The following is a 103849-nucleotide window of genomic DNA, read 5'->3' as shown; positions in this document are numbered from 1 at the left end:
TGGAGCCCTTTTTAAATATTGGGGATACATTTGCTATCCTCCAGTCTTCAGGTACAATGGATGATTTTAATGATAAGTTACAAATTTTTACTAAACCACAGTCGGCCTCTGACGGGAGGGCTCAATGCGAGGGTATGGCTGATCGGCTTATGCTCCCCCATAGCCAGTCAAAACCTCATAGCAGGGCTTGGCTGGGTTGCTGGCTGAGGCCTGTGGGTCTGCTGCTGTCTGGAGCAGCCCCTAGAGCCCATGCGCTGAGAACGGGCATGAAAAGCAGGAGGATAATACTTTCTCTGGCGATAAAAGGACCTCCTCTGGCCTTGCCGTGAGGATTTCCTGGCAGAGGATGGTGGGTCCAATGTACTGGCAGAGAGATGCTGAAGAGTCTCATGATGATCCTTCAACTGAGCCACAGCATCCCTCAACTTGTCCCCAAAGAGGTTCTCCCCAGTACAAGGCAGGTCTGCAAGCTACTCCTGAACCTCCAGCTGGAGATCAGAGGCTCTGAGCCAGGCCATCCTGTGGGCACCAGTACCCACTGCTGCCACCCTAGCTGCTGTTTCAAACACATCATAGATGGAGCACACCTCATGTTTGCCATACTTCAAGCCCTGCTGGACAACTACCAATAAAGCGTCCTGCTGCTGCTGAGGAAGGTGCTTGGAGAACTCCTGGACCTGCTTCCAGAGGTTACTGGAGAACTGCGTCATGTATAGCTGGTAGGAAGCAATATGGGCGATCAACATGGTGCCCTGCAACACCTTCCTACCCAGCACATCCAGTGCCCTGTGCTCTTGACCCGGGGGGGGGGGGGGGGGGGGCGGAGGCATGGGTGCGGGAACACTTGGCCTTCTTGAGGGCAGACTCCACCACGACCAACTGGTGAGGGAGTTTACGCCTCTCAAACCCCAAGCCATGCTGTACCAAATAAACAGCATCAGCCTTTCGGTTTACCAGAGGCACAGAGATGGGATGTTCCCAAATCCTAAGGAGTAACTCCTTGTAGATGTCATGGACAGGAACAGCCACCATTTCCTTTGGGGCATCAACAAACTGGAGAGCCTCCAGCATCTTATGCCTGGCAACCTCTTCCGTCAGAAGCTGAGATGGAATGGGTTTCGCCATGACCCGGACAAACCCCACGAAAGTCAAGTCTTCAGGCGGGGACCCACTGAATCATCAGACAAAAATGGAGAAATTACTTACCTGATAATTTCATTTTCCTTAGTGCAGACAGATGGACTCAGGACCAATGGGTATAGTGTCTCCTGATAGCAGTTGGAGAGGGAGTCAGATTTCAATCTGAGCAAGGTGTCAATCACTACCCCCGAGTATCCGCTCTTCTTCAGGTGCATCCTCTCAATGGCCAGACCGTAAGAGAGAATCGAGTTGGGTCTTCGTGGAGGATAGGTCCTTGCTGGAGCAGATCCCTGTGTGGAGGAAGAGACAGGGGGCTCCCTGCCAGAAGCCTTCGCATGTCTGCGTACCACAGTCTTCTTGGCCAGTCCAGGGCCACTAGAAGTATTAGCCCCCTGTGGTGTTCTATCTTGCGGATGATCCCGCCCAGTAGTGGCCATGGAGGAAAGGCATATAGCAGGTCTTCCTGTGGCCAGGACTGGATGAGGGCGTCGATCCCCTGGGATTGTGGTTCTCGTTTGCGGCTGAAGAACTTGGGCGTTGGACCAGTTGCCAGAAGATCCATGGCTGGTGTTCCCCAGAGGTTTATTATCAACTGGAAGGCTGTGGTCGACAGCATCCATTTCCCTGGGTCTAGACTTTCTCTGCTGAGGTAATTCGCAGTGACATTGTCTTTTCCTGCGATGTGGGTGGCTGAGATCCCTTGCAGGTTTGCTTCCGCCCATGCCATTAGGGGATCTATTTCCAGGGACACCTGTTGGCTCCTGGCTCCTCCCTGGCGGTTGATGCAGGCAACTGTTGTGGCGTTGTCTGACATGACTCTGACGGATTCGTCCCGGAGCCTGTGACTGAATCGTAGGCAGGCTAGCCTGACTGCCCGGGCTTACAGTCGGTTGATGTTCCATCCCAACTCTTCCTTGTCCCATTGCCCCTGGGGCTCCCCACCCTCGTAGGCTCGCATCCGTGGTGAACAAGACCCAGGTCGGTGAGGATAGCCTTACTCCCTTGCTCAGATGGTCTTCTTGTTGCCACCATTGGAGCTGGGTCCGTACCTCTGCCGGTAGCTGGAGGCGAACGGTGTAGTCCTGGGTCATCGGGTTCCATTGTGACAGTAGGGAACATTGTTGTGGTCGCATGTGGGCCCTTACCCATGGGACGACTTCTAGGGTCGATGTCATGAGGCCGAGGACTTGGAGGTAGTCCCATACCGTGGGGCGAACACCGTTCAACAGTTTTCTCAACTGGTCCATCAATTTCCTTCTCCTTGTAAGGGAAAGAACAACCTTGTCTTGTTTGGTGTTGAACCGGACTCCCAGGTATTCTAGTGATTGGGAGGGCTGCAGGCAGCTCTTGGTTGTGTTGACGACCCACCCGAGATTCTGCAGTAGATTCTTGACTCTGGTGCTCGCCTGATGACTTTCCTCTGGAGATTTTGCCCCGATCAGCCAATCGTCCAGGTACGGGTGTATGAGGATTCCTTCTTTCCTCAGTGTCGACGCCACTACAACCATGATCTTGATGAACGTCCGAGGGGCACTAGCTAGTCCGAAGGGTAGCGCCCGGAACTGGTAGTGATGGTCTGTGATCACGAAGCGTAGAAAGCACTGGTCATGATGGACCGGGATGTGGAGATAGGCTTTTGACAGATCCAGGGAGGTCAGGAATTCTCCCGGCTGTACTGCCCTTATGACCGAGCATAGGGTTTCCATGCGGAAGTGTGGTACCCTCAGGTAGCGGTTGACAGTCTTGAGGTCCAGGATGGGCCGGAACTTCCCTCTTTCTTGGGGACGATAAAATAGATGGAATAGTGTCCAGTATTTTGTTGGTGCGTGGGCACCAGTGTTATAGCCTTTAGGGCGAGCAATTTTGTCAGAGTGGTTTCCACTGCTGTCCTCTTGGAGGGGGAGTGGCAAGGGGATTTCACAAATTTGTCTGGAGGGATGCTGTGGAAGTCCAGATTGTATCCCTCTTGAATGATGGTTAGGACCCACTTGTCCGACATTATCTCGACCCATCTTTGGTAGAATAGGACAGGCCTGCTCCCTATGGCTTTTTCCTGTGGATGAGTCTGTTGATTCTCATTGTGGGGTGTGGCTGGGGCCTGGACCTGAGCCAGTTCCCCTCTTGTTGTGTCTGTTCCGAAAGGACTGGCCCCTGCCTACAGGGTGAGGTGCTTGGTATGTGTTTTTGTACAGTCTAAAACACTGTAATCCTCTGCCCTTGGGTGTTCGGGGGGGAGGGGCATTGGCTTCTTTTGTTCCTGTCCTCCGGTAGCCGAGGTACTGGGGATTCACCCCATTTGTCGGCTAACTTCTCCAGTTCGCTTCCGAAAAGGAGGGCTCCTTTAAAGGGAATTCTCGTGAGTTTCGTCTTGAAAGTCGCGTTGGCTGACCAGCTTCGGAGCCAGAGTTGCCTTCTGGCTGCCACTATGGATGAGACGCCCCTGGCTGAGGTGTGCAACAGGTCGGAGGGTCGCATCCGTGAGGAAAGAAATCGCCGGTTCTAATGTTTTGACGGACGTGGTTGCGTCCCTGGAAAGCGACAAGCAGGCACATGTCACCACGGCACAGCAGGCAGCGATCTGCAGGGACATAGCTGCGACGTCAAATGACTGTTTAAGGATGGATTCCTGACGTCTGTCCTGGGCATCCTTGAGTGCAGCCCCTCCCTCGACTGGAATGGTGATGCGCTTTGCGACAGCACAGACCATGACATCCACTTTGGGGAACCCCAGGAGTTCTTTGGCTGAGGGTTCCAGGGGGTATAGGGCTTCTAGGGCCCGTCCTCCTTTGAAACTGGCCTCCGGAGCATTCCATTCCAGGACACTCAGTTGTACGGCCTGCAGCATTGGGAAATGGCATGAGGCCTGACGGAGCCCGACCAAAACAGGATTCGTCTTTGGCTCCCCTGCGGTGCTTGTGCCTGGGATGTCCAGCGTCTTCAGGCTCAGAGACATGAGATCTGATAACTCGTCTTTGGAGAAGAAACGCATCATGGTTCGGTATGGTTCCGTTCCTGGAGGGATTTCCCCTTCCTCCAGGGAGTCTGGCTCTTCCTCCAAGGTGTCCATGTCCCCTAAGGGGAGGCCTTTGTCCGGAGGAAGTACGTCTCGGGGAGGTCGAGAGGGGCCTGGAAGGTTTTGGTCTTCTGCTGGAGGCTGTGGCTGTGTCACCGGTGGCACAGATTGTGCCTGGACAAAGGTTTGCAGCCCTTTGAAGAATTCCATCCAGGAAAAGTTTCCTGGTTCTATATTCAGACCAGCGGCGTTCCCCAAAGGACCCATCTGAGGAGGGGCCGAGCCGGGGATAGAGAGGTCCGGGGTACTATTGTTGGTGGAGCTGGATTCCTCTACTGGCAGAGGGGGGCCTTGTCTCGGTTCCCCCAGAGCCTCCTCGCACTGTAGGCACAGGGCAGTAGCCACTTTGTGTAGCGCAGCTCTCAGGTGCAGGCTGGGCAGAGGGCTTGTCCTTTGGCTTTCTCGGCCAGTGGTGCCATGATTTGTGCACGTAGAGTCATTCAAAACTCGTCTGTGCGCTTATATGTGCGTGCCGGGAGGCTTAGATATGTGCTTCGGGTGTGCCGACACTGTGCGTGCAAGCTGCGAAAGATGTGCGTGCAGGCTGCTATGTGCACTTATAGGGATGCGCATGCCGCTGTGCGCATAGGCTTAATTTGTGCGCCTGGCACCGTTGAGCATGCCGCTGTGCGCCCAGCACCTTCGTGCGCGTCGCTGTACGTGTGGCACACATGCGTGAGCCGCTGTGCGCACAAGTAGTTTATGCGCTCGGCTTGCCGCTGTGCGCGCCGCTCAGTTGTGCGGACAATACGGCGATCAAGGGGGGGGGGAATAATGCCGACAACCACGTGGGCACAATGGCGGCCCCCCCGGAGGGTCTCCACGTGGGAGGACCCTTGTATCGGATCGGGGTCTAGCCCGGTCAGGGCTGTTCAACCTGATAGGACAGACGCGATGGCGATCTGTGCGGCTATCCGAACCTTGGAGACCGGAGACTTTAAGAAAAGTTTTCTACCTTACCTTGTCTCGGCGCTTCCCGGTCTCGTGCCGGGTGGTCTCCGGCTGTGGGGGGAAATGGAAAATTCCTTCACCACCGCGCTCGGTATTGCACCCGCTACCTCTCAGCCACTCCCGTTCCTGGGGGCTAAGTCCATGCCGAGAATTGGCTGCCGGACCGAGGCTTACCTCTGAGGGATCTCAGAAATCACCTCAGGAATTCTCGACTGGGGGAGGGACCCTTAGGTGTCACCGCAGGAGAGCGGGACTCGTCTGTAGAGGTAAGATTATTTCTTTCTTCTTTGGGTTTGGATTTTCTAATGCTGTGCAAGCGTGTGTAGAGTAGGGATGTGCAGCAGGAACGGATTTGTCCCAATCGGTATTCGTATTTGCGGGGAGCCAGATCCGTTGCATCTGTTCTTGGGGGACCCCGATCCGTTCATTAGTTACGGATGTATTCGTTTCCCAAAAAAAAACCCCCATTCCAACCCTTTAAATTTAATTAACTACAACCCCCCACCCTCCTGACCCCCCCAAGACTTACCAAATGTCCCTGGTGGTCCAGCGGGGGTTCTGGCGCGACCTCCTGCACTCGGGCCGTCGGCTGCCGGTATTCAAAATGGCGCCGATAGCCTTTGCCCTCACTATGTCACAGGGGCTACCGGTGCCACTGGTTGGCCCCTGTCACATGGAAGGAGCAATGGACGGCCGGCGCCATCTTGTGCTCCTACCATGTGACAGGGGCCATCCAATGGCACGGTAGCCCCTGTGACATAGTGAGGGCAAAGGCTATTGGCGCCATTTTGAATACTGGCAGCCGACGGCTCAAGTGCAGATCGCTCCCCTGGGCAGGGCATTTTGCAGAGGGAAGGAGGGAGCAGAGAACAAACTGGGCAGAGCACTGAGCAGAGAGAGGGGGCAGGGAACAAAATGGATAGAGCATGGGAGGGGGCAAGGAACAAACTGGACAGGGTATTGAGCAGAGGGAGAGGGCAGGGAACAAACTGGACAGGGCATTTTGCAGAAGGAGGAAGGGGCAGGGAGCAAAGCAAACTGGGCAGGGTGTTGATCTAAGGGATGGAGAAACACAGGGCAGGGAGCAAACTGGGCAGGGCATTGAGCAGAGAGGCAGCAGGGGGCAGAGAACAAACTGGGCAGAGCACTGAACAGAGGGAGGGGGCAGGGAACAAAATGGATAGAGCATGGGAGGGGGCAGGGAACAAAATGGACAGGGTATTGAGCAGAGGGAGAGGGCAGGGAACAAACTGGACAGGGCATTTTGTAGAAGGAGGAAGGGACAGGGAGCAAAGCAAACTGGGCAGGGCATTGAGCTAAGGGATGGAAGGGCACTGGGCAGGGAGTAAACTGGACAGGGCATTGAGCAGAGGGAAGGAGCACAGGGCAGGGAACAAATTGGGCATTGAGCTAAGGAAGGGTTTGAACCTGGGAATGGGGGGTGGAGTAAACTGGGAGCAGGGCCGGCGCATCCATTAGGCGAACTTCAGTAGTTGCTAGGGCACCGAGCCGTAGGGGGTGCCAAAGAGCAGCCACGTGGTGCCGCAAGTGGGGCCTATCCCGCTCGTGGCAAACAGAAATAAAGACTGTGTGCTTCTGAAGCACACAGTTTCACGCCCCCCACCTGTTTCGGCACCGACCTTTTCTATTTCTCTTTGCCGCGAGCGGAATAGGCCCCGCTTGCGGCACCATGTGGCTGCTCTTCGGTGCCCCCTACGGCTCGGCACCCTGAGAAGAACACAGTTGGCGCTGAAACAGGTGGGGGGGCGGCGCGACCAGGGGGGGCGGCAGTGGAAGGGTCGCCTAGGGCACCCAATACCCTTGCACCATCCCTGGCTGGGAGTCAGGGTGGGGGGAGGAAGAGTGAGCTGAGTTTGAGCCTCGGGAGAAGAAATGTGGGGAGGGCTGTGGGGTTTTTCAAATAGGTCCAAATTTAAAGTTATGGCTCACATAGCCAGAGAACCAGGGGTGGGAGATTTTGCCCCCAGATATCAGACAGCAGCAGGGGGAGTCCCAGTTTGTGGGTGTCTTCAGAATTTGGTGTCCAAGATGTGTGCCTATGTTGCCTGTGCCTAAATCTGGCCCTGATTTCAAGCATGATATAATTTTACAGTACTCATGGGGGAATTCTGCATCTTTGAATAGTAATTCAAATGTAATACAAAAAATGAATTATTACTCAAAGGGTATGATTTTATCATGCTTTGATTTTAAAATATTGATTGTGCACTGAATGAGCTAGAGGCTGGCTGTTTGGCTGTAAGGAGGTAATTTTGATTTGTGGTCAACTATTGTACATTTGGCGACGGTCTCTCTGAGTTCTGTAAGTGTGATTAATGCGAGCTGATATATTCTGCTAGTGTGTAAAGGTCTGTAACAATCTTGTTCATTGTGTTTTCCCAACTGGAGGTGCATTTTTGTTGTACAACCTGCTGTAATCTTTGCAGTGCTGCCCTTTCATAGGTAGGGTTGTTTCTGTGTGAATCCTAAAAGTTAGTATTGCTATGGTATGACAGGTTTGAGGTTTGCTACCTATGTCATCCTGAGTGCTTTTCTTCTTTTTTGCAGGATTTTGTATTTCACAATGTGCCTAGTACAGTGATGGCCAACCTTTTGAACTCAGTGTGTCAAAATTCATAAAAAAACAGAGCATAACTCGGGTGGTGTGTCACTTCTAGAAAAATCCATAATTGTGATATTTGTAGCTCTAATAACAAGAAGTTATAATTTTAATATATGTACTGTATTTATTAATAAAGCAAAAACAAATAATTCTTTACCTTGCCTGCTTAGTGACTTTTTTGTTGCTGAATTTCGTCGGCTAAATCTTCAATTAAAACACTCTCTCCCCCCCCCCCCCCCCCCCCCCCCCCCCACCCCACACACACACACAAACTCTTACTCCCCTGGATTTTCTCATACACACTCATGCTCTCACACTCACTGGCTCCCTCACATACAAACACACACACACACACCCAGGCAGGATCCCATTCATTTTCACACCACTCCCGCTCCATCCTCCAGGCAGGCACCAATTCATTCTCACACACACAGACCCCCAGGCAGGCACCTATGCATTCACACACACACCCCCCCCCAGGCAGAGTCCCATTCATACACATGTATACACTAAAGGCAGACCCCCCTCTCTTTTGCCAGCAACCTCGGAACCTCTCTCATTCCTCTGCTGCCACTGTCACTGATGCCGCATGGCTATTGGGGATGTTGCTATTCTTGCACACGCCCAAAGATTACATGTGCCAATCACTAAAATATATTTTTTTTAACCTTGCTGTCTGATCTTAGTTTTCTAATTGGTTGGTCACAGGCTTTTTTTTTCCACCTTCCCTTTATTTTTTTTTGCCAATTCCTTTTATATTGTCTTTTTCTGTTTCTTTTCTCTCCATCTTCTTCCCTCAAACACAGTCAGGTTCTCATTCTCACATGCATTTCTCTCTCTCTCACACACACACAGGCTCTCACTGTCACATGCTCTCTCTCATACAACCATTCATACACACAGTCTCTCACTGGCACATGCTCTCTGACTCTCACACACAGGCTCTCTCTCACTCCCACATGCTGTCTTCCTCAAGCACATGCAGTTGGCGCAGCCGATAAAAAAAAAAAAAAAGGCTCGTCGCAGCAGATAAAAAAAAAAAAAAAAAATCGATAGTTCCGAAACGCTACGCGTGTCAGCAAAAACGGCTCTGCGTGTCACCTCTGACACGCGTGTCATAGGTTAGCCATCACTGGCCTAGTAGTTACTGTTACTTAGATGACACCAGAATTTGAATACTTTTTTTGTATGGTGCTCTTCCAATTTGTATTAAATCTGCTCCCTGTTAGGTTCATAGAGTTTCTCCTAATCTTAGTACTTTTTGAAAGAGTAAATGAACATACTTTTATTTGACTGCATTCCTCGACCGCTTGTCCGTGATACAGGTACACGTCTCTTTTTAAAGAAAGCTGCGGCCATGGGGAAGAAAGTTATCTTGCTCAATTGGCGGGAGCTGGAGCCCCCATCTATTTGGACTTGGTGGATCCACCTCCACCGCATGATGCAAATGGACAATTTGGATTCCAAAGATTGTCTACAACGCAGGCGTCAGTTCCTGCGGACTTGGGATGCTTATCTGCAGGCTTTGCCACATCGTGCCAGAAGCTTGGTGCTGAACGATTAACCGTAGTTTCCTATAGACTGACCTGTTTGTTCATGTATGATCGTGGAGAACTCATGGACAATAAGTACAATAGTAGCCTTGGGTGGAACGGTGGGAGGGCGGGGGGGAAGACATGGGTGGCAGGGAGGGGGGGTGGGTTTGGAGGGAGGGAGGTAGAATATGTGTGATTATAAATGAGCAAAATTGGTCTGTCAAACGTACTTGAATCCGGGGCTGTGGAAGTGTCCCCACAGCTCGGTTGGTTTTTCTGTTCATTGTTGCTCAATAAAAATCGTTTGAACATAAAAAGGTTCAGTATTGAAGGTTGAGGGAAAAGAGGTTTGGATCAGCAGGAGATCTGATCTGTCTCGTGCCCCCGTTTGAAAGCTGCAACGCACAGTTGGGGCAGATAATTCAGGAAGGAAAGGTATGAAGTATATGTTGTGATAAAGAAATGTATCAGAGATATAACAGATACATAAATTAGGGAGAAAAACTGCAGTACTAAGTCCAGTTTTTTCTTTTCAAAAGTTCTCCCTCTCCCCCACGAGGGGCAACCAAGAGATAACAACAGAAAGACAGAGTGAGAGGAAGGGCTAGTGTAGGAATGCAGAACAGCATTTCTCAAGAGAAAATAAACAGAGGAGAGAACCCCATTCAATGAATCAATCCTTCAAGTCTAGAGGAACTGGAAAGTGGCACTGCATAACATTAACTTAGTTAAACTAAAATCCTTATACAAGAAATGTACCAGCAAGTGATAAACATAACTAGAATACATCACCAGAGACAATAAGACTGGCAAGGATTTGCTGATCTCTTGTAAACAGATTCTATCTTAACTTACTTTGTCCTAAAACGAGTACTCTGCAGTATAAAATGCAAATTATGTGCACTGGCAATGCAAGCAATAGCTACAAAAATAAATCTCAGAGTAAGGGAGTCATCCTAAATCTGGTCCTATTTAACTTGTCAAAGGGACCATTTCACATTGAGTTTACACAATGTCCTGTCCCAGTTTCACTATAGTTACAACACGTAAGGCTCTGCAAACACTGGATCTTTCTCTGATGGGTGGGGGAACACTACCTGTGGGGAAATGCGCTCTAAATATGCAGGCTTCCTGCAACAGAATAGCAAGGCCCATGATAAACATTCCTTCCAGGTTTGCTTTGTCTGCTCAATCACTTGGTTTATTCTGGTTTGCAACAGGTCATTGTACTGTCTCATTAGATCATTTCTCTCATGTTGTTTCTGTTTTTGTTTGTAACGCCACTGTGATATCAGGACTGCGGCTTTACCGGAATCAGGAACCTTCTTAAAGGCCTTGGTCACACAGCGAGTGATTGCTGGAAAGGCAGCGGCAAGCGTCCCCACTGCTTGCTCTTCCAGCGTTGCAAATTGACCCACCCCATAAAGTTGGTCAGGGAAATATGCTCCTCCCGAGGCAGTTCCAGCCATGAGGGCTTCCCTTTGACATGCTGAGTCCCAGACCACATACTGAGCAGGGGTAAGGATCATACGGGACAGATCTTTCCAATCCTGGGAAATGAATTTATAGCTATTCGCAATTTCCGTTAACATCCCACGAGTATAGGTGGAATGAATGCCTGTTCTGTGATGCTCTTTCAAAGTTCCCTTAAAATAGTATAAGGTAGTGCTGACCACTGATACTGAATCTGACCCTGGGCATTAGGCACCTCTGTGATGGGAAATGCTTGAATCCTTTCCAATAATTCCTCCCCTGTGAGATTTCCATTCACCTGTTCTAGATGAAACCCCATGCTGACCGCAGCACATAAATCGTTACAGGGAGCGGCGGTTTTGAGATGGTAATTTACCTGGACAAATCGGTGATGACTGTCGCAGCAATGGCATCTGGGGTACGTGGAGCTGGTGGTTGGTGGGGAAGGGGCTTGCGGTAAGGGTGGAGGGAGGCTAGCTTCTTTGATTTCAGTGTCTTTAGTTTCCTGAGGTTTTTCCTCTGAGGTGGACCGCAGAGGAAGCCATGGAAGCGCGTGGTAGGGGACAGTGATGTCCCCAGATATTCTATCGCTTCTGTGCATTTTTGCCAGAGTAACAATTGCCATATGGGAGCGCGTGGAGGCGCATGGAGACTGTTGCCCTATCTTAATCCAGTCCTGGATGTCCAGTGTCCCAGCCTCTGGATACCATGGGACACTGGCCAGGCTATTTCACCTCTCAATTTTTCTAGTCCCCTAGTCTGACTTGTGCTTATTTCTCCCCTGGTGACGAAATAATGATTCTTTATTATTTTTTGCAGCTTTTTTGCATGACACGTCTGCTGAGCTGACAATTCACCTCCCATACCTCACGAATGTTGGGAGCAACTCGCTGAAAAATACTTATGATTGCGGTGAGCGGGTCTGCTGCTTACGGTGCGGCACCTAGGCTGTCCAGCCGAGTGAGCAGGGGCTATCACGTCGCGGGGGTCACCAGATGTTGCGGCAATGAAGACACATCAGGCAGGATTCATGGCAAAAAAGGGCTGAACACTCCCGTGGTCCCCTTTTATTGTACATACATCCATAGCATACAGATGTGCCATCACATCACTGGCTCTCTTAGCCATAGCATACAGACGTGTCATTAGACCATTGGCTCAGGAGGTGCGTACAGATCATTTCATTGGCTGCTGAAGCCTATACCATATATGTGTCTGTCTTCTGCCTGCAGCTGATTACGTGGCAGCCAGGTATCCTCTCCTTAGGCAGTGGGGGTTAATTATAAGCTAAAGCTTTAAGATGTGCTTGGCAAGTTAAATGTGCTTGGCAAGTTAAATGTAAGACATTGATAAGACAAGCTAAGAGAGAATTTGAAAAGAAGTTGGCTGTAGAGGCAAAAACTCACAGTAAAAACTTTTTAAAATATATCCGAAGCAGAAAGCCTGTGAGGGAGTCATTTGGACCGTTAGATGATCGAGGGGTTAAAGGGGCACTTAGAGAAGATAAGGCCATTGCGGAAAGATTAAATGATTTCTTTGCTTCAGTGTTTACTGAAGAGGATGTTGGGGAGGTACCCGTAATAGAAAAGGTTTTCATGGGTAATGATTCAGATGGACTGAATCAAATCACGGTGAACCTAGAAGATGTGGTAGGCCTGATTGACAAACTGAAGAGTAGTAAATCACCCGGACAGGATAGTATACACCCAGAGTTCTGAAGGAACTAAAAAATGAAATTTCAGACCTATTAGTAAAAATTTGTAACTTATCATTAAAATCATCCATTGTACCTGAAGACTGGAGGATAGCAAATGTAACCCCAATATTTAAAAAGGGCTCCAGGGGCAATCCGGGAAACTACAGACCGGTTAGCCTGACTTCAGTGCCAGGAAAAATAGTGGAAAGTATTCTAAACATCAAAATCACAGAACATATAGAAAGTCATGGTTTAATGGAACAAAGGTAGCATGGCTTTACCCAGGGCAAGTCTTGCCTCACAAATCTGCTTCACTTTTTTGAAGGAGTTAATAAACATGTGGATAAAGGTGAACCGGTAGATGTAGTGCACTTGGATTTTCAGAAGGCGTTTGACAAAGTTCCTCATGAGAGGCTTCTAGGAAAAGTAAAAAGTCATGGTATAGGTGGCGATGTCCTTTTGTGGATTACAAACTGGCTAAAAGACAGGAAACAGAGAGTTTCTAACCACCCCCCCGGCCCTATCTAAACCCCCCCCCCCCTTCCTTTGTCCGGGGATTTACGCCTCCCGGAGGGAGAAGTAAATCCTCGCGAGCAGGGCTTTTAAAATCCGCCCCACTGTGTACAATTCTGGTCGCCGCATCTCAACAAAGATAAAATTGCGATGGAGAAGGTACAGAGAAGGGCTACCAAAATGATAAGGGGAATGGAACAACTCCCCTATGAGGAAAGACTAAAGAGGTTAGGACTTTTCAGCTTGGAGAAGAGACGACTGAGGGGGGATATGATAGAGGTGTTTAAAATCATGAGAGGTCTAGAACGGGTAGATGTGAATCGGTTATTTACTCTTTCGGATAGTAGAAAGACTAGGGGGCACTCCATGAAGTTAGCATGGGGCACATTTAAAACTAATCGGAGAAAGTTCTTTTTTACTCAACGCACAATTAAACTCTGGAATTTGTTGCCAGAGGATGTGGTTAGTGCAGTTAGTATAGCTGTGTTTAAAAAAGGATTGGATAAGTTCTTGGAGGAGAAGTCCATTACCTGCTATTAAGTTCACTTAGAGAATAGCCACTGCCATTAGCAATGGTAACATGGAATAGACTTAGTTTTTGGGTACTTGCCAGGTTCTTATGGCCTGGGTTGGCCACTGTTGGAAACAGGATGCTGGGCTTGATGGACCCTTGGTTTGACCCAGTATGGCATTTTCTTATGTTCTTATTGTTTACCTGTTCCACCGACTCCTGATTTTATGTAAACGAGAAGAATGAAGAGAAGTGCAGTGGGAGGTTATGAAGAGGGGAGTTGGGGGGGGGGGGGGGCGAAGGAGGACACACTCTGGCGTTTCAGTTGTAATGTCTGTTATATCTTACAGCAAGGTATGTAACAGGAAAGATTATGTACTCTGCGATTGCTGTTTCATTCTAAGTTCTTTCTAACAAAACAGATTATTCTAAAAAACATTAAGTGTTAGAAAACAAAGTGGGGGAGGGGGACGAGGGGCAGCACATTGTTTGCACAAAGCAGCAAAATGTCTAGCATCGCCCCAGAACCTGCTACATCTGCTCTGCCACCGCATCTCACTAAACTTCCCAGAGAAGTGAGAGGGAGGAAGGAAAAGGACACAGACCATTCATGCCAAGGGAGGAAGACCCGGCACAAAAGGAATAGGGGAATAAAACCTTCCTACTCTCTGCCTTCTGCTAGTCTTCATTTATCTTTTTTTTTTTTAACCTGAGCTCAGCCAGTCCTGGCTGAGTACAACCGGGTCTCTGGCTATGGGGTGAGAGGGCTAAAGCCTTCACCACCGAGCCTCCCTCTTCCGTTAAAAAAAAAAATAAAAATAGGCGAAGCTATTAAGTCCATGCCTGAAAATGGCATTCAACTGAGGGAAGGACCCATCAGTGTCACCTCAGGAGTACAAGCGGTTCAATAATCTTCTCCTTTTATTTTTTAAAATTATTACAGGCAATCTCCACTAGGGAAATGGAGACAGAGAATACTGGTGGGCTGATGTTGGGGCCGAACTATATATCTGTAACATCAGCTTTTACTCCGTCTCCATCTGCTGGTAGAGGTGCATATCCCACTTGAGGGGATTGGTCTGCCTGAGTGCAGAGCAGGGGCGGATTGGCCTATCGGAGCTTCGGGCATGCCCCGGTGGGCCGGTCCAGTGAATCATGTGGTTAGTGTTGGTCGCAGCAGCCCCATGCCTGCAAGGCTGCTGTGACAACACTGGGTCCCCAGTCGTGTTTCTTTTACAAGAGTTTCCCTCAGGGACATCGTTAGCCTCATTGGTGCCCCGAGTCTCCGCAATAGCTCTTGCTAAGGAGGCGGCGCAATGCTGCTGTGTCAGCGGGGGCTTTCACGGCACAAGGAGAAGAGGCCGTAGCTGCGTCGGCGGGGTTGTGCAGCCCAAGGTTGAGGAAGAAGCTGCAAGATCTGAGGAGGCAGGGCTGCAGCTGTGTCGGCTAGGCCCGCCCCCCACCTTCACCATGGAGGCCTGAAACTATGTAGGCACTCCCCTCATCGGCTCAGGTTGTCTCTCTCCCTTCGGGCGGCGGGCGTAGGCCTCCCACTGCTGGCTCACAGCTGGCTCCATGCTACAAGAACTGTATGAGACTAAGCATTTGTATCAGTATCTGAGAAAGTGTGTGTAAGACTGAGCGTTTTTATGTCTGAAAAAGTGTGTGAGACTGAGGATTTGTGTGTCAGCATGTGAGAAAGTGTCAGTCAGTGAGCGTATGTAACTGCCTGTGCGTATGAGTCAATGAGTGTGTGTGACTGTGTGTCTGACCATGTGTGTGTCAGTGAGTTTCCGGAGAGTGTGGATGTGTTAAATGTGTGTATATGAGAGCAAGAGTAGAAAGTCTGTGCACATTCCTCACTCCTGACCATCTCTGAGCTTTTGGAATCAAAAGAAAATGTTCTGAAACATGTTATTTATTCAAGAATAGGGGATTTTTAAATTTTTATTGGTTTTAATTGTTGGGTATTGTCTGCTGTTTTGAAATATTTTATTGGTGTTTGGGAATTTTTTTATACATTTTATATGAAATATTAATTATCTGATAATCTATTTTTTAACTGTTTGAAATGTGTTGTAGGTCCCCTATTCTCTGTGCTTCAGCCTTAACTAGGAGTGCTAGAGGGTGGAGTCCAGATGGGGAGGAAGAATAATCAATAGCTCTTAGATGCGTAAGTGCACTGAAAGTGCATAAATGAACTTTTGAAAATTGCTAAATTAGTATGTTACATATACACATGTAACTCCTTTGAAAATTACCTCCTAAGTGAGCACATGAGCAGCAGCACAACAGGTTTCTTGTTGAATGAAAGTACTTATTGAAATATTTTATAAATGATATATGTGGGCGTGGCCCATGGATTTTATAACATGTGCATGCCGGGTAGCTTTTTTTTTTTATGTTTTAAGGGGTGTGTGCATATATATGTAAATTATCTTGTATGTGTAATTGGGTACCCATGGGCCAGTATGAAGAAAAATCCCCCGGGCCACTATTTCCCCACAATCCGCCCCTGGTGCAGAGGAATAGTTTTTATTGCTAGAGGTTGGAGTCCTTTAGCATATTTGCCAGCTTTCTATTAGCCCTTGGGGTTGGATTCCTTGAGGTAGAAAAATTTAGTTAAGGGTTGAATTTTCTGAAGAGGAAGACTGGGGTTGAATTCACAAGTTCTGGAATTGCACCTATAATAGACACAGATTCTTCTGTAGATAGCTGCTGCCTCCTTAGTGTTGCAGATTTTGGTTCTGGTTTGTAACATTTTGGTAAAGTTGCTGGAGGAGGGGACTGAACAGGAGGAGGTTGCTGACAAGCGTTGCACCGGAAGGTGCTAGGTCAGGGGTCGGGAACCCATGGCTCGCGAGCCAGATATGGCTCTTTTGATGGCTGCATCTGGCTCGCAGACAAATCTAAATCAGTGTGTCGCCACACTTTCCAGTCCCCCGCTGACCCAGCTGCTCCCCGGTCCTCCTCCGCCCGGGCTTAAAATGCTGTCAGCCCGGGTGGAACGCTGCGGAATAGCTGGAGTTGGCAGCACCGGAATGCTCTCTTCTTCCCGCCCCCCCCACGGCCCGGAAGAGGAAGCGGCAGAATAGCTGGAGTCGGCGGCACCGGCATGCTCTCTTCTTCCTGCCCCTCCCCCCCGGCCTGGAAGAGGAAGTGGTGAGCATCGGGTGCATGCACGGGAAGAAGAGACCACGCTAGTGTGGTAAGCGTCGGTCCGACGGAAAGAAGACTGTGCAGCGCAGCTCCAAAGAAAATAAAGAAGAGCGTCAACCCCCGCTGCCGATGGGACTCCTCCTCCGCGAGGGCTGAAAATGAAGGAGGTTAGTGTTGGGAGGAGGCTGCTGCTGCTGCTGCGAGTTCCTGGGGTGGGGGTGGGGGAGAGAGAGAGTGAATGAGCGTGCAAGCATGTGTGTTTGAGATCATGTGTGTGTGAGTGAGAGATTGCATGTATGTGAATGATTGAGAGCCTGTATATGTGAAAGAGAGTATGTCTGTGATTGAGAGCCTGCCTGTGAGAGAGAGAGCATGAATGTAAGTTTACGATTGGGAACCTGTATGTGTAAGTTTGTGATTGAAAACCTGTTTGTGTGAGAGTATGTGTGTATGATTGAGATCCTTTGTGTGTGAGAGAAATCATGTGTATGTATGATTAAGAGCCTGTTTGTATAACTAAGAGAGAGCATGTATGTCTGTGTGTGATTGAGAGCTGGTTTAGGTGATGGGAGCATGTGTTTAAATGAGAGAGAGAGAGACCATGTGTGTCTGTGTGTGATTGAGAGCTGATTTAGGTGAGGGAGCATGTGAGTATGTGATTGAGAGCCTGTGTGTAAATGAGAGAAAGAGAGGACATGTTTATAAGCATGTGAATGAGAGTCTGTGAGAGAAAAAGACAGCATGTATTTATGTGATTGAAAGCCTGTGTGTGTGTAAGCGTGAAAAGATAGACAGCATGTGTGTAAATGTGTAATTAAGAGCCTATATAAGTGAAAGAGAAAAAGCATGTGTATATGTGAGTGACTGAGAGCATGTGTGTATAGGTGTGTAATTGAGAGCCAGTGTGAGAGAGAGTGCTGGTATGTGACTGAGAGAGGAGAAAGTTCCAAGCAAACCACCCCTCCTCCTGCTAATTCAGAACAATCTCAGGACACCTGGATATCAAACGTTCCCAGGTTTGCAGAGCAAAATATTTTTTGTATCCTTATTATTTTTCATTACTGGGTCTTTGTGTCTGCTATTTTGAAATATTTTGTTGGTATCTGGAATTTTTTTATATGAGTTTTTAATTATTGGATATTCCACTCATCAGCTGTTTTGAAATATGTTCTTTTTGTTAGTACAGTTTTACTGCTGATGATTTTATATTTCTTGATTTGTTTTATAAGGATGGGTGATGTTTCTTTTTTCCTTTGTTACATTGCATACAGAGACTCTGGCTTGTTGCAGTTTCCAATTCAGTTTTTTCTGCATGCTTCTAGTTATGCGTTTTGGTCTCTTTATTCTATGTTAGGTGAGGGTCAGCACGTGATTCAGGTGAGGTTTTCTGCTGGCGTGTAGTTTCTGTGTAGGACTCTATAGCAGCCTGACTTGGTCTGTTTTCCTAATAGGAGATGTATTGGTGTCTTAAGGCCTGGTGTAATATTTTCAGAGACTTATTGTACTTTAAAAGTGTGATCTTACATAAAATGCACACATTTACTTGTATTTAGTTTTAAACATATTGTATGGCTCTCATGGAATTATTTTAAAATATGTGGCGTTTATGGCTCTCTCAGCCAAAAAGGTTCCTGACCCCTGTGCTAGGTGGTATGGGTTATTTGTGTGTGACACAAGAGACACAAGTGGTGAAAATTATTTTAACAATGGGGAGTGCATCTTCTAAAGGTTTCCCCTCACCAAGCTCACCGGGACATTGTGTGTAAACTTACATACAAACAGACATAAAAAGTGGCATTCCTATACAAAGGACAATGTAAAATTAATTTTCATTGAAAGGTACTTCTGATTTGGATAAGCTCATATATTTGAGAGGGATTCTGGAGACAAAGAAAGGAAAGATTTCTCAGGATCAGATAGATGCATTTTCTGATTAGTAGAGTGAAGCAGATAGATGCAATAAAAAAAATCTGTTAATGCAGGCTTCAAGGATTTCCTGGGAAAAGTAAAACAGGAGCTGGAATCCACAAAAACTGAGCTCAGTGCGTTATGAATGAAAGTATATAAACCTGCTTTGCCAGAACTTAATTGTTCCCAGTGAAAACCTTAGAGGAGTTGGCTGTAGAACCCTCATTTCCAGACCCTTTGGAGGATGCAGCCTATCATGTGGGGTGTTTAAGAGCACTTACAGCCCCTCTCCTTGGTCCAGAGTTTGATGAACAGTGGATGAAAGGGGTCCCACTGTCAAGGGCAACAATGCAGGCAGGAACCAGGAAATGAGTCAGCTGTCTACCGAAGCCCATCAAGGGTTATCTCTCAGATCATCCATTGTACCTGAAGGCTGGAGGATAGCTAATGTAACCCCAATATTTAAAAAGGGCTCCGAGGCGATCCGGGAAACTACAGACTGGTTAGCCTGACTTCAGTGCCAGGAAAAATAGTGAAAAGTGTTCTAAGCATCAAAATCACAGAACATATAGAAAGACATGGTTTAATGGAACAAAGTCAGCATGGCTTTACCCAAGGCAAGTCTTGCCTCATAAATCTGCTTCACTTTTTTGAAGGAGTTAATAAACATATGGATAAAGGTGAACCGGTAGATGTAGTGCACTTGGATTTTCAGAAGGCGTTTGACAAAGTTCCTCATGAGAGGCTTCTAGGAAAAGTAAAAAGTCATGGTATAGGTGGCGATGTCCTTTTGTGGATTACAAACTGGCTAAAAGACAGGAAACAGAGAGTAGGATTAAATGGACAATTTTCTCAGTGGAAGGGAGTGGACAGTGGAGTGCCTCAGGGATCTGTATTGGGACCCTTACTTTTCAATATATTTATAAATGATCTGGAAAGAAATATGAGTGAGGTAATCAAATTTGCAGATGATATAAAATTGTTCAGAGTAGTTAAATCACAAGCAGATTGTGATAAATTGCAGGAAGACCTTGTGAGACTGGAAAATTGGGCATCGAAATGGCAGATGAAATTTAATGTGGATAAGTGCAAGGTGATGCATATAGGGAAAAATAACCCATGCTATAGATACACAGTTAGGTTCCATATTAGGTGCTACCACCCAAGAAAGAGATCTAGGCATCATAGTGGATAACACATTGAAATCGTCGGTTCAGTGTGCTGCGGCAGTCAAAAATGCAAACAGAATGTAGGGAATTATTAGGAAGGGAATGGTGAATAAAACGGAAAATGTCATAATGCCTCTGTATCGCTCCATGGTGAGACCCCACCTTGAAAACTCTGTACAATTCTGGTCATCGTATCTCAAGACTAAAGAGGTTAGGACTTTTCAGCTTGGAGAAGAGACGGCTGAGGGGGGATATGATAGAGGTGTTTAAAATCATGAGAGGTCTAGAACAGGTAGATGTGTATCAGTTATTTACTCTTTCGGATAATAGAAAGACTAGGGGGCACTCCATGAAGTTAGCATGTGGCACATTTAAAACTAATCGGATAAAGTTCTTCTTCACTCAACGCACAATTAAACTCTGGAGTTTGTTGCCAGAGGATGTGGTTAGTGCAGTTAGTATAGCTGTGTTTAAAAAAGGATTGGATAAGTTCTTGGAGGAGAAGTCCATTACCTGCTATTAAATAAGTTGACTTAGAAAATAGCCACTGCTATTACTAGCAACGGTAACATGAAATAGACTTAGTTTTTGGGTACTTGCCAGGTTCTTATGGCCTGGATTGGCTACTGTTGGAAACAGGATGCTGGGCTTGATGGACTCTTGGTCTGACCCAGTATGGCATGTTCTTATGTTCTTATGAAACATTACTAAGCCTGCCCATACATAAATCCCAATCCTTCTCAGGACCTTTTCCCTGACAACACCATGGAGGAATTAACATGGATTGGCTGAATTACAAGGTGTGAACCATGCTATTGCTAATTTAGTCTTGAGTAAAGTCCTGAAAACAAAAAGCCCAATGTCACATCCTACTCCTCTAGCTAGCTGCTATGCTGCATATCCAGATTGTCAGTATCAAAAGTTCAGATTCCAGGGAGGCTTGTTAAAGGAGAAACAGCCACTGGAAATTTGCCTTTGCAAATGGTGCCTAGTGTAAACCCCAGTACAAATTGGGCACAAGTATATGTACCATGGCCCTGCAATTATTTGGTGGCAATTAAAAACTCCTTATTCCATTTCCGAAAGAAACCTAGAAGGTGGGTAGAGGAGGTAAGAATGAATTGTCAAAACATACAGCCCAACTTTCTAAGAAATCCACCAGCTGTTCACACTGGTGTTACCTAAGGATGTCCGCACTGCTTTGTTTGAAAAAGGCAGGTAGCTGAGCCCTTTGCAATCCTCTTCTGAGCATCCTGTTGACAAGCAAATGGAGAATTTATTTACAGTAGCCCTACAAATATTTCCCCCTAAAACTGATTGGGCAAAGTGTGTAAAATGATAAGGAAGAACCAGCTGACTACCTCAGCTATCCAATAGAAGTGTTTATAACACATTCTGGGTTAGCAGATCCTGCGACTGAAGTCAACAAAGCTACTTTGATCAGTTACTTCTATATGGGTCTGCCTCCTAAACTTAAAGGTACAAAATGCTTACATTACATGGCTCACAGAAAAATCTGCGAGTGTGTAGTAGCACATACTTGTTATGAACAAATGAATGTGGCTAAAATCTCCCAAACTGACAGATTGATGGCTCTACAAATTAGTTTGAACATGGATGGGGCTCCCGTGGTAGCAGTGTGGAAAGAGGCAGGGGAGGTATGGGAGCTCACTGAACATGTTTTCATTGTCATCAGGTATGGCATATTTTCAAGAATGCCCTAATCTCTCTTGGCCTCCTTTGCCCTAACAGGTTCTTTCCCTCAATACCCCTGTATTCACTCCCAATACAGTGCCTCCTAGAAATGTGCAAACTGTTAGGGCCCTTCTTCTTACCTGTATTAACCTATTACCTTTGTCAGAACCTATGGTATCCCTAAAACTCTGGAAATCCAATTCAGTGTTGGTACGCCTGTCGGTCACAGACGGCTGCGACCGCTGTTGCTCACCTCTTTCTGCACATCTTTGACTCCGCTGGGAAGACTTGCGGCCTCCGCCAGCTATCTCCGGCCCGCTTACCGCTCCCAGGCCTCCCGGGACGGCACGGACGCTGCCAACCACCATCTTACCCTCAGAATCCCTTAGGCGTGTGCACACAGGCCACTCTTAAGCACGTCATGGTGGGAACCTTGGGGGCGTCCTCCCCGATGACATCATTCCTCCAAGATATTTAAGCCGGCTGGCCCTGCCTACCTACGACTTGGCAACGAGTTCTCTCATTGCTGAATCCGCCTCGCTCACAGAGGACCCTTTGTTCCAGCTCCTGTTTCCTTGGCATGAGATGTCCCGGGTACTCGCTCCTCGGGGGCCCTCTCCTCATCTATGGCTATCCGCTCCTTGGAGGGCCTGACGCCCCGGACTTCAGCCTGCCCCATTTCCCGGGGCTCCCCTGGAACCATCGCTACTCCTGCCGTGAGTACCCCGCTCTGCAGACCTTTACCATCTCTACTGAGTACCTAATCGGTGTACCCCACTCTGCGGACCATTACCATCTCTATTAAGGACCTAATTGGTGTACCCTGCTCTGCGGACCATTACCGTCTCTGCTGAGGACCCTCTTCTGTGTACCCCACTCCGCGGACCACCACCATCTCGTCTGTACTGAAGAACCTCGTTGGCGTACCCCACTCTGCGGACCATTGCAGCACCACCTATACAGAGGTATACTCCTTGGGTATCCCCCATTCTTCAGACCAGTGGCACCTCCGTGTCTGTGTGACTTTACTCTTGCACCCCCTGCTCTGTGGGTAGTGCTGCTCCACCTCTTTAATAAAGACTCTAGACTTGAGCTGTGTCTGAGGTCTGCTGAGACCTCGCCTCCCGATGGTGAGGCTCATGGGGCTCCCCCCTGTGGGCGGTACCATCTCTCACCTCGGCCCAGGGCTCACAAATCCTAACAAGTGTTCAATAGACACAGGAGCTGCCCATTCAACATTGCAAGTGGCATCTGCTCTTCTCATACCAATTTCTACAAAAACCCTCAAAGTAATAGGTATGATAAATGTTACATACACATTGCCTCTGTCAGAACCAGTGCCAGTACAACTGGTCCCCTAAAGACTTCACATGCCTTTTTACTTTCTACATCCTCTCCCATGATTTTATTAGGAAGAGATTTGTTATGTAAACTACATTGTACAATTTATTGCTCTCCAGCAGGAGCGTACCTAACCCAGAACTCAATCTGTGTGAAGTCCATGCTGTTTTAGAAAATGAAACTTCCTCCTTCCCAGTTGCTGAAGCAATAAGCTTTATGCAGACTGAAGAATCAAAATATTTGTCTGATATACCTGACTCTTTAAAGGTTGTTGGGAATAATGATGTAGGTCATTTGCAAATTGACCCCATCAACATAGCTGTGAATCCCAGAAAATGTGTGCCCTGGAACCCTCAGTTTAATTTAAAACCTGAGGCTATAGAAGGAATACGCCCAATAATTAAAGATCTGTTGCAATAGGGAGTCATAGTGAAGCTTCCTCTTGAAGCAGCAATTCCCTGCTAAGTGTAGGTTTGTTCGAGATTTAAGTGCCATTAACGTCATTTTTTATTTATTATTTCATTTAGATTTTTATATTCTGCTTTTTGGCATTCGGCACTTCAAAGCAGATTACATTCAGGTACTGAACATATTTCCCTATTCCCAGAGGGCTTACAATCTAAGGGGTCAATTTTAAATAGGCGCACATGGACGTAGCTATTTTATAACACACGCACATGTTATAAAATATATCTGCATGCACGGTGGATTTTAACATCTATGCACGCATTGGTGGGCAGGCCTTCACCGCGTACAGGGCTTCCCCAGTTCTCTCTCAGTCCACTTCAATTAAGGACTTGGAGGGAACTTCCCTATACTCCTAACTTTTCCCCTCTCTCTCCTCCCCTAACCCCTTCCTAGCTACTTATGTTTTTTTTGTTCAATTACTTACTGCTCACCAGGCTGGGCTCTTCCAAAAATGGCCCAGCCGCACATGTAACCCCCGTGCACAGGGCTTTTAAAGTTTACTCATAAGCTTGTACCCGAGGCAGTAAAGTGACTTGCCCAAGGTCGCAAGGAGCAACAATGGGACTTGAATCATGGTCTCCTCAGTTCATAGCCAGCTGCTCTTACCACTAGGCTACTCCTCCAGCGGTAGTTTGCTTACCATAAACGGTGTTTTCCGTAGATAGCAGATGAATTAGCCATGCTGTCTGGGACGTCCTCCGGTCCTATAGGTAGCGGAGCTCTCAAAGTAAAGTTCTGAGTCTTGCTGTAGTGTGTGCCTGCTTGGCACCTCCCCCCACCTTCCAGAGTCTCCTCAGTCTGTGATAAAGCAGAGTAGTTGGTAGCAAGACTGTCTGGGGAGGTGGGAGGGTCAGCATGGCTAATTCATCTGCTATCTACAGAAAACACCGTTAAGCAAACTTGCTCTTTTCACTTAGATAAGCAGGATGAATTAGCCATGCTGTCTGGGAGTCCCCAGCTAGCAACTTGAGCTATACTTCTTGTTTAAATTTGTGATATTTCGTGCACTCAAGATGTGGAAGAACACTGCGGACAGTCTTTGGTGATATAGGTGATTCAGGAGGTGCCCGCTTCTAGGATCTGTTTGCCCATGGACGCATCTGCTGCTGTGAGTTTGTCCAAACAGTAATGAATAGTGAAAGTATGAAGCAAGGACCAGGTTGCAGCTTTGCAAATGTCCAATATGGGTACATCACGCAGGTGGGCTATGGAAACATAGAAAACATACAGAAACATAGAAATGACGGCAGAAGAAGTCCAAATGGTCCATCCAGTCTGCCCAGCAAGTTTTGCACTTTTTTTTTCTCATACTTATGTTACTCTTGGCTCTTAGTAACCTTTTGGTTATATTTTCCTTCCACCCCCACCATTAATGAGAGAGCAGTGTTGGAACTGAATCTAAGTGGGATTCCCTAAAAACCTTGCGATGGCTTTGGCAGGTTTTGGTTCTGAGGAGTCCTAGGTTGTTTTGAAGTCCTCTAGGTCCCTGTGGTTGCGATGTCTGAGGGCGAGAAGAGTAGTACAGGGGCCATGAAGGTGGATAAGGCCTGAAGGATCGATGCTGATATTGTGGCTTGTGGTAAGTTGTATAATACCTTCTGGAGGTTGAAAGATCCGATGGAGTAGTTAGCGATTGCACTGCTAATTTCTGCTCCTTCAACTGTGCCACTGTCTCCTGGAACTGGTTGTCGAATAAATTGTCCGGCAAGCAGGGGAGGTTTACTAACTTCTCATGGACATCCTCCCTAATGGTGCTTGCCTTTAGCCATGCAAGTCATCTTGATGTGATGGCATTTGCTGTGCACTTCGCAGATGTCTCAAACCCTTCATAAACTGTACAGATGAAATGTCTCAAACCCTCCTCCATGTGATGGAACTCCTCAGGGAGGTGTTGATCAGGCGATCCCTCCTGAAGCTTAGGCTTCAAGGCTTGTAAGCACTCGAATAGGTACTGGGCAATTGCTGCTGGATTTTTGCGTTAAGCATACCTGATTGGTATGCTCGCTTACCAAAATCATCCATGTATTTGTAGTCATGACCTGGAGGGGCATTGGAATGTAACCTTGATATATGGGCCTTTTGCATCGCTGACTCTACCACTACTGAGGCATGAGGCAACTGAACATGTGAATAATAGGAAGACTGTAGCATCCGATATTTTAACTCCGATTTCCATGAAAGTTGAGGGGCCTGAAAGCGGTGTTTCCCAGGCCCTTTTCATTACTGCATCCAGCACCTCATGAGATGGGAGTGCAGTTGGTTCTGCTGGAGTTTCAAAAACATTTAATAAGCCCAGAACATCCGCTCTTGGATCTGGCAGCTTCTTGGTTTCGATATTTAGTGTTTGACCCACTTTCTCAAGGAATTTGGAATACGTGAGGTCTTCAGGAGGCGAGACTGGTTCTGATTGATCATCTGGGGAGGTCTGAAGGATACCCCGTTGAAGAGCCAGGTGAAGATGATAAAGGCGATTGGTCAGCCTGAGGAGGAGAAGGTGATGCCAGGTCCGGACCAGGACTGGGGCTGCCTGGAGGCGACATTGGAGCCTTCTGTGGTGGTTCTGGCCTGCGTCCTCCCTGATCTGCTACCATTGTCAAAAACTGTGCCAAGATTAAGGAGATTTGTGACATTGCCTGGGATGCCAATGCCTCCTGAGGTTGTGTATCCTGTGATGCATCTCGTGGTGGAGCTTGTGGTGGCAGAATAGGCATTTCGCATTTCGCTCCCCGAGTGTGAATTTTTCCGTGGCCTTTTATGTAAAGACTTGTCATGGTCGGATGGAAGAGCAATGAGGATGCATTAGAGGGAGAAGACAGAGGGTCTTCGTCCACAATCAGAAGAGATAGCTCTTTTTGGCTTTTATGAGGCTGATTATGAGGCTTTTGTGTCGATGGAGTCGATAACAGCGACTTTTGGTGATGGGTCGACCCTGTAGTGCGTTGAAGTTGTATGTCCATGCTTCGATCCTGAAGCATGGCTTGACTTGCTTGCGCAGGGTGCATCGATGATGATGCGTCGGTGCACTGATGGTCGACGCATCGACGCCGATCGACGCTGCTGCCTTCTTCGACGCAATGGATGCGTTGCCCGCACCATGCATCAGCGTCGAAGGGAACTTTTTGGCTGTCGACGCAGCCGAAGCAGAATGACCAACGGAAGCCGCCCATGGACGCTCCGACTCCTTTGACGCACGGGGAGGTCCCATAGAGGATCTTGCCGAGTCCTCAGAGGGGGCATAAGATCTCGACACAGCCTGTCTCAACTCTTGGATCTTGGCTGCCCACTATCTCTGTGCTCTAGGGGACATGCGTCCACAATCTGCACAGTTAGCCTGGTCGTGTTGAGGGCCTAGGCAAATGTAGCAGGAGGTTATGTCTGTCAGTAACCGACATTATTTTCCCGCAATTGCAGAATTTGAAGCCTGGACGAGGCATTTTTAGTCAGATTTCGATGTATTCTTGAGAAGTAGTTAAACCTAACTACTGGTAGAGGTGATACAGTGAAAATAACCTCCTTTTTATTTTAACAATTATTTCTCTTCACAGAAAAGATGAGAGGAGACCGAGAGCTCTGCGTGCTGTCAGGCTTGCGGAAAAAAACAGACTGAGGAGACTCTGGAAGGTGGGGGGAGAGCCAAGCAGGCACACACTACAGCAAGACTCAGAACTTTACTTTGAGAGCTCCGCCACCTATAGGACCAGAGGATGTCCCAGACAGCATGGCTAATTCATCCTGCTTATCTACATGAAAACTGGACTTTGTTCACTCTCCTTCCATATTCTCCTAACCCTTACATGCCATATTGGAAACTTTTGATTTCCTGTGTAAGTCAGTCCTGCTACAGTGTATTGATGATTTCTTATTGTACTCACAAACTAAAGAAGGTTCTCATTTTGATACTAGAGAACTTCTTCTGCAGCTTGCTATGGCAGGCCTCAAAGTTTCATTGCGTACTCTTCCACAGTAGTTTACTTAAGTTTCAGTATTTCACAAGGTTCTCGAGCCCTTACACAAGACAACATACAGGCTATTTTTAACTTTCCAAAACCTCAGGCAAATGCAGTCTTTTCTGAGTTCAGTAAACTTTTGTTGATTGTGGATTTTAGATTTTGTATGCAAAAATTGTCCTTTTTATATGTTATGTTAAAACTTTTCAGCTTTGAAACAATCTCTGTCTTCAGTACCGCTTTTGGGTCTTCCTAATTAAGCTGTCCCTTTTTCTCTTTTTTGTAAGGAACAGGAAGGGTTTGTATCCAGTGTGCTTTCGTAGCCACCAGGTGGTCATCACACACTGGTTGCATGCTTTTCTCATTTATTAGATCTTGTAGCTTGTGCTCTCCCAGGTTATCTAAAAGCTGTGGCTGCCACTACTGTTTGGGTGGAATTGTCATAGCCTTTTGTGATAGGACATATGTGTATGTGGCCCATTCAGTCTGTCTTAAATCATTCTATGACTCAATTATTGTCAATGCCTGACCTGTGTGTTATGAGCTATTGCACTATTATGAATGTTTAAATTCACCTTGAACACTTGGATATGTGCAGAATATTTTATTTATTTATTATTTTTTATATACCAACATTTGATCTGAGATATCACATCGGTTTACATTCAGGTACTGTAGGTATTTCCCTATCCCCAGAGGGCTTACAATCTAAGTTTTGTACCTGAGGCAATGGAGGGCAAAGTGACTTACCCAAGGTCACAAGGAGCGACAGTGGGACTTGAACCCTGGTCGGTTTGTAGCCCACTGCTCTAACCACTAAGGCTATTCCTCCTCCCCCTATATAATTAAAAAAAAAATAAACAAGCTAGCAAAACACTACTATTTTTTGGCCTCCACTCTTGAATCTTCCCTCTCTTCTGTCTTTACCCTGAGGATGGTGATCTTCATATCTGTGAGCCAGTGGTAGAACAAGATACTAGATTTTGGTCTGATATGCTGGATGTCCCATTTCCTAATTCTGATGTCATTAATTTTGTAATGGTTCTTGTTGCAAGGATCCTTCTAGATCTCTGATTACTAGTTATGCTGTATGCTCCCCATTTCAAACAACTGACAATCCAGTTATTTCTAAAGATATCAGCTCAGCTCAAGTGGCTGAATTGATGGTTTTAACTCGTGCCTGTATGTACAAAAGATCATATGGTAACTATTTATATAGACTCACAGTATGCTTCTGGAGTTATTCATGATTTTAGCGCCTTTTGGAAAAAATAGAGGGTTCTTTAACTTCTTCAGGTAGTCACATTAAAAGTGGTCCTTATATTTAATCATTGTTAACAGCTTTGTTTCTTCCTAAACAGCTAGCTGTTGTGAAGTGTCCAGGACATTCCAAAAAGGACTCCTTCAGCTGAGGAAATGTTATGGTAGATGCAGCCCTTTACTAGATGGCTCTGGGAGGAGGGACCAATAAACCCTGGTTCCAATTTAACTCCTGTTTCCTTTACAGATGCCAGCACAAATCAGGCAGCAGGAGCTCCTGAAACTACAACAGGTTGCTGTTGATGAACATCTTCTCCAGGCAATGGCAGGGATGCATGTATAGCCTTGATGGAATCTGGCAAGGGCCTAATGTTCCTGTTGTCCCAGCATTCCTGCCCAAATAGTTATCCATTTCGCACTCGGGAAAGATAGGGGTGATTATTTTGTCTCATTGATGGGCTTCAAAAATTGGCCCTATAGTACAGGCAGTAGTACAGAGGTGTTCCATATGTGCATTCTATAATGTGGGTAGGGACCTTTATTTTCAGTTTTTGTTCTGTTTTCCCAGGAAATTATCAGGGTTTATGATAAGAACAAAAACAGGAGAAAATCAGTTGAAAAAAATGACTTGTCTGGGTAAATGGAGAAATTACTACTTACCTGATAATTTCCTTTCTTTTAGTGAAGGGTTAAGTCAATCTCAATGAGTGGGTTATGCACCTCTGCCAGCAGATTGAGATGGAGCAAAAGGTGATGTCACGGCCATATAGTCCCACCCCATCAGCCTGCCCGTATTTTCTGGAAAAGCCAAACTGAGGGCAAGCAACAGGCAACCATTCATGTTTCTTTTCTTTTTTTTTGTTTTATTTATGTAATTTCCAAATTATACAAGATACACATCTTGAAGATGAAATTGAGAAACAGAACAAAAAAGAAACCACCGTATAATCTACTAGATAAGGGAGCCCTGACCGACGTGCTGCAAATGCGCAGTAGAGAGCAGCTCTACCGCGCATGCGCGGGCGAGCCCGTCGGCCAGAGTGCCCGAAAAAAAAAAATGGCACTGGGTCACTAGGAGCAGGAGCAGTGGCGGCGGTGGCGACAACGAGCAGGAGCGGGAGGAGCAGTAGCAGCGGCAATGACAACGAGCAGGAGCGGGAGGAGCAGGAGCGGCGGCGCGCGCGAGGGAGGGAGGGACAGCCCCCGTTATCGGTTGTGGATGAGCTGAAAGGGGAGGGGAATGAGAGAGGGGGAGTGAGGGGAATGAGAGAGGGGGAGTGAGTGAGGGGAGGGAGGAGAGAGTGAGGGGAGGGGAGAGTGAGCTGAGGGGAGGGAGGAGAGAGTGAGGGGCGGGGGGAGGGAGACTACAGGGAGGGAGGGAGAATGAGGGGGAGGGAGTGGGAAGGAAATGGACCGAAAATATTTTTTAAATGTAGCCCGTTGTTACGGGCTTAACGTCTAGTATAGGTATAAATAATAGAGATGTGAATCATGTGCCCGATCGTCTTAACGATCAGGTTCGGATGGTGGGAGGGAAAAATCGGATCGTTAGAGATTGTGAATTGGAATCGTTCCGATTCCAATTCACATTGTTAAATTTTTAGTGAGGCCTGAGCAGATAAACAAAACCCCACCGCCCCCCCCCCCAAAAAATGTTAAATTACCTGGTGGTCCAGTGGGGGGAGGGGGGGGGTGTGTGTGTCCGGCGCGATCTCCCGCTCTCGGGCCATCGGCGCCATTTTGGCTACCACTGATAAAAAGGCGCCGATGGCCCGAAAAAAAAACACCCACCCCGACCCTTTTCAAATTACCCCTTTGCTTCTCCCACCCTCCCGAACCCCCCAAAAACCTTTTAGATGTACCTGGTGGTCTAGCGGGGGGTCCAGGAGCCATCCCTTCAATCGTGCCGGTGCCAGTGCTGGAGGTTTCAAAATGGCGCCGATCGCCTTTGCCCTTACTTTGTCACAGGGAGCGACCGTCGCAATGAGGGTGGCTAGCGAGGTAAGGCCGACCGGCTGATCCTTGGGCAGGAAAGCTTTCGCTTGTGCCATGTCCAACCTGGCGACTATGAAGTCTAGCTGTGGAGACTGAGAGAAGTGCAACTTGGGGAAGTTAATAAAGTCCACTGGCTGCAGGGGCTGAAGCACCAGGGCCAGCCTGGCCTGGTGGGCTTTCTGGGGGAGGGACCTTCCAAGGGGCTGGCAGAGAGCATTATGCTGATCCTTCAGCTGCGGTATGGCCCCTTTGCCTCTGTCCCCAAAACAGGTTTGTGTCTGTACAAGGCTGTGAGCCTGTCCTGAACTTTTGGCCAGAATCATGCGCTTGGGAGCCACACCAGTTACCGATACTACTGATGGCGAGGCGGGCTGCGGTCCCAAACACATCACAGGTAGACCTCAGCTCGTGCTTGTCAGCTTCAAGAGTTTCCTGCTGCAGCTAGGGAAGGCCCTCCGCAAAGTCTTGGACCCATTTCCGATTGCAGTTGTATCAGGTCATGTATAGTTGGTAGGCAGTAAAACAGACCATCAGCATGGCACCCTGAAACATTTTTCTCCCAATGGCATCAAGTTCTCTGTGTTCCCACCCTGGATGAGCAGAAGCATGTAGGCAGGAATGAATAGCTTTCTTCAGGACAGACTCCATGACCAACTGGTGGGAGGTGCCACCTTTCAAAGCCTAAGGCCTGCTGCACCAAAAAGGTGGCATCAGCCTTCCGGTTACCTGGAGGACACAGATAGCGGGTGGTCCCACCTACGGCAGCAGAGCTCCTTAAAAATGTGGATAGGAAATGCCACGATTTCTTTGGGAGCATCAATGAACTGGAGCACCTCCAGCATCTTATGACAGGTATCCTCCTCCAAAAGGAGCTGGAAGGGGATGGCTTCCGTTATTACCCTCACAAACAATAGGTCTTCTGTCAGAGAATGCCGCCACTCCTGAGGGGAAGGCTCCAAGAGGGGGGCATCGGAGAACTCAGAAGTTGAATCTGTAGTCATCTCCCCACAGGTCATAAGGACCCTCTTTCACACTGGGGCTGCGCAAGGGCGGTGAGTTTACCTGGGCATGGAGGCCATGGAGGACACAGACAGCACCCCTGGCAAGGAGGGGGTATTGGCCATGGTAAGCCAGGCACAGCTCAGGGAACCATGGGCGAGGTTGCCCAGGTCCCGAGACCTCATCCTCCTTGAAGATGTGATCAGGATCACTCCGGTGAAGGGCAAAGGCCTTTCAGGAACCAGCTGCATGGGTAGGGCACCAAAGACGTGCAGACAGTCCAGCAGAGATGAGAGTTTCACTGGCGGAGGCTCGAGCACCAGTATGGGGGCTGGTGGTGCTGACAGCTCAGTGCTTTGTAACACTTTGAGCATGGCCAATTGCACCCTGCCATCTAAGTGCTCCTGGAAGTCCTGAGTGGGCAGAACTGATGGAAGGTGATGAGGCATTGCTGGCACACCCTCTGGTTCCTGAGGTGGCATAGCACCCTGCACCAGAGTTGGTGGGGAACACCTCTGGCTTCCAGGGACACACAAGCATGGGGCCTCTGGTGGCCAGTGCCACTTCAATGGTGGGCGATCCAGAACGCAGCCAAGACCGGAACCAGTGATTCCAGACTTCCACTGCTTGGCCCAGTCATGAGGATGTTGATGACCCAGAGGTCCAGGGGAGGGGAGAAACAAGGATTGATCTCCCGCTCCTGAGGGGTGCTGGTTACTGGGATGGCAAGGGGAAGAGACTGTTCCCTGCAATCCTTGGGTGTCAAGTACACTGAAGCTGGAGTGGACTTTGGCTTCTTAAATAGCATCTCCATTTTACCTAGGCCCACCCAATACCCTTTGGGTGTCATTTGCTCACAGAAAAGGCACCCACGAACGTCGTGCGAGACCTTGTGTGGATCCGTGATGGACATGGTCGGGAGGGGGGGGGGGGAAGAGACACACTGTCGAACACTGGACACCACAACTGAAAGGAGCCAGCCTGTGGTTGATAGCCGACAGGCACTACAGTGCATAAGATTGGGAATCGTGAAAAGCCAAGAAAAAACACTTAACGGCGGAAAAATATTCTTAAAGCAATTTTGAAGGAGGTTGGAGCTCCACAAAAAAAAGAGACCGAAGGGGGCCCTCACTTGGACACGCAAATAGTGGCAGGCTGAGCATGCTCAGGCAGCCAAAGTTTCTAGAAGCTTTGACAGACATTTTCCATGCTAGGCTCCATCAGATGACGACTCTGCTTGTTCTGGGAGAATATTTGTTTCCCTCATCCTGATGTCTTTTGCCAACTTCTCTCTGCACTTCAGTTGCATTGATTTCCAAAATCAGTAGAACTCTCCCTCTCCCCTCCAAGCCTGCCTGCGTCATTTACTAGCACCAGATACTCCAGGACGTGCTACAAAAACTGAAGGGTATTCAAGTCCACCTACCTTTAGCATTTGCTCAGTGTCTTATCAAGAAGTGTTTGCTTCCCCTTAAGTGCTTCTTTCTTATGCAATGGTTTATATAAGCATTAGATCAAGTTAGGTACATGTGTACTGTAAATGGCTTGAATTACATTGTGAATATATACAATAATGATAAATGATTAAATGTCAGAGTTACAATGTACACTGTGAGCCTTTATACTTCTCTATTGCATTACCAATATAGCTGCAGCAATTCTAGTGAAACTGTACTTTGATGTGAAAAATATAAAACTTTAAACAGCTGCTAAAATGTGAAGATTTTAATTAGTGTTATAATTTGCAAGTTTTATTTTAATTATAGAGCCTGATACATAGTTGCATGTTTTCATGCATGCTGCTGTCTGTGCTAGGGAGTTAGCTACTCCTAGCAGTTCATTCATAGTACATTTTGACATTTACCTTTAAAACGAACAAAAAGAAGAATTTGTCTTTACTTACTACAGAGCATCAATTCATAAAGCAAAAGCATTTGATTTCTTTCAATAAGAAATCCTAAAACATAGTGGTCATAAAAAAAAAAAAAAGGCAGCAGCTCTAGTTTTAAAAGTTCAGTTGGTACATTTACTCAGCTAAATTATGACAAGACTTGCCGGGCTACCAATGAGTATCAGCACTAACCAGTCAAGTTTAAGCCCCGCCCATTAACATTTTCATAGTGCTTTTTTTTATCCAGCTAGGCTTCAGCCAGTTAGTATTGACTTGGCTAAAACATATACCAGGCAAGGGATGGGAAATTGAAAACTTAACATTGTCTTGGCTAAGTCCCAAATTTAGCCACACGCATCACTTTAAATATGGACCTCCTGCGTAGTTAGGAGCAGCTTAATCCATCCAAGCAGAAGCATGACATGTAAAATTTCACTGAGCAGAATCAAACGCTGTGGTGGGGTATGGGTCTGGTACTTAGCTGACCAATCCAGTAGGGGGTCAAAATTGAAGAGTACTACAAAACTCATACTTACTGAACATGTGGAAAAAACCCAGTGAAAATATTAATGTTTTTATAATGTACAAAATCATTTTAAATGTATGTAATTTTGTCAGCCACATAGGTTTATCAACATAAGCAGCTAACAAATTAAAAGCAAAATGTCCCCAGATGCGATGAGATACAGAGAATAGTCTTAACTCTGTTCCTATGTTAATGAAAATTCATGACACCCTGTTGATTGTGAACATTATGGTATCATCATCATACTATGTAAAACCACAGTGGCAAAGGATATTAGTTTCAATGCTGCAATCAGCTCATAAGACTAGATCATTCTAAGCATGGGTCCCACTCTTGTCAAATATGATGGACCTGCCTCTTATTTACTACTTAAAATCCAATTGCCCACCTCACCCTGTAACATCAAGGAAGAGTACAATTAGGAAATACCCCACAACAATGCTTTTCATTTTAAGGGTGTGACCTTAAGCATATATCCCTTTTATTCCCCAAAATAAAAAAGTACAAAAGCAGAAGTATGACACAGACTCCTAGGAATAAAGCCAAAGATGAAGAGCAGTGAAGTGACCCCCTTGCCAGAATTTATAACTTCAATGGAAGGAGAAAGGTTTTTTTTTGTTTAATGCTTTGACAAAAAAAAAAAGAGAAACACTTGCCCTTTGAAATGGTTTATTTTACTGGGAAAGAAATGGACATGTAAGTCTTATGATAACACTTATAAGTCAGGTTCTAAAATTCTTCATACAGAAGATCAGATGTACAAGGTGTAGACCTAGGAGAAAGTACATTCAACTGCACTGTACCCACAGACTTCCTCCTTTAAAATAATAAACACAAACAAAAAAACCTACCAAGTATAGGCTTGAAAGCAAAGAATCTGAAGAAAAGGTAATCTCTTAAAGCAAACAAATATTTACCTGGAAAACTCTGGTGCCAATGTCTCCGAATTTGAAAGTAAGACTATCAATTAACTTACACAGAAACCTGAAAATTCTTTAATGCAAACTACACAGATTTAAACACAACTCCCCCACCCACCTCAAAAAAAGCTCTCCAAAAAGACACATGCAATGCTGGAATGTGATGAGTGTCAAGTGTACTTCTGTTACAGAAAATGTAGGTAAAACCATCAACCCTTGAGAGGCTGCTTTGTGACAACTTAGATCTGCTCAGTTTACTGGCCACATTTAAAAAAAAAAAAAAAAAAAAGTTACTTGCAAAGTGAAAACAACGCAAAGTTCAAGGCGGTATCAAATCCTTCAGTAGCCAAAGTCAACCAATTTTACACTGCCTTGTAGAACTGTAGATTAGGGGTCAGGCCTAAGTGCACCGTGGAGTTGGTATGCTCAGGCCCAAGGAGGAAAGGAAGATGTGCCACTACTGTAGCAGCTCATACCAGCCAATAAGTGATAGGTGCAATTCAGAGGCAACATTCAGGCTGACAAAGGGAGCTGTAACAATAGAAACACAGGTTAAAAAAAAACAAACCAAAAAACCAAAAAACATGGTTAAAAAAACCCACACACCACATCTGAGCATTCTATTCGTCATACAGAAGCTATGTGGATAAAAGAAAGCACCAGTAAGTTGAGCTGGAAGCAACAGAGCAGCCAAACAAGTAAACTTATGACAGGCGTTTTAAATTTAAAAAGCATCTAGACTAGAGAAGGAAGAGGAGCTGGTTAAGAAATAAACACGAGGGGGGGGAATCCCCTTTCACGATATGGTCGGTCAGATGAGGAAAAAACGCCCTTTCACCGCCACTTCAAATACGAGGAAGACTGTCCATTAAGAGCACTAGGGCTACGGGGTGGACACTGCAGGGGTCGCGTATAAGGAGTGCCGCGAGACGGAAACTGTCAAGACCGAGTAGCTCAGCCCGCCCGCATCCGGCCTGGAAAAACAAACACAACACTTATTTATAAAATGTTAGGCCTTTGCCATGTTTTCCCCCCAAACCCCTCCTCTTACACTGGCTGCTAGATATTGCAGTGCTATAAATCAGGGAATACTGGTACGCCCGCGCTTTACTAGTAACACTGGGGACAAAAGCAGTTATAAAATGGGCACTTTACCGATTAATCACCTTTTAAAAAGCACAGTGAGAATAGAATAGAACATAGCACAAGATGTGTTCTTTCTACAGAAATATTTGCTATTACTCTGACATCACTTACAGAACACTTTCGGCAGTAACATCACAAATGATTTTAACAAGCAGTGTTCAGGCTTGAGTTGCAGAGCAGCTATACAAAGACATTACTTGAAGGAAAGATTTATATAGTGACACATTAGAAAGGTCACTTCAAGGTTCCGTTTTTCCAGTATGAAACGGCAGCAGTGCTAGATCTTCTAGCATTACAGCATGAAACATTTCTCGTTCTACATCATGTGATATACCTTTATTTACACCACCATTCCCATGGCCTGCTCTTTTCTATTGCACTTTTGATAATTTTTCACCAGAAAAATGTTATGCAACTATATAATACAGCTTAGCACTGCCAAATAGAAGAGAGCTGGATTCCATTCCTGAGCCGAGTGCTTCTGCTGCAACTGTATTAATAGGCTCCAGGGAGAGAAGTACTGCAGTTCCAACAGCAGTATTTTAACAGCTATCTTTACAGCAATAATGCTGACTTCACATAATCACACCAGAAGAGGGAAAAACTGGCACACATAGGGGAGGGACTGCAGAAGAGGACTGGATCTAAAATAGTAAAGTATATTCCCCCACTCTTGAGAGAGAAATAAAAGGTCACAAAAACTCAATAGGAAAACAGTTAAGGAACATGGTACCCAAACAGGCTGCAGGTCATCCTTTTTGGGCAAAGCAGGTATTAGCTGTCTTGAGATGAAAAACCTGGCCCCTGTGTAACAAATCTTGTAGTTTGTTCCACTTTGCTCTCAGTAGTATATGGGCTTTTCTACACACCTCAAACCAAGCTGCCACAGTAATTTTCTACTTTTGTCAGCATGCCAATAGATAATATTTCTCAGTGCTTATTGCAGAGAACTCTAATAGAACCTAATTTCATGTATCAATCTTCAGGAAGCCATAACAGATAAGAGATTCTTCTCAAAAACCAGACACACTCAATGGTGACAAAGTAATTCTGAAAAAAATTCTCCCTTTTCTCATATTATGGTAAGATCAAGTTTGCTTACCAAAAACGGTGTTTTCCGTAGATAGCAGATGAATTAGCCATGCTGTATGGGTACATCCTCTGTGCCACTAGGTGGCGGAGCTCTCAAAGTCTATTACAGACTTTTAGCTAGGTACTCCCTCCCCGCTACATCCTGGCAGGTTCACCTCAGGTACCTCAGTCAGTATCAAAGCGTTAGTTAGGTGTGCTAGAACTGTATGGGAAGGCGGGTGGGGTCAGCATGGCTAATTCATCTGCTATCTATGGAAAACACTTTACGGTAAGCAAACTTGCTCTCTTCATGTAGATAAGCAGCATGAATTAGCCATGCTGTATGGGAGTCCCCAGCTGACGTATTGAGTAGGAAGGTATGTTACTCTTTTTTTTTTTTGGCTCAATATGATAAAAGATTGCGGACAGTTCCCACGAAGGCTGTAAGCATATGGAATCTGTGGTCTTCTGTAAGATAGTCCGCCCCGCTAGGGCATAATTTGCCATTTGTTTGTCTAAACAATAGTGGGATGTGAATGTGTTAAGCGACGACCATGTCACTGTTGTACAAATGCCTATGATAGGCAGTTGATGGAAAGAGGCGGCCGAAGCTACCATTGCAAGCACTCTATGCTCCACAGGTGTAGCAAGTAGAGTTTTGCGACCTTTGCTTATAACAAAAAACTGGATATGGTTGGATATCCATGTGGATAAAGTTTCTTTTGTTACTGGATGACCTTTTTGAATTTGGATGAAATGACAGCTGAGAAACAGTTGAGGTCGGTGAGGCGAAAAGCACGAGTTCTTTATAGTACGCTAGAGCATGTCTGCCATCCCAGGTGTGTAATCTCTTCTCATTAGCGGTAGCATGAGGTTTGGATTGAATGTGGGCGAGGTGGTAAGTTTGATTAATGTGTAAACTGGAGATCACCTTTGGTAGAAATTTTTGGGTGAGTGCGCCAGGACACCTTCTGATGGTGAAATGGAAGATAGGAGGGTAGTGAATTAAAGGCCTGTAATTCGGTAACTCTGCTTGCGGAAGTGAAAGCAACCAGGAAAAACCCCTCCATGAAAGGTAGGCAAGGTGACAAGAATCCAAAAGGTACAAAGTGCGAAAAACCTTAGCTGTTCAAGAACTATGGGAACAGCCCACGGTACTGGTGGTTTGTGTACAGGTGGATGGAGGTGGAGTACGCCGTTCACAAACCTGGAAACTAGATATGACCTGAAATTGGTTCTCCATCTAGAGGTGTGCATTAACTGTGATAGCATTGAGAGAGCGCGAGCGAGAGTTCTCTCTCTCTCTCAGCCCCTCAAGGAGCCTTGCCAGGGAAGACAGTCATGGTGAACATGCACAACCAGGTGACCATGTTACACATAATCAAAGAAGGAAGGCCCACTTCATGCAACCTCACAAAGAGGCATTTCAATTCCTAGGGTGGGCTCACCACTGATCCACTCATTCCAGGCAACTTATCTGCCAGTCATTTCCAATCCTGGAGAGGACAAGCTCAGAAGCTCAGTTCCCGAAGGTGAATATGTAGTGTGTGTTTGTACGCAGACCATAGGTCCTGTGTGTTGAATGCATTCAGATGAACTTCCCATACTCTGGGGGATGCAACTGTGGTTAGTCTCACTTGATGTCAAAGTGGCTCAGAGGGGAACTCAATAGCATGAGTGGGAGTAGTCTCCAATGCAGGTCCCTTTCCGTGCTGGTGGGCAAGGAAATGGGTGTGGACAATGGATATAGATATTGAGCCCCCAATGGAAGGTGGCGTATATGTAGGCGTTTGTATGGGACCACAGAAGTGGCTGCCACTCTGCCGCACTGTGAAGGAGAATTGTAGACAGCGTAAAAAGAGCTACTGAGTTCTTAGGAACTGAAAGTTTGTGTGGGCTCCAGCTTCGACGTCTTGTAGTTGATCAGGAGTCCATAATGGTCTAAGCAAGAAATCGTATGTAGAAGATTCGCTCGTAGTCACGTTGAATCTGACACTCGTAGGGGCCAGTCGTACAGATAGGAAAATCGTTGTACCGTTTGACGACCAAGATGTGCGCACGGCAGTGCCCTGTGTTTGGTTAAACTTTCAGGTCGAAGCCTGACGAATAGAACCTCTACTGAAAATATCGGCTGTCCACCTGGAAACAAAGGTAGCCCCATCTCCTGGTGGAAAGGAAGGAAGAATGGGCTTGAGAGAAGTTATCTTAAACCTCTCTTGTGAAGGTGTTTGTTAAGGGGACGTTAGTCCAGAAGTGTGGGCACATCCCTGCCCTCATATGAAGAAGACTCCATTGATCCGATGTAATGTAGGTCTCGGATGGACAATCGTTCTCCAACAGGTAACCACATTGAATATTCAACCTTTAAAAGACCCGACTGTTTTGTTTTTTTTTTAGGTTGAGAAACCGTTGGTTGTCGCAACTGCTTTGGGTCGCTAACACGCTGGCGTGGTGTTTGTTGCTGAGAAGCCTGCTGTCTTGACGGTTGGTTAAATTGAGAGTTATAGTTGAAGAGATGTACAGTAAGGCACCAAGGCCGATTAGCGTTGAGGCGATGTTAATGAAAGCACCGCTGTTTGAGCTTTGTTACAGTATCTGTGAACTGATTACCAAACAATTTTTGTAGACATGGTAAGTTTTCCCCAGTTGTTGTGGACATTGTGTCGTATGGCACTAGATGGTAATCATGTAAGGTGTCTGGTTACCAAGGTAGTTGTTGAGATATATGTAAATGTCTCATGCCTTCCTCAAGGTTAAGGATTGAGGAGGTAAGGAAGTGTCTGCAGAGGCTTGCTGGAGATATGGTCGCAATGCTTGCAGAGTTTCAGTGTCCCTATATCAAGACTGTGGTCCATATTACAACTTACATGTATATATGGTCAAATCTAACTCACCCTTCAAACAAGTTTTAATTAGACATGATGAAACCAAACCTTTGGCACATGTTAGAATGTACCATTGTACACATTCACCTACTGAATTTATGTGCCTATATGTAAACTGTTTTGATCGTATATAACTAAACGACAGTATAGAAAATATTTTAAATAAAATAAAAATGAATCAGGAATTTAAGGAGACATGTCTTCTGATGGAAAGAGCAGTCTATATAGTCGCCCCGAAGGGAGTGTCTAAGCTGTCACCTCATGCTATGATGGGCAATTGTTGAGGCTGGTGGTCTAAAGACCATAAATGTAATTTTTTTTTTTTTTTTGACAGGCATACCGTTTGGAGGTAGTGTCCCAGAATGGATTGACATTTTTTCCCCCCGCGGATACATGAGCCTTACAACATGTAGTGTTTGAGGTTTGTTGGGCCTGCACGAAATCGCAGCTGTGCCAAGGGTAGGCGGATTCGTGCACGCATATGAGTGTTTGTCTGCGCGCTCAGGTCGGCCTTCCTGTGGTCTTGCAGGTATGGTCATGCTCTGTTATGTTGTTACGGATAGGCTTACTGGTCGGTGGCCTCGTGGATGGGCCTGTGCACCGGTGGCATGTGCTCTCTGGTGGATGAATGGATGGGCCTGCGCAACGACGGTTGCCCGGCGGTCGCAGGGATTGATTGGCATCCACGCCGATGCGTGGGGTTGCTGCCTAGGTGTGTCGGCGGATGCGCCAATTAGCTAGGGGGCCAGAAGCAGTGCTGATGTGTTTGGGCGCCGGCAGCTGCACTGATACATCTGGGTGCCGGTGGCCAGTTGGATGCCTGATCTGCCCCACGCCTGGTTTATGTTTGGGCGCTCCGGTACCTAGATCAATGACTGTGCTCCGGGCCTAGTTCGATGGTTGGGCGCTCTGATGCGGGGGTGCCCTTTAAATGCACCAGTGGACGCGTTGATGTACTAGGATGGCGCTTTGGTGCGCTTGCAGCTGCGTCGATACGCCGGCAGCCGCCTTGATGCTTTTGTTTTGATGAGCCCGGTTCGATGCGCCCACGGCAATGTCTCGGCGCTCCGGCGGTTGGATCAACTCTGGCGGGAATCTACTTATTAATTTTATTTTTTTTTACACTTTCCTTGGCCCGCATGTTTTAAAGACATGCCGGACTTGGCACCCTTAGATTTAGGAGGCTGGTATAGCGATGTCCCAGCCGCTGGTCGACAGCTGAGAAGCTCTCCCGAACTCCTCTCAGTGCCTGCCCGGTAAATCAGGGGGGGGGGGGGGGGGGGGGGGGGTTTAACTGAGGAGGTTAGTTGAAGGAATCTATGGTCTGGGAGAGAGAGGGTTGCCCAGAGACATTTTATACTATCACTGAAGGGCAGGCTGTACTGTCGAATCCGCTGGTCGCCAGAAGTCGAATCTTCTGTCCCCCTCCCCTGTCCGGGAAACTGGGGGGTTACCAGAGGAGGTTAGCTGACAGAAAAATCATCCTGTACGGGGAGAGGGTGCCCAGAAATGTGTGAACCCATCTCTGAAGGGCAGGTTGGTGAAGGAAATTTTTTTTTTTTTAATCTTCTTGAATTTGTGATAGAATTAAAGTTAATGTGGAGAATAGAGAGCTCCGCGCACACCGTTGCGTGGAAAAAAAAACCAGACTGAGGTAATCCTGCCAGGATATAGCGGGGAGGGAGTACCTAGCTAAGTCTGTAATAGACTTTGAGAGCTCCGCCACCTAGTGGCACGGAAGACATACCCATACAGCATGGCTAATTCATGCTGCTTATCTACTTGAAAAAGACCAAGCCACAGTTGTGGGTGGGCATAACCTATTCATCTGAACTGGTCTGACTAGATAAAGAACATTCAGGCCAATACAGAACGGTGCGCTTGGCTGAGCGCACCGTTTAGCCCCCGTTTTAGACGCGCTATTATTACCCCTTATACTGTAAGGGGTAATAACAGCACATGGAAAATGCGCAACCAACCTCTCCCCCCCCCCCGAAATTAATAGCACTCATCACATGCAAATGCATGTTGATGAGCCTATTAGTTAAGTCACTCGAAATACAGAAAGTAAAATGTGCGCACATTTTACTCAGAAATTAACGCCTGCCCAAAGGCAGGCGTTAATTTCAGATGGCACTGGGTAAGTGTACAGAAAAGCAGTAAAAACTGCTTTTCTGAACACCCTCTGACTTAATATCATAGCGATATTAAGTCTGAGGTCCCAAAAATTAAAAACAATAAAATTAAAAAAAAAATTTCTGCTCACCAGTCAACAGGCTTGAAAACACGCTCAATTTCGCCGTCAGTTTTCCGAACCAGTGGCTGTCAGTGGGTTCGACAACCGAAGCCAGTAAAATTAGTGTCGGTTGTCAGACCCACTGACAGCTGCCGCCTCCTTATTAGCACCTGCCTTAATTTAAATACTGTATTGCGTGCCCAGGTTAGGTGCCAGGGCGCTCAACACTGAGTGCCAGCTCTCCCGCCGGGTTTTTTTTTTGTTTTTTTTTAATTGGCCTGATTGTCAGCCAGGTGATGCATGTGTGTACATAGAACACTGTCATAATCCTCACAGGACCTCAATGATTTACTGAATGACTCATTTGTTCTACTCTGAAGATAAAAAGCATGCAATGTACAGACAAGTTGATTAGCATTGTAATTAAAGAGCAAGCACACTCTCAAAAAGCAGAGTTGCTTACCTGTAACAGGTATTCTCCAAAGACAACAGGACCTCAGACCTCACATGTGCGACATCCAATGGAACCCAGTACAGAAAAAAAACTGTCTTAAATTTCTAGAACTTTATAACTGAGCCTCATTAGGCAAGCCCACATTATGCACAGAGTCCCTTCAGTCTTGGATTCAGAAAAAAAAAAAAAAGAAAAGCAATGAAAAATGGAGAAACAGCTGGGTTTCATGAGGACTGACATCCTGCTGTCCTCAGAAAACCTATCATAGTTAAGCAACTGTTTCCTAAAGGACAAGCAGGATGGTAGCCCTCACACATCCATAATTCCTAACTGCTCCCAACGAAAAAGGAGCAACAAAATCACTGCCAACACGAATATTTTTGTTGGCAACAAGCATTTTGTTTTGTCCTTCACCTATGTAGGGGCAGCCTAAAACAAAACAAAACAAAAAAAAAAATGACAAGCCTTAGGCAGGAAAGTATTGGGTTCTATGCCTCAAACAAATTAGACAGACTAGCTAATTCTGCTGTACACCAACCATCCCCATCTACACAGTAATGAGATGTGAAGGGAGAGAACCCCACATCGCAGCTTTGCAGATCTAGTTCCTCCTTGAAAAATCAGTCAACACCAACTGGAAGGCAGGTTATGACCACATACTCTTCAGAACAGAGAAGAGAATTTGTGGAGACTGCCGCAGGTTCCCCATATGTCTAGAAGATTAGCTGTCCTTGTTGTGGGGGTGAATGGATTTTCTTGGCAAGCACCAGACTATCCCTGCTCCTGGCACCATGCATCAGTGGAGACACCGTCTGGAAGTGAGAGACAGTATGTGAGTGCCATTTGTGATTTAGACCATGCATGTAAGAGCACATGTGAGAGTGTAAGGGGACCACAATGATAAAGTGGATGGCGAGTATTGTGCTCTTATGAGTGTGTGTGTACATGTACAAGAACAAACGTGTTTCAAGCATGTTCGTGACTGAGACTGTAAGAGCATGAGAGTGAGCATATGGGCAAGTAAGTGAGAGAACAGGAGGGCAAGAGAGAGCATGTGGGTAATTGAGAGCAGATGTGCAAGAACAAGTATGACTGTGACCAGGTGTGTAAGAAAGAATACATCTGTGATTGAGAGTGGGTGACTGATTTAGCAGGTGTATAGACAGTGAAGTCAAAGAGGTGGAACTTGACACCTTCTATAAACAAGAGTCGAAGGATGGTCTCTCTGGGTTGCCTACTGGTCACAGACATCAATGGAATTAATGGCTTCCCTGATGTCTATGGCCATCCTACCACTGGTGCAGCTCTGGGGTCCTTCAATGTTGATCATCAAGCAATGGCCCCAAGTACAGGACATCTATCATGGGGAACCTGAGAGACCTGGTCCCTGCCACATTTAGGTCACTACGAAAAGAACGCAAAAGTCTAACTTGACGGCGGTGGAAGATCGATTCTTGGTGACACCAATGGCCCCACCACCCCAGTGAACAGTAGCAAACAGGAAAAAATGCCTTACCTAGGGAACTACAAGGGAAAACCACAGGACCTTGCGATGGCAACCAGATACTGAAGGAAAAAAACCAAAAACCAGATCCATGAACTTTGAAGAGGCTTGAACTGCAACTTATGGGCTCTGTGGAAAGACTGAAGAGACCCTGCATGGCCATGTGGCATAGCAGCATATTGTGGGCATGCCCAGTGAGGCTTAGTCAAAGTTCTAGAAATTAATAGTTTTCCATGCCAGGCTCCATCAAATAATGTCACCCATGTGTAAAGACTGCCATCCTGCTTGTCCTCTTGAGAAGAAATCTTTCTGTAGTTTATATAGTGAACAGGATGTTTTGTAATAAGAAAAGTAAATTCTCAGATACTGTTTATTAAAACAAAACCAGCACTGACAGGATACTCTCACTCCAACACAGACTGCTGCCAAATGTAGTTGAATAGGAGAACAAAACTGAAAATACTGGATATTATAGGTTTTCTGAGGACAGCAGGATGTCATTCCTCACAAAAGTCCAGTTTCTCCAGGTTTCATTACTTTTTGTTTTGCTGGACTCTGTATAGACATGAGACATAATAGCATAATGTGGGCATGCCTAACAAGGTTCGGTTAAAGTTTTAGAAACTTAAGACAATATTTCTGTGCTGGGTTCCATAATCAGACAGATGTCCCAGGCTGCACAGAGAGGAGTGCTATGAGAGCAGAGTATTTTTGCAGGGGGAGCAATAAGATCTTTTGTAGGGGCATAAAGAAAATACTCTGACTTGTTAGGTGTCATGGCAGTAACACTTGTAAGCAAACCAAGCTAATCTTTGTTCTGAACCATTTTTCTTGGTTAAAAAAAAAAAAAGAATCAAAATTACATTTTGATTGCTTTAGCAAGCTGGAGTGGCATTTTGCTTATCTAGACATATGGAAAGGGGTTCACAGCAAAGGCTGCAAATAATTCTGGTTTTGGATCATCCAGAATGAATATTCACTTATGTATCTGCATACAAAGGATCTAACCATAAGGCTAAATCGCAAAGGTTTGTTCAAAAGTGTGAAAAAACTATAGCGCCTGTTGCCACTTAAGTAAGACGGAAACACTTATCAGCCTGAGCTGATAGTGGTGTGGGACACTACTGTGGAAGACTCAAAAGAAATGTTTGCTGCTGGCCAGCCTGAAAAACAGCTGCAGCTTCTGTACTGGGGCATGGGAAAGCTGCACACCACTGCTGCTATAGTCAGCCAAGGCATTAAGAGTCTTATTCTGCTACTGGGGAAGGCTCAAAAGTCAAGTTGGAGACTGGGGTTGGGGGAGCCAAAAGGCTAGAAGTGGAAGAGAGGTTGGAAAGGGGGGGGGGGGGGAAAAAAGACCAAATCAAAAAAATATACACCAAGTAAGAAAAGCCTGAAACCCGGCCTCCCCCCACCTAAACAGTAAGTAGATAAGACACTGACATGCATTTATGGGAAATTGCTAACTTTGCCCTGCTTCCATGTTTCTCTTAAAAAAAAATCACGCGTTTTAAAGGGGGGGGGGGGGAGGAGTCAAAAGGTATTTTCCCCCCCAATTACCTACTTCCATAGAAGTTTGGTGCAGCTAGGTCTAGCAGTTCCAAAGTTATAAGAGGAGGGGAAGGGAACTGGGGCCACAAAAACATTCACTAACTACAATAGACATTTTCTGATAATCTCTGCTCAGAAGAACAGAGGCTTAAGAAAGAAATTATTAAAGAGCTAATACACATTTAAAAAAAAAAACCCTGAATGAAGTTTTCTAACTCCTAAAATTTGACTAGTATCCAAGTTTTCAAAATATTTTGTCATCTCGGGTTAAGCTGGCCTGAAAAGCAAGTTTATTTGCAGACCTCAAGAACTAGATGAGAATCTCTAGTGTAATGGATTTCTTTCTGCGATGTGTGCTGATCCAACCTTTAGTAGTAGGACCATTTGTGTAACCAGGTGTACACCACAGTGTATGTTGCCTCCCGAGCAAAACCCTGTTTCTGCTAGGTTTACTATATCTAGAATCTGAAACAACTCAATAGTTCTAAGAACAAGAATGAATGTCATTCACGGCCCAATTTTTTGAACCTACAAACTATAACTTAAGTATGGGTTTAGCATTCCCGATTTTTACCGTTTTGCAACCGACATCAGGAGATAGCACATGGGAGCAAGTTATTCCCAATAACCATCAGGGAGGCTGTATCTCAGCTCACCTCATGTCCTGCAAGTCATAAGAGACCCAATTAAACAAAATCCCCTGAAACTCTCACCTTCAAATTTAAAATGCAGAGTACCGCGACCTGTCCACATACGATTCCCGCCCGTAACGTGGAAGGTCATACAGCGAACTTCGAGAGACTGATGAGACTGGAGACAGCCGAGTACGCTCAATCGTGTAGGTTGCTCCAAGGCTGGAGGACCCGCTGGAGGAACGGCGAAGGGGGCTCCGGTCTCGAGTGAAATAGGAGGTCGGAGGGAGTGGGGGAGGCAGCAGGCGTCGTTCGTACGCATCTATGGTGGTAGTGAGGCGCTCCCTCAGGGTGGTGCTTTGAAAGGGTGGAAATGGGGGCAACCGCCGGTCAGCGTAGAACTCATACGTGGTGGCATATGGCCTCACACGGTATCTTTGGTAGTAGTCGACCACTCCATACCGATCCCGATCATCGTAATAAATGCGCTCCCCATACTCAGAGGGGTATGTGGAGGGTCGCAGTGCGGTGTACTGGTTAGCATAGGTATCCGCGTATTCAACCTCATATCCCGTCCGGTCTATTGGACACTCTTTGGACCAATGGCCCTCTTTCCCACAACGATAGCAGCTGCTCTTGTCTCCCATCCCGGGCGCGGTCCGAAGCTGACTCGTGGATAACTGCACGTGCATTCGTTTGCCTTTAAGAGAGCAGACGCAAGAACAGTTGCTGTAACATATTTAATGCCGACACACTAAAATCAAATTTATGTGATACCATTCAACCGCAACAAAATAGTTACTCCCAGTGAAGCCTACGCCATGCAAAAAATGTATTTTCTTGTGATGGGTAATTTCCAAGACAGTTGGATTTTACCCACATAACTATGGGAGTTACATAGGCTGGGGCTGGCAATTCAAAATTTACTCCCGCTCAACAGGTGAAAAACGAAAGTATGTACTTCACAACATGTTTTCTTTTGTCTGAGTAACAGATAGGCATTCACGGAGAGCATGTTTAGGGCAGAAAAACTACACATATATAGTGAATTTTCCAATAGGCACACGTTTTCCTCCCTCGAAGTCAACCCCCAGGAAAAAGCAATTTTGCTTACCATAAAGTGTTTTCCATAGAGAGTGGAATGAATTAGCCATTACATGTGGGCAATGTCATCTGGTAACAGACATCAGTTGTAGAGCTTTTGCTCTGAACCTGTGTGGGAATTCCTGTTCAGGCATTGTCTTGTGAGCCATTTCAGTAGATTTTAGAGCTATTTCAATTAGGTAAATGACTCTACAGGGAGGCAGGCGGGTAGGCATTTAGTATGGCTAATTCATCCTGATATCTACAGAAAACACTGTTTATAGTAAGCAAACTTGCTTTTTCCGTTGATGAGCAGGGCTGAATTAGATAGATATATATATATATATATATATATATATGGGGAATTCCAAGCTGAGGGTTGCAGCAGAATATTTACTGAACTTGAACCCCACCATGGAGAGTAGACTCCTGGATGAACAAGCTATGCAAAACTGCTTGTCCAAATTTATAATACTGATTGTCCAAGACAGTACATTTAAAAATTATGTACTTGCATGATCCCAGTTCTCAGCAGTTTACATTCATAATTCAACAATAAACAAGACAATCCAATAGTCAATACTAACTGACCCATGTGTGCGACCACTTTCCTCCTAAAAAAATAAAATTAAAGTAATCCTGAGCATTAAAAGCTTCCCTAATTAGCCATGTTTTTAGCTTCTTCCTAAAATGTAACAAAAAACGTTTCATGTCTAAGTTCATCTGAAATAGCATTCCAGAGCAGGGGGTCCCACAATGCAAAACATTAACAGGATTCCCACTCTCTCACCATCTTAACTGTAGGTACATCCAACAGTTACCAACTGGAGGTTCTAAAAAAAAAAAAAAACCAAAAAAACAAACCCAAACACAAAACAAACCCCCAAAACAAACACACACAGGACAATATATCTTTAAAAATATATTGAAACAAGGTGCAAGGCCATCGCTGGCCTTGAAAATCAGAGTCAAAGCCTTAAGTTTAATGTACATTTCAAGCATAGGTGTAATGGGTATTCTGAGCAACTTGCCCATTCTCAGAGCAGCTGTGTTCTGAGCAAGTTGCAGAGCCCTCAGAACGCAGATTATCCTAAAAACAAAGTTACAGAAATCCAATGCTAAGGGGGAGGGGGGCAACTTCCACACCTGGGTGACAGTTCTCAAATCTAATACTTCTAAGTGTTTCAAGTTCTGAATTTGTCCATCTGCCAAAAAGCAGCCTTCACATTTTTAATTTGTTGTTGAAAAGTAAGGGCTGAATCAGACAATTCCAAGATTCCCATGCTACTGCATCACCAAATACATGTATTATGTACCAATTATATATGTGAATCAGAAGTAAAATGATCTCTTGACTTCTTCGGATTAAAAGCAAGATACAACAGCAACAGTTAATACAGGGAAATAAAACAGTATTATCTGCATATATATATTTTATACCTTACCTCAAGACAGAGCAGCACAGGACAAAATAGGTGAAATGTAAATTGTTGTGCAACAGTGTTGATCCCTAAGGAACTGATGTATTCATAGGTCTAGATAAAAGTGCTGATTAATCCTAAAGAAACTGACCAATGAGTCAGAGAAGACAAATCATTTTAAGACCACCAAAGGTGCTAAAAAAATGTATCACGGTTTAATATGTTGAAAGCCAGTGAAAGCCCTCTACGGATGTAAAGTTGCAGCTTTGCAGGATGTCTTCAAGTGGGACTGCTCATAGATAAGCCACTGATGCAGCAGCCATAAATTCTTAACTTAATGAACTTTGATGGTGTTTAATTTTTAGGACCACTAGCCTATAGTAGACAGAAATGCAATCTCCTAGCCATTGCTATGCCAGTTTGTTGGGATCATAAGACTAATGGTTGAGAAGCCCAGCCATATGGCTTAGTAAGCCAAGGTCCTTTTTACAGTAAAGAACGAAGGGCTATCACCTTCATGTGCGTGAGCTTGGGAAGATTATAGGTAACATGATGGTAGAAACTTTGGGTGGAGGCAGCACACTACTCAAATTGTGGAAAAATGGTCTATAGAGGTGGATAATGAACTAAAGCCTGAAGCTCAAACTCTTCTGGGTAATGTTACTGCTATCAGGAATATTTACTTTCCATTTTAGAAATTTGACAGCAGACTCCAGTGATTCATATGATGGCTTCATCAGTTGTGCCAGAACATGGTTTTATAACTGAAGATTTAATATGCCATAAGCCTTTCATGAATTTGGATAGCAAATGAGTTGAGATGACTTACCATACTCAAATCAAGGATAAGCCTACTATAGTACTGAAATGTACACTCACTAATGAAGTGCCAAGACTTGAAGCAGAAAGTTAGCAAATAGTTCAGTAACTCTTTGGGTCTACATGCAAACAGATCAAGGGAATTGTGTTGACACCAGGTAGAGAACCTTTCATTTAAAACCATAAACTCTTCTAGTTGATGGCAGACACTAGAATTTCCACAACTTCATTTGGTAAAGAATTTTGTGATTGAACGCTCAACACCCAAGCCATCAAGTTGAGGGAGGGAAAGTCTGGATGAAATAAGCTTTCCACTTCTTGAGTGAACAAGGATGGATCAGAACAGAGAGGGACTGGAGGACTGCTAGGTAGTTGTACCAGAAACAGAAACCAAACTTGTTTAGACCATGCTGGAGCTATGAGGATCAGACAGGCCCAGATTTTGAGCACTTTTTGCACTGTTCTGGATATCTGTAGACTTGGTGGAAAAGCAAATATGAGATCTGCATTCCAATGGAGCAGAAAAGCATCATGAGCTGATCAAGTTTGCTGGAGCAGAACTTTTCCAGTTTTCTAATCTACTCTGACACAAATAGGTTGACTCCAGTTCTGGAAGTGGAGTAAAGTCAACTTGCAGTCAAGGCCTCATAAATAGAAATGTGTGCTCTCTTTAGTATAGCAACACTTAAATTTACTGCTTGCAATGGAGAAAAATAAATGTAGAATTTGACTTTATCAGAAGAAACCTATTTTTCCTTTTGGCCTCATAATTTAGATGTCTGTAGCAAGGGGCACCTAATAGAACACACTTCAGCAACCTCAGCAAAATAAAGAAAGAGGAATCAGAAACAGATGCCCATAATTGAGCACCTGTTGCAATTGGGCACCAGATTCAATAAACTATTGATAATTCTCCCTTAACGTGCCCTTTTAATGCTGCTTCATTTAAAACGTCATCAGGCACGCAGGAGATGTGGTTGTGTGCATGTTAAGACAAAGGGCGCACAATACTAATGCCTGTTTTGAGTACACATTTTACTGCACTGGCCCCAGAATGAGGAGTTGTACTTCTTGCTGCAGAAGTGAAAGTTTGGATGGTGGCACAGCTGTGTAAGGGGTTACAGTTGTGTGTGATGTTTAGATGGCAACCTTGCTATATTATTTTTAAGACCTATTGATATATGATTCAAAATTGAAGCAAATAGTTGAATTATGCTCTCTACTTGATATCTTGTTTTGAACCAAATCTTTTTTTGATGGTTTTGCTAGTTGCTGATGTTGAGAATTTTGTTGCCTCTGACATCCTTTTGGAGCTTGTTAAGAATGCTGATGATCAATATAGGAGGTAGCCTATATGATAATGCGACCTGTATTACCTTTACAGGTGTATGGATACTTGTAAGTCAAGGAAGGTCTTCTATTAGATGGGTGTGGATATGCTGAAGTAGCAGCAACTGAATGGCTACATTTTGTTCTTTGATCTGGGGGACAGTTTCTCAGAACTTTTCTCCAAAATAGGTTGTCACCCAGACACAGGTCAGCTAGCTTTTCATGTACATCTTGCACATACTCCACTGGATGCAGCAGATGCTTTTGCTGTGGTATCAGAGGACTTGTCCAATGAATGCAGGTGGTGAAAGATCACTTCCTCTAAGTTGTAAAAAGGGGGGCAGGGGAAATGTGTTCACTTAACTGAATAGTTAAGCTTTGCACAGTCAAATTCAAATTCATTGAGCCATATAAAAATCCATGTGCAATTCTCACTGCGAGTAGTGTGCCTTGGAATACCTTTTTCCCCTAAAGTCAGAGTATATGGTGATCCTTTCCAGAAGAGTGTTGGAATGAAGGGGGGGGGGGAGGGGGGGTCTTCTCCCTTTTTCATGACAGACTATCTTCAGTTATGGGGTAGTTATATTACTCCAGGGCTTACCAGTTCGGTTTTCAGGATATCCACAATGAATATGAATAGATGTTTGCATATCAGCATCTCCTGCATATTCATTGTGGATATCTTGAAAAACCTAACTAGCTGTGGGGAACCCAGGAAAGTTTTGGGATGTATTGTACTATTCCATAACCCAGTGAGTTTTTCATTCTAAAATTTAAGATCTAGTTTTCAGGCAGCTTTAACACTTGAGTAAGGACATTTTTATATCTTCATGAGAATAACATCCATGTGTCAGAACAAAGGATTCTGTCAGAATCTCTACTTCAACTCTGGGGTCTGGGTCCTATTTTGAGTGCTGTCCGCATCTTTTCTATGAATTTTGAGTGTTACATCCTCCTGTGGAGATGTTTGGTGTGGTGGTCCAATAAGATGGGTCTGAAGGGATGCTTGTGGAGCTACCAGGGGACTCTCTTGGCAATCTAATACTAGCCCAAAAGGATTATGGTGAGCACAGATGGCTCACAATCCTTGAGGGAACTGAAACAGATGGGATTCATTCATTGAGGTAGATTCTCTAGCGTTCCAAATGTGTGAGATAGCACTGCATTACTTTTGAAGGAGATAAGGATATGATTGGTTAGGAACATATTAAAAAAAAAAAAAAAAAAGGTAGCTGTTCCACCTCAGGTACAAAGAAAAAAAAAAGCTTCACTGTTGAGATCTCTGGGCTGTCAATGGTGGGGTATCTTCTAAAACTAGGACAGATTCATGTTCAGTTACAGGAGAAGGAATGGATAGTAATAAGAGGTGGTGAGCAAATAGGATCCATAGATTTTAGGCAGAGTCCTTAGGTTAATCGTTGGGAAACTGGTAAGGCTCTAGTGATAGGTAGTGGGAATTGTAACATGGCATCTGCTAGTGAAGCGCAGGCAGCTACATATTATTAAAAGCCGCTTTACCTACATCTCTCATGTACATAATATTCCCTTGGGTGGGCTGGTAGAACTGGAAAGGGTTACTCTCCTTCCTTTGACCTCTTGGAGAAAGTAGAATAAAGCAATGAGAGATTTGGATAATCATCCGAATTGATATGCACTGCATCTGGTTCTAAAGCATGCTGATTCAATGGAGAAATTAAGGAAAACAAAATTATCAGGTAAGTAATGTAGAAAGATGGACTCTGGCCCAATGGGATTATGTGTGCCCCTGCTAGCAGATGGAGACTAAGGCAGGTTTTAAAGCTGTCGTCACCCTAGATATACCCTACAGTGTGACCTCAGTCATTCAGTATTCTCTTCAAAAAGCCACTGTGGACATACTCTTGAAGAACTTGAACTTTATTAGAATTTCAGATAAGACTGGTTAAAAAACTTGATCAAGAAACTGGAGACTGCAACTATACTCAACATAAGCACTGAATCCCAGTATTATAGATGCCCTGAACTATGGGTAAGGCAACGGGTCACCTGTAATCACATGGAATCAAGGCCAGACGCATGGGCAATTCCCTTGGCACCTCTCCTGAGTAGGATGCTGAGTGCATCTGTCTACACTAAGGAAAACAAAATCAGGTAAGTAATTTCTCCATTTCCTAGCGTGTAGCCAGATGGACTCAGGACCAATGAGATGTACAAAAGCTACTCCCAAACGGGGTGGGAAGCTGCCTGTGGTCCTCTTAGCACCACCCTCATAAAGGCTGTGTCCTCCCGGGCCTGGACATCCAGGCAGTAGAATCTGGAAAAGGTGTGTTAAGTTTAGCTTCCACCCAGGATACTGCCTGGGCCCTGGTAGAATGAGCTTTGACCTGTAGAGGTAAAGGCTTCCCTGCCTCTATGTAAACTGCCTGAATTACTTCCTTGATCCAGCAGGCTATGGTAGCACGGGAAGCCGCTTCGCCCTGTTTCTTCCTCCCGTGAAGAATAAACAAGCGATCTGTCTTGCACACCGGTTCCAAACATTCCAGGTACCGTACTAAAAGTCTGATGTTTAGATGGCACAGTAAGTCCTTCTCTGGCCAAGGGCTTTGATTCCTTGGGAACACTGATCTCGCCTGCGACTGAAGAACAGAGAACCTTCGCCTTGTGAGATGTAGCCAGTAGGTTGAAGGATGGAAGGCCCCAGCGATCTACTAGAACTAGAAGGCTCTCGTCGACAGCATCCATTCCCCAGGTCCAGGCGTTCCCTGCTGAAAAAGTCTGCTCAGACATCTTTTCCTGCAATATGGAAGGCAAAATTTCCCTTGTAGGTTTAACTCCGCCCATTCCATAAGTGATCTATTTCCAGAGACACTTGGTGGCTCTTTGTTCCTCCCTAGCAGTTGATGTAGGCCACCATTGTTGCGTTGTTAAGACATCACACGGATTGCTTGCCCCTGCAGCTTGTGGCTGAACTGCTGCAGACATGCTAATCTGACCACCTGCACTTCCAGTCTGTTTATGTTCCAGTTCGCCTCTTCCTTGGTCCATCACCCCTGGGTTGTCAGTTCCTGACAGTGAGCTCCCCACCCCTGGAGGCTCACGTCAGTCATGAGGATGATCTAGCTCAGTGGGGAGGAGCTTACATGCTTGCTTAGGTGAATTTCTTGTAGCCGCCACCACCACAGCCGAGTGCATGCTTCCAGCGGTAGGTAGAGGCGAATCGAGTAGTCTCGAGACAGTAGGTTCCAGCGTGACAGAAGGTAGTGTTGGAGAGGTCACATGTGTGCCCTGCCCCACGGTACTACTTCCAGGGTTAGTGTCATGAGGATGAGGACTTTGAGATAATTCGCCCCAAGGTGTGGGATTGTGTTCAACCAACATATTTGGTCCATCAGTTTCCTCCTCAAGGGAGTGAGGAAGTCCTTATCCTGCTCTGTGTAGAATAGGGCCCCCAGGTACTTTAAGGACTGGGAGCACTTAAGGCTGCCCTTGTCCATGTTCACAACCCTGCTGGTCACCTGGAAGTTCTCTTCCAACAACTTCACTGAGATCAGCCAGTCATCCAAGTAAGGGTGCATCAGGATACCTTCTTTCCTCAGTGCCACCAGCAAGACCACCATAATTTTGGAGAATGTTCTGGAAGCGGTTGCCAGGCTGAAGGGTAATGCCCAGAACTGGTAATGTTGGCCCAGTACTGCAAAATGTAGAAAATGCTGGTGGTCTTGACAGATTGGAATATGGAGGTAAGCCTCTGAGAGGTCCAGGGAGGTTAGAAACTCTCCCAGTTGCACTGCCATTATGATGGTGCGAAGAGTTTCCATGCAGAAGTGAATTATCCGCAGATGACTTGATGCTCTTGAGATCCATGATGGGTCACAGTATGAGCCCTTTTTCTTGGGCATGATGAAAGACTGAATACTGCCCCGTAATTACATGGGGTGTAGGTACCAGAGATATAGCCCTCAGACTAAGGAGTCAAGTCAGTATACATTCCACTGCCAGGTTCTTGTGCTGGGAGTGGTAAGGTGACACCATGAAACTGTCCAGAGGGATGCTGTGGAATTCGAGAGCTTACCCTTCTCGTATGATGTCCAGTACCCATTTGTCCTGTGTGATCTTGACCGTCTGCTGATAGGAGAGTCTGGCCCCTACCTCTTCTTCCCGAGGATGGGTTGGCCTAACTTCATTGGGTCGGGTCGAACCTGTTCCTTTTTTTGGTTGTCCTGAAAGGACTGAGTTGACTGAAATGACTAGTTTCTGTAGGGCCAGAAGCGCTGGGAGCCCCTGGCCCGGCCCCTCATGGGTGAGGGGTGCTGTGACCTCTTTTTCTTATCTTCCGGTAGTCTGGGCACTGGAGATTCACCCCACTTAATGGCTAGCTTATTCAGTTCGCTTCCGAATACAAGGGATCCCTTAAAGGGCATCTTTGTGAGGTTCGCCTTAGAAGTTGCATCCACTGACCAGTTTTGCAACCATAGCTGTCTTCTGGCTGCCACCACTAAGGCTACTCCTCTGACCGAGGTACGCACTAGGTCTGAGCTTGCATCTGCTAGGAAGGCTGCTGTGGGTTCAATCACCTCTCCGGTGTGAGCCCCAGAGCTATCTGCCTCTCTCAAGAGGAGCAGCAGGAAGCGACCTGTAGTGTCATTGCTGTCGCAAAGCCTCCGGGGCATCCCATTCCAGGTCAATCAACTCCTGGATGGCTTCCAGCATTGAGAAATAGCAAGAGGCTTCCCATAGAGACACCAGGCTGGGGTTCTTCTTTGGCTCACACATAGCGTCTGTGCCCAGAACTCTCAGAATTTTCAGGGGCTGGGAGACTAGGGCCGGTAATTCATCTCTATGGAAAAAATCAAAGCAAGATCTGGTATGGCTCCAGGGAATTTCCCTGTCCTCTAAGAAATCCCCATCATCTGTGGTGTCTGGGTCCCCATCAGGGATACCCTTGGAGAGGTGAGGCGTGTCCTGAGGCCTTCCCAGCTGGGGCACTGCCCGGTCCAGGGCAGGGGCTGACTGCACATGAACAAAGGCTTGAAGGCCCTGGAAGAATTCTAACCAAGAGTAGGCCGCTGGGTCCATACCTGGCCCTAGAGGAACCGGGGTAGGGGCCGTTTAACTGCTCTCTCCCAGGGAGGTCACAGCCCCGGAATTGCTCAGATCTAGGGTGTGTCAGACAAGGTCGTGGCTGACCCATCCTCCGCCTGGAACTTTTCCAAGTCTGGTCCATCTGAGTCCAGTCCTCCCTGGGTTCCCTCACTGTGCCGACACGGGCAGGATTCCAGGTCAGACTGTACAGCTCTACTATGGCAGGCAGCGCAAAGGGAGTGTGAGCTTCTTTGCTGCTGGGGCCATAACCTCTTAAGCTTGTGTATTTAGCTGGATAATGCTTCTTGAGCACGCACAAGACTTGCCTCGGTGCACGTGGACCTAAGTGGCTGGTTGTGCGTGCAGTCATGTGTACCGTTATGCGCGCATGTTAGGCACACACCGCACATACCGATAGCGGAAGGGGGGAAAATGTTGCCGCACCAACTGCGCACAAGATGGCGGCACCCTGGATCGCCACAGAGCCTAGCCCACTCCAGGGCCGCTAAACACTCTGAAACCCCTTTCCCTCGCCTGCATGTGATCGGGAACGATATGGGTACGGCGCACCAAGCAAGGAGACCAGAGGAAAGACTTACCGAAGCCCTTCCATCTCTCTGGTTTGGAGTTGTTCTTCTCTACTTACCTGGTCTCAGTGCTTACCAGCTGAGTACAGAGACTCTGTCCCCAGCTGCGAGGGAGAGGGCTTAGGCCTTCACCGCTGCACTCAACTTCTGCACCCACTGCCTTTCAGCTGCTTCAGCAGCTAAGTCCATTCCGGGAGCCGGCTACTGGACCAAGGCACAACTCTGAGGATCTCAGAAATCTCCTCATGAATTTGAAGGGCCCTCCCCCAGTTAGGTATCACAGCAGTAGAGTGGAACTCAATCTTTTCAATTTGAAGGTAAATTTTTTTTCTCCTTTGGATTAGTACTGCAATCCCACTAGACACTGCTGCTGCTGTGGGGACAGCACCCACATCTGCCAGGAGACAGATACTGAGTGGCTGAGGTCACTGCAGGGGTATATCTAGGGTGACATCAGCTTTGAAACCTGTCGCCATCTGCTAGCAGGGGGAAAACATAATCCCATTGGTCCTGAGTCCATCTGGCTACACGCTAATAAATGGCAATTTGCATGGATTCTTGCGCCAAGGCTGATCTTTGATGTGTTAGGTGTTTCTCTACCAACTGTAATTTTGTTGCAAGATGACATCTCCTTGTGTGTCAGTAGCTTCGGGTCGTGTCACTTTGAAGTCTGCCCCATGCAGAGTGGAGAAATGCAAAGTGTTTTGGTGACTTGCTGGATGTGACACTCCGGGGGATTGACTATTTTTGCAATTTCTTTGATGCCTCTAATGCATCTGATTTTTCCTTTGATACTGCATCAATGATTTAGCCTTTTTAGCGCACCACATCTATTGAGGAGTCTTGGTGCTTTGCCTTAGAAGGCACTCTGTGGATTTTTAAACATTCTTGGCTTAATAGACCTCAGGGCATCCAACTCAGGTCCTCCTGTCGAGATGAAGTTGCTCTAGAGGATCTGCTTTGGCTACTTTTTGAAGAAAGGTGGAGCAGTGACTCCTAGAAGTTGATCTGCTTTTACTTCTGACCTTTAAAACTGGCTATTTTGACCACACTGGAGTGTTGAGATCTCAGACATCAAAGTACAGCTGGTCAGTTCACGTTGGGACCCAGGCAGAGATGGCATAACTTGTGGCCATCACTGAGAAAAGGGCAGGATTTAAATCCTGATAGTTTTATTTGAGGACATTAAGGAGGTGCAAGAGGTTGCCCAGACACTCACTCTGTTCTTTACTTTCCCTTTTTAATGAGAATTGTGTACCACAGATAAGACTGAAGAAAAAAGATGGAGAAAATTTTTAGAGAGATTAGCTGTCCACCAGATTAAGGAGACTGAGGCAACTCCTGCACATGCTCAGTAGACCTCAAAAGCTCTACCAGTTTGAGACAGTTCTGTTCAGCACTACCTGATGTCACCCACAGATCATGGCTAATTCAGCTCTACTTATGGATGGAAAAAGTGTTAGTTGGGGGCTGCTGAGACGCACTGAGGCAACTTTAAAGAAAACAATCCCCCCCCCCGATTCACTTTCATGCTGGTGCTTGGACAACAAATACAAGAAACCCCAAACATTCACGCTCACGAAGCAGCATACGAGTAATTCCCATACATTTTCAGTAGAGCAAAAAAAAAAAAAACCTACTAGTAAAATAAATAAATAACTAAATAGATATCACCTCCATGTAATGGCCAATCCAACCCTACTTATCGATGGAAAATAGGCACATGTGCTTTTATCTATAGTAAGTACATTTTCAGAGAAGTAACCCACAGCCTCAAGCTTTTCAGGAGCATTTCCTAGCCAATAAAGATAGCAACGTTTGGGCAAGAAGGCATTTCAGCTTCTGTTTTTGGCAACAGGAGGCAGCAACAGAATGGTGGGCAGGGGAAAGGGCAAAAAGCCACCAACAGTGAAGGACACTTCTCTACTATTTTGTAGGAACTGACTGCTGGGCACTGCAGGAAGCATGACAACTGATGACTTCCAATTGAATCTAAGAAGGGGGTAGAGGGGAACAGGGAGAGAAAGACACCACCACCGCTGTAGTCTTTCCAGTGTGAAAAAACTGGTTTCGTCTTACTATATCAAATTGCCTTATGAGATACTTACAGAGACTCAAAAATCCAGACAAATCACCCTGCATGAACATACCCCGAGCAGGAGATCAAAAAAAGTTTATGGAAATGATTTAGATAATTTTTTGAGAGGCTATATGCATGCTGCTGCCCCCATCAAGGAGCTGCTTGTGAAAGTTTCAGATCTTCTCTCCCATGTGCTCTATAGGTTTCAACTTCCCCTCTCAAACCAAAGAGTTTAATAAAATCTGAGAAAATTAGCCCATATTTTTGTGTGCCGATACAGTACAGTGCACTCTGCTGCACACAGTTTACCATGGCACTGGCTGTGCGGTCTATGGCCCCTTATACTGTAAGGGGTAATAGCACATCAAAAACACGCAGCCAACCCCCCAAAAACTAATAGCGTTCATCACATACAGTCGCCCAGGATACTGAAAGTAAAATGTGCAGCCAAGCTGCACATTTTACTCTCAGAAATTAATGCCTGCCCAAGGGCAGGCGTCAAATTGTAAGCAACGAGGAAGCATGTACAGAAAAGCAGAAAATACTGCTTTTCTGTACTTCCCTGACTTAATATCCTAGTGATATTAAGTCTTTAGGAACAAAAAATTTAAAAAAGTGGACATTGTTTTCCTAACCTGTGGCTGACAGCTAGCTCTACACTAGGTGCTAGGAACGTGCTATTGTCCCTAGCGCCTCCTTACACTGCAATCCCTCATTTATATACAGAATCACACCCCCAGGAGGAATGGCTGGGTGCGCGTTGGGAGAACGGGTGCTCAAAATGGAACGCCGGCTCTCCTACATTTTCTACTGTATTGGCCTGTTTGGTATGCTACTCACAAGCCAATTAAAAATTTTTTTTTTTTTTTTTTTTTTTAATTTTGAAGCAAAAAATTGGTAGCTACTGCAATCAGATCATTTTCAAAAAAGAAAATTATTCCTTACCTGCTAATTTTCGTTCCTGTAGTACCATGGATCAGTCCAGACAGTGGGTTATATCCCCTGACCAGCAGATGGAGTCAGAACAGAGTTTGAGAGCGTCAGCATATAGAGTAGTGCACCCTCTGCTGGAGCTCAGTATTACGCATAGCAAAGCCCAAAAGCAAAAACACAACATTTTGGATCCAGAACCATTCCCAAAGAGGAACAGAGAAAGATAAGTAAACAAACGGTCAACGGGACCACCAACAGTCAACTTGTGAGGAGCTGTGAACAGTAACAATAATCAGAGACAAACAGAATGAAAGATACCTGGAAGAATCCGAGCAGGACCTAATGAAACCCCTAGTGGCGGGCGTCTGGACTGATCCATGGTACTACAGGAACGAAAGTTAGCAGGTAAGGAATAATTTTCTTTTCCCTGTACGTTCCTGGATCAGTCCAGACAGTGGGATGTACCCAAGCTTCCCTAAACCGGGTGGGGACATGAGAGACCTGCTCGGAGAACTTGATCGCCAAAAGAACCCGTGCACTGAGGCGCCAGGTGTAGTCTGTAATGTCTGGAAAAAGTGTGCAACGATTTCCATGTCGCCGCACGGCAGATTTCCTGGGAGGAAACAGAGCGAGATTCCGCCCAGGACGCCGCTTGGGATCGCGTGGAATGAACAGAGATGCTGCGAGGCGGCACCCGCCCCGCCGCAATGTAAGCGGAAGAGATGGCGTCCTTTATCCAGCGAGCAATAGTCATCTTGGATGCCTGAGAACCTCTCCTCTGTCCTGACCAGAGGACAAACAAGTGATCGGATACCCGGAAGTCATTGGTAACCTCCAGGTAACGGAGCAGTACACGCTTGACGTCCAGGAGCCGGAGAGACCGGGTTCCTCTGGAGCAAACGCTGGAAGCTCCACAGTTTGATTGACGTGGAAGGCAGAGACCACCTTTGGTAGGAAGGATGGCACCGTACGAAGGGAAACCCCTGAGTCGGAGAAACGCAGATAAGGGTCTCGGCAGGACAAGGCTTGAAGTTCTGAAATCCGGCGAGCAGAAGAGATGGCTACCAGGAAAACAGTCTTGAGGGTCAGGTCCTTGAGGGAGGACCCCCTCAGGGGTTCAAAAGGAGGGCCCGACAGCGTGCGCAGCACCAAGTTGAGGCTCCAAGAAGGGAAAGGATCCCTGACCGGTGGCCGCAGGTGTTTGGCACCCTTCAGAAAACGTGCGATATCCGGCTGAAGGGGTAGAGAGCAGTCCTTCTGTACCAAGACATTCAAGGCCGCCACCTGAACCCGGAGCGAATTATAGGCGAGACCCTTATCCAGACCATCCTGTAGAAAATGAAGGATCAGCGGGACAGTCGCCTCCATGGTTTGGACTCCGCGGTCGGAACACCATGCTTCGAAGACCTTCCAAACTCGAACGTAAGCGACGGAGGTTGAAGGCTTGCGAGAAACGAAGCATCGTTGAGATCACTGTCTCCGGGTAGCCTCTGTGGCGGAGATGTCGCCGTTAAAAAGCCAGGCCGCAAGACAGAAGAGTTCTGCCTGCTCGAAAAATACCGGACCCTGGCGCAGAAGATGAGGAAGATGGGACAGGCGAAGTGGGCCGTCCACCGTCATCTGAAGTAGATCTGCGAACCATGGCAGACGGGGCCATTCCGGGGCGACGAGAATTACAGTCCCTCGATGTTCTAACCTGCGGAGAACCTTGCTGACCAGAGGCCAAGGAGGAAACACAGAGCAGTTGATCCGGCCACGGAAGGGCATCCACCCCCTCCGCGCTCTCTTCTGCGGCTGAAGAAGCGTGGAGCCTTGGCGTTGAGGAAGGTCGCCATTAGATCGAGGCGTGGAGTCCCCCAACGACGGATGATGAGATGCATTGCCTCGGAGAGAGCCCACTCGCCGGGGTCTAGCTGTTGACGACTCAGGAAGTCTGCCTGAACGTTGTCCACCCCGGCGATGTGAGAGGCCGCTATCCGGACGAGATTGCTCTCCGCCCACTCCATCAGGGGAGTAGACTCGAGGGAGACATGCTTGCTTCTTGTCCCCCCTTGCCGATTGATATAGGCCACTGTGGTGGTGTTGTCCGAGAGGATCCTCACCTCCCTGTGTCGCACCAGGGGAAGAAAACGCTGGAGAGCGAAACGCACGGCTCTCGTTTCTAGGCGATTGATCGGCCACTTTGCCTCCTCTGGCGTCCAAGTCCCTTGAGTGGTGCTTCTTTCGCAGACGGCGCCCCATCCCGCGAGGCTGGCATCGGTGGTCACCACCACCCAATTGGGAACCTCGAGCGAGACTCCCCGAGCCAGATGAGAGGGGACAAGCCACCAATCCAGGCTTTTCCTGGCTAATGGTGGAAACGGCAGGATCACCTGATACTCCTGGGAGACTGGTTTCCAGCGGGATAGTAGGGACGCCTGCAGTGGACGCAGGTGTGCAAACGCCCAGGGTACCATGTCGATAGTGGAGGCCATTACTCCCAGGAGCTGCAGATAATTCCAGGCGGTTGGTTCTTCCAGAGCCGAAAACCGAGACACGTGCTCTCTCAGGGCTTGCGCCTTGTCCTGGCGCAGGAACACCATCCCCCGCCGGGTGTCGAAGCTCGCCCCTAAGAAATCCAGGTGTTGCAAGGGCACAAGGGAACTCTTTGGAAGGTTCACCACCCAGAGAGCATAGGAATTGTACTACTCTGGCCACTGAGGTCTGACCATGTGAGAAGGACTTCGCTCGAATCAGCCAGTCGTCTAGGTACGGATGTACTAGGATACCCTCCTTGCGGAGGGCCGCCGCCACCACTACCATGATCTTTGTGAAGGTCCGAGGTGCGGTCGCCAAACCGAAGGGAAGCGCCTTGAACTGAAAGTTTTGACCGAGAATCTTGAAGCGAAGATACCGCCGGTGAGCCGGCAGGTTGGGAATGTGCAAGTACGCTTCCGAGAGGTCCAGTGAAGCGAGGAATTCTCCCTTGTGCACTGCGGCAATCACTGATCGGAGAGTCTCCTTGCGGAACCGGGTGATCCTGAGGGCCTTGTTTACCTCCAAGTCCAGGATGGGGCGAAAGGAACCGTCCTTTTTGGGAACGATGAAGTAAATGGAATAGTGGCCCAAGCCCACCTCGAAGGGGACGGGAACGATGGTCCCTATTTCCTGCAGTCGGTCTAGTGTTTGTTGAACCGCTATCCTCTTGAGATCCGAACCGCAAGGGGAGAAGATGAACCGGTCCCTCGGGGGGCGGACAAATTCCAAGGCGTAACCGTCTCTTATGGTGTCCAGCACCCACTGGTCCGTGGAGATAACTGCCCACTCCTCGTAGAAGTCCATGAGGCGGCCTCCGATCCAGGGAGGTGAGAAGTGGGCTCCTTTGGCATCATTGGGATGACTATCAGGTCGATACAGTAAGGCCGCGGTAGAAACAGTGCGGCAGTGTCAGGCGCACCCTTCCTCCCCGCACGCACAGTTCTCTTCACTTAGTCCCCGATACTCTCTTCTAATTGCATGCAAATGCATGCCGCGGCTTTAAAGCGTTAGGGAAGGGTTATGCCCGCGTAACCCATTTTACTGTATAGGCGCTTAATACAGCGCCTATACAGTAACCTGGGTGCGTTGGTACCTGTCATTTCAAATGTCATTTGAAATGACAGGCACCAGGAAGTGTAAAAAAAAAAAAAAAAAAATATGTAAAAACCTGAGTGTTAAAAATTTTTTTTTTAAATACCTGTCACTTTCATGTGGTCATCCAGGCAGCGGCGTGGGTCCAGGCGGCCGGCGGCGGGAGCCGGGTGTTCGATCGAGGCCGCGGGCGGGTAGGCGCGTGTTCGATTGGGCGGGCGCGGCAGCGGGATCCAGGGGGCGGGTGGGCGCGTGTTCAAACAAGGCCGGGTTGCACAGGCGCGCATTAATTCAGGCGAAGGGAGCCGGCGGCGAAAGCGGCCTCCGGCAACCCCCACCGGCAGGCGTGCATTCACTGGCGGCCTCCGGCAACCCCCACCGGCAGGCGCGCATTCACTGCCGGTGGGGGTTGCCGGAGGCCGCTTTCGCCGCCGGCTCCCTCCGCCTGAATTAATGCGCGCCTGTGCGACCCGGCCGGGTCTCACAGGCGCGCATTAATTCAGGCGGAGGGAGCCGGGTGGTCGTGCATTCATCCAGGCAGAGGGAACCGTGGGCCGTTTTCGCCACCGGTTCCCTCTGCCTGGATGAATGGCCGTGCGAAATCGGGAGGAAGGGAGAAGGGACTGCCGTAGCAGGCCCGAGCCTTGCTACTTTTTCGTTTTTTGGTTTTTTTTGCTTCGGGAGGAGGGGACCGGGCGGGCTGCAGGAGACCCGACGGGACCAGGGCGGGTAAGCAATGTTTTTTACACTACACTAACTCCTACTAGGGGGAGGTGGTAAACTAACACGTTAAGGCCGCGGCAAAACAGCGGGTTACTGAGGAGATAGTATCAGCACCCGTTACAGTATCGGAGGGGAATAGCTAATTCCTTCATTATACAGCTTTTTCGTTCATTTACATGCTGGGTGCGGAAAGGGTTATGAGTATTTTAGGAAGCGCTAAGGACGCGTGAAACTGGAGACTGTATCGCCTTACTCGTCTGTATTGTGCGCTCCCAGCACGTTACAGACGGGCAATCTTTAACTGCACGTTACTGTATCGACCTGTCTGTGGGCGGAATTCCCTGCCCTGGACCCTCTCTCGTAGGCCTCCGCCCACGAAAGGAACGATACCAAGGCTGGGGTCTTGTCTGCTGTGTCCGGGAAGCGGACTGTCGGTAAGACCTATAACGTCGCTGTGCCCTGGTTCTACCGGAAGAAAATGATCTGAAGGAACACTGTCTATCCTCCGGCAGCCGATGCACCGAATTTTCCCCCAGTGACTTGATGATCTGATCCAGGTCCTCTCCAAATAAGAACTTCCCCCGAAAGGGGAGGGAGCCAAGGCTCGACTTGGAGGAAGCATCCACTGCCCAGTTGCGAAGCCACAAGAGCCGTCGGGCTGCTACAACCGAAACCATGGGCCTCGCCATTATGCGAAAGAGATCATACAGGGCGTCCGCCCCGTATGCTATGGCAGATTCCAGCCTGTCTGCCTGGGCGGCCCCTTCGGGGGGCAATTCCTGAGAGGTGAGAAGCTGCTGTACCCAGAGTAAGCTGACCCTTTGCGCGAGCGAACTGCACATCACGGCCTGCATACCCAGGGCGGAGACTTCGAATACCCTCGAGGAAGGTCTCTAGTTTACGGTCTTGCGTATCCCGCAGGGCCGTTCCCCCCGTGACTGGGATGGTTGTCCTCTTGGTCACTGCCGACACCGCTGAGTCCACCTTGGGAACCTTGATATGATCCAAAAAATCCTCAGGGAGCGGGTATAGCTTTTCCATGGCACGTGTGACTTTCAAGGATGCCTCGGGAGTGCCCCACTCCCTGGTGAGAAGCTGTAGGAAGGACTCATGAATAGGGAAAGCCCTTGCTCTAGGACGGAGGGCGGCAAGTACTGGATCTCCTTTGCGAGACGAGGTGGCGATGGCAGGAGCCACAGGGATCGGCGGATCTGGAGGTGGGTCGAGGTCCAGCTCCTGAATAATGTGGTGGATGAGTTCATCCAGCTCTTCTTTTTGAAAAATCCGTAGGGCTCGAGGGTCGTCCCCCTCCGTATGCGCCTCCGGGGAGACGTCTCTCACCAGCAAAGCCGCCCCCGTGGTATGCCGGGGTGGCCCGGGAGAGGGACCCGGCAGGGATCCAGGCGTAACGGACGAGGCGGTGAGACCAACAGCAAGTTTAGGAACCTTGGGGGGGAGGGGCCCCCAGGGGATTAGGCGCCTGCGCTCCCATACCCTGCAAATAAGCCATGTGCATTGCCAGAATAAAGTCAGGTGAGAAAAACGGAGAGCTGATTGGAATCCCTGGGGGGGGGGGGGGAACCATACCATCCTGGGAGCCCCGGTCGGGCAAACCTCCCGCCGGGGGCAAAGCCTGTTGAGAGCCAGTGCAACCAATCCTGTCTGCATCTGGGAGCGAGTCCGTCTCACGCTGACCCCCTAAGATGGCCACCGTTCCCGCCAAAGGCGGCGTCGTGGCCGGCCCGCGCCACCCGGGCTGAGGAGGAGGTAGGTCCGAAATCGCACCGGAGGACTGCAGGGTGCCTTCCCTGTCGGGGAAGCACCGCTCACAAAGCCCCTCCCTCAGAAATTGATTTCCCGGCTCGCCGCAGGCCTCACACCGAGGAATGTCAGCACCGGGAAAAAGAAAAGCCTCGGGGGGAGGGCACCAAAGACTAGCTAGTGCCACGGGGGGGCCTGGAAATGGCCCTAACAACCCGCTGAAGGGGTCCAGTAACTGCGGGGGAAAACCCCCGTTTTAGTTGAGCACACACCCATGGGCGGAGCTTGCGAACCGCGGGACCCCCAACGACGCGTGGAGCGGCCGGAACCACCGGCATCCACGGGGCACCACCAAAAAGAAGCAAACCTGTGGAGAAAGAAACTCAAAAAACTTCCACTTACCCCAACGGAAGAGGAAAGGAGTACAGAATAGAGAAGGCAAAGCCACAGACACACGCCTCCTCAAATTGAAAACTTTTTTTTTTTTTTTTAAACGTTAAGGATCCAAAATGAAGAGACACATAAGACAGGGAAATACTGTGGAGAAAAAGAAAGAAATAACTAAAAATGAAGAAACCCTGTCAATCTGGGGGAGCTAGTGGATCCCCCCACTCGCATCTGCTGGAGTCAGAAGAATACTGAGCTCCAGCAGAAGGTGCACTACTCTATATGCTGACGCTCTCAAACTCTGTTCTGACTCCATCTGCTGGTCGGGGGATATAACCCACTGTCTGGACTGATCCAGGTACGTACAGGGAATGTGCCATTTACTCTCAATGTAGCTTAGTATGAAGGCACTCCTTTCCACCCATTTTTTTTGCTGCAAAGAGCAGCAATATCACCATGTTCTATTCTATGTCGTATCTGACAATGCTATGTGCACACAAAATGGAGGTTCCCAGCAACAGCAAGCTCTCTTCAATGAAAGCTAGCTCATAACAGATGACTTCCCAACCCAGTTCTGGTGACCTGCCTTTAGGTTTTCAAGACATGTGAAATTAGCATATGCTAATATCCTGAAAACTCAACTGGCTGTAGTTTCTGTATAACCCATTTAAGGGTTATAAAGTTTACTAAATAGTGTGTCCAGGCAAGCAGGACTTTTTCACATTGCTAGACTCTAAACCACTCTGAAAATGCTTAATGACAAGCTCTTATGCGCCAAATTCAAATAGGATTCAAAGGAAATAATTCCAAGCATACTACCACATAACATTATGTTAAGAACTTTCAGCAGGGAGACTACCATTAGCTTCTCTGACTACAATATAGGACGCAGAAAATACACCCCCACCTACATATATTTAAACCAAGCGTGGATATACAAACCCATTTCTAGAGACAAAAACAGCAGGCATTCTTGTACAATGGACAGGAAAAAAAACCAAACAAAAAACAGGATTTGTTTCTACCCTAGAAGTACTCTAAAGCCAAATCAGCATTTAAACTACAACTTTGGGTTGTCAGTGCTATCATGACCTATTATGCTGACTAATGTAGGCAAAGCCCCTATATTAGCTAGTGGCCTTGTCTGCACTCTTCCCGTTTAATTTCACCTTTGAACTCCGTGTTGTCTAGCCCCTTGATAGCCTCTACAGCATCCTCTGCCCGTTCCATATGCACAAATGCATAATCCTTCACTATATCACACTCGATCACTGGGCCGAACTCTTCAAACTTGGCCCGTAGCTCCTGATTGGTGCAATTAGAACTGATGTTGCCCACATGGAGCTTGGTAGAGGCCTTTATTTTGCTCTTGCTGGCCTCCACATTGATGGTGACACCATGGAGCTTGTAGTGGTTGAGGTTTCGGACTGCCTCATCAGCTGCAGACCTTTCCTCCATGTGCACAAACCCATAGTTTCTGACGATGTCGCATTCTAACACCTTTCCGAACTGCTCAAAAAGTCCTCTGATCTCCTCTTCAGTGGCCTCACAGGGCAAATTACCAACAAAGAGCTTCACCATATCTGCAGAATCTGCAAAAGTGAATAAAAGTTTAGAAATTATAATAGGATAGTCCATTCCAAAAGGGTTTTTAGGATCTCTACAATGAATATGCATGATATATTTACAAAATACCATGAGTATTGCTGAGTTCTGATTATATTGCAATGAGAATAACTGAGTGAATTCCAACCTTTCACCATTTCACACCCTATCTGGCTAAGCATCACTAGTTAAATTTTATTGTTAAGGAAATCTGTAAGATACTGACACTAGTGGTTAAAGGAATCAAAGGTCTTACCCCCTCAATGTAAATGCAGCTTTGAAACTTCACCTGGTGTGAACCCTGCACTCAGCCTCTCAAAAGGAAAATTAGTTTACCTGATAATTTTCGTTCCTGTAGTACCACGGATCAGTCCAGACACCTGGGTTGTGACTCCGCACCAGCAGATGGAGAAAGAGCAAGACCTGTCAGGCTCCCCACATATGTGCCACCCACAGCCCCTCAGTCTTACGTAATGTCAAAGCAAAGATTGAACAACCAGACTATCTAACTAGACCGCCCTAAACCAGGGCCGCTTCAAACCACCCCCAGCTGGAACAGAACTCCCAGAATCAGAGGCGAACAGAATTACAACCAACTTCAAACAAACTAGAAACTGAATCCAACCGAGCGGACTCTCCATTACTTCAGAATAAACAGCACAGACTAGCCGGGCGGGCTCCTGGACTGATCCGTGGTACTACAGGAACGAAAATTATCAGGTAAGAAACTAATTTTCCTTTCCCTGTACGTACCCTGATCAGTCCAGACACCTGGGATGTACCAGAGCCAATTACCAAGGGTGGGAGCCAGAGAGTCCCGCTCTGAGTACTCTCTCTCCGAAACCCCCCGATTCAGAGGCCTGAACATCCAGCCAATGTCTAGTAAAAGTGTGCAACGACTTCCAAGTCGCCGCCCTGCAAATTTCCTGAGGGGACACCTGAGAGGACTCCGCCCACGAAGTGGCGTATGACCGTGTCGAGTGAGCCCGGAGGCCCCCAGGAACCGGCTTGCCCCTCAGAATATACGCCGAGCCAATGCGCAATCGTAGTGCGAGAAGCTGCACCACCCCTCTTAGGACCGGAACACAAAACAAAGAGGTGGTCTGAAACCCGGAAGGGGTTCGTAACCTCCAGGTAACGGAGGAGAACCCTGCGGACAGAGTTTTCGTAATTCTTTTGCCCCAGTCTCCGGACGCTCCCCTTCAGGAAAAGCGGGAAGCTCAATCGACTGGTTCAAATGAAACGCCGACACCACCTTCGGTAGGAAGGAAGGAACCGTCCTTAAGGAAACCCCTGAATCCGAGATCCGTAAGAACGGCTCCCTACAAGACAGAGCCTGCAACTCCAAAACTCGTCTTGCCGACGCGACGAGAAAAGCCGTCTTTAGAGTAAAATCCTTTAGCGTCGCCCGCTTTATCGGTTCAAACGGCGACGCGCACAAAGCGGAAAGAACCCAATTTAGGTTCCAGGACGGACAAGGCTGCCGTAACGGAGGGCGCAAATGTTTTGCCCCTCGAAGAAAACACGCTACATCTGGGTGGAGAGCCAGAGACACCCCCTGCACTTTTCCCCTGAGGCAACCGAGTGCTGCTACCTGGACTCTAAGGGTACTACAAGACAGCCCTTTCAAGAGACCATCCTGAAGAAAAGCGAGGACCTCTAACACAGATGGTAATATGGGATTCACCTTGCGAGACCTACACCAGTTCTCAAATACCGCCCAAACCCGAACGTAGGCTAAGGACGTAGACTGTTTCCTAGCTCTCAACAAAGTCGCTACCACCGCATCCGAATATCCCTTGTCCTTCAGATGTTTCCTCTCAAAAGCCATGCCGCGAGACAGAAGTGATCCGCATCCTCCAAACAGACGGGTCCTTGACGGAGGAGAGCTGCAGACCCGTGAAAACAAAGTGGAGGTTCCGCTGCTAAGGAGTAGATCCGCGAACCAAGGCCTCCGTGACCACTCCGGCGCTACCAGAATCACATCCGACGAATGCAGCTCTATTCGCCGAAGCACCTTGCCTATCAGGGGCCAAGGAGGGAACACATACAGCAACACGTCCGTGGGCAAGGGAAGTACCAGTGCATCGACACCTTCGGCCCCTCGCTCTCTCCGTCGACTGTAAAACCGTGGGGCCTTTGTGTTCTGAGCGGTGGCCATCAGGTCCATGTGTGGCGGTCCCCACCTTTCGCAGATGAGGCGATAAGCGACCTCCGCCAGCTCCCATTCTACTAGATCCAGCCGATGGCGGCTGAGGAAGTCCGCTTGGACATTGTCAACGCCGGCGATGTGAGACGCCGCAATGTTGCTGAGATTCCGCTCCACCCAGCGCATCAAGCGGTGTGCCTCCTCCGCCACTAGCTGGCTCCTCGTCCTGCCTTGGCGATTGATGTAGGCCACCGTGGTTGCATTGTCCGATAACTTGGACCGCCTTTCCCCGAATCAGCGGGAGGAAGGCTTGCAGCACCAGCGTCACTGCCCTGGTCTCCAAGCGATTGATGTACCACTGTGACTGATCCCGAGCGTCCGACAGACCGCTCCCCAACCAGAGAGACTGGCATCTGTCATGACTACTGTCCAATTGGGCATGAGCAGGGATACCCCGCACGTCAGATGGTCGGAGTGGAGCCACCACTGCAGACTGGACCTCGCCTGGTCCGTGAGCGAAAGCGGGAGGTGAAATTCTTCCGACACCGGCTTCCATCGGGAAGGCAAAGCTGATTGCAACGAATGTAGATGAGCGAAGGCCCAGGGAACCAAAGCTAGCGTTGATGCTATAGAGCCTAAAACCATCAGATAATCGCACACCTGAGGGCTCTGCAGGGACAAACGCCTCACCTGACTCTGAAGTTTGCACACACGCTCCTTGGAAAGAGAGACCTTGCCCAGCTTTGTGTCGAACAGCGCTCCCAAATACTCCAAGCACTGGGTGGGGTCCAATTGACTGAGATTGACCACCCATCCGAGGGAGCGCAAGAGTTGTAGGACCCTGGAGACCGCCTGACGACACAATATTTCGGACTTGGCTCGGATGAGCCAATCGTCCAAGTATGGGTGCACCAGAAATCTCTCCCTACAGAGCTAGGCTGCCACCACTACCATTACCTTGGTAAAAGTGCGCGGAGCGGTGGCGAGCCCGAAAGGGAGAGCTCTGAACTGATAGTGCCTGCCCAGGATACAGAACCTGAGGAACCTCTGATAGAACGGCTGAATGCCGATGTGAAGGTACGCTTCCGTGAGATCCAACGAAGCCAGGAACTCGCCCGGCCGAACCGAGGCCACCACCGACCGAATCTCCATTTTGAAGCATGGAATGTGAAGGCACCTGTTGACCCCTTTCAAGTCTAAAATTGGTCTGAACATGCGTGCCCTCCTTTGGTACTATGAAGTAAATGGAGTACCAGCCCTTTCGTTGCTGTTTCAGTGGCATGGGGGCTATTGCGCTCAGGTCTTCCAGCCGAAGGGTATCCCTCACCGCTACACGCTTGTCTAGACCCTTGGCAAGGCGACATGCGAAACTTGTCCGCCGGAGTTCGTGCAAAATCTAAAGCGTAACCTTGACTTATCACGCTGAGGACCCACTGGTCCGATGTTATCTTGGTCCATTCCTCGGAAAACGCCAACCTGGCTCCTACGTTTGGGACGACTGCCGGAGCCTGCAGCGAGGAATGGACCCTCTGTGTTTCATTGGGAAGACTTAGGCCCCGCTCCCGACGAGGGACCACCTTGTCTCCCGAACTTTTTCCCCCAAAAGGACTGAGACCACAAGGACGATCTGGACCGGTAAGAGGACCCAGACGATCTCTGCGGACGCGAACGTCTACTCCCCCGAAAACGGGCCCTATTGGTGAAGGAAGTCCGAGCTCTGGGCCTCTCCTCCGGTAACTTGAAAGCCTTGTTCTCTCCGAGCGACTGCATCAAGTCATCCATCTGTTTTCCAAACAACAACTTCCCTTTAAACGGCAAAGAGCCAAGGTGAGCCTTGGACGACCCATCCGCCGCCCAATTGCGAAGCCAGAGGAGACTGCACGCGGAAACCATGGCCCTGGCCAACGTACGCAGCAAGTCATACAAAGCATCCGCGCTGTAAGCGATCACCGCTTCCAGGTGATCTGCTTGTGCGGATTCCTCCTCAGAGACCCCTGCATTTGCCTGGAGCACCTGAGCCCAGCGCAGCCCTGCTCGCAGGGCAAAATTACTACAAATAGCCACACGGATCCCTAAAGCTCGAGACCTCAAAAACCTTTTTAAGTTGTAGCTCCAGCTTCCTATCCTGAATATCCTTGAGTGCCGTAGCACCTGTGACCGGGATCATGGACCTCTGTTACCGCCGACACTGCTGCGTCCACTCTGGGGAGGCGAAGGAGTTCCAGTGTGTCCCCTGGCAGTGGGTACAGCTTATCCATCGCCTTACTCACTTTCAGACCCAACTCCGGGGTATCCCATTCCCGGAATAGAATGTCCGACGCCGAAAAGTAGAACAGAAAAGCCACTGCCGGGCCCGTAAGGCCCAATAATACCGGGTCCATTTTGGCAGCCGGCCAGGACTCCAACGGTGGAGCATCCACCCCAAGCTCCCGGAGTATGACCGGAATAAGTGATGCAAGTTCATCTTTCCGGAACAAGCGTACCACTTTCGGGTCATCGCCATCCACTGCCTGCGTCCCCTTGCTGGTGCCCGGTTAGACTGGCTCCTCTTCTTCCGCCCCCCCCGGGGCCCCTGCGGCCGGATCTGCCTCATCTGAGGATGTAGAATCTATGTCCGTGTCCTGCGGGACGCCCCGCAGAGGCCGCTTCTCCCTAGGTGGGTCCTTCCGGGACCTATCCCTAGCTGTCCTCTTCCGGGGCTCTGACCGACCTTCCAAGCCCCCCCCACAGACGACGCTCTCCCCGCCTTCTTCCTGGATCTTTTGTATTTGAAAACCTTACGAAGAAGCAGAACGAAGTCCGAAGAAAAAGAGGCCTCTGAACCCGAAGATGCCTCCTCCAGACTCTGCTCCGCCGGCGATACAGACCCCCCCCGGGGCCAATTGCTGTGGAGAAAGCGCGGGAGGCATGCCGCCATTACTAGCAGCCTTCCGCGTGGCCTCCCGAACATCTAAAATGGCCGCCGTTCCTGCGCTGAGCAGGAACGGCTCAGCACTGCTACCCTCAATTTGCCCAACGCGCAGCGGCGACCGTGCCGGCCGAGATCAGCCCCCCCCCCGACAGACCTCGGACGGCCCCTCGCTGCCCGAAACACAATTTGTACAGATCCCATCGCGCGGCAAGAAGCTCCTCTGGGCATCCGCCCCTTCCAGCCGCGAACCAAGCAGAAGAATTTAAAACTAATTAAAATCAATTAATCTACAAAGAAACCCCGTTCGAGAAGGACAAAGTACGGAGTCGGCGCGGCTAAAAACTAAACAAAAAAACCAAAACAAAAGTTTTGTACTTGCCGCCGCTGTCCCAGGCCCTGATTCTCCTGCTCCAGCGGGGGTGAGTGAACCGGGCTCCCCGGTGTCACCCCCAACACTGCTACCAGATTAGGTCTGGGTCCTCGACCCTTAGCAGCGGCCTCAACCAGGGGGGGATGGTCCCCTCAGAACCTTCCAACCCCCCTGGGAGGCTTCCAGGACAAGGGAGACTTTTTTTTTCTTTTTTAATTTCTCTTTTTTTTTTTTTTTTAAACTATACCCCTGACTAACAAAAACTACCCAGGGATCCCAGAGGCTGTGGGTGAACCTGCCCCATCTGCTGGAGACAGAGTAAGACTGAGGGGCTGTGGGTGGCGCCTCACTATATGTGGGGAGCCCGACAGTTCTTGCTCTGTCTCCATCTGCTGGTGCGGAGTCACAACCCAGGTGTCTGGACTGATCCGGTACGTACAGGGAATGTTATATTCCTTCATTTAAGCAAGTTTGCATGGATGAGTCAAGAGAATGTCTTTTACATATAGGTGCAAATTCTGTAAAGTAGCAATAACTTATAGAAAAAAGGTGAAGGCATTCCTATTTAAGCAGGTTGTTAGTTCATATGAACAGCAAACCCTCCGTAGGTTACAATTTTCTCAGCATCAATAGAGACAGCTGAAGTGTCTCTCACTGTGTCTGGTTTGATTGATAAGAACATAAGAAAATGCCATACTGGGTCAGACCAAGGGTCCATCAAGCCCAGCATCCTGTTTCCAACAGTGGCCAATCCAGGCCATAAGAACCTGGCAAGTACGGAAAAATTGTCTATTCCATGTTACCATCAATGGTAGTGGCTATTCTCTAAGTGAACTTAATAGCAGGTAATGGACTTCTCCTCCAAGAACTTATCCAATCCTTTTTTAAACACAGCTATACTAACTGCACTAACCACATCCTCTGGCAACAAATTCCAGAGTTTAATTGTGCGTTGAGTAATAAAGAACTTTCTCCGATTCACATCTACCATTCTAGATCTCTCATGATTTTAAACATCTCTATCATATCCCCCCTCAACCGTCTCTTCTCCAAGCTGAAGAGTCCTAACCTCTTTAGTCTTTCCTCATAGGGGAGCTGTTCCATTCCCCTTATTTTGGTAGCCCTTCTCTGTACCTTCTCCATCGCAATTATATCTTTTTTTGAGATGCGGCGACCAGAATTGTACACAGTATTCAAGGTGCCGTCTCACCCTGGAGAGATACAGAGGCATGACTTTCCGTTTTATTCACCATTCCCTTTCTAATAATTCCCAACATTCTGTTTGCTTTTTTGACTGCCGCAGCACACTGAACCGACGATTTCAATGTGTTATCCACTATGACGCCTAGATCTCTTTCTTGGGTTGTAGCACCTAATATGGAACCCAACATTGTATAATTATAGCATGGGTTATTTTTCCCTATATGCATCACCTTGCACTTAACCACATTAAATTTCATCTGCCATTTGGATACACAATTTTCCAGTCTCACAAGGTCTTCCTGCAATTTATCACAGTCTGCTTGTGATTTAACTACTCTGCAAATTTGATTATCTCACTTATCGTATTTCTTTCCAGATCATTTATAAATATATTGAAAAGTAAGGGTCCCAATACAGATCCCTGAGGCACTCCACTGTCCACTCCCTTCCACTGAGAAAATTGTCCATTTAATCCTACTCTGTTTCCTGTCTTTTAGCCAGTTTGCAATCCACGAAAGGACATCGCCACCTATCCCATGACTTTTTACTTTTCCTAGAAGCCTCTCATGAGGAACTTTGTCAATCACCTTCTGAAAATCCAAGTATACTACATCTACCGGTTCACCTTTATCCACATGTTTATTAACTCCTTCAAAAAAGTGAAGCAGATTTGTGAGGCAAGACTTGCCCTGGGTAAAGCCATGCAAACTTTGTTCCATTAAACCATGTCTTTCTATATGTTCTGTGATTTTGATGTTTAGAACACTTGCCACTATTTTTCCTGGCACTGAAGTCAGGCTAACCGGTCTGTAGTTTCCCAGATCGCCCCTGGAGTCCTTTTTAAATATTGGGGTTACATTTGCTATTCTCCAGTCTTCAGGTACAATGGATGATTTTAATGATAGGTTACAAAGTTTTACTAATAGGTCTGAAATTTCATTTTTTAGTTCCTTCAGAACCCTGGGGTTCAGTCCATCTGAATCATTACCCATGAAAACCTTCTCCATTACGGGTACCTCCCCAACATCCTCTTCAGTAAACACCGAAGCAAAGAAATCATTTAATCTTTCTGCAATGGCCTTATCTTCTCTAAGTGCCCCTTTAACCCCTCGATCATCTAATGGTCCAACTGACTCCCTCACGGGCTTTCTGCTTTGGATATATTTTAAAAAGTTTTTACTGTAAGTTTTTGCCTCTACAGCCATTATGTTTACCAATTTATGAATGTACTTTCTAAACTACTTAAACATTGATAAGCAATATAGTTTTATGAATTTTATGTATCAGGAATCATGGACATACTGAAAACCAAACCTGCACACGTTGGTCCCCAAGGATTGGAAGGAAAATCACTTTTCTGGTGATCACCCTACCAAAACCACCCAGAACAGATTACAATTAAATGTTCATACTATATTAAAAACATTTGCAACTACATATCAACAAACAAGTTATTGTCAGTATACTGGTCCAATACCTTTGCAGACAATTTGTTTTACCCTCACTTCCTCTTGGTAAATATTTAAGTTCTGTCTAAACCGTTTCAAGTCAATCACACAAGATAGTTGCTAGAAAGCGAGTTTGTTAACCCTAACTGTTTTCCCCGCAGATAGCAGGATGAATTAGCGATGCTATCTAGTATGTCCTCTGGGCAACTTCACAACTGCCTCTTAATTGATAAGATAATCAGCAAAGGGGAAGAAAAAAAAACACTGTCCAGGGAAGTGGGCAAGGCTAATTTATCCATCTATGAAAAACTGTTTGCTTACCATAAACATGCTCCCCCCACCATCGATCAACAGGCCGAATTAGTCATGCTGTCTGGGAGTCCCTAGCTTAGGGTTGGTGTCATGCACACACCAGCAGATAAAGGATGACAGTCAATAGATGTGATTATTTATGTGCGTAACCTGCAAGTTCCGTGGACAGCTTCATGCTCTAGTGGTATGGTGTAACACTGCTGATCCAACCGAGGTATCTGAAAGTGGATTGTTGGTAGTGACGGTAATGAGGCGTGTAGCCGCCTTGCAAACATCCAGTAAAGGCACATTGTACAGATATACAATAGAAGCTGTAGCAGCTCTAACTTGATGTGCTTTAACTGGAATTGAATAGCTAATTGGATAACTCAATGCAAAGCCCTCTTTGCTACTGGCAAATTTGGCACATTTGGATTAAATAATACAAAGAGCTGGGATGTCTGTGTTGCATCAGAGTCCTTTTTTGCGGTAGGCAAAGGCTCTCGTACAGTCCAAGATGTGAAGCAATCTGTCATTTTTATGTGGCCTCGGAAAAACGGTAGGTAGCTTAATGGTTTAGGTGAAAAGCTAAGATAACTTTTGGTAAGGACGGATGTGTCCGTAAGCTGACTATCAGGGTGAAATTGCAAGTAAGTGGATAGGTGAACCTGAAGTTCACCAACTTGTTTCGCTGAAGTCACTGCAACTAGTAACACTTCTTTCTAAACAAGCCAATACAGAACGGTGCCCTTGGCAGAGTGCACTGTTAGCCCCCGTTTGGATGTGCGTTTTTGACGTGCTATTATTACCCCTTATATAGTAAGGAGTAATAGTGCATGGAAAACGCGAGGCCAACCCCCCCCCCGAAACTAATAGCACTCATCACATGCAAATGCATGTTGATGAGCCTATTAGGTATTCATCCGCAATACAGGCAGGAGTTAATTTCAGACAGCACCAGGCAAGTGTATAGAAAAGCAGAAAAAACTGCTTTTCTGTACATCCTCCTACTTATCATAGCGATATAGTCGGAGGCCCCAAAAATAAAATTTTAAAAAAAAATTCTGCCTGCGGGCTGGAAAACGGACACTCAATTTTGCCAGCATCCGTGTTCCGAACCCGTGGCTGTCAGCAGGTTCGATAACAGATGCCGGTAAAATTAAGCGCCGGTTGTCAAACCCGCTGACAGCCGCCGCTAGGGACTCGCTAGCTAGTTCTGGGACATCGGTTTCCATCGCGACAGTAGGGAACGTTGTAGTGGTCGCACGTGTTGATGTCATGAGGCCAAGGACTTTGAGGTAGTCTCATACCTTGGGGCAAAACAGGTCAACAGGTTTCGCAATTGGTCCAGTTTCCTTCTCCTTGTAAGGGGAAGGACGACCTTGTCTTGATTGGTATCGAACCAGACTCCCAGGTAATCTAGTGATTGGGAAGCTGCAGGCAGCTCTTGGTTGTGTTGACAACCCACCTGAGATTCTGCAGTAGATTCTTGACTCTGGTGGTCGCCTGGTGACTTTCCTCTGGTGATTTTGCCCTGATCAGCCAATCGTCCAGATATGGAATGTACAAGGATTCCTTCTTTCCTCAGTGTCGCCGCCACTACAACCATGATCTTGGTTAACATCTGAGGGGCAGTAGCTAGTCCGAAGGGTAGTGCCCGGGACTGGTAGTGATGGTCCAGTATTGAAGCATAGAAAGCGCTGATGTTAGTGATGGACCGGGATGCGGAGATAAGCTTCTGACAGATCCAGAGAGGTCAGAAATTCTCCCAGCTGTACTGTCCTTATGACAGAGCGTAGGGTTTCCATGCAGAAGTGTGGTACCCTCAGGTAGTGACTGACTGACTTGAGGTCCAGGATGGTCCGGAATGTTCCCTCTTTCTTGGGGACAATAAAATAGATGGAATAGTGCCCAGTATTTTGTTGGTGCGTGTACACTGGTGCTATTGCCCTTAGGGCGAGTAGTGTTGTCAGTGTGGTTTCCACTGCGGTCCTCTTGGAGGGGGCGTGGCATAGTGATTTCACAAATTTGTCTGGGGTGATACTGGGGAAGTCCAGGTAGTATCCCTCTTAAATGATGGTTAGGACCCACTTGTCCAATGTTATCTCGACCCATCTTTGGTAGAATAGGGCAAGCCTGCCCCCTATGGCTTCTTCCTGTGGATGGGTCTGTTGATTCTATTTGTGGGGTGCGGCTGAACCTGAGCTGGCTCCCCTCTTGTTGTGTCTGTTCCAAAAGGACTGGCCCCTGCCTGTGGGGCGAGGTGCTTGGTATGTGTTTTTGAAAGGTATGAAACGCTGGGATCCTCTGCCCTTGGACCTTCGGGGGAGAGGGGCATTGGTTTCTTTTGCTCTTGTCCTCCGGTAACTGAGGTACTGGGGATTCGCCCCATTTGTCGGCTAACTTCTCCAGTTCGCTTCCGAACAGGAAGGCTCCTTTAAGAGGCATTCTTGTGAGTTTCGTCTTGGAAGTCGCGTCGGCTGACCAACTTCAGAGATGGAGTTGCCTTCTGGCTGCCACTATAGATGAGATGCCCCTGGCTGAGGTGCGCACCAGGTCGAAGGTCGCATCCGTGAGGAAAGATTTTGCCGGTTCTAATGTTTCAACGGACATGGTTGCATCCCTGGACAGTGACAAGCAGGCACGTGTCACCACGGCACAGCAGGCAGCGATCTGCAGGGACATAGCTATGACGTCAAATGACTGTTTAAGGATGGATTCCTGACGTCTGTCCTGGGCATCCTTGAGTGCAGCCTCTACCTCAACTGGAATGGTGGTGCGCTTTGCGACAGCACAGACCATGGCATCCACTTTGGGGAACCCAGGAGTTCTTTGGCTGAGGGTTCCAGGGGGTATAGGGCTTCTAGGGCCCGTCCTCCTTTGAAACTGGCCTCCGGAGCATTCTATTCCAGGTCAATCAGTACAGCCTGCAGCATTGGGAAATGGCATGAGGCCCGACCAAAATAGGGTTCGTCTTTGGCTCCCTTGTGGTGCTTGTGCCTGGGATGGCCAGCGTCTTCAGGCTCAGACACGAGATCTGATAACTTGTCTTTGGAGAAGAAACACATCCTGGTTTGGTATGGTTCCGTTCTTGAAGGGAGTCTGGCTCTTCCTCCGAGGTGTTCATGTCCCCTAAGGGGAGGCCTTTGTCCGGAGGAGGTACGTCTCAGGGAGGTTGCGAGGGGCCTGGAAGGTTTTGATCTTCTGCTGGAGGCTGTGTCACCGGTGGCACAGATTGTGCCTGGACAAAGGTTTGCAGCCCTTTGAAGAATTCCACCCAGGAAAAGGTTCCTGGTTCTATATTGAGACCAGCAGTGTTCCCTGAGGAACCCATCTGAGGAGGGGCCGAGCCAGGGATAGAGAGGTCCAGATACTGTCACTGGTGGAGCCGGATTCCTCTACTAGCAGAGGGGGGCCTTGCCTCTGTTCCCCCTGAGCCTCTTCATACTGTAGGCACAGGGCAGAAGCCACTTCGAGTTGCGCAGCTCTCAGGTGGCAGAGGGCTTGTCCGTTGGCTGGCAGTGCCAAGATTTGTGCGCGTGGGACTGTTCAAAACTTGTCTATGCGCTTCTGTGCGTGCGCCGGGAGGCTTATTTGTACGTTCCGGGTGCGCCAACGCTGTGTGTGCAAAATGCCGGAGATGCGCGCGCCGCTGTGCGCCCAGCATAGATGCGGACAATACAGCGACCCGGGGGGGGGGGGGGGGGGGGGGCAGAAGGGTTAGCCCACTGGCAGCCGAAAGATCTGCATACTAAGGTCTGGGTGTCAAGTCCAGCACAACCTGACCGACTCCACTGCCCTCCGTAAAATCTTGTGTCCATGGGAGGGCGGGTAAGACATACAGAAGTTCTCCCACCAGCCAGGGCATCAATACCCATTGATTCCTGCTCTTTGCCAGCTGAAATTGTCTACCTTCATGTTCTGCTGGCCCCTACCTGCGACAAACCCTTTGAAAAGCATCCAAGCTCAATTCCCATTCTCCAGGGTCTGCAATTTTGGCAGAGGAAGTCAGTTGATATACTTTCCTGACCGAGCAATGTGTGCCGCCAAAAGTAAACAGATTCCTTTTCAGCCATAGCAAAGAGTGACATCAATGTAGAACCCCCTCTAACACCCAGTTAACATATGTCACTGATTTATATACGCCACCTGACCCTTTACTTCTCCTGCAGCACTCCCACAAATCTGCAGGAGAAGTGAAGTGAAGGGCCAGATGAATGGCTCTAGTCTACAGCTGCTTGATGGACCACTAAGCCTCCAGAGACCAACTTCCTTGGGCCACCTGATCCAGATGAGCCTTCCCAACCCAAGAGGCTTGCATCACAATCCAGTGGGAACACAGAGGAGGGGATCACCTTGCTTGGGAAATTTTTTTTTTTTTTTAAGTATTGGGGCGAAGTAAACTATTGGGGTATATTATTGGAGAAATTACTTACCTGATAATTGTTTTCCTTAGTGTAGACAGATGGACTCAGGACCAATGGGTATAGTGTACTCCTGTTAGCAGTTTGAGACGGATCAGATTTCACAATCTGACGTCAGCCCCTAGTACATATACCCCTGCAGGAAGTGCAGCTCTTCAGTATTCTCCTCGAAAAGCATTGTGGCTATATGTGTGACTGACTGATTAACTTCATAATTTGGTTAACTTGAATAACTTCATAACTTGGTTAAACGTTCAAACTTGATTAACTTGAACTGGTTGATTGACTATAGCTGGAGACCGCCAGTGTACTCAACCGGAAAGCGTTGACACCCGGCAGGGTGGATGCCCTAGGTAAATGAAAACATGGCTTACATGGCTTACCCTTGAATTATTTGAAAGACCATGCGTAACGGCAGCCAAGGGTGGGATGCTGAGTCCATCTGTCTACACTAAGGAAAACGAAATTCAGGTAAGTAATTTCTCCATTTCCTAGCATGTAGCAGATGGACTCAGGTCCAATGGGATGTATAAAAGCTACTCCCGAACCGGGTGGGAGGCTGCCCGTGACCCACTTAGTATTGCCCTTGCAAATGCAGTGTCCTCCCGAGCCTGAACGTCCAGACTGTAGAATCTGGAGAACGTATGGATAGAGGACCATGTAGCCGCCCTGCAGATCTCGGCAGGTGACAGCATTCTAGTTTCTGCCCAGGTACTGCCTGGGCTCTGGTAGAATGGGCCTTGACCCGTAGAGGTGGTGGCTTGCCAGCTTCTATGTAGGCCACCTTGATGACTTCCTTGATCCAGTGGGCGATTGTTGCCCGCGAGGCCGCTTCCCCTTGCCTCTTTCCGCTATGAAGGACGAAAAGGTGGTCCATTCTTCGTACGGGTTCCAACATTTCCAGTTATCTGGATAGGAGTTTGCACGTGTTGAGGTGACGTAGACTACGGGCTTCTTCCGCGTTCAAGCCATCCGTAGTTGGTAGCGAGATGGTTTGGTTGTGTGAGACCACTTTGGGGAGGAAGGAGGGCACCGTGCGTAGTTGGATGGACCCCGGGGTGAGCCTGAGGAACGGCTCACGCCAGGACAGTGCTTGTAGCTCCAAGATGCGGTGGGCTGAACACTGCCAGCAAGAACACAGTCTTTAAGGTTAACAGGCAGAGGGGTCTGAAGGTGGTTCCTGCTAGGAAGTCCAGGACGAGATTGAGATTCCACAGAAGTACCAGCCACTTTAGTGGTGGGCGAATGTGTTGGACTCCTTTCAGGAAGCGTGGCATGTCCAGGTGAGAAGCTATGCTGTCACCCACGCTCTTGGAGCCGTAGCATGACAATGTGGCCACTTGTACTTTGATGGAGTTCAGGGACAGGCCCTTCTGTAAGAATTCCAGGATCACGGGAACTTTGAGCGTGGCTTGATGTTGTGGTCTTCGCACCAGGCTTCAAATACTCTCCAGATCCTTATGTACGTTAATGTGGAGAACTTGCGTGCTCGGAGAGTGTTGATTACTGCCCCCGAGTATCCACTCTCTCAGGCGAGCCCTCTCAATGGCCAGACAGTAAGAGAGAATTGAGCTGGGTCCTCGTGGAGGATCAGACCTTGTTGAGGCAGGTCCCTGTGTGGGGCAGGGGTAGAGGGTTCCCTGCCAGCAGTCTTCTCATGTCTGCGTACCAGGGTCATATTGGCCAATCCGGAGCCACCAGAAGAACTAGTCCCTTGTGTAGCTGTATCTTGTGAATGATCGCGCCCAATAGGGGCCACGGCGGGAAGGCGTATAGTAGAGTCCCCGGTGGCCAGGGCATCATTCCCTTGGGACTGCAGTTCCCGCCTGCGGCTGAAGTATCTGGATACTTGGGTGTTGGATCTGTTTGCCAGAAGGTCCATGTCCGGTGTCCCCCACCGATTCACTATCAATTGGAAGGCTGTGGACGACAGCCTCCATTCTCCTGGGTCTAGACTTTCCCTGCTGAGAAAGTCTGCCGTGATGTTGTCTTTCCCGGTGATGTGGACGGCAGAGATCTCCTGGAGGTTTGCTTCCGCCCACGCCATCAGAGGGTCTACTTCTAGGGACAGTTATTGGCTCCTGGATCCCCCTCTGCCGGTTGATGTAGGCCACTGTCGTGGTGTTGTCAGACATTACTCTGACCGCTTTGTTTCGGAGTCTGTGAGCGAACCGCAGACAGGCTAGTCTGACTGCCCGCGCTTCTAGGCGGTTGATGTTCCATCCTGCCTTCCACTGCCCTTGAGCGGTTAACTCCTCGCAGTGTGCTCCCCATCCTTGTAGACTGGCATCTGTGGTGAGTAGGGTCCAGGTTGGGGAGGATAGTCTTCATCCCCGGCTCATGTGGCTGGTCTGCAGCCACCACCGTAGTTGGGTCCAAACTCTGCCCAGGAGTAATAGACATATGGTGTAGTTCTGGGACCGTGGGCTCCACTGTGATAGGAGGGAGCACTGTAAGGGCCTCATGTGGGCTCGTGCCCATGGCACAATTTCCAGGGTGGATGTCATCAGCCCGAGGACTTGCAGGTAATCCCATACTGTGGGACGAGGATCGTTCAAGCAAGGTTTGCAGCGGGTTCGTCAATTTTGATCTCCTTATGGGGGTCAGGCTGACCTTGTCCTCTTTGGTGTCGAATCAGACTCCTAGGTATTCCAGCGACTGTGAGGGCTGTAGGGAGCTTTTGTTTGTGTTGACCACCCATCCTAGGCTCTCCAGTAGGGTTATGACTCTGCTGGTGGCTTGGCGGCTTTTCTCCGGTGACTTTGCCCTGATCAGTCAGTAGTCCAGGTAGGGGTGAATGAGGATTCCTTCCTTCCACAGTGTTGCCGCCACCACTACTATCACCTTGGTGAACATCCGGGGTGCTATGGCTAAACCGAAGGGTAGTGCCCGGAACTGGTAGTGACTGTTCAGGACTTTGAAGCGTAGGTAACGCTGGTGTTCCTGATGAATTGGGATGTGTAGGTAAGCCTCCGAAAGATCCAGGGATGTGAGAAACTCTCCCGGTTGTATCACCCTTATTACGGATCGTAGGGTTTCCATGCGGAAGCAGGGAATCCTCAGGTGGCGGTTGACCGATTTGAGGTCCAAGATGGGCCTGAATGTTCCCTCTTTCTTGGGGACGATAAAATAAATTGAATGCCCAGTATTTATCTCTTGTGGGGGGCACTGGGGTTATGGCCTCGAGGGCCAGTAGCCTGGACAGTGTAGCTTCCACTGCCATCGTCTTAGAGAGGTCGTGGCAGGGGGACTCTACGAACTTATCCGGAGGGATTCGTAGAAAATCCAGGTAGTACCCCTCCCGAATGATGGCTAGGACCCACTTGTCCAAAGTTCTCTCGACCCATCTGTGGTAGAATAGGGTTAGTCTGCCCCCTATGGCTTCTTCCCTTGGACGAGTCGGCTGAATCTCATTGTGGGGTGCAGCTGGGGCCTGTACACGAGCTGGTTCCTCTCTTGTTGTGCTTGGTCTGAAAGGACTGGTTCCTGCCCATAGGGCGGGGGGCTTGATAGTTGTTCCTGTAAGGATTGAAGCGCTGTGAACTTCTGCCCCTGGAGGACCTGGGGAAGGGTCGCTGGTTTCTCTTCGTCTTATCCTCCGGTAGGTGCGGCGATGGGGATTCGCCCCATTTGTCGGCCAGTTTCTCCAGTTCGCTGCCGAACAGGAGGGATCCTTTGAAGGGCATCCTCATGAGGCACGTTTTGGAAGATGCGGCGGCCGACCAGCTTCGGAGCCAGAGTTGCCTCCTGGCCGCCACCGCAGAGTTGCCTCCTGGCCGCGGTGCGCACTAGGTCGGAGGCAGCGTCCGCGAGGAATGATACTGCTGGTTCCATGTCTTCTCCCAGGGTGTTGTTCCTGGTTTGTGATAAGCAGGCACGTGTCATCACGGTGCAGCAGGCCACACTTTGTAGAGACATAGCGGCAACGTCAAATGACTGAGGATGGACTCCAGCTGCCGGTCATGTGCATCCTTGAGCGCAGCTCCTCCCTCCACTGGGATGGTAGTGCACTTGGAGACCGTGCAGACCATGGCATCAACTCTTGGGCATGCAAGAAGATCTTTGGTTGCCGGGTCCAGGGGGTACAAGGCTGCCAAGGCTCGTCCCCCTTTGAATGTGGACTCCGGAGCATTCCATTCCAGTCAATCAGCTGCTGTGCTGCTTTAACAGAGGGAAATGGCGAGAAGTCTGTCGAAGACCCTCCAGCAGGGGGTTTGGTTTAGGTCCCCCCCCCGAAGTCCCTGGGCCCGGGATAGCGGGCTGTGTCAGGCATTGGTTGACCAGGTCCGGGAGCTCGTCCTTTGTGAAGAAGCATCTCATGGTTCGGTGGGGCTCTGTCCCCGAGGGGAGCTCTCCCTCTAAGGGTTCGGCTTCCTCCTCAGAGATGTCAGTGTCCCCATAGGTGGGGCCTCCTGTGGAGCATGTGGCTGGTCAGCCTGACGTTCAGTTTGCATTTGAACAAAGGCGTGAATCCCCTTGAAGAACTCCACCCATGAGATAGACGCTGGGTCAAAGCTGAGGGGCACTAGAACTCGGCCCAGGGTGGGACTGGGTCTCCCAGGGCCTCTTCGCACTGCACAGGGCGTCTGCTTCCTCGCTTTGTGCAGCTCTGATGTGGCATACTGGGCAGAGGCCTTGAGCCTTTATCCCTGTTTCTGGAGGTGCCATGGCTGTCGGCACGTAAACTCTTATGCACTCCGGTGCGCTTAAGATGGGCGTGTAGTTGTACGCACCACTGTGCGTTCAGCCGTAGATATGCGCCCAGCTCTGTGCGCACAACTTATGCGCGCAAAGCTTTATGTGCGTGTAAGTTTATGCGCACAAGTGCTTTGTGCGCTTAGCTCGACTTGTGCGCTCTCAAACGGCGCGGCAAATAGGGCCAAGATGGCGACGGCGAGCACGCGGGCAATATGGCGACCCCCCTCGGAGGGTCTCCATGTGGGTAGACCCTTGGAAATAGCCGGGGCCTGGCCCTGCTAAGGCGGATCAACCCGGTGGCATTGGTCCCGGCCGGTGACCTGGGCTCCTCTGAGACCGGATTCAAGCAGAAGATTTCTACCTTACCTCGTCTTCGGCGCTTCCCGGTTTCGTCCCAGGCAGTCTCCGGCTGCGGGGGTGCACCCGCTGTCTCTCAGCCGCGCCAGAGGATCGGAGGGGGGGGGGGGGGGGGGCTAGGTCCTCGCCGCGATTTGGCCGCCGCACCGAGGCTTACCTCAGAGGGACCACGGAAATCACCTCGGGAATCTCAACTGGGGGAGGGACCTGAAGGTATCACTGCAGGAGAGCGGGTCTCGTCTTCAGGTAGGTTTCTTTAAATTTGGATTTTCTGCTTTGAATTTGGTTCTAACGCTGTGAGAGCGTGCAGATAGTCCCTAACTGCTATGGAGACGGAAAATACTGAAGAGCTGCACTTCCTACAGGGGTATATGTACCAGGGGCTGACGTCAGATTAAAATCTGATCCATCTCCAACTACTAACAGGGGTACACTATACCCATTGGTCCTGAGTCCATCTGCTACACGCTAGGATATTAGTGTGTCTGTGTTTTAGTCAGTAAGGCAGAAAATAAAAAGAAGCTAGAGTGTAGTAAGATGGGATAATTAGAATGTATAGCAGTGAATGATGACAGACTTAATTGACATCTCAGAGACATGGTTGAAGGAGGATAACCAATGGGAACCGGGGTACATATTATATCGCAATGACAGAGGAGCATCCGGGAGGCAGTGTGGTGCTTTATGTTTGGGATGGCATAGAGTCCAACAGGATAAACATCCTGCATAAAACCAAATGCACAATCGAATCTTTATGGGTAGAAATCCCTTGTGTATTGGGGAAGAGTATAGTGATAGGCGTATACTACAGTCCACCTGGCCAAGATGGTGAGACAGTGTAATGCTAAGAGAAATTAAGGAAGCTAACCAATTTCGTACTACAGTAATAATGGGAGATTTCAATTACACCAATATTGACTGGGTAAATGAATCATTCGGACATGCTAGAGAGAAAGTTCCTGGATGGAAAAAATGACAGTTTTATGGAGCAATTGGTTCAGGAAGCAACGAGAGGGTGCAATTTTAGATCTAATTCTCAGTGGATCACAGGATTTGGTAAGAGGTAACTGTGGTGGGAGCGCTTGGCGATAGTGATCATAATATGATCAAATTTTATTTACTGTATTTGCCGGCGAATGAGACACACCCCTTTATTTCTACACATTAAGGAAAAAATAATTTCCTATTATTGGCTTCCCCATTGCCAGAGTAGGAGGATTAAAGCTGTTAAGTGTCACAGAATACTAACAACGTCCGATGGTGTTTTTATTTTTTTTGTTTCTGTTTTCCTTCCCCTTCGCTTTAATTTGATTTTGCTGCTTTTCTCCGTTCGGCTCACGCTGGGTGAGCGGGCTCTTGCCCCAAGTGGGCCACGCCGATCGCGCGAGCCCCGACAGAGGTAGGGTGGCGGCAGCAGGCGGGTGGGCGCCGAAAAGGGTTGATGTCATGAGACAGAGGACTTGGAGGTAGTCCCATACCTTGGGGCGAGCATAGTTCAACAGTTTTCGCGGTTGGCCCATCAGTATCCTTCTCCTTCTAGGGGGGAAGGACAACCTTGTCTTGTTTGGTGTCGAACCGGACTCCCAGGTACTCTAGCGAATGGGAGGGCTGCAGGCAGCTTTTGACTGTATTGACGACCCACCAGAGATTCTGCAATAGATTCTTGACTCTGGTGGTCGCCTGGTGACTTTCTTCTGGAGATTTTGCCCAGATCAGCCAATCGTCCAGATATGGATGTACGAGAATTCCTTCTTTCCTCAGCGTCACCGCCACTACCACCATGATTTTGGTGAACATCTGAGGGGCAGTAGCTAGTCCGAAGGGGAGTGCCCGGAACTAGTAATGATCGTCCAGTATAGCAAAGCGTAGGAAGCGCTGATGGTCGTGGTGGACCGGTATGTGGAGATAGGCTTCGGATAGATCCAGTGAAGACAGGAATTCTTCTGGTTGTACCACCCTTATGACTGAGCGTAGGGTTTCTATGCGGAAGTGCGGTACCCTCAGGTAGCGATTGACTGTCTTGAGGTTCAGGATGGGCCGGAATGTTCCCTCCTTGAGGACGATAAAATAGATGGAATTGTGACCAGTATTTTGTTGGTGCATGGGCACTGAGGTTATCGCCTTTAGGCTGAGTAGTTTTTTCAGTGTGGTTTCCACTGCCGTCCTCTTGGAGGGAGTGGCACGGTGATCTCACAAATTTGTCTGGAGGGATGCTGTGGAAGTCCAGATAGTATCCCTCTCGAATGATGGTTAGGACCCACTTGTCTGACGTTATCTCGACCCATCTTTGGTAGGAAAGGGTAAGTCTGCCCCCATGGCTTCTTCCTGTGGATGGGTCTGTTGATTCTCATTGTGGGGTGCGGCCAGGGCCTGTACCTGAGCTGGCTCCCCTCTTGTGCCTGTTTCGAAAGGACTGGGTGCGGTGCTTGGTATGTATTTTTATACGGTCTAAAACGCTGGGCTCCTCTGCCCTTGGTTCTTTAGGGAGAGGAGCGCTGGATTCTTTTGTTCCTGTCCTCCGGTAATCGAGGGACTGGGGATTCGCCCCATTTGTTGGCTAACTTCTCCAGTTCGCTTCCGAACAGGAGGAATCCTTTAGAAGGCATTCTCTTGAGTTTCATCTTGGAGGTCGTGTCGGCTGACCAATTTCGGAGCCATAGTTCACCTTCTGGCTGCCACTATGTATGAGACGCCTCTGGCAGAGGTGCACACCAGATCTGAGGTCGCATCTGTGAGGAAAGATATCGTCGGTTCTCATGTTTTGGCGGAAGTGATTGTGTCCCTGGAGAGGAGCAAGCAGGCTTCTGTCACCACGGCACAGCAGGATCATTGCTGCGACAAATGACTATTTAAGGATGGATTCCTGACATCTGTCCTGAGCATCCTTGAGTGCAGCTCCTCCTTCGACTGGGATGGTAGTGCGCTTTGAGATAGCACAGACCATGGCATCCACTTTTGGGAACCCTAGGAGTTCTTTGGCCGTGGGTTCCAGGGGGCATAGGGCTTGTAGGGCCCGTCCTCCTTTGAAGCTGGCCTCCGGGGCATTCCATTCCAGGTCAATCAGCTGTACGGCCTGCAGCATTGGAAAATAGCATGAGGCCTGACAGACCGACCAGAACTGGGTTCGTCTTTGGCTCCGCTGTGGAACTCGCGCCAGGAACGGCCAGCTTCTTCAGGCTCAGAGACACGAGATCTGCCAGCTCGTCTTTGGAGAACTGCATCATGGTTCGGTATGGTTCCATCCCTGGGGGAGGATTTCCCCTTCCTCCAGGGAGGAAGGCTCTTCCCCCGAGGTGTGTGTGTCCCCCAGGGGGAGGCTTTTGCTCGGCTGGGGCACGACTCTGGAGATCCGAGAGGGGCTTGGAAGGTCTTGCTCTTCTGGTGGAGACTGTGGCTGTGTCGCAGGCAGCACAGATTGTGCCTGGACAAAAGGTTTGTAGCCCTTTGAAGAATTCCACCCAGGAAAAAAGTCCCTGGGTCCATATTGAATCCGGTGGAATTCCCCAAGGAGCCCATCTGAGGAGGGTCGAGCCAGAGATACAGAGGTCCGGGGTACTATCATTGGTGAAGCTGGATTCCTCTACAGGCCAGTGGTGCCATGATTTATGTGCGTGGAGTGGCTCAAAACAAGTCTGTGCAAGCTGGGAGACGCGGGCCAAAACTGCTTGCAGACAAATTGCCTGCAAGCAGTTTTTAAATAAAAAGGATATGTTGATCTAATTAATTCTCAAGTTTCAATCATTGAAAAATGTAAGATACGCTTCCATGAACTTACATAGCGCTATACCAGGGGTCGGGAACCTTTTTGGCTGAGAGAGCCAGGAACGCCACATATTTTAAAATGTAATTCTGTGAGAGCCATACTAACTACAACCCCCCACCCTCCTGACTCCCCCCCCGCCCCCCCAAGACCTACCAAATTAATTTACAACCCCCTACTCTCCTGACGCTCCCAAGACCTGCCAAATTAATTTACTACACCCCCCCCCCCCCCCAAGACCTGCCAAAAGTCCCTGGTGATCCAGCGGGGGTCCAGGGCTCGCAGACAAATCTTTAATAAAAAAGTAAAAATCTAACAAAAACCCCCACCCTCCTGACGCCCCCCAAGACCTCCAAAATTAATTTACTACAACCCCCACCCTCCTGATATCCCCCCCCCCCCCCAGACCTGCCAAAAGTCCCTGGTGGTCCAGCGGGGGTCCGGGAGTGATCTCCTGGACTTGGGCTGTCGGCTGCCAGTAGTCAAAATGGCACCGACGGCATTTTGCCCTCACTATGTCACTGGGGTTGACCAATGGCGGCGGTAGCCCATGTGACATAGTAAGGGCAAAGGGCCTACATGGGCGGAAGGGTACTCTTGGCAAAATTGACCACCCAGCCGAAGCCTTCCAAAAACTGAACCACTCAGCAAGTTATGCACACCGCCTCCTTGTGAGACGGCATACGGGTTAACCAATTGTTAAGATATGGATGTACATATTTCCCTCATGCCAGCGAGCCGCCATCACGATCATTCCCTTGGTAGAACAGATGTGGTGCAGTCACTAGACCGAAAAGTAGCACTGGGAACTGAAGATGTTCCTGCAGCACACAAAAACAGATACCTCTAATCCTGTTCCTGAATGAGAACATGCAGGTAGGCATCCGACAGATCCAGCCAACACAGGAACTCCCCCAGGTGAACAGACCACAGAGTTTCCATGTGAAACCATGGAACAAACTTCAGTTCACACCCTTGAGATCTAGGAAGAGTTGAAAATAATTGTTTCTGACCAACTCAAAATAAATGGAGTAACAGCCTTGGCTCACTTTGATGAAGGCACTGGTGCCACTGCCTGCACAAGCTGCAGTCTCAGCAAAGACTCACAGATCACCTGCTGCTTGGCCAAAGCAGAAAAGAGTAATACCATAAAGACGTATCTGATGAGGCGAAACAGGGCCAACGTATAACTGAAATGAACGATCTCCAACATAGGGCATTGTGTGGGTCTACACCCTGTAGAACTCCTGCAGGCAGCCCCTTACAAGAGTCAAAAGTGAGTGATCGCACAGAACCTCATGATGCAGCTGTGCCAGCTCCTGTGGAAGAGCCAGCATCAGACTTCTGGCTACACAAAAGGCCATGAAACCAAATAAGTAACACAGGTAGCACCAAAAAAACTGCCTAACTGGCCAGTACCATCTTGAAGTTTGAAATTGCTGAACGCTGCCAGCCCTATAAAAGGAATAGGCCTTATCCTCTGGCAAGTGCTGGGGCTTAGGACCTCCAGGATTCTTTACCAACTGGTCTAGATCCTCCTCAACCAACAATTTGTCCTTAAAGGACAACTTCACCAAGTAGATTTTACACCAAGAGTCAGCTGCTCAATTGCAGTGTCACAGAAGCCTACACACCATGACTGGAAGGGCCACTGATTGGGTAGAGCTCTGTAACAAAGTATGCAGAGCATCTGCCAAAGAGGCTGTGGATTCCAGCCTAACCACTTCGCTCTCCAGCGGCTGTTGTATCCAAAGAAAAGCCCAGACGCTCAGAGCTGAACAGATGTAAATCTGAACTGGGTATGATAAACTTCTCAAAGGTGGTTTCATCTTTCTGTCTTGCGAGTTTTTAAAGACAAGCCCCCCTCTACAATAGCATTATGCCCAGTCACTGCAGTGACCAGGGTATCCAAATCGTAACTTGCCGAGTAGCTGGTGGAAGAGGATACAGCCATTGTAGGAGGTTGAGTCCTCAGGTCCCACTCTGCTATCATCTCCTCTACCTCTGGGTGGAGTGGAAAGGCAGCCATGGTCTTTCACTTTCTTTTAATAATTGAGTCCCACACCAGTCTATTGGGGCTTTGACGCCTCCAGCTAGAGATAAGAAATCACCTCCATCAGAAAACCTCTCTCATTCCTGTGAAAGTCACAGAATCATCTTCAGGGCCAGGGGGACCTCATCCTCCAAGGATGCAGATAGTTCAAGGACTCAGAACTATCGGCATCCCAGGGATCCTCCCACAAGGACACCAGCACTTCAATAGCCAGCAACACCCTCTTGTGGCAGGAACATGGAGGGAAGGCACTAGGGAGAAACCTTCCGGCACTTTAATACTAACCCCACGTGGTACCTCCCTAGGCTGAGAGAAAGCACAAAAGGCCTGGAGAAATTTTTTTAAAATTCTGGGGAAAGTCTCCATGGGGCCCCGGGGCCAAAGCAGATGCACTTGCCATCGAAGACCCTAGTGAAGCTACAGCTGGCACCAAAACTGGAAGCGAACTGAACTCCTTGCATCTTCACTGGCTTCAAGGCCTGATCATGGGGGATAACTAAACAGCTGCTGACTCTGGGGCCTCTGCAGCAGACTGTCAGGACCCTAAAGGCTCAGTACACCAAAGAAACTAGCAGTTGGCAAAAGAGGGAGCTAATCCAGGCCTCTCTCCAGTCCAGGGACAAGCCAGGCAAACAGAACCTCTCTTCACTGTGGCACGAAGGACCCCCTTCCTCAAAGCACCGCACTCTACAGGTAGGTCGGACCATCCCCCCCCCCCCCCCCCCCCCTTTGTAACTGCACTTGACTGCCGCCAAAACTCAAGCCACACTTGTTCTCCTACCTCACAGCTGCACAGCTGCAACATCTGCTGCAACTCAGACAGCCTTAAGTACCAACCAGCTCCTCATGCTCCTGCGTGCAGCCCCATTGTTCCAACAGATATGTTTCTCTTTTTTAGCCGTGAACTGCAGGAACGCAAGGGGGAAGGGGCAGAAGCAGGGAGAGAGAATAAAAACTTGTACCCCTTAGAGAATAGCCACTGCCATTAGCAATGGTAACATGGAATAGACAGTTTTTGGGTACTTGCCAGGTTCTTATGGCCTGGATTGGCCACTGTTGGGAACAGGACGCTGGGCTTGATGGACCCTTTGTCTGACCCAGTATGGCATTTTCTTATGTTCTTAAGCAAGCAAACCTGTCAGAGGGAGATTTATCTCTTCTCATTCTGTTTTGTTTTTTCCTTCTCTCCAGCCAAGCTCAACCCACTCAGGGTCTGGGAGCAGAGCAATGGACTCACACTGACTGAAACCAGTGGCCTAGCCCCAGGGTCTGATCATGAATCCAATGCCAAGCTGCTTCACTAACCTACCATCTGCTGGAGGCAGAAAATACTGGATTTCTGTTGCTAAACAGTACCACCCCTAAGTAGTGGCTATGATGACAGAGGGAAAGTGTTATCTGCTCCAATCTACTAATGGGGAGAAGCCATCTACTTATCCAAGGGCTGGACTGATGTAGCAGGATGAGATGGAAACAGCAGCTTCAACTAGAAATACCACATAGAAATCATTTACATTATCACTCTCCTACAGAATCCCTCTAACATCCTCTCCCTCAATCCCCCACAAAATCTGTCAATTAATATACTGCAACTCCCCCTTAAGAATCACTCCATCCTCATCTTTCTATATCACTCTCCCACACAAAAAATTCCACCCGCCAGTCGTACATAAGGAACAAAAAATAGTCTTTTTTGGGCTTGCCCACTGTCAGAATAAGGTTGAACCTTTGGTCTATAACCCAGTTTGACACTGGTTATCCTTACCTTTCTCTATCACCCCCCCCATCATACTCATTTATGAATCACCACCTAAAAATCCCTCCATTTTGTTCCTATTTATATGCGGTCCACACATGCAACTTTTTCCAACTCCACCCCCACAAGTCCTTTCGTATCTCCTGAGGGCCGCGCCAAAAATCTCTCCTTTCTCGCCTCTCGCGAGGGCCGCCGCCGCAACTCTCCGTTCTCGCCTCTCCCGGGGGCCGCCGCAAATCTCTCCGCTCTCGCCTCTCCAGAGGGCCGCTTCCCCCCCCCCCCCCAAAATCTCTCCGCTCTCGCCTCTCCCCCCCCCACAAACCTCTCCGCTCTCGCCTCTCCCTCTCCAAAAGTCTCTCCTTTCGCGCCTCTCCCGAGGGCCGCTCCCTCTCCAAAAGTCTCTCCTTTCGCGCCTCTCCCGAGGGCCGCTCCCCCTCCCCCCCGCCACAAATCTCTCCGCTCTCGCCTCTCCTGAGGGCCGCTCCCCCTCCCCCCCGCCACAAATCTCTCCGCTCTCGCCTCTCCTGAGGGCCGCTCCCCCCCCCCCCCACAAATCTCTCCGCTCTCGCCTCTCCCCCCCGCCAAATATCTCTCCGTTCTCGCCTCTCCCCCCCCCCCCCCCGCCACAAATCTCTCCGTTCGCGCCTCTCCCTCTCCAATTTTCGCGCCTCTCCCGAGGGCCGCTCCCTCTCCAAAAGTCTCTCCTTTCGCGCCTCTCCCGAGGGCCGCTCCCCCCCCCCAAAAAAAAGAGTCTCTCCGTTCGCGCCTCCCCCGAGGGCCGCTCCCCCCCCCAAAAAAAAAGAGTCTCTCCGTTCGCGCCTCTCCCGAGGGCCGCTCCCCCCCCCCCCAAAAAAAGTCTCTCCGTTCGCACTTCTCCCGAGGGCCGCTCCCCCCCAAGGTCTCTCAGTTCCCGCCTCTCCCGAGGGCCGCTCTCCCCCCCCCAAAAAAAAAAAACCTCTGTTCGCGCCTCTCCCGAAGGCCGCTCCCCCCCAAAAAAAAATGTCTGTCCGTTCGCACTTCTCCCGAGGGCCGCTCCCCCCCCCAAAAAAGTCTCTCCGTTCCCGCCTCTCCCGAGGGCCGCTCCCCCCTCCGAATGCCTGCATCCTTACAACGCCGGAGACCCACTCCACCAAGAATCCCTGCATCCTCGCCTCTCTAAAAGGTCGCCCCCCCTTCCCATGAATCCCTGTTGCCTCGCCTTTCTAAAGGCCCACTTCGCCAAGAATCTCTGTCCTCACCTCCCTTAAGCCATCCCCCACCACATTAATCCCTGCCACCTCACGTCTCCGCTGGATTCCCCCGCGCGAAGAATACTTCTAACCTCGCCTCTCCGCAGGCCACTCCACGAAATCTATTTTCGCATCTCCGCAGGCCCTCCTCTACAAAGACTACCTCCGTCCTCACTTCCCTCACGCTAACAGTAGTGCACCTACCGAGGCCAAAACAAAACACCAAGCAGACAATGAAAGCACTCAGCTTCCCCATGACTAATTCTCTCCCTCCTTCTCGCTGCTCGGAATAATGAAAGAACTTCGGTATCCCCTCCAAGAACATCACCTTACCAGTCCGCGAACAGGAATAGACTTGCTCTCCTACACCACTTCTCACACAGCTACAAAATGGCTTCCTAGGTCACCCTGCGCGCGCCAAGCCTCTCTTCTATCACTCGCACCCCTCCTCCCCCTTTTTTTTACCTAACGGCTCCCCAACCGCCATCAGACGCCTCCTATTGGCCCTCAACCGACTTGGCCTTTTTTCAATTGGCTGAGGCTCACGCTGCGTCGATGTCGAGGGCAAGCGGGAAAAGGTATGGACTTTCTGATTGGGTATCCGCAGCAGTCGTCATACGGCTGAAAAGGGCGGAAAAGTACGGACAATGCTGTGAATTAAGAAAAAATTATGGTTTTGAACCAATCGACTACGAATTTTCACGGTATCAAACGTCGCGCGGCTGCCTGATTGGTTCGCTTTTATGTCGTGCATGGCTTTTTGTCCAATCTACTGACTTTGGGCCTTGCCTGAATGGCGTGGAGCTAGCCTTTGTTGCCTGCGCCGTATCTTAATAATTTTGTAGCTCTTTTGCTTCCATTTTCAGTTCTTTTGCCCTTGTTTTTTAAATCTAGAGGAGCTCCTGGACATTTTCATTTAACTTGTGTGCCTTCCCTTTGTCCATTCTATTGGAATTACCTTTTGTCCAGAATTTTTTTTTAAGATGGAGTAAGTGTTATTTTGTCATACTCCCCCCTTCTAAAAATTGCACCTAAACACCACTTGCTGTTAATCAGTCTTGGGTGCCATTTAAAAAATAACGCCTAGGAAGGCATCTGAGAATAACTTTGTGTGCATAATTCCCTTCCTCTGCCATGTCAGAACCATTCTTCATGCTGAAGAGGATGAAGGAGAGGCGTAAACGGAGGCGCTTCTACCCAGAGCATCGTGTGTATCGGGACCGGCACTCCTTCCTGGACCTCACAGAGGAGCAGGTGCTCCGCCAGTACCGCTTGGACAAGCAGGCTATCCATGACCTTTGCCTGGAACTGGGCTGTGATCTGGAGAGCTCCACTGGCCGCAGTCATGCCCTGCCGGTGGCAGTCAAGGTTACCTCAGCATTGATGTTCTTAGCCACGGGCTCCTTCCAAACCACCACCCGGGACCGGACAGGTATCAGCCAGTCTGCCATGTCCAACTGCTTGGCGCAGTTTCTGGAGGCCCTGGTGAAGCGGGCAGGCCAGTACATTTGCTTCCCCCGCTCAGACCAGCATCTGCAGCAAACAATCAGAGGCTTCCGTGAGCTCTCAGGCTTCCCTGATGTCTTGGGGGCTGTGGGCTGCCTGCATGTGGCTCTGCGGGCACCATCGGAGAATGAGCAGGCCTACCGCAACAGCCGAAGCTTCCATTCCATGAACATGCAAGTGGTGTGCGATGCCCACTGTGCAATCACCAATGTGGTAGCCAAGTATCCTGGCTCCTGCCTCAATGCTTATATCCTAGAGCAGTCTGCTCTCGCCCGGCTGCTCAATGGTGGGGAGATCAATGGTGTCTGGCTAGTGGGTAAGCTATTTTCTTAGGCCTCGTTTTTCATAGGTGTCGCCAGCTGGCTCCCTGTCAACAGACCAAGTCAGTCCTGGTGTTACCCTGTTGCATCTATGGATTTGTATTCTGTGCTTGGCTTAAAGAAATTGGAATCATAAGTCCACAGCTGTAGAGGGAGCTACAACAGGACTTGGTCAACCTGTCTGGTTAGAGTGGAACCAGCTGGCAACCCTACATTTTCTAAAAGCCGATGTCGGTGACCCAAATCATGGAGGTAGTCTTGGTTTTTACAGCTTACTGTCCAATGCATTATAAAATTTGCAGTCCTTGCTTTTTTTTTCATCTGAAATCAGTACTAAAGGTACTAGAGCCTATTGTGGGAGATGAGGCAGGATCATCACAAATAAACAGGTCTGGCCTAAACTCTTCAGAATACAGAACTCTTGGAGCCAGGGAATAGTTTGTGTTTGTCTTTTCCTCTTTTCTTTTCCATTGCTGTATCTCACATGTACTTTGTTTTTTCTTTAGCATTCTCTGGCTCCTTCACTTCTCTTAACCTTCCTCACCTCATTGCTGCCATCTTCCATCCATCCTCTCTCACCTCCTCTCTGCTCCCTGCCTTTGACACTATTGGCACTATTTGATATTCTATCTTTTCCTAGAAAAGGCTCAAGACGGATTACAAATTGCAGTATGTATGTCTGGGTGGGGGAACTAACAGTTGTTCTGCAGTGAAAGGAGCATGCTATTTTTGTGAATCTGGGAGAGAGGAGAAAATGGGCAGAAGTCTATAGGGATTAGAGAAGAACTTTCCCCTCCTCCCACACTGGTTCATCAGTGAGAAGAGAGCACACTTGGCAAGCAATATTCTGATTGTTGAGCCTATAAGGTTCTGGGCTCTGCTGTCTCATAAACTCTGCCCTTTGTAAGCTCTGAGCACCCTGCTCAGCAATCACAGGTATCTTGAAAGAGCTCATTAGGAGTCAAGCTAGCTTTCTAATGGCAGTCTTTAGATGAGGAATGTTATTGTAATAGGATTTTCTAAAGTTCAGTGCAATTTTCTACCCTTCCCCACATATAAGAAACTCTTTATTTTATATCCCCAGGGGACAGAAGTTACCCACCCAAACAATGGCTGATGACCCCAATTCTATACCCAAGCACTCCAGCAGAGGAGAAATACAACGAGATGCATCGGGCCACCCGTTGCGTCATTCAGAGGACCTTTGCCTTCCTGAAGGCACGCTTCTGCTGCCTGGACCGGGCTAGTGGTGCTCTTCAGTACAGTCCGCAGAAGGTGTGTCAGATCTTTTTGGCCTGCTGCATCCTGCACAACATTGCTGTCAGCCGTGGCATGCCCCTAGAACTGGAAGGGGCCCCACAAGAAGAGTCAGACTCCGAGGCAGACAGTGAGGCCCTCTGTCAGAATGCGATCTTGCAGGCATCTAGTGCAGCCTCGGATGCTCGGAGCCGCATCGTGGCACTGTTCCAGTGACATTTTGCAGATCCTATTCCTAGGAGTCATTCAGCCTCCTTCAAAGTATTTTTTTCTTTACTCTTTAGATAGTTGTGTTTCCAAATTCTGGATTTCGAGAATTCCCAACTGGTGGGGTTTCAGGTACTCAAGAATGAATATTCATGAGATGTGTTTGCATTTTTTATATTAAGAGCAAGATTTACAATAGTTTGTTTATCAGGGATTCTTGAAGATTGGATTTGAATACCACAAGTTTAGGGAATTGGGGGTCATTCACTCTAGATTAGATTACATCTATTCTAGTGAAACTGATCCCTGTTCTTAGTGTTGGGTGTGGGAGCAATATCAGGTCTTAAAGGTGTTTCTAGAATGATCTCTGAACTTTCAAGAAGCCTTTAGTTACTGCTAAAGACTAATTGGAATTATGGGTGTACTTAATCCTCAATAAATATTTCTGATTACAAAAAAGAAAGCCTTTAGCGTCAAACACTAATCTTAAATAGCTACACTACATCCCCTATGTGCTTGTAAATTTGTAAATTCCTTAAGACAAGTGGTAATAGCTATCCTGTATGAATTATACATTTCACTGCTAAGCCATTGATTTTGAACCACTGAAAGCGATATTACAGAAGGGCTGGCAAATGCTGTGCACTGCCATGTGGCAGGTCCCTGGTTCAGTCCCTAAATTGGATCTTCTGCTCCCTGGGTCAGCTGGAGATACTGAGGCAGCAGCATTCACGGCCTTTGTTGGTGAGGGAGTAATAGTCATTATCTATGGATGAAACCTGGCTACCAGATTCAGGTCCCATGATTTCAGGGTTTTGGAAGGAACATTAGTGTATGGTACCCAGCCCGGGACCATCATTGAAATGACCAGATTATATACATTGGGGGCAAAGGGGATATAAAATAGGGGAAAAATACTCCAGATATTTGTAAATAAAGGCTCATGGCACCAGATCCCAGCCTGAGTTCTGATTGAGTTGGAAGTCAAAGGAGAAGGAGGCAACTGCCGGGTTAAAAAAGAAGTGTCATATGTGATGCCACATAAAATAACAGTGAGACAGTTACATAGAATCTTAGTAAAATAGAGCTGGAAGAACCTTGGCGGGGGGGGTCATCTTGAATCATAGAAAGATAAGGTTGAATGGGATCTCATGGCTAATATAATCTATATCTTGCCTCCAGGCAGGATCCGCTAAAACTAACTCACCTTGTCTGCTCCACCACCTCCCTGGGTAACTCTTCAGCACACAACCACCCTCATAGAAAGTTCCTAATGTTTAATATGTCTCCCTTCTATCATTCAAGTTCATTACTCCTTGACCTAGCTCTGGTTGAGATGGAGAACCAACCATTCCTCATTCTCTTTATAGCCAGTCTCGGTGTGTTCAATTGGTGCTACCAGACAGCATGGTCCTTACAGTTTGGTCATGCTGAGTTGCCTGTGGTATCACTTGTGATGTCATAGCTCATTTGGAAAACCCAGCATTCAAAGAGAGAATTTGAGATAACATAGTAAATGATGGGCCCATCGAGTGTGCCCAATTGAGATTTGTCCACTTTGGGGAGATATGCATATAAATTCCCATATGCAACTCAACACCAACTTCACCCTCCTTTATGTCTTTTACCTGTCCTCTTAATCCTTTTTCTAATACTGCTTTCCATATCCAAATCCATTGCAGTAATCTTCAACTCTGATTCTTACAATACCAATAATTAAGCCAACACCCAGGCCTCTTTCTGTGTCTTATTACCAAGTTTTGTAATAATTTCCACAGCCACCAAGATTAGTGAGGCTGTTGTAAAAAAATAATTTGGCCTCTTCATGCTTATTGAAGTTTGCATTTTAACCTCCATGAAGGTCTTGACAGACTGATGTTGTATTACTATTGTTTATGATTGTAACTGCCACTCAGTGCAGTTTACCCCAATGCTTTTTTGAAGGCCCAATGCAGTCAATCTGGTGCAGTTGTGAGTTATAACTACCGTTCCATGCAGGTTACCCCCTAGTTATTCATTATTGTGCTCATCTCATGCTTTTTTTGAATTTCCTTACTGTTTTTGTCTACATCATCAAATCTGGGAGTACATTCCATGCATCCATCACCCTTTCCATGCATAAATATTCTCAGATATTGCTCCTGAGCCAACCCAACCATTCCTGAGTTTTATTTCTCATGCTGTTATTTAAAGTTAGATATAATTTGTTTTAGTTAACATAGGGTGGATATTGTTAATCTCCATGCATACTTTTAAAATACAGTACAATCCACAGTGCTTCCTATTTTATTTTGGAACAGAAACTTGATGGCTAAGATTGCTGTACAGAAATATATTGAAGCCAGCTACACAAACCAAAATCCATATTATATAATGTTATTCTTTGTTTTTATGCTGCTTGTGTCAAAAGACCCTAAGCAGCTCACAAAAACATTCATAAATGAATACAGACATTTAAAATTAAACAGTGGATAAAAAGAAAAGAAAAAAGCAAATTAAAACAGTGCATGTTTAAAAGAAAACCTTAACATTTTGAAATTCTCATTAGATATTTAAAAAATTAAGTAGCTTAAAAAATTATCGGAAAAGGCTCTTGCTATTTATGGAAAAACATGGATAAAGGGGTTTTAACTGTTTTCTGAACAATTTGAGAGATACTGAGCTTTATTTGCTTGGCAGTAATTAAAAAGCCCCTTCAAGCAACATGCAGGCTGGCCAATGGAAATGGCCATGCCCAAGTCTGTTTGGTAGATGTAAGGAAGCAACACTGTCTTTTCCTTTGCTGGGAGAGACCAGCCCTGCTCCTCAGTATAGACTGCAAAAGCAATTAGAAATGAGCCAAAACCATTTGATTTGTCTCACAAATCCCCACCTGTTGTCCAGGTGTTCACAGTGCATAGATGCAGGCCTTGTGCCACTGGGTGTGCAAACCATGCAATTACACAGGGCAGCACACCCAGGAGGTGGCATTGAAAGCAGGGAGAAGACCATGCCAGCAGCAGAAGCAGAAGAAGGCCTGTGCGGCCACCAGTGGACCCCATTCTACCGGCAGCAGAAGAAGCTGAAGACCCGAGCAGTCGCTGGTGGACTCCCAGCCCACCGGCGGCAGAAGCTGAAGACCCGTGCGGTATACGGGCTATGGAAGAAGTAGGAGACCTACACGCCACATCCCACCACAGAAGAGGAAGCCTGTCCTTCAGCTCCTTATGTGCCAGCTCTGCAGTATTCAACACTCCTGGTGAGCTAGCACTCCCTCTATGCTCATCTTGTGATGCACATGATGAGCATAGAGGGAGTGCTAACAGCACGAGTATTCAATACTGTGGGGCCAGCATGCAGGAGGAGCTGCAGGACGAAAGCCATTGTTTTCGGGGGCGGGGCCCCCATCACATTGACAGCCCCCCATCATGTCAACACCCCCCCCCTGGCGGTGATGAGACATCTTCTGCGAAGATACATAGCAATTTGATGAATCTAGGAGCTGGGTATTCAGTGGTGCAGCCACACCGCTGAATATACCCAGCTATCTTGAAGTTGGCTGTATGGGTTTATATAGCTAACTTTAGATCTGCTTTTCGGTTTTCCTAAAGTTATCCGGCTATGTTAGCTGAATGGTGCTGAACAATAAATTGGGCTTATCCAGCTAACTTGTTTTAGTTTTGTTTTATCTGATTGTGTAACTTTATGCATTTTATGAATGTTTAAATGTTATCCACACTAAAAAAAAAAATTTCCTAGCGTGAAGCCAGATAGACTCAGGACCAATGGGTTATGTGCTCCCCTGTTAGTTAATGGAGACGGAGTCAGGTTTCAAAGCTGACTTCAAGCCATTCAGTTTCTCTCAGTCTCCTAGCAGATGTGGATTGTGTGTCCTATCGGGAACACAGTACCCTTTAGATGAGGAAAATTTACCTTCAAATTTCTACTTTTAAATTGGAGAAGAGCGAGTCCTGCTTTCCTGCAGTGATTCTTAAGGGTCCCTTCCCTAGTTGAGAATTCCTGAGGTTATTTCCGAGATCCCTCAGAGGTTTATCCTGGTCTGATAGCTGGTTCCTGGCGTGGGCTTTGCTGCTGAAGCAGCTGAAAGGCAGCGAGTGCAGGAAGCTGAGTGTGGCAGTGACTGACTAAGCCCTGTCCCTCCGCAGCCAGAGACCAGCTGATCCCAGGTAAGTAGAGAAGAACTCCTCTTTATCCAGAGACGTACCGATGTCGTTCCCAACCCCAATAGGGCGAAAGAAAGGGGTTTCTGAGCGGGTTGAGAAACCCCCTCTGCTGGGCTAGGCCCTGCTTCAGGCTCAGTGGGCACTCCATGTGGCGGGCTGTGGCAGCACCATCTTGTGTGTGGTCTTGTTGCTGCGCCATTTTCCCCCCTTGTCCATCGGTACGCGCGGTGCAGGCTGGCCCTTGTGCGCCTACTCCTGTGCGCATATCTATGTGCAAAACTGAGTGCATAACTACATGCACAACCAGTGTTGAGTATTAATTCACTCTTAAAATATACTTATCCACACAGGTCACAAGGATATCAAATCAAATTTAGTAGGAACAAATAGAAATTTATTATTGCATATCTTTGGGAGGAGATACAGTCTGCCAGACCTCTGTTCAAGTACAGCACTAGCTCCTGTCGCTCGTAGTACGTCAGTGAGTGCTGCATTTTATAGGTTTAAAATATACAGTGATGCCTATGATCGATTATCACTTACTGAAGTTGTCATATTAAAATAAGATACACTAAACGTGTTAATCTGATCCCTTTTCACCCAAATTAAGAGCCCCCCTTTAAGGGCCTCCCTTACTTAAGCCAGATGTTAGCAGCAATCCTCTGATAGTCCTTTGTCCTGTCAATCTTTTCATCCTCAGGGGGAATTGGAAAACTCTGATTTTACTGGGGCCCCTGAAGTAGAGACGGTATCCTGTGAGAATGTAACCTCGGCCATTTGCCCTTTGACCCTCCATCATAAGTTTTGAACAGCTCCAAATGCAATCCAGATGTCTCCCAGAGTCTCCAATCTAGGGTCAGAATTTGCAGACAGGCCAGAGGCCACAAAGGATTCTGGGTGAACCAGAGTCTCTATGTTGATTTCAAACTTCAGGCACACATCACCGGCCGCTCAGATTTACGTTGACCAAGGCGGGCCTATTTGATAGGCACTATTTGGCTGAACGCACAAGATACAAAGTAGTATGGCCCTGGAAGCAAAGAAGCCCAAACAACACTCCCTTTGTGCTGCCTGCCATTTTAGGGCCTCACAGCCTGACCTGGAATCCTTTCTGTGTCAGCACTGTGAGGAAGCCCAGGGAGGACTGGACTCTCAGAACTTTTCCAAGTCCAGCCCCTCCCAGTCGGAGGGTGGGTCAGCCTCAAGCTTATCTGGCAGCACCCCAGTTCCTTCGGGGCTAAATATGGACCCGGCGGTCTTCTTTTGGTTGGAATTCTTTCAGGGCCTACAAGCCTTTGTCCAGGCACAGTTGGCTACCGCTCCTGCCCAGCCAGAGCCCCAGCTATGAAGGCCTCGCCCTCCCAGCCCTATCAGCATTCCTCGGGACATTCCTCGCCTCACCAAGGGTATCCCTGATGAGGACCCAGACAACAAAGGGGATTCGGATTCATTGGAGGATGGGGAAATCCCTCCAGGCCTGGAGCTATACTGGACCATGCTTCGATTTTTCTACAGAGATGTATTACCAGACCTGGTCTCACAGACCTTAAAGACCCCGAGAGTTCCTAGAATGGACCCTATGTTGGAACCAAGGAAGAATCCCATCCTGGTGTCTCTACGGAAAGCCTCTTGCTATTTCCCAATGCTGGAATCCATCCAGGAGTTGGTTAACTTGGAGTGGGATGCCCTGGAAGCCAGTTTTAAAGGAGGTCAGGCCCTGGAGGCATTATGCCCTCTGGACCTGGTGGCCAAACAACACCTGCATTTCCCAAAAGTGGATGCCTTGGTCTGCGCTGTCTCAAAGCGAACAACTATCCCAGAGGGAGGAGCGGCCTTGAAGGATACTCATGTTAAGCAGTTGGAATCAATCCTTAAGCAGGCCTTCGATGCGACAGCAATGACACTGCAGATCGCTTCCTGTTGTGTCCTTGTGGCTTCTTCATATCTGCTTCTCGAGAGAGAGGCAGATAGCTCAGGGGCGCATACCAGAGAGAGACGATCGAACCCACCTCGGCCTTCCTAGTGAATACAAGCTCTGACCTAGTACGTACCTTGGCCAGAGAAGTAGCTTCAGTGG

The 103849-nt window shown here is 48.0% G+C and overlaps 2 protein-coding genes across 5 annotated transcripts; one reads left to right on the top strand and one right to left on the bottom strand.

The window, feature by feature from the left end:
• Window positions 1-33166: 33166 nt before the first annotated feature.
• On the bottom strand, window positions 33167-94769 carry LOC115096572 (RNA-binding protein 4B-like). Of its 3 annotated transcripts, none has more exons than XM_029611360.1 (4): window positions 94653-94769; window positions 67235-67657; window positions 46354-46972; window positions 33167-35767 (listed from the first exon to the last, which is right to left on the bottom strand). In XM_029611360.1, exons 2-3 carry the CDS (start codon window positions 67644-67646, stop codon window positions 46362-46364), a joined length of 1023 nt encoding a protein of 340 aa, XP_029467220.1. In that variant the 5' UTR covers window positions 67647-67657; window positions 94653-94769; the 3' UTR covers window positions 33167-35767; window positions 46354-46361. The 3 variants fall into 3 exon arrangements, with proteins under 3 accessions (XP_029467220.1, XP_029467221.1, XP_029467222.1); XM_029611361.1 differs by having other exon boundaries at window positions 33167-35324; XM_029611362.1 differs by lacking the exon at window positions 46354-46972.
• LOC115096571 (putative nuclease HARBI1) lies at window positions 93115-101233 on the top strand. 2 transcript variants are annotated; one of them, XR_003858107.1, is made up of 2 exons: window positions 93115-94897; window positions 97230-97358. XR_003858107.1 is itself a non-coding variant. In XM_029611359.1 (2 exons), the coding sequence occupies exons 1-2, from the start codon at window positions 95454-95456 to the stop codon at window positions 97616-97618; spliced, it is 1077 nt and encodes a 358-aa protein (XP_029467219.1). In that variant the 5' UTR covers window positions 94921-95453; the 3' UTR covers window positions 97619-101233. The 2 variants fall into 2 exon arrangements, 1 of the variants encoding a protein (XP_029467219.1); XM_029611359.1 differs by lacking the exon at window positions 93115-94897 and adding an exon at window positions 94921-96141 and having other exon boundaries at window positions 97230-101233.
• The last annotated feature ends 2616 nt before the right edge of the window (window positions 101234-103849 follow it).

Source organism: Rhinatrema bivittatum, chromosome 8 (genome assembly GCF_901001135.1).
Source record: "Rhinatrema bivittatum chromosome 8, aRhiBiv1.1, whole genome shotgun sequence".
NCBI lineage: Eukaryota > Metazoa > Chordata > Amphibia > Gymnophiona > Rhinatrematidae > Rhinatrema > Rhinatrema bivittatum.
Note: the sequence above shows the minus strand (reverse complement) of the source record. Positions and strands in the feature narration are given on the sequence as shown.

Bases quoted from the DNA above. Each gene is read 5' to 3' on its own strand.
- LOC115096572 (XM_029611360.1), bottom strand. From the start codon at position 67,646: ATGGTGAAGCTCTTTGTTGGTAATTTGCCCTGTGAGGCCACTGAAGAG. The intron at 46,973-67,234 runs GTGAAATTAAAC...GCTCTCTTAAAG, and splicing joins AGACAACACGGAGTTCAAAG to GCAAACGAATGCACGTGCAG.
- LOC115096571 (XM_029611359.1), top strand. From the start codon at position 95,454: ATGTCAGAACCATTCTTCATGCTGAAGAGGATGAAGGAGAGGCGTAAA. The intron at 96,142-97,229 runs GTAAGCTATTTT...TTATATCCCCAG, and splicing joins CAATGGTGTCTGGCTAGTGG to GGGACAGAAGTTACCCACCC.